This window comes from Hakea prostrata, chromosome 4, assembly GCF_041222555.1.
Source record: "Hakea prostrata isolate BN-2017 chromosome 4, UWA_Hpros_2, whole genome shotgun sequence".
NCBI lineage: Eukaryota > Viridiplantae > Streptophyta > Magnoliopsida > Proteales > Proteaceae > Hakea > Hakea prostrata.
The window spans coordinates 19,878,764-20,022,295 of NC_142603.1; the positions used below are offsets into that span (position 1 = coordinate 19,878,764).

A 143,532-nucleotide genomic window follows, 5' to 3' on the forward strand; every position below is an offset into this window, starting at 1 on the left:
ATGTTGGCAAACAGCAACCTTGGCCAATTTTGATCCAATTAACATCCGATCTTCCGGACTTCTTTTCTAACTTATTATTGATGTTTGTTTAAGGCCTTAACAATTCTATTGGACTATTCTTGGTATTCTCAATTCATCATCAATTCATCCAAGGTAATGATGGTTATCTCCATAAACATATAAGTCATCAAATATTGAATTGTGTTTTATTTAAAGAATGAAATCTCTTAATTTTCTTTCAATCATTATAAGACTGTTACATATGTGTTAGAACAGTAGCATTTAAATCTTTATACTCTTGTTGTGTTACTTTATCATTTTGATTTGCTTCTGTTTATAATGATTCGTTTCAATATCATGATTTGATTACTATTATGGATATGCATTGGATGCATGAGAAATGATGAGATTGGATATGTGATTGCTTACGCATGACTTGGGATTGGGGGGTGTCCTACTGACACTTCTGTCCTTGGGCATTGGAGGGAATAGTATGGGATGTTCTCCGATGGTGCCTATCGACACTCTCCTGGGTTATTGGATGACATACATAGGACTGTCTAGTTGGGTGGCTAGGTTTATCCTTGTCGTGTCAGACCCGAATCGGAAGGGCATTGAGACCGAACAACCCGTGGTAGTGTATGGTTGGATGGGCGCTCTAGGCCGGTAACCAATCCGGTAGGGGACATAAACCATGCTACACATACCTGAAAGGGGCCATTTATTGGTAGAGTTGCATATGGATAGACTTGGGCTCACGGGCACTCAAGACCGGTAACCAATCCGTGAGAGGACGTGAGAGCTTCCCGTTTACTATATGTGGATGACCAATAGGGTTGATGAGTCCGAAATCCGGGATTTCGCTGACTCTAGTGTGAAGGATACCGGAAAGGATCGCCGGGGGCGAGGAATGGACGTATCTGAATCTGACTTGACCGACTGAGTAGATGACTTGCAATGGGCTAGGCTTTACTGTGACATGTGCCAGTACTTGACCAAACGGTGATGTGAGAGAGCGGTGACCGATCCCCTTACCACGTTTTTTTGATGACTTTACCGATCTTCCCCGGGCATTCCTAAGATATGGAAATGGGAGAGTGACTGACGACCCAAAGAAGTACGGTGCTATGACTTAAAGCATGTCTACCCTAGAGACTAGCATTCATAGAGTTAGACTCATATTTGCATCATATGTTCCATATCGCATTGCATTATTATATGTTCTGAATGTGTATGATTTCTAATTATGGAATAACTTCCTTGCTGAGTTCTTCGAACTCATTCCTTTTTGTGCAAATGTTTTAGATTATATTCCAGGTACCGAAGACTACGATAGCACCTCCTTTGAGGTGGACTATGATTCCACATACTGGCGTCGGTGAGGATCCGTATATTGGAGCCGAGGAGGATTACTATCAGCACCAAGGTTAGCCCCACAGTTGTGCGGGAGCGGCAGCGTTGGGTTTACTTCATCTGTACTGTTGAGGAGACTACCATTAGTATAGAAGAAACCCTAGCATAGTGCCCCATTCCCCTGATGTATTTATGGAACCTTTGGTCTTGTAACTAACTTATCTTTGAGATTATCTTTTGACACTTGGACATGTAATTGACGTTATCACACTTCTTTTCCCACGCTCTCTGAGAGAGTGGTTATCATACCTTCTCTCACCCTTATGATTATGCTTATACTTTAATGTTATTGTCTTCCGCACTCTGATTTATTTAATCTTATCTTATTTATGATACTTAGTATTAACTATTTTTACCATTGATTATTACTGTTCATGATTATGTTACCGTGTATGTGGGAGGCATGGACCTCAGATCATTGATCCTTGGACTGTGGATCACATCCCGGGCATTCCAAATGGGGTACCGGCTGGGTGGATGTGACACTATTGATCATGCCAATTCCACACACCATCCTAAATACCCAAGTCCTGTGTTGTCAAGGAGTTTCGAGAACACAATTGCTGAACTAGTGGTAGGGTTACCCTTAGAGGATGCTTCTTGGGAAGATTTGACCACACTGCAACAGTTGTATCCTTCTTTGAACCTTGAGGACAAGGTTCATTTGGAAGATGGCGGCAATAATACAAACTAGGAGGACAATGGACCAACTACTTTGGGCACTCCAACAAGCTATGAACCAAACAAGCATGATATCACCCCAGATACCTTGTGTCACAAGAAGAGGTCATGAAGGCTGCGTAGAAAGCTTGCAACACTCACCGATTATGTGTGATGGTTGTAGTAAGTGCGTGAGTCAGTTAGGAAGTTCTCAAGTTGTTAGATAGTAGGTTTGGGGAAATTACTATTGTGGGTATATGAGTGGGATTATAAATACTGTAAGGCACTCAAAGAAATGATATGCAAAGTATTTGTCCTCTTTCCCAATCCTTCTTTCCTTTTCTGGAGGAGACCCCCTCGAAGCGGTCATTGATCTTTAACCTTACTAGTCTCCCCTCTCAACTTGGAAGGCTCCATTGGTAGGAATTGGAACAAACATAGCGCCATAATAGAAAATTCATGCTTCGACAATAGGAACTCGTGGTGCTTGATCACTCAACAGTTTTTGGGTGAATGGATCACTCAACCTTGTCTATGCCATATGGAGAGCGAAATTGCTTCAGTCCTGTGCAATTAAGAGCAACACCGTGTGTCACACCCCTCCACCGGTATTGGTCTTGCCCGACAACCTTCCTTCATTTGTTATTTTTTTTTTTTCACGGACAGTGATCTTCTCTTCTAATTTCTTGATGAGGGGGGGGGTCATCCAACCTTCCTTCATTGACTTATCAAAATGGCGAGCCACCTGGATTCTTTTGCCATCAATAGGAGCTATAAGCGCACTCCACGCATAGACATGTGGCTTCGTGTTGTGCAATGCTATCTCCCACTGACGCCTCTAGAGTTTCTTCATAGGGGTCCTCCCAATCATACAGAATTTCTCCCGTTTCAATATTGCCATCTGGATAATATAACAGTAGTCCACAAAAATAATGAGTTCTAACGAACTTAGTAAGACAACATATTTCATGTACATGTCAACATTATATCCTGGTAAGTAACATAAGTTAAAGATGATATGCATAAGTATGGATGCATCTAGTAGCTAACCATGCAAGTTTCTAGTATGGAAAACATGCTTTAAGATATAACACCAGACCTACCTAGCTAACCCCTCATAGACTGGTTATCTTTGTTGGGATCCTGGGCAAGGGGTACAGTCCTCGTCAAATAACCATAGCTGGGGTTTAGATCCACACTCTCTCACCACGACGTTGGCATGAGTACTGGTGCATGTTAGGGATTCTAATCCAATGCAAGGTCCTACAGTAATATACTACATGTGGTCCAGATACTTCCCCTATGGCACCAACCAACTTGGTTTGGTATCCTTCTCCATCTAGGAATGAGAATCCTCATGGATTGTCTACCTCTGTTGGACTCCATTCCCTAACCCTATAGTCATCCACATATTATTGGGGCGGATGCTCTCATGTCCCATCACAACTCCCAAACCGCTTATTGGACGCCCATGAGCCAAACTCCAACATATGCAACCTTACCAATGCATGATCAACAATAGATTACTAAGTCTCCGCACGGATTGGCTACCACTATTGGATGAAACAGAGTCACATCACAGTTATCACGGTCATTCAGCTTTAATACCCCTACCGAAAGGGAAGTAGCATGTATGGGTTTCTAACTATGCAATCTAGACCTCCTAGGTATGTAATCCAACCACCATGATAATGCTAGGGACATCAGAGAACAATGTCCCATACCATAGTCCCAGATATCCCAAGCTAAGGATACCCTCAATTATAGTTACAACATCCCATCATTCAACACCATATAGTAATTCAAGTACATTTAATCATCATACACAACATATTATCATCAATGAATCATTCAAACTACTATAACAACAAGTTATATGATCACTTATGCATTCAAAGTTATACACAGTTCATCACATTACATAACATATCATATATGCATAATTGTAACCTTTCCTGTTCGAAGTAGAAAAACTACTGAAAGTGCAGTCATACTTCACAGATAACAAGTCTAGTAAACCTCAGTGATCACTTAGATTAGTGTTACAAAGATTCGTTAAGAACAGATGTCAAAACAGAGCAAAGACCAGGCTGATAGGGCCACTGTGACCCAATCTGTTGCTTATGGTAGTTGGTTGGGTCAATCAACTGCCATGACTGACCATCCCCTTTTTCAGGAAGACTCTCAAGTCCAAAATTTCAACTTTTGATCACCCATCCTCGATCTGATTTTGGGATGATCCAAATCCAAATTTCATCCTTAACATACTAAAGAGTCTATCTTAATTCAAAACCACAAAGAAGGAAGGTTTAGAATCCACTTCATCTCCTTCAATTGAATTAACCCTTTATCCCGATATGAGAATCCATCTTCGTGTGTGATACAGTTGCGACCATTGATGGAAAGATTTTAACCATCAAACTCACTATCTATAGAATCATGGAGAGAAGAAAAGTGCCTTACTACTCAAGAGAGATAAGTAAGGAGAGCATGTGATCAACTAACCTCCAATTGATTTGCAAGACATATTAAGAATCGAAGCTTCATTGTGATTCCATCATTCTTCCCCACCGAACACATGTACTTTGCCTTCTAACTGTCCACAATAGCCTCCACAAATAAAATAATACGAAATTAGGTCATGGATGGCAAATTAGGGTTTAGTCCCGCAATTGGACTTGGCCGGTCACTTGGGGTGGTTGGTTGGGTCAATCAACCGCCTTAGCAACCGCACCCTAATACTTTTCAATACGTGGGTGCTTTGCTCAACCGGTTGATCCCTAACACTAACCTAACTTAAACCAACATGTGGGGCATCCTTACCTTGATCTCAGACATCTTCAAAATCAACTTGACTCAAGCTAGAATCCACCATCCCAGTCCATCAGGGTTTCTACTAGATCTCTTTTAGTTTCCCAGTATGGCAGGTCCTTCATCATTAGAATCCAGATCCATAGGCTTAGAGTATGGATCATGGGCTTCAATTCGGGTAGTCCACAACTTATTTCGGCTGGAACTTCAGGTACTCAGACCTGTAATATGGATCCCGGGTTAGAATTATAGGGGTTGTTACACCGTGTAACCTACGGTCTAGATCAAAACTTGTGGTTGGCGTAAGTTTTTTTTTTTTTTTTGGCGTAAAGTTTAGGTGCGAAACAAGTGGTCGGGATTTCACCTCAACCACAAGTTTCGATTTGGATCATAGGCTACATGGTACTGCACAATAAAAGTAGAACTCCATGAAGAGTATTTGTAGAGGATTTTTTTTGGGAACTGAGGTTCATCCTCAGGGGAGACGCCTCGACAAGAGTCGAACCCACAACCTCTTCACTAAGAGGTGTGGGTCTTATCGCTAGATCAACTTTGCATTGGCAATTTGTAGAGGATTTGATTTCCATATATTTGAATGAATGAATTACAAGTACAATGAAGTATTCATAGTAATAGCGTATGTAATAGAATACAAGATGATACTAGAATACGACTGACTAGTCAAAGCCTACGTGGCAAATGATGCTAATGGAGACTGAGAGGTAATTTCCTCAACACACCCCCTCAAGCGAGATGAATCAAGGACCTTGAGCTTGTCTTGTAGAAGAAGAAATTGTGATCGTGGCAATTCTTTAGTCAATAGGTCAATTGGTCGATAATAGACTCATATCAAACAGGAAACTAGCGAGAAGCAACTACGTTTCTAACAAATTGAAAATCTATTTCAACATACTTGGTGTGAGCATGAAAGGCAGATTCATTGTCATGTAGGTGGCTTCAATATTGTTAGACCAAAGCTGAGAAACTATAGGAAGAAAGACATGAAGCCTTCTAAGTAAGGATCGTTTCCAAATAGATTCGGTAGCAATTGAAGCCAAAATCCTATGCTCAAACTTTCTAGAAGATTTGGAGATAGTTCATTGCTTTTGAGAGCTCCAGGAGACAAGATGATCTCGAAGAGTATTCTCTTTCCATCTCCACAATATTACCCTTAATTTGTTATGTCTTGCCCAAATTCTTTACCCAACTTTAAAGATGGACTCTAATGATCTGATTCATGAGATATCTGATGGAAGCACATGCTTGCTCTTGGTTTGGTGGGCCAATCCGTTTACCTGATTAAAATCTATAAATATGTTCCTATGTTCTCTTATTAGGTCATCTAAAATTTTCCTTATTCAATAGTTTAACAACTTGCGAGTTCTGTTTACTTGTACCCCGTTACCTGAGTTTCAACCGGAGCTCTACCTATTTCACGGTCCAAGATATCAGGTTGATTTTTTCATTTTTTTCTCATTCTTTTTGGTAAGACTGATTTTTTCATTTTTGGTAATAGAGATTAGAGATACCAAGATGATTCAGCGGCAGTTTTCTTTATGCTCTTCACTTTTATATTTGTGCCTCGGTTTGGAGTTGAGATGCCCAAAAGTTAGCAGTGAAATGCAATCAAATGTTTTACCTAGAAAATAAAAAACGAAATCAAATGGAGGGTTTAGATGGAAAATCACCATCTAAACTTGGAACACAACCTTTCCAATTTCCATACGTTTGAGCCTAGAACACTTCTCTTTTCTGGGTAAAGAGCGTAGAACATCGATGAGCATCCTGTTCGCTACGTGAACCTCTGCAACTGACCTTTGTCGAACTCCAAAGGTTGAAATCCAATACAATATTGCAGATAGCCGGTTTCACCTTCCGCCATTTCGGGTAATTTCATTTCCTTATCACTTTTGCAATTCAGCAGTCCAGGTTTTGAGTGATCTCTTGTAATCTTTCACCCTTTTTATCCGGGATCACCATTTGTCAACCCTAGAACTGGCAATCAAATCCTTTCCCAAAGCTGAGTACGACAGCTTCAATGGTGAGGAGGGAAGTCGCAGAGCACATGGTATTTTACCGAACGAAATTTAAGAGCCATGGTGCTCTCCAGCACACGCCCAAGTTCTTGCCCAAACAGTTACAATCTCTCTTTCTCCCCATACACACGCACACACACCCTCATTTTCGCATGGAACTACATCATTAGAGCGAGCTTCGCACTCTCCTTTAGTCCTATGCCATTCTCATATACAATTACTTCATCACAGCAATTCTGCCAGTTTTGACAAGCACACCTATCCTGTTTGTCTCAAGGTTTGCATTCATTTGCTTTTAATCCTAAAAGGAAAATAGATCCATGCCCATGTCTCTAAAACTTACCTTGGTTCTAATATATATGTACATAATCCTCTTATCCATTTTCATGGGTAGAGAGTACACATCAAATGGGCACGCTAACTTTTTGGCAAATGCCTCAGAGAGACTCAGCAAGCGTCACTCTACCTAGTTATACCGAGGAGTCTAGGTTTGCAAGTTGTGGCTTTGGTTTTGTTCAAGGCAATTGTGTTTGATGGTGTTCTAGTCGACGCTGTCACTTTATTCATTTTGTTGTTGGCTTTACTCAGGAAGAGGAAACCATGCAGTTTTGGTAAAAGAAGCGGTTGTTGTTTAGATCTGTAGCATGCTTTATTGAGTATATATGCTAGGTAATATGGACATTATGTTTCTATTTTTCTTGCAATGAAGGATAAAGATGATGTTGGTCCCACTCAAGATTAGGTTAATGCCAATTGTCTGAGCCTTAGAAATTTTTAAGAAGATGGAAATAGAGAATGTAATGGAAACAATGATTAAATGGCGGCTGGCCAATTTGTGGGTGGAAGTAAACCATTATCCCTCTTTGAGCGGATAGAGAAGAAAGGAATTGAGCAAATTGAAACTACTTCCATTATTGCCTTCGACTGTATCTAGCTAATCAGTACTACTCGAGAAAGGTCAGCCTCTCTTTTGATAGGATGACTGGGATTTACAATATGAAACCAAAATTTAAGCACTTGGGGTTGCCTGACTGATCTGTCAAGTAGAACAGTTTTGCCATAAAAAGCTGAAGATCTCACGAAAACCACTGCCAACAGAAGAAAGAATCATAGCGTACAAGACTAGGTGCTTGCATGGATTAAAATTTCTAGAGACTGATCTTGGAATGAAGCTTGCATAATAACTGATCATTTTGAGTCGACAAAGCCATGGAGTCTACATCTTATTCGACATAGAATCATAACTTGAAAGTTGGACTGTAATAATTTGATATCCCAGGGACATGTTCCTAGTAGTTTAAAAATTTTAATGGACTTTTTATAATTTTAATTTGTTAGATGTGAAATATTGACAATGGTAGGCTAACAGGGCTCCAATTGCAAACACTTGGACACTTTTTCCAGAAGCAGGTTTTATCACACACCATTTGTGTTCTGGAAACGTTTCTAGAAACAGGTTTATCTTTTAAACTGTCCTCATAATTTAAGCATCAAAAAGTGTTTCTGGTGTTTCTCAGAGCAGAACCACTGGTAACTTTATCAAATGGATCCTCAGTAATCTGATGAACAAAGCTGAAGAAATGCATGTTCCAAAATCAGTAGGGATTGGTTGAATCATTTTAAAAGAAGAAGCTTGGACAACCTCGTCTCAATTATCGTATGATATATTGCTGGCAGTACCTGCTGTACACAACAAAATTGGGGGAGGAAAAGTTATTAATAGTTATAGCTGTTATATTGTTGTTCTTTTGTCTCCCCCCCCCCCCAAAAAAAAAAAAAAAAAAAAAAACTCCTTTAATGAAGAGTTTCTATTTGTGGCTTATTTCTCACAGTGACAGAAAGAGGTCTTGGGGTCCTATTGATTTCAAAAGAAGTCATCAGAGATGATACTGTTGCAGTCACCATCGAGATTTCTACTTCAGACGTTATCAAATCGAGTACAAAAGTATGCCCTCCTTTATTGTGATCAGTTTCCATTGAAAGTTTGCTCATGTTTCAGTTCTCACTATCTTCCCCTAAATCATTTTGTTTTCATTCTGACTTTTGTAGGTATTAGTTTCCCTCTGAATTAAGTACCTTCCGCCTTTCTCTTATCAGCTTTGGTTTATGTACAAAAACTTTTGATGTAACCAGAGAGGACCCCTGCCCAATTTCCTGCGGTCCTCCAAGAAGGCCGTATCTGACCAGGGGCAAATTGGTCACTTTGCTCTCTTTTGGGGGTCCTAAAGGGTTCTTATTGGATGCAGAGTACTGTTAGTAATCCATATCTACTAATATTTTCCTGTTTTGAGTTTCTCTATGATTAGTTATAAAGGAGTCCCTGTCCCATTAGGAAAGGTCTAGTTGGAAACCCATCCTTAAACTGGTTTCCTCTTAAGTCAGGAGTCTTTTAATTCTGCAGTTTCTATTTAATTAGGAGTTCCTTAAAATAAAATTCTTCATTTGATTTGTTAGAGTCATGAGTTAAGTAGGAGTCCAAGTTTGATTTGCTTTTAAGTTGGAGTCCTACTAGGAAACCCCCCCCCCCACTTGTAAGCTAAATGGTTGATGATATTTGAAGAAAGAATTGATTGAAGGAATTGGTTGGAGTCGTGGGTTCATATGGAGGGAAGCCCATGGCTGTTGGAGTTTGCTAATTTCTGCAAATTCCAACCTTTCTCCCTTTCTCTTACTTGCAGCAGCCATTACTTTAAGAACTACTACAGAATTGTGAAGAAACCCTAGCATCCTTGCATCTCCAAGTAAGTACTGAAACCCACCCCTACACTAGCCCCCTTCACTCTTCTTCTTCTCCCATTTGCAGGCCTTTCCCATCCCCCTAACCCTAATTCTACCATGGCAGCCTCCTCCTCCATTGCAAACCATTCCCAAACCCTACCCAACCTTGCAGCAGCCCCTTATCCCATCCCCCTATCCTAATAACACCCCCCCTTCCCCAGCCCCAGCCCCTCCTCTTTTCTTCCTCTTCTTCCTCATTCAAAGCTCCAGAATATTAAAAACCAGAAAACCTAATCTAGACACTAACGTTGCCGTACCCAAGAGCTATCCCTATTATGAATTAGCTTCCCCTCCCATACCCTACCTTCGATCCTAGGTTTCAGCCCTCCCCTCCCCTCTAAACCCTAGAACATTCTTCAGCTCATCTTCTTCGTTAGAAACCCTAAAACCATAAAGCTTCAAAACCCTAAATCTCCTTAACCCCTCATCCAAACCTAAAACCCTTTTAGGATTAGCATCCCTATCACCTATTGAACACTCAACCTAACCCTAGACCCGTAGTCAAACCAAGGAAAAATTGTGACCCGGATCACTCAAGGAAAGGGCAGTTAAACATGATTTTTTTTTTTTTTTGAAACTTTGACCCTAGGTTTTGGGCCTTATATGACATCCATTTCATCTGATTTCTTGCCTCCTACCTATTTAAAGCATAATAAACACAATGGAACTAGTATTTTGCGGGAAAAAAAACCATTGAAAATTTATCAATCAAGTATGCTAACAAATGACTAGTTCCAACAAGTACAAACTGTATTGTATAGAGACATAGAATCATCAACATACATGAATTGTTTGATAGAATGGTTACATATACAACAAGTCAACAAAATAAGATGACCAACTAGATCAAGTGATGGTGTCTCACATATATCAAGTTGAAGCCCATATATCATATAATCATATATACATAAAATAAAAATATGTAATTTAGAAAATAATTATTAAAATCAGATAATGAAAAAATGGTAGCAAATAATAAGGAAATAAGTTTAACAAAACACAATCATAGATCATAAACCTAGGCTAAACATAAATTAATTCAAGGCAATACAAGATCATTAAAGGCATGAACAAAACAAAAATTAAAAAAAGGGGAAGTTTGGAACTGTTGGGTATGGCTCGTGCTTCACATTCTATTGCTGCCAGAGTTTCCTTTGTAGCTGTTGTAGCTTAGGAGGTGTTTGGAGGGAAAAGACAAGCAAAAGAGGTGCTTGAAGGCAAAAGAGTTGTGGAAATTAGGTGAAAATGGGATAGAAATCAACAAAAACTGAGGAAAAACAAGTTGGAATGTTGAAATGGTCGAAATTTCGGTCGAGATGGTCGAAATCTGTAACTTTTCCGAAATAATTGGAATTTCATTTCGGTTTTAAAAAATGCAAGCATTTCGGTCGAAATTTCTACTTTGGTAGAAACCCTAAACTATCAAAAACACTAATTTCCCAAACCCTAGCCTTTTGATTCCAGTCTGAAAATAAAATTGCAGCAAAGGAACAACATTGGAGTTCAAACTCCTAGCCTCCAAAACCTAGCTGATACCATCCCTACCCCTTTCCAAGGTTCAAAATTTCGATAATCTCGGTTACTATGGAGATGACCGAAATTCTGAAATTTCAGAATCCTCTTTTTTTTATATATATAAATTTTGACACTTCATCTTGGTGGGTTTTTGTGGTCATTTTGCCTTGGTTTTTGGTGTCTAATCTAATTTGAGGCTAATAAACACACACTGCGAGTGTTATTTTTGCCTAAAACCTAACCTAAGGTGGTGTTCTTGATCGGCACATGCCTGGTTGTATGCGGGTGAAACTAGAAGGCTGGAACTTGAATTTTAATCAATGTAGATATGGATATGATGCAAGAGAACACTAATATTTTCATTAAAATGCAACAAAAAAGACAACTAAAATTTAATGTATAAGTAGTCAAGTGCAAGTGTAGAAGTCAGTAGTCAATAGTATACGGTTAAAATAGTGTAAGTGTTTAACATAACAATATATAAATGAACTACAAATTACAATTTACAATACACTTCACACCTATGAATAACCTAATAATAGATGTTGTGTCGTGGTGGCTCCATCATCTCAACCCCGTAGGCTTGCCTTTGTGCAGGGTGGGCATACTTAGCCATGTCATCAAACCCATATAGTGCTCTCTATAGTTAGACACTGTTCTTTTGTAGGTAGCATCATCCTTATAAAGCAACCATCTTAAAGAAAGTGTCATAAGAGCAAGGACAGCTGTGATGAAATTTTTCGGAAATTTGGCCAAAATTTTGACCAAAATTTCAAACTTTTTAGTTTCAGACTCCATTGGAATGCCAAAATCTCACCTCCTTTTCTAACCGTAGAACCCCTTAACCAGCCTATTTTCTTCGACCCTGGGGTGTTCTAAACCCTGACTGGCTGCTGATTCGCTTGAAGAGGATCTTGTGGGTGGACCTCAATCTAGGGCTTTTCTTCAATGGACTAAACCCTTGATCCTGGTTCACATAAACTTTATAGTCAAAATTTCAGCTATCGACTTAGTGTTTAACTTTGGTGGCTGAAAAGAATATGGTCTTTATCTGTTTGTTATTTTACTATTGAAAGGGTGGGTGTAGTAAACTAGTAATGACCTTTCTCAATCGGATGTACATTTATTTTATGATGATGTGATTATGCAAGTGCTTTAAGATCCTGTGAGAAAGAAAATTATCAGTTTAATGCTATTTTAATCCCCTTTTTATGGGTTGAACGAAAATTCGTTATCAAAGGGAAGGAGATATAAGGGATCCTTTACATGGGGAAGAATGAATAACTATAAAACAACAATACTAAGGAATCAAAACCCAATCTTCTATGAGCAAAGGGAGGAAGTAGTACTTAGGGCACAACAATATGCATGCTCCTTGTGGAATCAATAGGAAAATGGGACTGAAGATAACTTGATTGAGAGATCACATGATGCTTTTTCCAAGCATCAGTGGTTTTCCACATATTATGCCTACGGATGGGTCATGTATGTTCAAAACTCGAGCTATTCCCTTCCGTATATTATGGACCATGCACAATTTCAATAGATAGGAAACTTTTAGCAACTGCCAAGGGTTTCCTAGTTGAACTGAGAAGTTGTTCCATTGAATTTATGCCATTTGGGCTTTAGGTGACAAATTGTTTGGGGTGGTTATAGGGACTCTGGGAGTGCATTTTTGTAGTATGAGAGTCCTTCGTGGAAGGATATGTTTCTGTATTATGAATCTCCATCCTACCGTTAATGAGGTCTAACATGTAATGATGACTCAACATCCAACTGATTTAGGTTTGGGGAAGCAATGAAAGGGTAGTATTGTCCTTGCGCTTGTACTGAATCCTAGATTATTTATTTATTTTTTGATGATGAAACCATAGATTAGGGAATCACCCACTTCATTAGCAGCATTTTTTTTTTTTTTTTTTTTTTAAATCTTCTAACATCAAGCCTATGCCACTGTACATAATTTCCTAGAGGATACAAGCAAGGTTATTCTTGAGAGAGTTTTTGGGGTGGGTGGGGCAAGTGCCAAGAAACTGCCCTACCAATGTAGATTGTCAATAGGTGATTCCAAGTTCAAGAGCAGAAGATGGATAGTGAGCAATGGAGGGGCATCTGTCAGTGAGGGAGGGATGTATGAGAGGGTCAAGCAAAAGGATTGGGAATGGTCCGTGGTTGATAAAAGAGAGGACCAGGATCTCGAGTTAGCACTGGTCAAGGGCTGAGAAGGGTCAGGGGAGAGGGGGAGAAGGAGAGGAGAAGGGTTTATCAAAGATGGTGGAGATTACAGAGCTAAGTAGTTTACTGTTTCGTTTACTGTTTCTGGCAGTGAGGTCAATTTCTGGTAAAGTGGTAAGTGGGCAGTCTCTGATTGTAAGGTCAGTATCCTCCATTCTCTCTCTGGTTTTCTGTTCTTATCCTTTAACATCCTTTGTTAAAACTTATAACTATCTCCATTGATGTGGATTGGTCACAAGGACATCCCAAGAGAGGTCACCGTTAGATCCCCTGTTTTGAACCTTATTATCCCTCCATTCGTACAGCTTTTGATCTGATCGGCAGCCACATCACATCTGTTAAAACCCCAAACTCCCATTATGATGTGTTCACATTGACCCACCCTGGCTGAAAACTCAACTGAGGTCTCCAGGATGGCTGCAAGAAGCCACCCTAAGCTGTCCGAATCCCTTGTGAGGGGTATTTTAGCCCTTAATTTATTTTCTGAATTTACTTTTAGTACTTTCCAGAATTTTCGTGGAGTCCAGATTGTTAATTTGAGTGAGGTTTGGATTTGTTTAAAGAGTCCAGTTTGATTTTAAAGTTGTTTTTGAATGAGTCCTATTTAGTAGTCTTGTTGTATCTATTAGGAGTTTTGGATAAGAGTCCAGTCCAATTTAGTAAATGAGATCCTGTCAGATTTAGGTAAGGGGTGAATCCGAGATTTCAAAAAGCTATACATTTGCACATTCACAAAAATCAACATCGATCAAAATAGTTTTTTAGGATCACATATTTCATTCCACAACCAAACACTTAATTTTATAAATTATGAGGCCATAGTTTGAAGTCATAGGACCTCTAGATATTTGAATCTTCAGACCTTGTTATTTTCAGTCCAGTTTGTTTTTTGTATGAATTGATGGATCTGAGTGTCGAGAGGTCTAATAGGACCTCTTTTGCATTGTTATTTTCAGTTTTGGATGAATTGATGAATTGATCATTTGAGGATCAGGGTCTCCTGTGTGGGTAGGCCTTGATTGAGTAAAAGCTTTCAAGTTCTTCATTATCTTCTTCAATTCTGCAGCTCTCAAGAGATCACTAAAGCATCCAAGCAACATTCCAGCAAGCATCCCCAATCCCCAAGTCCCAAGTACAGCAGCCTTCCCACACTTCCCCCTCTCTTGTGCAAACCCTAGAAGCCCTCCCCTAGCAACCGGAGCATCCCCAGACCCCTTTCCTCTTGTTTGACCTAGGAAACTATCCCCACTCGATTGCAACTAACCCCTGGCCCTTCCCCTTCGATTCCAGTTAACCCAAACCCTCCCCCTTAGCATTCGTTGGCCCTCCCTTTTCCCCCTCTTCCTCACGGCAGGCTCATCCCATTCCCATTAGGAATCTCTCATTCCCAGCCCTTTTCATTCCCGTTGGAGTTGCATAAACCCCAAGGAGCCATCCCTATTTTTATTTTCTTCCAAACAGCCCTACAACCCTAACCTTAGAAAAACCTGCACTTCTTCTTCAGCCTTAGAATTCTGCAGAAATTTTAATTTTCCAGAAATCTGATTTTGCTAAAGTCTGATCAATTGGAACTCAATCTAATTGAAAGGACAACAATAGAGTCAGTTCTGGCCAGCGAAACCAGCAAAGAAGAACCTTCTCCCACCCTAGCTGAAACCCTAGTTTGACTGTTGAGTTCAAATTTCAAAATCTGAAATTCTGTTTGCAATAGAATTCAGTTCTGGTTATCAGTCTCAGCAGGCCTTAAACCATCCTAGAAATCCTAAACCTTCCCCCTTTTGCTCAAATTTCCTGGGTAAACCCTAAGTCTAGGGAGATTACCTGATTACTCTTTAGCCTTAAGCCTAGTTTACATCACATTAAGCCCTAACTTCCTTTGAAGTCCTGAAATCTGCAGCTCCTAATTCCCCTCAACAACTTTATATATATATTTTTTATTGGGGTGCGGGGTTGGGGTGGGGTTTGGTGTTCAAGAACTTCGTCATAGCTGTAGACTGAATCCAAAGCTAGCCATCAGTTAAGGTTCTAATACGGATTGAACCCTTTCCTGGGATCCTTTACAATTGAACCTGTCTTCTGCCCTCTACTGAAATCTAGGAACCCTAAAGTCCCGGTTTCCTTAGACCCTAATGCCCTCCCCCATCTGCCCCCCCCCCCCCCCAAAAAAAAAAAAATCATAATAATAAATAAATAAATAAGGAAAAAAGGACAAAAGAAAGGAGAAAAATCTGGGAGATTATGATAACATACTTGGCCCTTAATTCTATTGAGGCTACATGAGACTGGATATTTTTTTACTCTTACCACATGGACTCTGAAGGGGCTAGTTTATGGGAAGTCACCCATTTAACATAACCCCATGATGTCCCTTGCTGAAAGTAGGGTTGGTAGGTTGGGATCTGTAGGGTTGAATACTTATAGTTCTAACCATCTATGGCCTCCTTATGTTAAGTAAAGATCCAGAAACATAAAGAGTAACAAAATAGGATTTGAAAAAGTGAGATGTGATCCCAGTCCTATCTTCAAAGCATAGTGAATCAGTGATTACCATGCCTTGGGAGACTTACTTTCACGACTTCTATGGAAGTTGATATAATTTTGAACCAAGAGTTAGTGAGAAAAGAATTCAGAATAATCAACCAGGGAGAAAGTAGAAGATGTTCTTTCAATGACAAAAGTCTAAAAGCCAGTTCAATGCTTATTACAAACTGTTGGTCATAACCCAAACTGACAAATTTTGTCTCAAGTCTGGTGCTTCGGACAGTGGACCCATAAAGTGCTTTTGAGATTTACTCTCCCAAGTGTGTAGGTGCACTGTCCAATGGCCCATGTGGGTCAGTGGGTACACTGGGCAGTGTGCCGGACTGGATAGGATAAAGATCCCAAAGTTACAAACCACCCCCCCCCCCCCCCCCCCAAAAAAAAAAAAAAAAAAAACCCACCAAATAATGAAAAATTTTAAGTGATGAAAGGATTGTCATGCGAAACAAATTTGGTATCAAAATGCTTGTACTCCTTCCTCGTACAAGGAGTCTGAGAATCTCCAGAAATAACAAACCACAAAATCAGTTAATATAACTGATCCAATGATTTTTTTGCAGGTGCCTGTAACCTGTCTGGTCCCTGTTAGTTCCATTTGAGACATTGACCTTACCTGCTAGTGTCTTAAGACTTGATGTATGGCACTTCATTTCTTGTATTGGATTTGGCTGCTGAATCCTATCACCTATTCTTCTCATCTGAAGTATATGATTCTCTCCATGCAATGCTTAGTTCAGTTCATTAAGGGAGAGGATGCCTCTTGATTTTCTGCCCTTTCATTACTACAAAGCAGAATATGCTCTTCATGAATTATCAGAATGGTGTATGTTTCTGTCACGTATGCACTATTTTCTCCAGTGGATGCCACAAAATAACATATCGCAGTTTCCCATTTTAAATGGTCTTTGTCATTGTCCTGAGCTAGCTCTGCAGTCTGATATTCTTGATTTTGATTCCACAGTTTAGAGAAGGGTGTTGAACTGGATTGTCAATCGGTTGAATTTGATGACGTTCGCTACCATATTCAGGTGATTTACCAGCTCTTCTATCTTTATTCATTTGTGAGGGAACCCTACAACCCATTTTTGTAAATATGACTATATGAGGATACACAAATTTCATGTTAATTTCTGAGTTAGTGCTCACTTTTCTGTCACATGCATGCTTGGCTTATTGCAGGTGTCTACGAGGTATCCTCAATTTTTTCTGCTATCCATGTCTCTACCCACCCCTCCTCCAGAAACTGGTTTTTTTGGTGGGCTTCCTTTTGGAGCCATAGAAGCTATAAAAGCAGCATATGGTGTGCTCGTGCAGATTCTTGACCCTCCCAGGGATGGATTTAATTTGACGATGAAATTAAATTTGTCAAAGCTTCCACCAGATGAAGGTCCTTCAAGTTTCTTTCTCAATGTCATTTTAATTTATGAGCTTGCAATAGCATACAGAAGCCCATAGGATCAGTCAGTTATACCTCTAGTCTACTGGAACTGCTTCTATTATGCTTCTGTCTTGACATCCTCTGGCCTGTAATGACTGTAAGGATCACTGTGGGTGATTCTCTAAAACTGCTTTATCAAATTCTCTCTTGCCTTTCACATTTCGGCCTGCTTCAGTCTTCCTCCCTGTAAGTGCTTAGCCATGGCCTGCTGCAGCTCATAAGGAACATGGTCATATTTGGGTACATCCTTATACCCACCAGCCAAATGCCACTTCAGTGCAGTGACATCCTCTGACAGTGCCTACACTGAATTTTGCTTATTGTTTCATTTAGGGTCTCTGCCCTTATACCCACCAGCATGCATTATAATCTATTCTACAGTGTTTCAAAGTTCTAAATCAATTACATTTTGATTTCTTTTAATTTTCTTATAGATCAAAACAAATTGTAATGTAGTTCATCTAGAACCATAATGGAATTAAACATGATGAAAATATGAAATACAATCACAATACTTTCATCAATTTCAAAGTTTTTTCAAATTAAAGAGTATTTCCTTATGTTTTGAAATTTCTGTAATTTTCAAAAAGTTATAAATTTTGTAAATCAAACTAATTAATCTTTGGACGAACAGAACAGCTCTGTGAGGCTGTAAATTGGTCAACAATGTCCCACTTATATAAAAATGACCCCCATATCCTAAGAATTTTTTAACATTTAAGAAAAAGAAAAGTTGGTAGAAATGTCCAGAAGTAGACCTTCTATATGAAATGGATCTATACCAATTTGCATCCATGAAGCCTTCCACAATCTGCATTGTCTGCCTCTCATAAATGTGCAATATCCAGAATTAGACTGATATGGAATGGGTCTATTGTATTCTCCATCTATGAAGCCTTCTATTTTCAAGTGATTGTGTTTGACTTTGACATACAAGAGTTCTTTTTCTGGGGAGGGCTTGTGAGCATATCAGAGTATGGTATATTGCATCTAGGTATGCTCACTCTTTGGAGCATGCATAAATTAACTCACCATTCCTACTACATAAGAAAAGCATGTGCGTGAGTCATAGACAGATAAATGAATTTGCTTACTTGCCTTAGGTGCTTTTCAGCATCAACAAGAGGATCACAACCTTTTCCTAGTTTCTGATTCTGTTTAATAGGAGAAATGACTGGTTTGCAGCCTAACATGCTTGTCTCTTTCAACAAATCAAGGACATACTTCCTTTCACTTATTTTTATTCCCTTAGATCTCAAACTTCAATTCCCAAGAAACACTTCAAGGGACCATAGTACAAAATTCCCTCAAAACATGCAAAATTTTGAGTGAAATTTTCCATGTTGAAAAGCTCGAAACAAAACTTGTATATACTGAATTGTAATCACAGGTTTCCCTTGAAACCTGCAAAATTTTGTTGAAATTGCTTGAAACATGAGAAATTTCCTCAGTTGGGTCGAAACCTGATTCGAACGGTTTGATCAGGCAATTTTTTTTACTTAGAATCATCTATTTTGCACGAAACTAAGGCGGAACCACATAGTCAAAACTAGCATTTCCCCTCTATTTTGTGCCTTCTAAGTTGATTTGACCTCATTTTTTAAACATTTTGCTTCACTCCTTTGGTGATTTCGACACTTTTTTGTGGCTATTTCAAGGTTTTTCAAGCTTTTTTGCAAGGTAACCGAAATTTTCCCAAATTTTTTATTTTTCTTTGTTTCATGGTCAAATGATGTTGGATTCTTTTGAATTTAATATACCAGTTGTCTCTGGTAGCTAGATCTACAAATGTATGTTGTTGGATTTTCTTTTTGAAGTGTGCTAGTATTTTTTTATTTTTCTGATTTTACAAAATACCTAGAAAATTATATTTTTCTTTGTTTCGTGATCAAATAATGTCGCATTCTTTTGAATTTAATATAGTTGTCTCTGGTAGCTAGATTTACAAATATATGTCATTGGATTTGATTTTTGAAGTGTGCTACTATTTTTTTTCCTAAACTTTTAATTACCTAGAAAATTATATATTTTTTTGTTTGTTTCATGATCAAATGATGTCAAATTTAATATATGTTGCCTCTAGTAGCCATATTTACAAATGTTTGTTGTTGGATTTGATTTTTGAAGTGTGCTACTGTTTTTTCTGATTTTTCATGTATTTAATAATTACTAATAATAATTATTTTAATTATTAAAAATATTTTAATCAGGAAAAATTCTCCAAAATACTCCCTAAAACTTGCCAATGTGTTCTTTATGGTCCAATTAACTTATATGTAGAGTCTCACCCCAATATACTCTCTAAAACCTATTGAAACTTGTAGGAAAAAGTACTAAGTTTCCACAAAGTTTCCCAAGTTTTGACATAAAATTCCCATTTTCATAGGGTCAAAACTTGAGTTTCCTTCGGAACTTGGACCATGCAAGGGACCCAAATCGTTGATTTCAAACTATGGAGCTGGGAAGGTCTTCAGCCTAGCTATCTCAGTTTTAGGAATCCCCATTCACAATGGTATCATCAACAAAGACAACAACAGCTGTTATTGTACCATAACCTCATCTGTTAAATGGAGTGTGGTTAGCTTGACTTTGGGAATGCCTATTCTTTAGAATAGCTTGCCTGAACCGGTCAAACCATGCTTTTGGGGACTACAGCTATATAATGCCATTTTGATCAGACACACTTTCCCTTCAGCTGAAGGGGTTTGAAGTTGAGAGGAGTTTGCATGTACACTTTCTTCTCCATTCTTCATAACTGATAAAGATTAAGCAATTAATAATAGGACTCACATAGAATTGTTTAGCCACAGAAGCAAAAGATTCCTGATTTAATGTCACACTTTGACTATGGCCTTTGGCCACCATCCTTGCCTTGTATTTCTCAATCTCGTCCATCAGATCCTTGATTGTGTAGACCCTCCTGCATCCAACTAGAATTCTTCCCATTCAAAGATGTACCAATTTCCAATCATTCTTTTCTTGAGTCATCTTTTCCTCGGACATTGGTTTTTGCAACTTTGGGTTAGACATGGCCTCAGTGACACTGTTGGGAATAAAAATAGAAGAGAAATCAAAAGTAAAGGCAAGACCTGCAGGAGAAAGGGCATCATCAGAAACAAACTGGGAGGATTAGTACAAACTCTCTTTCATTTCTTGACAGGAATAAGATCTAAATCAGGTGGAAGAAAAGGGATATCACCTAATTCAGGATGTTGGATTTCAAAACGGATCCAAAGAGGTTCTTGGCAGGTCTTCTTCTCCAAAACAGCCCCTTGTGTTACATTTTTTTTATACATTTATTTCCTTTGCGCCACCTGATTGCTCTTCAATATCAACCTCTACAGCTGATCTCAGACGGGAGACAGAGAACTCCACGGCTATGACCTGCTTATCTTCTCTATGATGCTTGAGATTTGGAGAAGATTCATGGGAAAAGAAACTGCCAATGATATTTGGGATAGTGTTACCATGACCTTTGACTTTGTTGGTGATACAGCCTAAGTGTATCAACTACTCCAGCAGATAATTACGATGAATCAAGGATAAATCTCTTTCTAAGATTTACAATACCATAATTGGTCTTTAATAGTTTGGTCATTATAAAGACCTTCATCAAACCAGCTCAAAAGATGGAGCAATGATTTATTATGGTCTTGAGAAAGAGTGAGGTCTTATTCTCCATAGAGCTTTGAACCCCAAGCATGAGCCTTTGTTTTGAAATATTGGACAGGTTTCTTTCTTTCATCCTTAGATGAGGTGTGTAGTTATTTGCATTGTGAGGAGACTGAAAGACAGCCATGGAGCCTGGTTCCTCCCTTGAGTCATTGGCCCTCTCCTTAGCTTTCTTTTAGATTGGCGTAGTGCTGGCAGAGGCTGGTATTCTGGAGGTCATGAAGAGAAAACCCAATGCACCCATTTTTGGAATTATTGGCAATTCAAAGAGTTAGTATTAGGTTCTTCCTGACTCCTGGTACACGTGATGAATCTGCTGGTGTTTGTAGAGGGGGAGTTGAAGCACATTTGGTGCTGATTGATACTGATATTCATGAGGTTACACCTAGTTCACTGACCTCCAGCTCATTTACCAAGGAGGATATGGCAGCATATTGTAGAGTTATGTCACACGTGGGTAGTTCACCCTCAATAACTATAGTTGCAGACTCACTCATCATCCTTTGCTATGTGGGCTTCCACATCTACTCTTGCCATAGCCCCATCTTGGGTCACTGGCTCTGATACCAATTTGGAATTAACAAACCCTAAGAACAATGAGATGGAGGAGAAGAGAGGAGTAGAGAGGAGTAGAGTAAAGAGAATGATGGAATGTTATGTATTGAAGGAGTGGGTCTCCATACACTTATATTGCTTCACTAATTAAAAGAAAAGGACTCTCATACAAGGAAATAAAAGATTAAGAACATAACTTACAATATAAGGCAATGAGTCAACACACTAGTCCTAAGCTCTGCTTACTAAAACTCTAATGAAGCAGTGGTGATATGGCTGTCACTCTTAGCTCTTCCATTGATCATATTCAGCTCTGCCCGTGAATAGCTTCTGAAATTGGGGATTCACTCTCTCTTGCACCTGCTTACACTTGCTTGTCTTTTATTCTTCCAAGATAAGGAAGGACAGGAGGGGCAGGTGAGTAGCAGCCACCAAGTGAAGGAAAAATGTATCTCGGGGTTTGTATGCCAAAACAGATGGTGGATCAAAGTAGGACGGAAACACCATTAGACAGTTTTCTTCCTCTTAAGTATCATCAGGTGAGTCACCTTCTGGGGATGCAATACTTTTCCTTAAAGAACCTATAACCGAATTGAGAACATTAATAATTGAGAAGAATTAAGCCAGAGTGGAACGAAATTAGGTGCAAGTATATGCATCAGTTTCGGTCAATATTTTGGTTGCTTGAACCTCCTTATATTATGATCAGATAATAAGGTTGAGCTTCATTTGAATAATGTTGAAATTATTTCCATGTAGAGCAACACCAGGCTATTCTGGTGAAGATTGCATCTGTGAGAGAAGTGGTACTCGGGGCCCCTTTAAAATTCATCCTAAAGCATCTTGCTTCAAAGACAGTTGCTCCAAATGTAGATCGACTTGTTGCTATTGTTCATAGGCCAATGGAGTCATTCTTCCTTGTCCCCCAGGTACCTTCTTTTTTTTTATTATTCTATTCTTAATCAATTTCCCGCTTACATTTTTGTGAAGTATTTTATGCTTGTCAATATCTTTCTGTTTCATCATGCATATTGAATTGACCAATTGTGTTTTTTCTGTTTAACAAATGAAAAGAAATAGGTTCTTGGTCTCCGAGGTTCTCTCCTTTGATGTGCTACATAGTCATGTCTGTATTTGGCATGCTCAAAATTCTGCATCAGAATTGTTTTATTTGGATCCATGTAATTTTGAAAGTCTGTACATATAAGCTCTGAATAATGATGGTTCTTTTCTTTCTTCATATAGAAATATTTGCTTGGACTGGTTACTTTATTTTTGAGTCCTCTCCAAATCTCCACCTTTGAACAATAATCACTAAATCACAGGCCTTACCAACTGATTAGCATCCACAGCAGCATTTTGTACTTATTTTTGTGTCAACAACCTGAACCTAAGGAAGTTGGAAAGGGACTAGTGGGGTAGGGATTCAACGTAGTTCTTTATCCAAATGGAAGAACACTTTTTTATAATTAAACCTATTGTTACAGGTTTGGTTTGGCCTTTCCCAATTCGACTGTTTAGGAAGCTTCCTTGTTAGAAATTTTGATTCAAGTCCTCTAGATTCGATCGTATGTCACACCTCTACCTAGTTGACGACATTGGAATTTTTTTGGGGCTTTCACATCCCAATTGAGCAGAATAGACTGAGCTTCTTTGGTACTCAAGTATTGTTTGTAACATCTATGATCATATAGCCTAACTGCCTAAGCTGTCATTGACTAAAAACAGCTCTGGTGAGACATGTACTTGTACCAACTTTAATTTGAAAAATTCTCTATTCCAGGGGCACTCAAATCTATATAGACCCTTCTCCTAGCACGTGTTTAAATAGTCAAATGGTGTTGGCTGGGGATGGTGGGAGTTAACAGGCACAGAAACTGGACTTTTGGCATGATTGACTAGTCGTTAGAAGTGTCTTGTAAAGCACCTTTGATGTTACTAGGCCCAGCCCCCTCCAAGAACCAGAACAGGTTGGCCCAGGAACCAACCCCAATTGGCACATCAAGGAACTAGCTGAACCTTCTCAAGGGTATTTTGGTCATTTTGACAAATTTTGGGTGTCTTAGGTGTGGGTCCCATTGAGTACAGTGTCTTGTCTGGACCCTAGATCTATTCTTATTATATTTTTCTAATTATTATTTTGCTAGATATTTGAGAGTCCTTGGTTAGGTTGGTCCCACAATTTGAGTCCACTTTAATCTCCTTATTTTTAGGACTCTATATCTACTTTTAGAATTTGGATTGGAGTCCTCTAAAGTTAGTCATAAAGTTTTTTGATGTCAAAGTAGTTTAGTTTGTTGGATAAGCCAATTAGAGTTCCTAGTTGGTTTCCAACTTAGAGTCCTTTTCTATTTCTTATTTGAGGTTAAAAATAAAGACCTCCAGCTATGTAATTTTTGAGTTGAATTGAATACAAATTTGAGTTTGGAGGAAATCCATGTCGTGGTCTTCTTGGGAGGGCCATGGCAGAATTAGTGTGCTGTTCAACTTTGTTCAAAGCCATATCTGGTATCAGACCTAGTCTTTTTATGTCTTTCTCTACTTCTCTCATTGTCGATTCACACCTACCCTTTGCTCCTGTGATCTGAGTCATATAACTCATTTTTTGTTGTATTTTAGCTGGACATTACCATTCCGTCTGAAATGATACCCTTTTATCTTGCATTTGAGCTATGTTTGAGTCCTTTTTCTATTTCTTCTAGACCCTTTTATTATTTTTCTTTCTTCCTTTTTTGGGCTTTTTGTTCTGTAGTTGCTGCCTCCTCAGATCTGTTGGTTGCATATATGAATGTCTGAGAAGGGTTTCAGAAGTGACTGAGACCTTCATTGGAACGGTATATTCTCTTCTTGTTCTATTTTTGCTTCCTCTTTTACAAGTCTTATTCGAAAGTTATTGGATTACCTTTCTAACAGGACAAAGATCTTGTGACCGAGAATTTGATCAGGAGAGCTAAGACCATATTCCCAGATGCAAGTGTTAATTTGCGCCAAGTGTCTTGGTCCATTGTATCTTCTGTGTCAGGATAATGATGAATCATCTCAGCCTAACTTTATTTGTTTTCCGTTCTCATCTACAAATAATGTGGGCTGGCTTCAGTCTCTTTGATCAACCATGAAAGATTGAACATGAGACAATGCCTCGACCAACTGGCATGACTGCTAACTTTGCTGATTGGTGCAGGTCACACCACCACTGTCACTTTGTGCTCTACCACCAGGCTCGATGATGTGGTCTCAGTAGGATAGAGGGCGAGGTACCAGATCTTGAACCAAAACTAGCTCAAATTTGGACTCCTTAGGGTTTCAAGAAGAGGAATTGGGGAAATAAGGTTTATAGGTATCAGGTTGGGCTTGATTTGACTGTAGTGTTGGCTGGAGGTTGGGGGTTGACCAGAATTGGGATAACTGTGATGGATGAACTTCAACAAGAAGAAGAAGAAGAAGAAGAAGAAGAAGAAGTTGTTTCCCAACTAAATTGGGTCAGCTACATGGGTCCTTGCCTTCCAATCAGCTCTATTTGAGGCCATACTAGATACAAGGCCTAAGTTGTGTATACTCTTTTGGTGAGTGAACTTCAATTTTCCTAAAATCTAGGGCAATTGAGAAGACCTAGGACTTGTTGGTTAATGGGGGTTTTGATGGGTGTTAGTGCTGGGATTTTGATGGAGTCTAGGGGCTATGATGGCACTGCTGTCCTCCATAATTTAATGAATTCAAATGGGTAGAATGAGAGGAAACAAGAGTTGTAGGTTTTAGGTTTTAGGTTTTGTAGGAAGTGAGGATTTAATAGAATTAAGGGTTTTGTTAGAATTTCAGCACGTGTAATCAACTTAGGGACTGAAAGGAAATTCCAGAAGAATAGATGAAGACTAAAAAAAGGATAAGAGAAGAGGCAGAGAGCTTGCGCATGAATGTTTTGGCTCTCCCCTGGTACTTTATCTATTATAATGTAGAATCAAGTCTTAGTTTAGGAAAATTTCCTAAACTGAGTTACAACAAAAAGGAAAATTACATATTACATCGAATCTTCCAAATCTGCTAAAAAGAACACTATCCTTGGGAGATCACTTGTCAGCCAAGCAACAAAAAAAATAAAAGTAACCAAAATAGAATCCTAAGGTAAGATAGAAAGTGATATTCTAACATTCCCCCTAAAACTGGAGTATACATATCAAAGGCTCCAGCTTGAAAATACAAGAACATATCATGGAACTTCATTACACTCGAGCATATGTGGCAATAATAGATGCTGATAGTGCTTCGCTTAGGAGATATCAATGGCAACTTAAGTAACAATCTTCATTTCGAACAAACCATCCAACAACAAGAATAATAAGTGGTGGTGAGATGAACCCTATCCATAAGTATAGCACCAACAATTACATCTGGGGCACTATCCAAATAATGCAAGTAGTGAGGAGGAATCTTCACACAAGAAGATAAAATTTGAGCCAAAAGTCGCATATCATAAAAGGGAAGTAATAGGTAAACATATGGGTAGGTAAAAGGCAGTATGGGTTATTGCGAACCACATACATAGACAAAAGATAGTATGGGTTACTAGAGACCAAGTATGTAGACAAAAGGTAGTATATGTTAACAACGAATCAAGTAAGTAGATAAAGGTAATATAGATTACTACAAGCCAAGTAGGCAGATAAAGGTAACCAAGTAGTTAGACATTGTTGTAGAATATCATCTTAGGAGGATAAAGATCTTCACCAATAATAGTCTTCAATAAATCCTAAGTAGATATAGAAAGAATCTCCAATTTACTCCTCACGTGTAGCATTACATGTGGACAAATAATGATGACCAATTATCAGCATCTCAAAGTATGAGCACAAAAGAAATCCAAGAGGGAAAAGTAGCAGCCACCGAGCAGTATATTATTCACCAATAAAGCTGACCAAGCAGCAGTAAATTGTCTCACAGGACAAATCTTGTTTACCAGAAAAAGAAATTCTGAACCACCGATAACACTCAACCGGGCAGAAGTAAATTAAATCAGAAGAAATTACTAAACCAACTTTGACTCTCAGACAATAGTAGCTCAGCAGAATTGCACTAATAGTTCCCGCAGTAGCAGATAATAACAGATCTATTTACTCCCCCCCCCCCCCCCCCCCAAAAAAAAAAAAAAAAAAAAAGCCAATGTAGTGCAGATTGGATTAAATTCATCATTCATAATAAATAAATAAAATCCCAGAGGTTTCTTGCTAGTGCAGTTTGATCTTCAGAAGAAAAGAGACATTTTGCGCTGTACTTGGGACCATAGCAGCAAACTTTCACTAGATTTGAAACTCTTAACAAATCTCAATATGAAAGAAAAGTAGTCGTTCAGGTCATTGTAGAAGTATTAGATAAAGGGGAGGCTGAGCTTGATTCTGAAATAAACAATGGAAATAGTAGTAACGCAATACGATTAACAGGAGAATTTTGTAGAGCAGAAAATTCAATGAAACTGGGGCAGCCGTATACAACTTGCAGCAGAACTTATAGCACAAACAATGGATGATGCTACTTAGGTCTTTAGGTCTTTCAATCCAAATAGTGGTCCTATCATTGCAAAAAATCAAGAGGAATCCCAGGATATGAGTATGGTGCAGATCTAACTTCAGATTTGTACCAAAAAAACAGGGTAGAGGCAGCAATAACACCAACCAGAATATGGGATTGAGGTTTCTAATTGAAGAGCAGTAGCAGTTGGAAGAAAAAAAATTGTCCAGGAAATTGATGCAGTCCAGAGAACCAAATTAGAGTCAATCAATAGCAGAATAAATGTTGTTTAGGCTGGTGCAGGGCTGTAGCAAGTTCGATTGGCCCTCCTACATATAAAATTCTTCACTGATCTCTGGATTCTGCAGTATTGGTAATTGCAGGTACATAGATCACTTTATAAATTGTGAAGAAAGATCTAATGTATCATTAATGCAGCAAGGGGTGGATGCGTAGCAGGTACAAAGGAAAAACAGAGAAAGCTGATCAAAATTGAGAGAAGAAGGAACCCTGGGTTGGTTATACCCGCTCTGTAACATGTTAGAATTTCAGCACTTGTAATCAGCCTATGGACTGAAAGGAAATCCAAAAAGAAAAGAAGAATGGAAGAAGACTGAAGAAGAAGAAGGAGAAGAAGAGAAGAGGGAGAAAGCTTGTGCATGTATGTTTTCACTCTCCCCTGGTACTTTATTTATAATGTAAAATCAAGTCTTAGTTTAGGAAAGTTTCCTAAATTGAGTTACGGGAAAAAGGAAAACTATATATTGCATATAATCTCCCAATTCTACTAAAAAGGACACTATCCTAGGTAGATTACTTGTCAACCAAGCAATAAGAAAGATAGAAAGTGATATTCTAACAGGTCCCAATGTTTAGAAGAGGTGATAAAGGGGATTGAGTGTAGCTCACTGAAGGGGCTTATATGGTTGAATTTTACGAGGCTAATTGAGGGGTAATAAATCTGGAATTTGAGTTTCAAATCCCCAAATTTGGGAAATTCAAATTTCAGTGAAGGGGAAATTTCTAGGGTTTGATAGAGGCAGGGGGGGGGGGAGGGGGGAGTGTTTTCTGTTTCAGATTGTCAGTGGGGTTGGGGGTGCTTCAATGGAAGTTTGTTGTCTTTAAATGGAGGGATAAAGGGAATGGGCTGGGGCCTGTGGTGATTGATTAGGATTTAGGGGGGGGGATATAGAAAAACTCAAAAAGGGGGAAGGAGGGGGGCTATGGTTGGATAGATCTTATTTTTTGTTACAGTTCTGTACTGGCAGCAGCTTGTATGCAATCTTCATACCAAAGTTTGAGATCTTGATCTCGATTGGCCAAACAACTAAGATCTCATCAAGATTGAGGAAAAAATTCCTCCTATGTTGACCCAACTTGGTGATCCATCTCCATAGGTTTTAGGGCTCAAAAGTCTGGAAATTGGTATCCAGCCTATTTTGTGCCTTCCAAATACACTGGTGGCCTTGGATTTATGAGAAAACTGAAAATGTTTGTTTCAAGATAACCCTAATTTTGAAACTGCTGTGCTGAAGAGGTGAAGATGCATATTTATAAAACATAAAATACACAACCAGATTTAATATATATGAATACATTAAGGTCTGAGCTTAAACAACTATGATACATTGTACCATGGTAGAAGATCTCGCTCTCAAGAGAGATCTCGCCACCTTGAAAAAGAGAGATCTCGACCATCTCGGTGAGATCTCGGACGAGATATGCAACTTCCTCGGCAACCGGTGGACCACGGGGGTTTAGGGCCCAATGGGTTGAAACTTGGTATTTAGCTTATTTAAGGCCTTTTGAACATGTTGGTGGCCTTGGATTTGTTAGAAACAACCCTATGTATGATTTCTAAGTCTATCCATAGTGTGAAACCAAAATGTAGTAGGATTAGGGAATGCAATGTTATACAACATGAATATAGAACCTTTAAGGCATAAAAGAAAACAAGAATCAAAGCTTCAACAACTAAATGTTAAAAATTCCATCCAAGAGTATCAAAATCTCAATTTCAAGAAAAAATAATTATACAACCATAGAAGCTATATAAGTCACAAATCAAAATCATAAGACAAGAAAGAAGATGACTTCCGCGAGATGTGCAAAGAGTAGTTGCAAGTGAAAATTCAGCCAAAATCCACAAAAAAAAAGGAGAAAATTGAGAGTTCCAGCGAGATCCAAGGCAAAATATGGCGAGATATAGCGAGATATAGCGAGATATGGCGAGATCTCGAGCGAGATATCCCAACTCGCTGCTCTCGCCCTCCATCTCGCCTCGCCAAGCTGAAAAAACGAGATATCTCGCCAAATCTCAGCGAGATCTCGCGAGACCTCCCACCATGCATTTTACATCAAACATGTTCACATCACAAGATCAGCATAGTTATAAGAAAAAAAAAATTGTTACAATGAAAGTGTAGATTAAACCAAACTCTTCGACATATATTTAATCCCATCGATGGAACAAGTTTAGATCATGGAATTTTTTTTTGGGGGGGGGGGGGGGAAATCAAATTTGGGATGAAATTTTATCTTTCCTTAGGATTTGGTTGAAAACCTCTTCACTCTTTGCTGTACATGTTGTTGGAAGGTTGTTGATGAAGGCTAGGAGGTGTTCCGGCCAAAAACCCAGGCAAAACTTCCAGCAAGGTAAGAAAAGGGGGAGGAGAGCGAACGCACCGAGTTCTCACCTAGATCGAGTTGAGATATTTCAACTTGATTGAGGTCTACTGTTTTAAAAATAGTGGTTGGAGTGAGATTTCAGTCGAACTAAGATCTCAGTTCAAGATCTCGGCTGAGATATTGAAATTTTCAGGTTTCACTTCCCATCTTGTCTTGTTGGCTTTTTGGAGAAAACGAGATATCTTGTGAGATAATCGCATCCACTTGAAACATGCTTCATACAGAAGACTTATTCCAAAGTTAGTTCAGGGGCTTGACTTTGAACACAAACTCCAATCCAGCAACTTGGACTTTAAGCACCAAGAAGCATGCAACCTGAATTTAGCACCAGGCTATAATCTCAGTCTAGATTTTAAGCTTAGACAAGTTTCACTCGAGAGAGAAGCAACAGCAGCTTGCTCAAGCAATTTCATTAATTCTAGTCTAATTGTATTCTTCCATGATGGGGACCATGGGGTATTAAGTAGGGGCTCAACAGGCTTGATTGAAAAGTCTCTATTAAAAATGAAAGTTGGGAACCAACTCACAATGGAACATAACTTCCTTTTGTTTGGTGCTGCTTGATGCTTCTGATCTATTTTTTTTTTTGGGGGGGGGGGGGGGGGGGGAATAAAAATGTTCACTCTATTTGAGTCAATTGTTTCCAGTGTCTATTTTATCTTGCTTGGTCCCAGGCATGTTTTCTAACTATTTGAGGGAATCATTTTTCACTGTACATAACTGGTGACACCCCTCTGCCTACTGAAGGAACTGGATGAAATACTTGGTTGGTCAATGATGCACTCATCAGGTTTTTTTGTCTTTCTCTGCCAGTGAGACCAACAATTATTGCTAGCTTTGTTTTTATGAATTCTGAAAAGGAATTATGGGATGCAGTGCAACAAACATGAAACATATGCCTAGACCAGTAACTATGCACAAATCTATGAGCTGTCAACAGGTTATTGAGGCCACTTGGCTTTCTCTTACATCCTTTTGGGCTGCTGTGAATGCTGTCTAGCAACAGTTGAATTTCTATCACCTTATTACCATGCCATGTGCTAGTGATGCCACTAACTTTCAGAATGTGTGAAATAGAATGGGTGTATGCATTCCTTGCTGGCCTGAATCCATGACCAGTTTTGCATTCAGATTCTTGGTGGGAATAAGTTTCCCACCCTTCTTCAGGCTTATAATCTGCTTCAGGATGAATAAATAAAGATACATAGTCTAATTATATTGTAAATAGAGATACATAGTGCATGGTAGAACAGTTCATTCCTCCATTATTCTCTCTTTTAATCTCTACCATTTGAGTATATTGTTTCCAAGAACAGTTCTCTTCTACTTTGCAGGGACTGTTTCCAGTTCTGATATGCTACAGTTATGAAGAAACTTGCTGCTGTTGTCTTCACTTCTTTATCCAGAGACTTTGACAACATTTAATGGAAGAATTTACACTGTTGGCTGAATGTTATTTTGGCACTATCAAGCATGAGGAGTTGTGATTCATCCATCAGAATCTGATTGTTTGCATTTCAAGAGAGTTTGACCTGGAAACAGTACCTGCAAAATCTTATTTGTTGCCACTCTTTCATACATTTTTTGCTTAAGGCCTACCCCCTTATACTATTTTCTTCTCCTTCCTTCATCCAATTTACCGTACACAATAAATCAGTTCCTTATTTGTTTTCCTTTTAGTTCCTTCCTGATATGCTATTCCTATTCCACTTCCTGTTCCTTGTAGTTTGTCCTTGTAATGAATCTTTACTAAATATGAAGTCTCTTCAGTTGATGGAAAAGGAAGGAGATCAACCATGGATTTACCATTCCATTTTACCTTATTAGATCACCTTGATCCGACCTCATCCTGCTTTTTGCCTTGTTTTCAAAAAATACAAAGAGCTACAATCCTTTCTCAGAGAATGAATAAGAGCTGGTGTATGCAATTCTTATTTCTGTATGATCACTCTTTTGTTGCCATCAGTATGCGATAAGGTCAACTAGTCTATTAACTGAACATTTCTAGAAGTGGAGGAAAGATTTACAACCTTTGACCCCCCCCCTTTCTCCGGGTTGGACCCTGATAATCCTGTAACATCTTAACCAGTCAATGAAGCACCTGTCCTCTTAAACATGAATATTTCTCCTATTTTACTCGTTTAGTAGTTTTTAATACATAGTCAAATTTTGCATACACTAAACAAGTGAAAATGAGCTAGTGCCTCCTTGCAGATATTTCTAGTCTGATGCCTCAGGGGGTTCTTTTTCTTTTTCTTTTTCTTTTATTAATTAATATTTCATTCTAAGAGAAGGGTTGCTCTTGAAAGTTAAATAGCACTGTTTTATTGCAGGCAGAAAAAGTGACTGTAGTTTTTCCTATGAGATTCAAGGACTCTGTAGATACCGTACTTGCAACTTCCTTTTTACAGGTAAAATTGGTCCCTCACTTGTTAAAATTTTAATTAAAATCTTAAATAGAAAGATCATGCATCCAAAGTCTGATGCTGGAAGAACTCCTTTGGGTATGAAACTGCTGATCATGTCCAAAATGAATAGGTTAGATTCAGCTAGTGCTTGGGTAGTTTATTTTGGCAATCTAAGTAATGCTGAATGTATGACAATTACATCCTACAGGAATTTGTGGAGGCAAGGCGCACTGCTGGACTCAACAATGCCCCTCCTTGTTTATGGTCTCCTTCTCCTCCTCTAGAACTGAAGGGAGCTCCAGAGCAAGCGTTATCTGTGAATGCAGGATTTGTTACATTCGGTAAAGTTCAAAACAAAGTCAAGAATATGTTTTGCTATTTTCTTTCTCATTGGACTCTTATCTGTTTTCCTGTTCTTCAGTTATATTCCCTCGCCATGTGGAAGGCAAAAAGTTGGACAGAACTGTATGGAGTTTATCAACATTTCATGCCTATGTTAGTTACCATGTAAAAGTGAGTTTTCCTTCTCAACCCTAAACAGCTTAACAAATGAAACCTCTGTCATCTTGGATGAATATTTAGAGAACCTGACTTGTGTTGGAGAGACACAGCCAGCCTTTATTTATAGACTAAATTGCTTTGACACCCCAAAATAGAGGTCTTTAAACATTGACACCCCATTTTATCTTTGGATAGTAGAGACACCCCAAAGTTAGACTTTCATTGAACACATTAGTCCAATCGATTACTGAATGCTGTTAAATCACTGTAACTTGTTAGTTTTTTGAAAATACCCAAACTACCCATTGAATCATATGAGATCACCTGAATGCCCTTATGAAAAATAAAGAGAGATTTTCTTCAAGAGGGGTTTTCTTCTCTCAAGTACTTTGTGTTTCCCTTAGGATGATGGACGTCTGGTCTATTTTACTCCTGCGGTGACCCGCCTCCCAACACTAAACTGTAGTTTAATCTGTCTCATCCTCATAACCCTAGTCCCCCTTCCCTCCTCTCTTAATCCAGTTGATCTGGATTGCAATCACTTGTGTGGCTTCAGTTGGCAAGAAAGCTCTTGGTTTAGTAATCATAGAAGAATTTTCTGATGTCTACTTCATTATCAGGTCTAAACAACAACCAAGGCTAAGGCCATAAACAGAATCAGCAAGTTCCAGACCTTCTACAGCAGAAGAGTAGTGATGTCAAGAGCTAGAATCTAGGATTGTCATTGTTTACAGCCTAGAATTTGGAGGAAACAAACAGAATCCTAAAATCACTAGCTCAGCATAATTATGATCAAGGAGTTGCTAGAGTTCCGTCCACATCCAAGCAACTACATAATTTAAAAAAAAGGCACTATGAATAAAATGAAATGAGAAAGAGAAGAAGAATATGGGAAATGGAAAAGGAGAAATTGGGGAATCGCAATCGCAAGGAACTAAAAGCATATCCTTTGCAATTAGGGGATAGTTACCGGGTTGTGATAATCCAAATTTCATCCAGTCAACAGAATTTTAAAGAAACAAAGAGAAGGGGAAAATGGAAAATTCCGTAAGCAAGATGATACCGTACCATATCTTCTTCGATTCTAAGAATTTAAAGAGATTAGTTATTGCTCTTGAGATGGGTAGTGGCAAGCACTGGTGGAAGATCTCCTCCCAGCGTTCTTTGCCCAGTGTGTTGGAACCATTTTGGAAACAACCTCCTTAGGAATTTGTCTGTTTTACTTTTGGGTCATTAATGGCGGATCTAGTGATTGTTGCTTCAGATCATACTCCTCAGTGAGAAAGTGATGGTGGTGGTGCCAATGCTAGAGCTGATGATGAAGAAGCGGCAAGGTTGAAGAGAAGAGAGAGTAAACCATGGTTAAAGATTGGAGATATATGAACCTTAGGATTAGAATAAGATATTTGCCAACATCTAATGATGCACTTTGATGAAACATAAGCATGTCAATACGTGAGTTACAAAAATCCAACGAAGAAGGGTAGATGAGTTCTCTTCACCCCTTTATACATGAGGGTATAATGGTCTTTACAGCTATGTCACTAATTATTCTAACGGAACAGGAGCCGTTTTGCTTTCAAAGATAAAGTGGGGTGTTAGTGTTTAAAGGCCTTTGTTTTGGGGTGTTGGAGCAATTTGCTCTTATTATTCTAAGGTTATCTTTGGTCTGCCCTTAGTTCTTCTAATTCCTTCAATTTAGATTGTATCACTTCTCCTTACAGGGGCAATTATAGCCCTCTGCTGAACATGGTTGTGCCACCTCAAACGACTTTCTCGTAGTTTATCATTTATCGGAGCTACCCTAGACCAGCTCTAATATGATCGTTTATTATCTTATCCAACTTAATTTTGCCACTTCCATCCTAGCATCTTCATTTTTGCTATATTGGGTTTATCTATATGGTGCTTTTTAACAATCCAAAACTCTGCACCATGCACCAAAGTTGGTCGAATGACGGTTCTATAAAATTTTCCTTTGAGCTTTAATAGAATACGTTGATCACATAAAACCCGGACGCACCTCCCCACTTCATCCACCCTATCTTAATTCTTTAGGACACATCATCATCTATATCATCTTTTTTCTTTTTTCTTTTTTTTTATTTGTGATTGAACATGGTACCTAATGCAATCAATTTGAGGAATCTTCTTATCATCAAGTTTCACCACCTCATTGTCCACCCACTCGTGACCGTAGTTACAAATTAGATATTTTTTCTTTGTTCTACTAAGTTTAAAGCCTTTTGATTCCAAAGTTGCTCTCCATGTTTCTAAGTTGGTATTAATCCCTACATGTATCTCACTATCAATGCAATATCATCAGGTTGGGATAAATACCAAGTTAGAATCATGAGAGCAACTTTAGAATCAAAAGGCTAAAAACATTAGTGCTAAGACACTTGGTAAATATATCAGTCAGCTGACTCCGTGAAGAAATGTTAATAAGACCAGACTCAAGCTTCTCTTTGATGAAGTGTTGGGTCAATTATTCATCCAAAAATGATGTTGGTCAATCTCCACATGCTTAATTTTCTCTTGATGAACTGGTTTGTGAGCAATGCTGATAGCTGACTTACTATCTTAATATTGCTACATGGGAACCTTTGCATCTACATATAGATCCTGAATTTACTCCTTTATCCACAATGGCTCACATATTCCATGAGTCATTGCTGTACATTCAGTTTTAGCACTAGATCTGGTCACATCAACTTGCTTTTTACTTCTCCAAGTAACCAAGTTTCCACCGGCATAAGTACAATAACCTGAAGCAGACTTTTAATGATCTGGACATCCAGTCCAATTTGTATCCATATAAGCTTCAATATTGAGGTGTCCATGGGAATAAATTAGAATTCTCTTTCCAGAGGCTGGCTTTAAGTACCTTAAGATTCTATGAACAACATCTAGATGAGAAGAAAATGGATCATGCATGTGTTGGCTCACCAAATTGACTGCAAAAGCTACATCTGGTCTAGTGTGTGAGACAAGTAAATTTGTCTCCCTACTAACTGTTGGTAGCTGGTTTCATCAATAGGTTCACTGTCTTGACTCTTAGGAGGTGAGTTGGGTTCAACTAGAGTATCGGCTGGCTTACAGCCTAAGTCCAGAGTATATTTTCTCCAAGGTGAGTTGGTTCAACTATATGTGTAGGAAATATCTCAACTTCCCCATGTCCTTGATTTCAAGCTCTATTCTCAAGAATGTCTTTGGGGAAGAAATTTCAGTTGCACTACTTCCAGTGATAACATAATCCACATATACTATCAACACTGTGATGTGTGCATTGGTCTTCTTAATGAACAAAGTGTGATCTGCATTGATTTGATTGTAGCTAATGGAAACCATAGTTATATGGCATCTTCTAGACCATGCTTTTGACGACTGCTTTAATCCATATAGAACACTCTTTAGTTTGCACACTTTTCCATGAGTTTCTACAGTAGTGAACCTAGGTGGGTTGTCCATGCATGCATCCTCTCAAATTTCTCCATGAAGAAAATAATTCTTGACATCAAGTTGTTGAAGATCCCAACCTTGATTTACTACACATTAAAGAATGACCCGTACTGTATTCATCTTGGCTATAGGTGCAAAAGTCTCCAGGTAGTCAATAATAGAGGTTTGTCTAAATCCCTTAGCCACTAACTAACCTTATATCTGTTCTCAATACCATTAGATTTATGCTTAATCACGAATACCCATTTGCAACCAGCAACCCTCTTTCCTGCTGGAAAGACGACCAGATCCCACATTTTTTTTCCTTGAGCCTTTGTTTCTTCATTCGTTGTTTTTTTTTTCCTTCTTTCTAGTAGGACTAAGCTAGTGCTTCCTACTAGTGGATAGGAGTACAAGCAAAGGGCAAGGAAGAAACAGAGGAGTAAAAGCAGGTGACAGCGAATCATACCATAGGATGTTGAGTACATGTTCTTCGTTGTTTACATACTAGAATTGGTAATTCGAGGGGTTAGAGATAGGATTAGGGATGGACTCATTAGTAGACCCACCAGGATGAACAGCCATAGGACCTGGAGTTGCTGCTTTTGTTGACCCGGTAGAACTGTGGGAGGGCTTTCCTTGTTGTGCTTCCTTCTTTCTAGTGCAAATAGATGCCTTTAGAGCTGATTGTTAAGTAGGTTGCTTCCCCTACATACCAAGTTCCTGCCCTTGAACCAATAGCTGCTGTTCTTGTCCAGTCAACTCCTCTTTAAGAGGGGCATCATCAGCAGGATTATCCATAGGAATTTTGTAGGAGGAACAATGACCATAACCTCTTCACTAGACCTGATCTCCCCCTGAAGAGGTGTAGGGGTAAAATAGGGAACAATTTCTTAGAAGATCATCTTCATAGTAACAAACAACTTACGGGAAGGTGGGTGGTAGCACGTATACCTTTGTGGGCGGTAGAGTATCCAAGAAAATACAACATAGCCTGCAAGGGTTAAGTTTACCGTGGACACCATTGTGTGCAAAGGCAACACACCTGAAATCCAACGGTGGAACATTGAAGGATGCAAAATCCAAAAGAAGGTCGAGGGGGAGCCACTGCTGCAGCATTCAGGATGGCATCTGATTGATGGGGAATGCAGCCCAGAAGAATTGCATCTTGCACAAAAACAAGGAGGGACATTCATAGAGAACATCAAAGAACAAGCAACAAAGGAGATGGTGACTTTCACATTCAACCACCTCATTTTGGGCAGTGTATCCACCAACTTCTGATGGATCATGATTAGTTAGTTAAAACTGGAGTTCTCCAACAGTGTACTTGATTCCATCATCAGTGGAAAGTATTGTAATGGAGGCATCAAATTGGGTTGTCACCGGCTTGTGAAAAATCTGAAAACAAATGAAAACATCAATTTTTTTTTTTTTTTTTTTTTTTTTTTGGTGTAGTAAATAAATCGAAGTGGTCTGTGTACAACTACCAATGAAAGTAACAAACCATTGAAATCCGGAAGAAGACACACAGCAAGAAGGGTCCTAAACATCAGAATGAATAACAGTGAAAACAATACTTTAGTTATCAAAAATAGGATAAATATGTCTAGTTTGAGTTTCTAAAATGCAGGCATCAGAATTGAAATCCTTCAAATTTTTTTGCTAACCAAATCAAGAAAAAGTCTAGATTAAGAAGCTAATGCAGCATGACGGAGATGATGATCAAATGATGCCACTAAAGTAAATAAGGCAAGAGTAGGAGAACCGGAAGAGGTGAGTGCAATCAACAGCAAAGGAGAACAGCCAGGCAACTGCAGCCCACAATCTCGTCTACTGGTGTGAGTTGTATGCCTCACTTCTAGGTCCTAAAAGGCTAAAACACACAATATATTGGAAGTAGGTTGTTTTGCAGTTCAAGTCCCATGTAAGGCTACTAACAGATAAATTCTAGAAGAAAAATTAGGAATTGAACACAAATGATAATTGTAAAGAGGGAGAACAATTAACATATCCCTTTCTGGAGAGAAAAACCATCAATAATATGGACTTTTCATTATTAGAAACAAAAGATTAGGAATAGAAAAAGGATTGAGAACCAATTATGTGATTGGTTGCACTGGAGCATGGTTTGAGATCTCGATCTTGATAGGGATCTCAGTCTCTCAAAAAATCGAGATCTCGTTTGAGATTTGGTAAAAATCCTTTGTCAATGGAACCCAACTCGAGGGTCCATTGGGTGGGTATTAGGGCTGGAATTTGGTATTTACCCTATTATAGGCCTTTTAGATGGAGTGTTGGCCCTATATTTGTGAGGAAGCAAGTGTATATATGAGTTCCAACTCGACCCTAACTTTAAAGTTGATACACTAAAGGAGTGAACATGCAGAGTTGTAAAACATGCAATCATGGTTCAAGATCTTGCTCTCGAGGGCAACCTCACCCTTGAGAAAAACCAAGATTTGGTAATTTTTTAGGGCCCAACTCTATTGAACTTGAGTGCCCATCTCAAGGGGTTTTAAGGGTCAAGTTGAGCTCAAAGTTGGTTTTTAGCCTATGTTAGGCCTTCTAAACACATTGGTGGCTTTATATTTGTGAGAAAACGGCCCTATGTGTGAGTTCTAACTCGACCCGAAGTTTAAAACTGAAATGCTACATGAATGAACATCGATGGTTATTAAATATGAAATATTGAACCATTAGGATATATACATGAAAATCAAGTGATAAGATATATCAAATAACTTAAATTGTTTAAAATTCCATCCATAGAGTACAATTATGGTACAAAATTCGATTGAAACCATTGAATTTTCGATCGAAATTTTGCATTTTGAGAACCTCAAAATGAAACATTGATGGAGCAAAAACAAAAGTCCCAAGGTTTCAATAGAAACCTGGGAAATTTCAATGAAATCATGCGAAACTGGGAAATTTCCCCCAAGTGGGTTGAAACTTTGTGTGACCCGGCTGGACCAGTTCATGAGAAAAAATTCATAGGAAACTTGGGAAAATTCGTGGAAAACCTGGAACTTTTTCCTACAAGTTTCGTGGTTTCCCCAAATTTTCAATTTTTTTCTTCCATCCATGTTTCCCCAAATCCCACGACCAATACCCCCTCCATCAGGACTTCCCTATCCTAATTGTGTATTCCCTCAGACTGGTAATCTTAGGCATGTTGATGACCAGACTTATAAAGTTGCATTTGTCGATTACGTTGACAACCATAGGCATAACATGTCATAGGATGTTTATATTTGTTGGTCAGAGGATAGGATGTTATAGGCACAATTCTACTCGGCTCACGGGATGGATCCACCGAGGCACTCCTCTTGGCACTGAATTGTACTTCCCTTTAATTGTCAATTACTTTGTATTTGATGTTTTGAAGTTAGAAGTTATATATTGAATGTTTTGTACTTAAGTAGTTAAGTCTATAGTGTACTTCTGGGACAACTTTGCATTGATGTTATGTATATTGAATGACTTTTTTAGCAAAATGCATGTGCCAATGTGTTCTTTATACTTTATACTCTAATTAGCTTAAATGTAAAGTCCCAAGTTTTCTTGATGTAGATGTGCTAAAACTTGCTTAGGAGTGTTGCAGGTGAAGATCCGACGAGAATCAGGCAAAAAATCTTGTCAAAATCTACTTCGAACCTCACTACGAGATGGGAGGTGAGAGGAGGGAGACATGGTCGAGACGAGACGAAATCTTGACCTATCTTGCTCGAGTTATGTAAAAACAAACCTGGTTGGCCCGAGATCTCTGTTGATTTGTTTAACTTTTATGGGACTTGCCTGGGATCTCGTCTCACCTAGCAAAAAAGAGAGACCTCGAGCGAGATCTCTAACCATGCATGCAATTCACAACCATTGCTTGACATAAATGAAAGCATAAATGTTTAAGGTCAAATAATACATCAAACATCAAGGCATCAACCAACTTTGTGGTGAAAAATCCGGACAAAACATCAAAACCAGTAAAGGGGGAAGGAGCTTCAAGACAGGTCAAGATCAAGGCATCTCTACTCATCTCGACTGAGATGAGGATTTTTTAAAGACTGGGTAGAACTGAGATCTTGAGTCAACCCAGATCTTGGCTGAGATATTGTATTTTCTTTGGGTATCGACTCACGTGAGATCTCGTCTTGAGGTCTCAAGAAGAAAAGAATCTCGGAGAGATCTCATGGGACCTCAAACTATGCATGGGAGTCAATAGTCCAGGAAGATGTACTTGTTGATGCATTATGACAACCCAAAAGAGTATCTGAAAGTGAGGTAGAGGAATTCTCAAAAGAAGTAACCGTTGTATTAGCAACACTAGTGGAAGTTGGTCCAAATGAAGTTAACTTAAGCTTGGTCGTCAGCTAATGTAGGTGCTAGAGGTCATCTGAAGAGAGTCGTGTACTAAGATGGTCATCAACAGTGGCTTGATGGGTTCATCCCATGATCAGCCCTACCACCCCCCCTTGGGGGGGGGGGGGGGGCCCAAGGAAGGGGGGGGGGTTTTTGCGTGGGGGGGGGGGGGGGGGAAAAGGAGGGGGGAGGGAGGAAAAAAAAAAAAAAAAAAAAAAAAAAAAAAAGGGAGAGAAGGAGGGGGGGGGGGGGGGGGGGGGGGGGGACGAAACAAAAAAAAAAAAAAAAAAAAAAAGAAAAGGCGAGAAACAACCAGGAAGAACCTGAGCAGAAGAATCTAACACAAAGTTTATCCCCCACTCTGTAGCGGCACTACACAGGTAGGAAAAAACTCCCATGAAATCCAATGTCTGGTATTACCAATGAAAGTGTAATAATACGGAGAGAAGGTTGAGATCCTTTTGCTGCAATTGATGAATCTTTCTACAGATATCAAAACATTGAGCTTCATTACCAACCTTTGAATATGTCATTTTCTCAATTTTCCAGACGGCAGTAGCACTCTCAAGAAGGAGGTATCCCTTAGCAATAGTAGATTCAATTAGGTCGAGTAGATAACCCCTCACGAGGCATTCATTAGTTTCCCATTTGTCTTGAGCCAGACTAGGAGTTTAGGTTTCACAAGATTGCCGTGAGGATGGCCAGCAAGATGGCGTAGACCAATCACAAGTGTAACAGATTGAGACCATTGCAGATATTTGGTCCCATTAAGCTTGATAGAATTCATCTGAAACGAGGGAAGTTGCTCTCAAGTATAACCTAGTACATCCCAGACATCCGATAGACATAGTTGTCAAACCGAAAAATATGGAAAACCAAAAAAACATGAAAAAAACCTTAGAGATCCTTCGTCACTAGCTATAATTAGATAAAAAGGACCCTTGGTGGTAGAAAGGGTACTCACTGCCAAATGGAATAAGCCACAGAGGCAGTTGAAGGCCTAAATAGCCAACAGAATAGAGGTGGGAGGGAGGTGGAGGCTTTGGTAGTGTGACAGTAGGGTGGCGGTGCTATGGGGTTGAGGTACTGATGTAAAGCCAACTTTAGGGTTAGGGTTTCTTGGAGGAATTCCCTGAAATTTAGGGTTTGCTCAGGATTATCTTCTTTTGAACCAGAAAATAATGCCATCAGTGGAAATGAAATGGTATTTTGGGAGCGTTTTTGAGAATGATAAGGATAAATGTTACCATAATTTAAGGCTCCTATGAGTGTAATTAAGATACCCAAATATCTAAGGGTAAAGTTATTGATAATGGGTAGTTGGAAGTGAGTCTTGGATGACAAAGGAAGGGACTGGGATGTTTGTGGATCTCTAAAAAATTTATGGGAGGGTCCTGGGAAGGGTTAGGATTTTAACAAAATTATTAGGGGAGTGGTGGGGTGACCTGAATTTTCTGCGGTTGAATATGGGAGGGTTTGGGGTAAATCTTTTGGATGAAACAATTGATAAAGGGAATTTTAAGGTTTTGAGGATGGATCTAAATAGGGTTGTGAAGATCTTGGGAAATCTTTGTAGAAGATGAAGGCTGCTGGTTCTTGAAGTTTGGTTGTTGCAAATTGAATCAACTCTCTTAAAAATCCACCGTGGCCCTCCCAAGAGAACCACGACGAGTTTCCCACTGGTTTTCTTCAATCTTTATTCAATGCAGACTGTCTTTACAAAGAATAGCATGGCTTATTTATAGCCTTACATCAAGAAAGAAAGAATCTTACTCTAATTGGGAAACTTACCTAGACTCAGCTAGGACTTAGACTCTAACTCAACTGGGGTTCCTTTCATAAGTTAGGATACCCCTTTACAATGAAATAACAACCACATAAAATAAAAGACCTAATTATCTATAAAGAGTTCTACTTAAAAGAAAGACTCCCCATGACACAAGAACTCAACTACTAAGTCAAATTAAGACTTCAAAGCATAACTGGACTCCGGAAATAAAAACTAAGATTTAGAAATTAAAATCAGCAGCTAATTACGGCTGGAAAAATGACCAAAATGCCCCTTTTAGGGGTTTGGCCACCCCTTGTGCACCACTTGGGTGGGAACTTGGGGCCCATACCAGGGTTTCAGCCAGGAGGTGGGGCCTTGTTCATATCAGGCAGAAGTGGTGGTGGTGGTTTGGCGGTGAGAGAGAGAGAGAGAGAGAGAGAGTGGTGGTGGGTGCATTGGGTGGTCTTGTTACTGGAAAAAGAAGAGATAGAGGGAGGTTATGAGGTTTAGGGGCAGTTTGTTTCTTAGACATCTCCAATATCGTCTCACAAAACCATCAATGCTGATACCTTGATGACTTTTAATTTTCCACCTGTAAGTTTAAACCAGAATCCTGCCAATCGTAAGAGTTTCCAACTCTTAACTGAGCTTGATAGTAGCATCGAAGGCAATAACCATTCTCATTGATAAAATCATTTGTGAGGCAAAATAGGCTACAAGCTTTTTATTTAAAAGGAAGAATCCCTAGCTAAGTAAAATTTTGTCTAACCAACTTACATAGCCAATAGAAACTTAAAACAAAAGGGACTCTTAAAAGGTAACCTTCTACGATAGGTAAAGTTCTCTAAAATAAAACAACTTAAATTAATGTGATAAATTAAATCCCATATTCCTACATTCTACCCTAAATTTATCCCCCCCATTGGATTAAAGGCCCAACCCATAGATATACTAACCTTAGGCTTTTCTTTCACCAAAACAAGCTGTTGAAAGAAACGATTGTAGTAGAATGGCTTATTGATCCATAATCTCAAGCCCTTTATTTATAATAAAGTGGAAAGTAGACTATTACAAGGAATAGAAGTTTACATGAATGCAAACTCTAATTTAACTCCTATACAAACTCTTATTAGACTCCTAATAGAATCCAACACTCCCCCTCAGTGAGGCATGGATATCACATATGTCCAACTTGACCAAAAAGTATAAAACATCGTCGTAAACATCGCAATTTGATCTTCAAACTTATAGATTACGTCTACCTTATAGACTTCCATTTGATTTGTCCTCATCTTTCGCAACTTTATGTCTCCAAGGAAGAACGCCCAGTAAAAAGTAGAATCTTCAAATGTTGAGAAGACTAAATTTCCGCACAAATCGAGGGAAAATATATTTTTGGGGGTAACAATAGCTAGGGTAAAACAGCCAAACTGAAAGTTTTGATTTGTAGCAATGTTAGATCTTTAAAGGGAAAGTTTGCCAAGGGACAATCTCCAAAGGTAGGGGAAAATTTGTCAAGATAAGTGACAATCTCCAAAGGTAATAGAGATCAGTTCGAAAGGTCAAACGACAAGTCTTTTGCAAGGTTAGATCTTTGAAGGGAAGATGTCAAGTTAAGGGGCAAACTCAAGAACAGAGATCAAGACCACGAGATAAAAAGAAGCCAAGCAATATTAGACTCCAAAGTGGAAGATTCGAAGGTAAGGGACAAACTTCAAAGGTAACAAAGATCAAATTACATAAGGAAGCACATTAAAGGCGAATTGAGACATAACAAAGAAGTCAATGGAAACTTGGAAAGGAAGAAATAATGGTAAGATAAAAGATAAAACAAATCAAGAAAAGACAAAAGAAAGGGAGAGACGGACACAAGAAGGTCAAAGAAGGACGGATTAGAAGATGAGTCAAAGGAGACCCAACGAGAAAAAAGAACACGAAACCCCGACAAGAGAGGAGGAGGGTAGGGAGAAAAAAGAGGCGAGAAGAAGAAAAGAGAGAAACAAAAACCAAGGGGGGGAAAAAAGAAGGGGGAAAACAGGGCTCCCAAAACCGAGATAGGGAGACACAAAACCAGCGATAGATTAGGAAAAAGGAAAAAGAGAGAAGAAAAGAGACCCACAAGAAGAGCAAAGACAGGAGAAAGGAGAAGACAAGAAGAAGAAACCACAAAAAAGAAAGAAAAAGAAAACAACACGAAGGGGGAAACAAAGACAACCCAAAGAGACAAAAAAGGGGCAAGGGAGCAGAAGGAGAAAAAACCAAAAGAGACGAGGAAAAATAGGTAACGGGCAATAGGATGCAGAAAAAAGGAAGACAAAAAGAGAGTAGAACAAAAAACACAGGGGGATAGGCCAAGATCCAACAGCAAAGAAAAGACAAAAGGCAAAACAGAAAGAGAAAAGAGGGGAAAATATCGGACGGGGACCAGAAGGGCAGAAAAAAGAGACCGGAAAAAAAGAAGGAAGCCAAAAAAAAGAAAGGGGCAAAAACAAAAGAACAAAAAAAAGGAGAAGAAGAAGGAGAAAAAAAAGGAAAAAAAAGGAAAAAAAGAAGGAGGAAAGATAAAAGAAAAAGAGAAAAAAAAAAAAGAAAAAAAAGGAAAAGAGAAAGAAAAACCAAGAAAAAGGAAAAAAAAAGAGAAAGAAAAAGAGAAAAAAAAAAAAGAGAAAAACAAAAACGAGTGGAAAAAAAAACAGCCAAAAAAAAAGAGAAAAAACCAATTATTATAATAAAGTAAAGAGAATACAAGGAAAAAGTAAGAATGAAACTTATAACTTACAAACTCTTTAGACTATGTCAACACAAGCCCTGTTATGTCGTAGATATATCACAGTTGCCATTTTCGTACACTAATGTGGTATCCTGGTAAACTCTTAACTGCAAAACGCCCCACCCCTACTTTCAACAGTCTAAGTTTTCATACAGTGGAAGGCTTTCACCATGAATAAAAGGTCTAACCGCCTTTTGCCACCAAATTCATCTACCCGTGACTTTTCTCAGCATCCAAATGAATGAACAATTTCATGGGTTTCAAGATTTATTGTTAGTCCGATACCAATCTTGTGAGAGTGATAACAAGGATCTGTATCAATGATTCAATATATATCATATACTTTATAACGTTAGCTGAATCTCTTTCCAGTAAATTGATAAATCCCTGAGTATGGCCAGCTCCATTTCACTTTACAAATGGCATTGCAGCACTGGTAGGACCCTACAGCTGTTTTATTTTGTTTCTTGTCAAGTGGTAAATAAATTCTTAATTTTTTTTGAGTTCCTGAAGTTCATAATTTCTGTTTATGGTGAACCCAGTTCAACTGAGATTGGATATCCTTCTCTTGACTTAGATTTGAGTTGATGTGAAGTGTTAAGTCCTTCAATTGGCTGCTCAACATATTCATTCTCTTTGATGTCTTACTGAGCTTCTGGCTCTGTTGGTATTTTACCATGTCCTCTTATTCTTTATGCGGTGAGTTTTTCTTTAATCTTGAAAGCTCAGTCTTACCTGATTGGTCGGTTGAAGAATTGGGAGAAGTCTCTCCTGTTAGCCCATTAGCCACATGGTTTATATTCTGCTTATTCTTCCATTTCATATTTCATATGATTTGGATATTGATTGATCAGGTCATGTGAATTCTCTCTCTAAATTTCCCCTACAATCCTCTTCTAGGATTAAGGGGTGGGCTTGACACAACAGTAGGTTAACCAGAGTTGTAGCTCTGAGGTAGCATCGAAACAGCCTCCCAGCAAAATTGTTGGGGTAAGACTGCATAGGAGAACTGCCCCCCAGGGCTCTGCTTGCTTGTGCTAAAGCCTTTGACACTGGGTTTGCCTTTTAATCCTCTTCTAGGATTGTTTTTTCCTTCTGCAAGCCAGAGTACTTTAAGGTAGTTGAATCTGTGGAGACATTTTTAAACGGCAAGTTCTACCCCATCTCAAGAACAATCCCCCCCCCCCCCCCCCCAACAAAAGAAGAAGAAAAAAAAAGAGATGAGAAGAGTTACCAAATCAGTCAAAGTAAGGGTTTTAACTGGCATGATTTGGTCTTTATGCCAGTAGTCGTATTGACCTTTGACATGTGGGTCCCTAAATTATCCTTAAGTTTTTTACCTTTTGTCACAAGAACTTCTAAATGTAACTGATGGTACTTACTGTTTGTCACAAGGCATGCTGGTTGGAAATTGTTTCCTGTACTTATGGACTGTTCAGCTATCTTAGCTAAATAAATGAGTTTGATTCTTCTTACATATTCTGACAGTATTTGCAGTTGTGCATATACTAATTCATTTATTGGTTTTCATTTTCTTGCAGTGCTCAGAAGGTTTCATGCACACCCGGATGAGACGCCGTGTGGAGTCTCTGATACTGGTAAGTTCTCATACTTATTGTTGTTTTCTTCCATTTTCCCCCTTTCTCAGCTTCAGTTCTGTTTTGAATGAGACATAACATGCCAAAGTAGTCATTGTGCATTTTAACTTGAAATACCAATGATGTTGACCATTATTGATGTTCTCCATGATTCACGAAGTATGGTTGCAACTTGGCTGACAATCCCATTATGGCTGGCAATTTTTAGCGCCGGTTTTGGTGGAAAATTAAGCCAATATCAAGGAATTCATGCCTCTCTTAGTGCAGGCTTGACTATCCCCTTGCCTGTCATGCTTTGGTGAATTATTAAATGCAATTATGTGATGTGTCAAATAGCAGCTCAGAGTTCAGCTGGTTAGTTCACATGTTCAGTGAGTGCGAGGTTGTTTTGGTTGTAGCATATTTTTTCTTGATGAATATGGTTGCTGTATTTAATGTTAAGACCCTCGATCAACCCCTGCAACAAGAACTCTCTCCTTTAATTAGTTCACTTACGTATCAGCTCTTGGCAGCACTTTGGTTCACTCAAAAAACACACAACATTTGAATTGCATAATAAGATCTGAAGAGAAAATGTAAATGGTCAATGCAATAAACTCAGCAACAAAACTCCCCTGGCCTTGAAAGCACCACTGCACCACTCAACATGCCCCAACCAAGGTCTTCCCCTCCTCGCAAACAAGCTTGCCCTACACAAAACACTAATTTAATCCCCTCCCCCCCCCCCCCACCTTTTTTAACTAACTACTTTCCACGTAGGTCAACATGAGTGGCTGCTCCCCAATAGAATGCTGCCACTTGTCCCTGTTCTTTTGTTCCCCACAGTTATTTTGGTGCCCTGCAGCTCCCTTTTCACTACACCCTCAACATTAGTCTTTAACATCTTAGGATAAATTTTAGAGCAAATTGCACTGCCACCCCAAAATGGATGCCCTAAAAACACTGATACCCCACTTTATGTTTAAAAAACATACGGGTCCTATTCCATTAAAATAGTTAGTTGTACAATCTTAAAGACTATTATACCCTTCTCTGTCATTTCATCCCTCTACCGATTTCTCTCTCTTCACACGGCCTTCCTTTCCTGCACCTTCTCTATCTTCAGCGCCGACCACCAACCTTCTTCGTCTACAACTCCAGCAGCTATTCAAAGGAAAATAATCTGAACAAAATGTTTCATCAAACTAAGGCTCTGCTGCATTTCTTTCAGGGTAGTTGCTCACTAAAATAGGGTCTCCAGAGTCGAATCCGTCACCATCGTCACCTGCTGTGGGTGCTTGAAGAACAGTAGCTTACTGGAAATCCATCATTCATTTATGGGGATAAAACCATCAAAGTGAACCCAACATAGAACTGATTCAGCAATGCAGTTCACCTGTTTTTTTTTTTGTTTCATGTCCCTTTTCCCGAATTAAAGAAAGAAGATGAAAGGAGAAATCATGGAAAACAAAAAGAAGAAACCAGAGAAAACTAAACCAACCACCATTGTGAGATAGTGATTCAAAATTGAAAAGTAAGAACCCAGAGGTGTTGATTCATGGGAGTCCGGAGGTAGCCCTAATGGATGATGTAGCCATAATGGGATTGTGGGGACAGCAACCCAGATCTGTGCAAGAATCAGTGTACCGCCCAGATTTGTGCAAGATTTGTGTTGATTCGTGATTGGAGTTTCTTCTCTAATTTGGTTTCCTTAATATTTCCGCCATCAATGTAAATTTTCAGTTCCATTTCTCCATCGAACTTTCAAATCTTAGTTCATAAGCTTTGATAACCATGGAAGCCAGGAACTAAATCAGATTTAGGAAAGGGAACGAGGGGCTACTGTTGTGAACGGAAAGAGAAAAAAACAGGAAGAGGAAGATGGAGGCGGTAATGGTGGTGGCGGTGTCGCCGGTGCTGTTGGAGCTGAAGGTGGAGAGCCGAGTGAGGAGAGAGAATAGATTGGGGATGAAAGCATGGCTAAGTATTGGAAGAATAATGAGCACAAGATTAGAATAAAACATGGGTCAAACATCTAATGGTTCATTTTGTTTTTTCCTCAGATTTTGATAAGGGTATTTTTGGAATCAAAGAAAAATAAATAGTGGGTTAATGGTTTCACTAACTGAGTGGACTAACATGTTTGAATTGGGTGTCAGTGTTTTTAGGCATCTATTTTGGGGTGCTAGTGCAATTTGCTCTAAATTTTATAAATTCTACGTTTTGCATATTGTAGCATGTCTAAAAGATTATATCATTATGTGTTATTATTAACCAGTTAACTAATATATGCCTAAATGTCAAAAAATCCAGTCACAGTGGGTGTAGCATTGAGCAATGAAAGAATATTTCAAGAGTGACAAAGGAGCGGAGGGCCTCCCAAGCCCATCAAAACAAAACCAATTGAGCAGACAAAGATGTTTGGTTCTTAAGATAATTAAAGTTGTTTCGGCCTAAGAAATCTGTCACACTAATATATGAGCAGTTGCCGAGATCGTGAGTCTTGGTAAAATTACCTTTTTGAGATTCCAAGATGAGATGTCCTGCTAGGTAATATCTCAGTAATATCAGGGACGTCTTGGTCAACTTCTTGGTGCATGTGCATCTGTCAAGTGCTTATTTTAGAATGCTTGGTTCCAGGCTCTGGTCTTGGAATGAGTCTCTCTTCCCTCCTCTTTCCCTTCCCATTAGGAAAACCCACTGGATAGTTTCATTAAGGGTAACAATAAGCAGGATGCCCCCCCCCCCCCCTCCCTCCCATTCTTTCTTTCTACCTTTTATTTTACTTTCATGTTCAATTTTTGACATTGGAAAAATGATGATTGATTGTGTGAATATAGATAATATGGTTATTCATGCTAAAGGGCCAAAATTGTTAGCCCTAAATCTTTGAAGCAAACATCTGTCTCCAAATTAACCCAGTCCAGTTTTGACATAGCTGCCGCTTTCCATGAAATTTTATTGAAGGCCACAAAAATGGGTAGTAAATCTTCCCCAGTTTGAACAACTCAACTATGGCCATGAGTGTGGTGATATTGGCTCGTGTATTTATGTGTTTGTTCGATTACTTCCATGGTTTATGTCGCAGGCTCTGGATCGTGCAAAGCCAGGTGTTGAGAAGTCAAAGAAAGCTGCGCATAGCAGATCCTTCAAGAAACTGGTTTGTAATTAGATAACAGTTACGCTGTGGCTAAGTCACTGGTCATTTTGTTGGTTTGTGTTATTTATTGCTAATACCTATTTTTGTCTGTAGAGCCTGAAAGGAGGCCCGAGCTAATTCAAATTCATTAAGATGTGCCAATGGTCAAAGCAGCAAACGACATTCCGAAATGCTTATGGAACCCAAAAGAATTCTGAGTTTTCTTTGCTGCTTATGTTGAAGGCCAGTGCATACTCAAGTTAATGGGCTGACCCTCCGTTGCGAATTTGTGTATTGCAATTTAGTCCAGTTGCAGCTGAAACTCCAGAATATGGTTTGCATTTGCTGGATGATTTTGTACATTCAGATCTTAAAGCTGTGCATTTGCTGAAAGTGGGTCGACTGCCTTTTCTGGACCTTTATTGTGTAAGTTGACAAATATCAGTTGGTCATGTACGATTAAAAATGGGAAGATCAAATTTCAGTCAATTTTATAGGAGAATTTGGGAAAAATTGTTCAAGATTTTCAATTTTCTAGTGCATTCTGTATACCCCTTTAAATGAGGAATGCATACAATTTTCTGAAATCCTTTAGTTTGGTTAGATTTTCTCTACATGCCTAACTCCATTAAACAGGTTCAAAGTGGTTAACTAGAAATTGATTTATTTATCGGTAAATGTTCTCTTGAAATGATTTTTTATTTTTTCAGTTGGAGAAACTGAATTTTCTCACTCTTTTTATTCAAAGATGGTTTTATTCTTGGTTATTTGCTTGACATTTGGAATGCCAATGCACACAGGCATATAGATTGGTTTCACAAATAGTGACTTTCTATCCACAAGGGCAGAGGATTATGTTTCTTTTACGCCTCTTCTCCATATGTTTAGAAGGTGTAGTTATCTCTAATTCACCTTGTCAGTGTTCAAAAGTGGTATCCAATACAGTGACTAATATAATATATATTAAGTGCTTTATACAATAACCAATTTGGTAACTAAATTTAACTCTTTTCTAGTAAACACAAACAATTTTTTTGAGGGTGCAGTTGGTAATTACAGTTTAACTCTTGTTACTCATGTTCTGGTAGACATTGATTATTCATTTGGTGATGTTTTGTAGGAAATTAGCTCTTTGTGTAAAATTATTTTACATGTTTTGGTGTTGGGCAAATTTTTATAGTTAAGAAATCAAAAAAAAAAAAAAAAAAAGCATATATATATATATATATATATATATATATATATATATATATATATATATATAATTTGATCATTTTAAAATATCAGGTGAAAAGGAAAAGTAAAAGTAAAAGTTCACTATCTATGGAGAATTATATGTGAAATTTTGAAAGGAGGGGAAAGAATATATGGATGAAATTTTCCCTTTGAATAGACCTACACCTTTTAGGGGTTTTTTTTTTTTTTTTTTAATCATAAAATAAAAATTGCATTATTTGTAAGTTTCAAAAGGTTACACTTAAGCTCTTGGTATCGGATGGAGATTTAAAGTTACAAAATGTTGGATGATCTATCTTTAGTTGAATTTTTGCCAAAAGTGGAGTATATTGTATAGGCCAAGCATGTTGTTTTGGTTCGGATAATAATTGGATTACTCTTGGTTGATTGCACCAAATTTCTTTGATTTGAAGATGTGACTTTTGTTTTTTGTAATCCCTTTCCAAATTGCTAAGAATGTAGCTTATACTTCATCTTCCTCCTTCAGTGATCCATCTGTTATTATTCTAAGTTTATCATTCATGCCAATTCTCACAATCCATTCTATTCCTTCTAGTTGTTGAGTCCGAGCCATGCACATATAAGGAAAAACTCCAATCCTACTTCTTAGAATGTAGGTTTGCTGTTATTCCTAAGACTAGTAATGTAATTGCTCATGTCCTAGCAAGAAAGGGCCTTGTCGATTGCAAGCTCGATGGTTTGGCCGCTTCCACTTCTTGGCTAACATCTTCAGTCTTGGCTTCAACTATGCCTTAATAAATTTTATTACCAAAAAAAAAAAAGTCCGAGTCCTTGCACATAATAAGATTGCTAAGTGAAACGAGTAAGTAAATGATTATAATTGCCAATGATGGGTTAGTAAAGCGGTTAAATGCCCCATCTCCCTAGAGGAAGTTGCCAATGATGGGTTAGTAAAGCGGTTAAATGCCCCATCTCCCTAGAGGAAGTCTTGGGTTCACATCCGTTCGGCGGCATTAATTATATAAAAGCTCCCTTGAGGATGTAGTCGTGGTGCCTTGAAGATGTAGTCGTGGTGCCTGATGAACCTCATATCTAAAAAAAAAAAAGTATTTAGTTGGCAAAAAAAATGATTATAATTACACGTCGTGGTGCGAGCAAGCTGGCCCGGACGAACCTCATACATAAAAAAAAAAATATTTAGTTGGCAAAAAAAAATGATTATAATTCCACGTCAGTGAAAAAATTGTATGTTCAACATTTTTAACTAGTGATCATAACAAACAAAGCGGGAAATAGAGCTTTACAGGCTAACAGCTACGCGTCGGTTGAAGGAAGGAAAAATGCTCTAATGCTGCTGAGGACCTGAGTGCAATGGTTCGGAGTTCTCGTGCTCGTTCTAAGAAGCGCAAGCGTAAGCGCAGCAAGCAACGAGGTTTAAACGAAACCCTAAGTGAGTTTGAGACGAATTATATAAGAGCTGAGTTCATATGTGGAGCAAGTGATTCGTCTTGTCCGATTAAAAAATTTCTCTAGCTTACTATTTAGTTATCTGTATGTTTCAGTTAAAGCTGTTCTAGAAGAATCCGTCATCAAAGAAGAACCAATTAGTCCCCTTGTTAGGAAGTATTGGCTTCAACGGTATAGTCTCTTCTCGAGGTACGATGAGGGCATTAAAATGGACGAAGAAGGGTGGTTTTCGGTGACTCCGGAAACGATTGCAATCAGTCATGCTCAGAGATGTGGTGGAGGAGTCGTGATCGACTGCTTCACAGGGGTTGGTGGCAATGCCATTCAATTTGCTAGGATGTGAGTTAACCAAGTTATTTGAATCAGGGAAACGCTGGTTTCAAGATTTAGGCATCAGCTCTTATCCCAAGTCATCATAGTAGTGGTTTCAGATGAACCATTTGATTTTCTTTCTTTTGCATACATAATGAGTGAAAATATGCATTTGATTACTGTCGTTTTACTCAGGGAAATTCCTGAAGTTTTAGTGTTTGCTTAACTTCCATGGTTGTTCTTTCAGGGGTTACCATGTTGTTGCTATTGATATTGATCCTAGGAAGGTTCAATTAGCTTCTAATAATGCAAAGGTTTATGGAGTCGAACATTACATTGATTTTGTAGTTGGAGATTTTTTCAAACTTGCTCAATCTTTGAAGGTATGTAAGTTGCTTCTTGTTTTGTCATGTAATTTCATTTTTTTTTTAATTTTTTTTAATTTTTTTATTAAAAGGATGTAATGATGGGTTGAACTGATAATGAATCAGTTTAAATCTGAAACTTAATCTGAAACTAGGAGCTATAAAGTGCCATAAGGTTATATTTGGTTACTGAGACAACAGAATGTGAGCTAATAAATCATAATATCTAGAAGTTGAAGAAAATCAATATTCTTTAGACTGACACCAATTTGCATTTGGCTGCATATTTTTCTTTGGTAATTTTGTTCGGTGTACTCTGCAGATGAAATTTTTCAATCCTTACCATTTCGAGTTTTTTCTTTTTCTTTGGGGGTCCTCATATGTTTGTATTTTCTTCCAACCAGGCATTCCATTTAAGATTTCTTTTCTATTTCTTTTGGATTTCATTTTTCAGTGAACAGTTCACTTTATTCCACCTACTGTCTGACCAAATGGGGCCATAGTACATACAGACTTATCAAATAAGAACATAGAGATGTTTGGGAATACTTAGTACTAACTTAAGTAGTTTATGAGACTTTCATATCAAATTGTCCTGAAGAGCTGCATTGTCTAACTGTAAAAGCATAGCATTGAATTTCTGTGCTGTTGTCGTGTTGATTTTCTAAACGTAGACTGGATGGAATCATATTTTATCATCAAATATGTCCATTTGACCTTTCTTTTCTAAATACCAAGTAAAGAAAATTGTATCAAGGTAGATCACTCTTTATAGTATTAGTTAGTAGGTCGTTTTGCTTTGGGCAACACTTCCTTACTTGCAACCAAAAGACATTCATACTTTAGTAGATCAATATCAGTGCTAATATCCCAAATATATTCTATTCCATTTTCATGGGAGCAATGTAAACAATTTTAGGTTTTCTTCTTTCCTTCTTTGCTAGCACAGATCTGTTTATTTTTAAAATACAAATATCTATAATCACCAAAGGACATTAAAGTACTTCAAATGCTTTGATATTTTAGAAGATGAAGTATTTCCATTTTGTTCTTCTCTAGACTGACCATCTTACTAATACATATTCTTTAAGCACTTAGGCAACAAGGCAATTCTTGAACATTTAGCAGCCAGTCACCATAGAGTTCTAGGCTCCGAGAAAGAAAAAATAAGGGGAAAAAGTTAGTAAAAGGCACAGGAAATGAGGGAAACATGATGTAGAAAACCAAGAGTATATTGCACACCAGATATGATTTTATTAATTTTTGTGAAAAATAATCACTTCTTTTTTGGTGATTAAACTGATAGCTATGCTAAATGATGCTTTGAGAGTGCTTATGTGATGGATGGTGCTGCAGCCTTGAAACATAGAGGATGCCCAACTTTTTCTCAACTTATTTGTTTGAATTTCATTAGGGAGATGTGGTGTTTCTCTCACCACCATGGGGAGGCCCTGCTTACAGAACCATTAGGAATTTTACTCTTGATCTGCTCATGCCAAAAGATGGGTACGTTATGGTTTGCATTTATATATTCTCATGGATTATAATAAAAAGCATTTCCTCTCCTCAGCAGCAATAGAAAATGTACTTTCTCCTCCAGTTGAATTATTTATTACCTTCAGACTGATAGGTCAAATATTTAACCATTCATTTGCTAAACCAAAATTGTGGTGATAAGAAAGAGTTTATTCTCTGAGAATGAGGTTGAATATGCTCTGAACAGTGCCTTTCACAAGTTAATATTGAAGGGTGATTAGGACACTTTCATATCTTGGATGAGGCTTGTCCATAGTACAAGGAGCATCATCTTGAATCTTTCCTGAATCCATATGTGGAGTTCAATAAATGTGTGATTTTTTTTATATTGCCTTGGGATTGTTTTATTTGCTCACTGAGTCTTCTGATATTCTCATGTCTTGGGTCTTGTAATGTGCCATTTTATATAACACAAGTTAGTTCTTGTATCTATAAATAAAATATGCAACAATTATTTATTTGTAGGATTTAAGATTTTGGGGGTTTGAAGTTGAAAATTGAAACAGGGAGGGGGGTTCTGACTTGTAGACTAGTGTCAAAATGGTTCTGCTAAATTTATTGACACTCTTGTTGCATCTTTTGACAGCAGAAGCATAAAGATAGAAAAAAGTTTTTGGTCCTTCGAATAAATGGTAGTGGATCCTTTAAGCATTAGAAAACCACATGTAAAATCAGGGCAGAGGTTAGGCACTCAAAATAGAAAGGAGTTCAGTGAGTACCAGAAATAGGAACTCCCAAAAATGTAACTCAGATTTATGAGTTGCTGAAATTAGCCACCAGATTTTGAAAATATCAAAATAGAAAGTGATAGTACCGAAAATAGAAACCAGAACTCAAAGGAAAAGGTTTCACACCCCCCACCCCCCCCCCCCCAAAAAAAAAAAAAAAAAAAAAAAAGGGGTTAAAAATTAGAAATTGGGATTTAGTGACAATCAGAATTTAGTAACTAAATTAAGAAAAACCAAGAGAACTGATTCAGAAACACATTACAGATATAGAACCAAGCAGTACTGAAATAGGAAGAATCAGAATGATTAAGTTGCTTAAAATAGCAAGGAGGGTTATCATGGATTTTTATTTGCAGCAGCAGCTGCCTGCTGCTGCCGACGGTGTTGATCGCGCCATGTATGCAAAATATGATCGAACAGTTGAGAATCAAATGGCAAGGGTGTATTTGTAAATATTATTTTTTATTTTTATACTTGAAAGTTTAAAATTTACTAATTTACAAAATGAGGTCCTCACATACCCGATTCTCAAATCGTTCTCTCATTCTTCTCAAGGTTCTTATAATCGGATGTTATTTGCTTAATCTACAATGGAAAAATATTTCTCACCTCAATATCTATAATCGCCACAGATAAACCGAAAGTAGAATGACCCTTCAGACTAACCTGCAATTCGAGCTTCCGTTAAAAAGAATCACCGGAAAGAAAAACAAGAAAAGAGAAAATTTGAAAGGGAAAGAGAGAAGAATTCATGAAACTATAAATCTTACTAAAACTAGGTCATTTCTATTGAACTAAATAGGAATTGAATCAAGAATCAAAGAAATGCGAAGTGATGAGAATGAATATTCGGAGTAAACTTCTTTCACAAACATGATACGACTAACCAAAGATTCATAGAGACAAGGAAACCAAAGGATCCAAAACACTGAGGACCAACAACTTCCAATCAAGAATTTCGACTTTCTTATGAAAAAAGAGGAAGAATAAATTCAGAAAAACGAGTAGGTCTTCGTGAAAATGAAGCAGAGATTATACAGCATTCTGTTTTTGCTTTTCCCCTTCCAGTTGTTTCAGTTGTTTTAGAAAAGTAACGGTGATGACATGGCCGTTTACTCTTCCTGGGATTTTTCATTTTGGTTTATGGTGTTTCTTTTTCAGCGTGAACGCATCGAATGTAGGCGAGTCTGAATGGTCGTTCTATTTCGGTTTTTCTTCGGCGATTATAGATCTTTCGGTGAGAAAGATTTTTCCGTTGCAGATTAAGCGAATAATTTCCGATTAGAACAACTTGAGAAGAATGAGAGGGATTTGGGAGTCGGGCCATATGAGGACCTTATTTTGTAAATTAGTAAACTTTAAACCCTTCAAGTATAAAAATAAAAAATAATATTTACAAGTATACCCCTGTCATTTGATTCTCAATTGTTCGATCATATTTTGCATACATGGCATGATCAGCACCGTCGGCAGCAGCAGGCAGCTGCTGCTGCAAATAAAAATCCGGGTTATCATAGCCAAACTTGAAATCAGGCAGTAAACTACCAACCAAATAGTGGCACAGTGGGCTGATAATAGGCTGTATTCCCTAAGAAAATAAAAATTCCAGGTCTTTACTTGAAGGAAAAGAAGATGGAAGATATGTTAGGCCTTTCACCTACCAGTGGAGAAAGAATCTCACCAACTCCAACATTGGAGTTTCATTGGGGTTCCCCTACTGCATCCATGGTAAAACAGTTAAGAATCCAACAGAACCATGCTCCATCTCTCAGAGAACCAAAAAGCTCAAGAAATCTTTCTTCTCAAATCAATGGTAGTGGCTGTCATCCTTCCTTTCATTTATAACTCGATGGAAATAAGCAAAATGAGAACCCCCTATGTATGGTATCAATGACTTAAAAAGTCTTCTTCAAAATAGAGTTTCTGCAACATTGCAAAATATAAACTAACAACTTAATCCTGTATGGGGCATCAATCCCTAATATTTTAGTTTTGTAGTATCTGCCTGTTACAATAGTAGACCCAAAAATATAAAATCCATGGCCTATACAACTAATTAGATGCTCAAAATTGCACATATTAGTCCTTCTTGGCCCAGTTTGATGGTCTGCTTTGCTCCTGGCTTTCATGTTCTCCAATTCAATAAATAGATAGCACGCATTTATGAGGTAACTTGGGCTGAAATAGTGGCAACATTAGAAAACCCATGAGAAACAGAATCAAGTGAACCTGTAATTAGTCTGTGGCTTGGGTGAACACCAAACTTGGATTAAATATAGAGAAACAAGAGGAGAATAACATACTAATATGAGGGACTGTCAACATTGTCTTTGAGAGATTTGCATGTCTGAAATTTTGTAACTCGGGATAGAAATCAGAAATCATAGCCCAGTAAACTTAGATAAAATCTGCAGAAAATCATGTGAGGAACAAAATCAAATGTAGATATATAGTGTGAGTGCAAAACTCAAAATAAAGACCCAAAGTCATCCAAATTGGTCTTGGTTGAATAAGGAAGCCTGCTGAAAAACTCTGCAGAATATTAGATAAGAAGAAAAGGCAAAAGGAAGAAAGGGATATGGTTGTAGGCTTCGTGACAAGTCCCAAACCAAGATTCGCCATCTTATTTTGCACTTGCTTTATGACAAGAGCTTCTCCCAGCATTACTGCCCAAGAGAAACTTTCAATTGGACAAACTACATAAGAGTTAGATACTAAGAAACTACTTACCCATATTATAGGTATTGAACATTGTCGCCCCCTCCCTCTGGTAGTGATGACAATAGGATACTGGCAGACACTTAACTCTTAGTAAGACACCTCCCTCCAAAGAAACCCCTGATTCCAATCAAGATACCCTTTTCTGGCCATGTGAAATTTGTTATAACTTCACAGTACTTATCTGGACCCCTCTGCATTATCCGGAGCCTCACATAACACACATACTAAAATAGAGAGCAAAGTCGTGACTCGTGAAAGGAGGAGAAGTAGCACTGGATCTATTTTAAACCTGAGATTTTTTGGGATGCTTTGCATGGGCTCCTTTTCTTTGGATTTAAAAGTTTCCATGTGTCAATGAAGCATGCGTCAGTATGTTTTCTGTAGCCCCACCTCTTTTCTTTGCACGGACGGCACTACATAGGAGATCAATCCATCTTTTCTATATGGGTGTGGGGGGTGTGGGTGTGGGTGTGCATGTGCGTGTGTATGTGCGGTGTGTGTGTATGAGTATTGTTGTACTTTTGGGTGCGCCATACGATCGTAATGATGGATCATTATCAAACCAGTCAATATCTGGGATTGGCCTTGGTCAATACCAATTAGATTAAGATCACAAACCATGTCACCGAGTCTGTCTCACACTAGGTTGAGAGTCCCCAAGTGAGTCAGGAGTTCTGTGGTTTTCTCTGACCCTTAACCTGTAGTTGATTCCTCATTTTACAATAAAATTCTTCTTTACTTAACTAACTTATGCATTTTCATTAGATCTTCATTAGATCAAATATGCTACTGCAGATGATTTCTAAAGTAATGCTGCTACACCCTAGTACAGTTGGTGTATGGTTCATTGCAAAATTAAATTGATTCCTTGAATTGTATGATGTGTGTGATTTGTTATTTCCAAAAACTGACTACAGTGTATTTCCAGGTATTCCATCTTTCAAGTAGCTCAGAAAATAACACCTAATATTATCATGTTCTTGCCTCGAAATGTTGACTTACAACAGGTTGAAGAACTTTCTTGGTTATCCTCCCCTCCTCTAAATATTGAGGTATGACTGATTAAGATTTATCAAATTCTTAGATTTGAGAAATACCTCTGAAAGTTGAAAAGTTCACTCATTCTTGAAAATCTAGATTTTGTTCTTGAACTTTGAAGTTGATTTATTTTCTTGTGAATTTGATTTTTATTGGATTTAAATAGGGTTGTTGGCTAATTTATTAAATATATCTTAAGTAAATGAAATGCAAATGTGAAAACATTTAATTAAATAATATTTTGACATAAATAAGTACCTGTAGGAGCGTGTGACACTAATATACTGCCTATCTTGGTTTCCAGCAAGCTTTCCTCTAGTTTCGGTGGGGAATGTGTGACCCTTCCTTAGGTGTTCAGAAACTTGTGAGATATGGTCAAAACAGTTTGAAACGTTTTGACATATTTGGAAACCATTGCCATCTCATCTTGGTTTGATAGAAACACAAAGTAAAATCTCCCATGGAGTGTCATCAGAAGAGGTTGAATATAAGCTGTTTTCTCTCTTCCTAACAAATTTTATGCACACAGATTGAAGAGAATTATGTACAATTCAACTTAAAAGGGACAACTGCTTATTTTGGTGGTATTGCATTTGGGAAGCCGGATATTCCTTAATTCTGTGGAGTTTCAACATTGTAAGTATTGTTTGTTTGCCAAATGTGTGAACTGAATAAAGAATCATTAAAATTATCTGTGAATCAAATGTGCCTGTTGGTCCTCGTGTAGTATTGATTGTCATCTCAAGCCATTTTGGTGTTCTTTTGGTAGTTTTGTCAGAAGAATTTCTGAAGTTATCTTCCACCCAATTCGTGAGATTATGAGCCATCACTGGATTACCACATGTAAGTCATTCCAGAGAGAGAATGCTTAAGCTTTGGAGATGATTCGAAGTCTATCCTGTGAAAAGGGTCCATAAACCATGCAGAAATGTAACTTGTTAGTGCTTGGCTTTCCCCTAATCTTTATACACAGATGCAGCTATGCAGGACAAAAAATTCCCTGGGATCACATACTTTATATCGATAATATGCTATTTAACTGCAGGACACGGAAGCAGCTCGAATGTTGTGTGTGAATCTCCAAACCTTAGCTTGTCAACATTGCAGGGTAGGAAGAGTTACTTCATGAAAACAAGGGGATGCTGTAAACTGCTGTCTCAATTCAATTTTGACTTGTCATTTAGGGTGTCTGATGGAGCTGGGGAATTTGCCACTTTCTTTTCTATGCCTGCTCCCCTCAGGGATTTCACAATGCCTATCCCAGGATCTGTAAAATTATATATTTCAGGCTGATTTTTTTTCGTTCTATTTCAATGTCTAATATTTACTATTATCGTATAGGCAGGGTACAACATTTTGCAATAGCTTTGTAGATCTTTAGACCTGTTGAGAAATATACTGAAATTAATGAGCTTAAGTGAAACACAAATGCATAAATAGTTGTGAGGTACCATTTGCTGGTTTTTGTATTGCATGGCACTAGCTCTCTTACGAATCCGGATCATCTCCCCGTCGGGTGTGCTCCCCCATGGCTTCCTGACCACAAAAACCAGTGGGTTCCACTAGTGAAAAAAAGTTTTTATTTTTTATTTTTTCCAAAAAGTGTTTTTCACCGTGGGCCCCACTGATCTTTGTACTCTCCGTTGGGATCGCTGATCTAGATTCCTCTCTTACCATACACACCATTTGTTGCTCAACTGTATTAGGTTATGGAGCCTTGCAAGCTTCCAAGGGGACTTGAATAAATATTCCTTGGACCAACAAAAAACCAACTCATTTATAGGATGAGTTAAATATTCCTTAATTCATTGGATTTTTTAAATGGTTTTACTTTATTGAAGTATTAAGAAACCAAAAACCAATCTCATTTTGAATATTATTTACTTTCATTTTGAATACCAACTCTTTTTTTTTTTCATAATTTGTTCTTGTCAAAAATTACCAAATAATTTTTCATTTTTGACTAAAAATGATTTTTTATATTTATTGTTTTTAATACAAATAGCTTTTTCTTTTAAATAGACAAAATATGGGATGAGAATCGATATCCTAAAAGGCCCTAAGACCAACTTTATCGAGTTTTATAGGCAATTGATGACTAAGGCAATATTATCTTTCCACTGCCACCAGAAAAGTGTCACCTTATAACATCGTATTTGGGCAACTTGGAATGATCTCCTTCTCAATGGGAAACAATGGATGCCTTACCAGATAGTTGCAAAAGCAACCTGCACATTCAAAGACCTCAAGAAAATGCAAGTCAATTGCTTTTACAACTGCTATTAATACTCATTCCTTGTTACCTTATTATTTTGGTTCTTTCTATTGAAAAGCTGAATCCTTGGCTCTCCAAAAAGGTTTTCTAGAAGCTATTCATATGTTATAAACTATTTGAAAGTATGGATGTGCTTCTAACACGATGATTGCAACCTCTTGTAGAGGTTGTAAGACCAAAGAGGTCTATAGTTAATTAAAAAAAAAAACTAGATGTATTTTTCATTTGGGTTCAATAACAACCCTTGAACAAATTTATCAATTAAACCCTTATTATTAATACGGTTAGTCTCATTTATCTGTTTCTACTATTACCCTCACATCTTAAAAGTTTAAAAATACCATCCATGAACCATGTCTCCTATGCTTGTGATGATTTACGACTGAGAGAGAGAAAGAAGTTGCAAATCGTAGAGGGAGATGAAGAAAAAAATTTTTGGTGTAAGGAGAGGTAAAGGTGACGAAGATTATTGTTCAAGGTTATTCTTATTTATTTGAAATATTTACTTATTTACATTAGCATTTAAGTATTTAACTATGATTTCTTAATGACAAGATTGTATTTAATATGTTTTCATGTTATAAGCGGCATGATTGATAAATTAGATAACTAAAAGGTGCACTATTTTTAGAGACAAGTCGGAGGCGATGTTGAAAACTTTCGTTTTTGTTTTTTTTTTTTTTTCCTTTTTGTTTCGGATTCCTATAATGATAACGGAGAAAAATAGAAAAATAAATAGTTCATATAAAAGTAAGAGGGAGAATTTAAAAAAATAAAAAAAAAAAAAAAAATAAAAACATAATAAAAGAAATAATCAAAAAAAGAAAAAAAAGGGATTGGCAGAAAACAAGAAAGAATAAAGACGATAGTTCACTTTAATGGGGAATAATGAAACTTATCATCGGGGGAAGATAATTAAAGATTTAAAGAGTATGGGAGAAACAGAATTTTTCCTATAAAAAATGAAAACACGAATCTGTTCTTCTTTTTATCAGAAAACAAAATCACGAAACTTGTAGGACGAAATTTTCGCCTGTGAGCAGTCGGAGCGGAAGAGGAGTAATCGCAGAGATGGCTGAAGCACACGAAGAAGAACGCCTTGACGTTCTGACGAAAATGGGTCAGAAAACTGGGATTTCAAAGCCCAGGCAAGTTCTCAAGCTCTGTATTAGTTGTTTCCATTTGGATTTTCGATCGCTGTTTTTGCTTTTCTTTCATTCTCATCCATTTTGAGCAATTTCAAGAACACGTCTGTTTGATATCAGAATCTCCAACTGTAAATCATAATTCTATAAAGTACTCATACAATTTGAATCTAGTATCTGAGTTTGGAATGGAATTCTCATTTCATGTTCTTGTTATAAACTGAACGATGGAGGAAGATTGATGAGTTCTTCGTGCAACTGTTGTTTTTACTAAGTTTAATATACCAATTGGTATTCCATTTATGTAGAGTTCCGCCTACCATCTTCTTGTTGGAGGATCGCTATTTTGTTGGTTTTTTGATCGTGAATGATTTCTATTCTGTTCTTATACAGGAGTGAGGTTCACAGAGATGGAGATTACCATCGAGCAGTTCATGTGTGGATTTTTTGTGAGAGTACTCAAGAGTTGCTTCTGCAGCTCCGTGCGGACTGTAAGGATTCATGGCCAGGATTATGGGATATATCAAGTGCCGGCCATATATCTGCTGGTGATTCCTCACTTGTATCGGCCAGGTAGCTAATTGCAATCTGTTGGTATCATGAGAGCAGTATTTGCTTTTTAGGAATTTCTGGTGTTGTTACTTATTGCATTAGTCCATAAGCTCCTTTTCCCTGTTACTTTCGCTTTCAGTCGTGCCAAAAGTCATTCATATTTTCTGTTCTTGTTGTAGCTAGGTAAATTAGTTATCATGTTGGGTGTTTCTTTTTAATTTTTTTATATACAATAATTATTCTATTTTAATTTCATGTGCGTGTGTGTCCGTGTGTTTTCCATCGTATGGCATTTTCTGGGTTCCTTTTAATTTTAAAATGGAATGATAGGTTTTTTCGTTATCTATTAATCTTCTATTAATTGTCATTTTCACATGCTAAGGCTGTTTTAATATTTTGAAGTGAGCGTTCCTTTGAATTGTTTTTTGTTGTTCTAACCTAAAAGTTTTAAAATGTTTAATAGTTTAGTCATTTGTTTCTCCACTACTGAATTTTCATTTCAATAGAATGTCTAGCAGTTTAGGTATGCAATTCTACTTTTTTTTTGTGTGTGGGTGTGTTGATTGGTGGTGCCATATCAACTGATCAAGTGCAGCTATGCATTTTTCAAATATAGAAACACGACATGAACCTATTGACTCTTACAAATCTTAATTCTTAGAAATGGATGTCATCTATTTGCAATGTAGTGTTTGGCCTGATAGATCTGTTATGCTTGTCAGCACACTATATCATAGTACCATTATTGTGAATTTAAAGGAACTTGTTTACCTTCAACAAAGTCTCATATGCTCCCAGGAGGGAACTTCATGAAGAACTAGGTGTAGCTCTTCCAGAGGATGCATTTGAGTTGATATTCATATTTCTTCAGGAGTGGTTAGTAGATTCCCTTGCTTTTATGTGTAATTTCCATATCCTTCTTCGTGTATTTTCTGATCATTATGAACAGAGTTTAATATTTTATAGTTTAGACCACTTAACTATGTTTGTACATTGATTTTACAATTACTGTATGCAATGAATGCAGTGTTATAAATGAGGGGATGTATATCAACAATGAATTCAACGACGTGTATCTGGTGACGACTCTAGATCCAATTCCTCTGGAGGCCTTTACTCTTCAGGTGAGAAACTATAAAGTTGGTCATTACATGAGGATACTGTAGAATTTCCCATGTGTAGCTTACTATATGAAGGCTTTTTAAGTATCATCAATTGGTTTACTATATATTGCTGTAAACTATCCATATGAGTAGTGAAAGGTATTATATGCTCGGTCTTTTTTGCAACAACTAGTGGCTTGACTGTCTAGAATTTGAGGATCCATGGTTTATATTTTTAATTCATTTTCGATCAAATCATTCGGCTGAATGGTTTCTTTACTTTTAATGAGGGAATAGTTGATTTCAACTACTTTTGTTTTGTCTGTCATAAGAACTGCACGGTAACTCACATGCTCTGTTGATCCCGGAAGTATTGAATATTTTTTCTGTTCTTATTCATAATATTTGTGCTGTTATCCATATGCATGAAAAATATTCTATATGGATCTTCCTGCATGTATCCATTCAGACTTGCAACTTGAAAATTTCACTTATAATCTTAAAATCCTTTTTCTTTAGAAGTTTTCATTCATTAAATCTGATGAGCTGTCTTCAACAATTTGGACTGAAATGTTCCTTCTTTTTATTTTTTCTGTAAATAAAATTGTAGGAAACAGAAGTTTCTGCTGTTAAATATATTTCTTGGGAGGAATATAGAAGCTTACTCGCAAAAGAACATCCTGAGTATGTTCCTTATGATGTACATGGGCAGTATGGTCAACTATTTGATACACTTGCAAAAAGGTATGCCACTGAGAACTATCCCAAAACCTCGGCCTTATTAAATTTGTTTTATATTTTTATATCCAACAATTTCTTGTGAAACCAGTGCCATCCAGTTTGTTGCTCCCACTTTATGGAGGATAATATATGGTATTAAGAACATCAAAGGATACTAAGGAAGGGAAACTCAAGATGAAACATAATTGTCAAGGAGACTAGGCCAAAAGTATGCAGTTACATAACCAAAATGGGCTTGTTATTATTGAAACTAAGTTGTGGGTTGGGTTATGCATGTATTGGGTGTCTGATCCCCTATGTTTTCCTATGGTCTATACTATGGGTTGAGGCTAGGCATACAAGATTAATTAATTAAAGTTTTTCTTTCATTATTTTAATTGTTATTATGTGTTGTAGTAATCAGGATGATTATGACTCTGCAAGTCGATTCCTATATGCAATTCCCCATTTTGCATGAATTCTGATCAGAGTAATCCAGTCAATAGAATCATTCATATTTTGAACAGTTGTTCCTTAAATCTAGAGAGGAACTTGGCATGTTTGCAACAGATCAGACTTGCTGCAATTCACATTAGCAATATCTCTATTCTACCCTCTATTTGTTGTTCTGAGCATCTGAATTTTCATTTGATATATCTATGCCAATATTCTTTTATTGTGTTAAACCATCCACTGATAATGGACTGCTCATTATACTCCTATATTCTGATCTTTGTTTGACCAGTGATATTGTTAAACAGACCTTCTTTTAATACTACTAGGTTCAGTTCAAATTTTCTACCCAGCCTTTGGATCTTCTTCAGATTTCCATTTAGTGTTCTAATCCTGATTTACCGAACTCAATTTGAGTTTTAGCTCCATCTGCAGACCTGATATTGTTATTAAAATTTACATAACATGAACTAATTGTTCTTCAAAACATCTTGTTAATTGGAGCTTTTCTGAGCCCCCCCCCCCCATATATATATATATATATATTTGTGGTGACTAAAAATTCATAGACCAAAGAGGGAAGGCGCCCAAGGGGTACACGAATAGAAAGAGGCTAAACAGCCAAAAAAGAAGCAAAATACCACTTTTAAAGTGCCAAATTCCAAGATTCAAAAGTATTCGTGTTTCTTGGGAGTCATTGAAACTGTTGACAGTTAACTTTCATATTAAAGGAGATGGAATCCATTCCAAATCTGATGAAAAGATGTGGATTTGGTAGACCATCTTCTGAGATTTATCTCATCCCAAACCTGATGTATTGCTGCACTAAAAGCCAGTTGTCCCACTCAGTTAAAGTAGGATGATCCTGTGAAAGTCATATCACCAAATCCATTCCCTCTGGCAAGGGAGTATCTACCAAAGAAAATGTCAGAAATGTGTAATAAGCCATGATCAAATCTTTGAGGAGAAAGGGCACTGAAAAAACAGGTGATCTATCCTCAAGACCATTCCAGCTTCAGAGGTTGAGGGAACTGAAACGTGTCTCCTAATAAGGAAAGCTTGTATAGGGAGGCACTTATGAAGCATGCACCAAAGGGTGAAGCTGTAGCCACTAGCAAGTGATGCAGCTTGAGAACCAAGCTAATTTGGTCCAAATGACAGTATCTTCCTGAGCTATAATGCAAATCCAGGTAGCTTGAAAATCAGACTGAGAAGATTTTCAAAGGATCCGTCCTGCCAAGCTGGGACCTAGGAAATATGGGTGAGGGCAGCCCAGATGAGGTCCATTTTAGGGAGGGGGTGGGATGTAGTATCCCAAAAGAACCTCTGATGATGAGAGCGACTGTGGCTAATCTGTCTGAACCCATGCTGTAAATAGTCCTATCACACACTTCCATGAAAAGAATACTGGCTGGCTGCCAGTTTTCTAACCACAGTCTAGTAGATTCATCATCATTAATGGAAGAGGAGATTAAGCCAAGTACAAGATTTACAAGATTTCTGAGCTCCACAACTTTTCTCGAAATCCAGTGGACATCTGTGGGCATAGGAATAGTCCTAATAGTGTCCTTTTGAAGATATCTTTGATAATTCCCAATCAACTTAGATATTTTCCCCCAAGTCAGTTTAAAAATTCTAGCTGTTTTGGAGTCTTGGAGATGCCTGATACCCCAACCCTCAGCCTTAGAAGGCACACCGATTCCCAGGATGTAGGGTGAAGCAATCTTGAAGTCCAAAACACTTCCAAAGAGAAGGTTACATAAGGGCTTCCAACTATGCAATAACTAGTTGCAGGAGGCATCCAGCCTAGCAACTAGCTAAGAGAAACATTACAAGCTGATAAGAACCTTCAATTCACTATGGAATTCAACAGCAAAATGTAGAAAATTCACAAGATAGAGCAGGATTTAATGGTGCAAGTCACCCTAAACACCTCATGGTGCCCTCAGCCGAAGGCTGCCCCAAAGTCACTCACATAACAATCCATACCCTCTTCTCTCAATTCCCCCTATTTATTACCCCTCAACTATCCCTAGCACTCCCTCTGTCCGCCACATGGCATGATCTTGGGGTCCTATTGTTTGTAAAATTAATATAACCGCAAGCGCACGGTATCGTGTAGCTAACGGGTCGATCTCAAGGAGGTATGCCACTTAGAATTTAATCTCTTAATGGTAATGCAAAAGTGCAATGATTCAAAGATTTTAACTAATTAATTAAACGAGTGGTCCTAATCCATACATCTAATGCAATCGAATTGAGACGAAAAATAAACAAACATAACCAACGCATAATTAATAAAAGGCAGAAAAAAAAAGTGAATAATACATAAGTAAAAATAAAAGGGAGTGATCCGAGTGTCAGCTCTGGATCTAGGGAAGGGGAGTATAATTATAATGACTTTGTCCGTGGACCCTTTGCCTTAGCTTACAATCCACCGATCGGGGGAACGAATATTAGAGAAAAAAATTTGTAGAAAGGAAATAATCAAAGCAATAAAAGGAAAAGGGAAACCTTAACCAAAGAGAAGCACGACTGAAGGCATCTTTGATCAAGGACCCAGGGAAAGGAAGAACAATAAATAAATGTTGAAAGTAAATTGCAGAATGTAAATAATAGAGCAATAAAAGGAAAAGGGAAACCTTAACCAAAGAGAGGTACGACTGTAGGCATCTTTGATCAAGGACCCAGGGGAAGGGAGAACAATAAATAAATGCTGAAAGTAAATCCTAAATTAAGAATATGGAGGGGTAGATAGAAGCAGGAATGGAGGGGGGAGAGAAAATTATTGAAGAAGGTTACTTGCATCTTTGAACTTCAAATAATAAAAAATAAATTGAACGAACGATTCGAATCTCAACCAACCCTAACAACGATCTAGAATGATCTTAGATCTACAATTGCTAGACCTAGAGAAAAACAAATCCTCTTGAAACTTGAAACTTGAAACTTGAACTTGAACTTGTAATTGCATTACATAGAAAAATTAAACCAAACATTCATTCTAAAAATTAGAATCTCACAAAAGCAATAGAGAAAACTAGAGAGAGCCTAAATAAACTAAAGAGAAAAGAAAGAGTGCTTCTCCTAAGCTCTAAAACACGTTCTCCCTTGATGGAGTATGCTCTCCTTTTATAGAGTTTACATGGGATATGAATCTTGATAGAATTTGAATCAAACTCAGAGTTCCTATCTGACTCAACCTATTAGGGTTTTGGCGTACTAATCGGACTGCCTTAGAGAGATCAAATGCACAATACCACCGTTGGATTTGAGGATCAAGAAGTCGTGAAGCTCTCCTCCAAAAATCAGCTCGATCGGACACCAGATGACCATTCGATGAAGGGCTTGATTGAAATTGGACAGAGACATTCAAAAACGGGATTTTTCCCTCTTCCTTCTTTGAATCTAATTCTTTTTCCTCTTTTTCTTTCTTTGATCAAATCCCAAATAGGAAATAAGATATTGAAGTATGCAAGGACTCTCTTAATAATATCTCTGTAGATTTGATTGATCATTTATAATCTCATCCGTAGATCAAAATTTGTTTCTTTATCTCTAAAATATTTTGGAGTTGGCCCATAATCACATCTCTAGACCACATGCTTCAGATCAGGCCCATTTTCGCATTTGAGAATTTGAACGGACCTCTTGACGTGTAAAATTGCATGATTCAAACCCAAAAACTCCAAATATTTGCTTAAATCTTGAAAAGTCTTAAAATCTGCAAAAACAACATAAAACCCAATGTAGCTCCACTCGAAGTGTGTAAAATGCATGCTTTATGCCCTAAGATTTCACACATAAATTTGCTCATCACCTATCACTAGCAAACTAGTTACACAGCATAAGTGCTTGTGTAAGTAATTCGCTTTAATTGTTGACCTTATGCAGTTGCTAGCTCATTGCCTCTTAGGTTGCTTGTTAGTTGAGGCCTTTGTCTTGCTTTGCCTGGGCTTTGTTACTTGTGCCCTTGCTCTTGTATTTCCTTTTATTCTCTTTTGGTAATGAGTTATTTATTCACACCCCCCCCCCCCAAAAAAAAAAAAAAAAAAAAAAAAAAAGAAAGAAAGAAAGAAAAAACTGTTTGCAGGAATACCCCCTTGTTCCAACTTGCTGTGTCTAACATTCATAAAATATGCATTAGGACTAATTAAGCATAAACTTAGAAGCCATTTCATAATTCTCAAATGTTATTGGTCAAAATTTACAAAAATTGAGGCTTTCTAGGAATGTTCACCCTTTGGAGTCAAAATGAACAAAACAATACTGAATGCCAAAATGTGGTAAAATATTCCATCAGAACTGCAAAATTTTGATTGAAAGCTTGCATTTTATATAAAAGGTTAACTGAAACACATTTGAGATTTTGTCAAAAGTGAAATTTCGCTTGAAACATACATATATATATATATGCTAAAACTATGAAATTTTGATGAAACCATTTCTATCTTTGATACATAGGCTGTTTTGTTTGAATACCTGGCAAATTTAAATATTTTGGTTGGTCTAAAGAAATATCGTCAATACCATGTTGCTGATCTTTTGTTCAGTCCAGCCTCCTCCCACCCACTCCCCTTTCCTCTTTTATCAGTTTCTGTTCTGATGAGAAGTAGCTCGATCGCAGTTTTCACCCAAAAAAAAAAAAAAAAAAAAAGAAAAGAAAAGAAAAAAATGAAGTAGCTGGATCAAGCAATCAATTTATTTTAAATAAAAAAATGCACCATCTGTAGTGTCAAATTTCTAAGTTTAAGTTACTATAATTTCATGTGCATTTATGATCTTGTGTTGACATTGCTGTAGGTATAATTGTAATACAGAGGCTCGTTGTTTGAGTCTGCAGAAACAGCTTTCTCGCTATTCTCCAGTTTGCATTGACCCAAAGGTAGCTATTCTTCTTGTCCCTTGTACTAATACTAGTTTTTAGTGATTATCAGAATTGCCCTTTAACTGTTAAATCTTATGATTCCTATCTTGAGACTTACTTGATGTTAATGTTGGAAATATTTCTTTCTTATTAGTTATGATGGTTAGCCATTTCTTGCTTCTGAACTTGGATGTAAATATTCACACCTCCATATTGTTAAGCAATGTTAGGGTACCAAAGGATGCAAACCCTATAGTTTTCCTTCTGTCATTCCTGATTAAAAGAAGAAAAATTGAAAGCCCGATTTCAAGTCTCAACTGCTAGCCACAAAAGGCATGCATAATGCTTTTGTTCTTTTGTGTACTATCTGATTTTCCAAGTATAAATTCTTTTCATATAATGAAGTATGAACTACACTACAAGCGGCAGTTTTGGTAAATGTTTGGATTTGCTTGTTTGCCAGGTTTAGTTGTTCTCTCATTGATCACCTCTACATATTCTATCAGATATTGTCTCCTTTCCTAGGAGAAGACAACTGCTAAATTCTCTCTCTTTCTCTCTATCATGTGTCAGTAACTTATTTTTCTACTTTTTCTCTCTTCTCTTACTCAGCTCACTGGGATCTCAGAAGCAGATAAGGAAGCCCTACTGTTGATTATAAAAGCTGCCACTATACTGGATGAGATTTTCCATTTGCAGGTTAGTTTAGCTCAAAGTAGTCTTTATGTATTTATTAGTAAATGTGAATAAATGGAGTCAAACATGATTTGCATGTGAATTTCAAGTGGTTTGATTTTGGAAAGTTTTATATGCTTGCTGTGTATTGTGGGAGAACAGTATTATGATTTGAATATTCCACCTATAACCTGTTGGAGAGCCCATGGGCTAGACAAAACTCTAAAGTGCATCCATCTGCTTCTTTGGTTACTGAGTATAATTTGTTCAGCATGGTCCATAATTGTTTGACTGATGTCCAAAAAAGTAAAGATAACATATGGAAAAGATTCCTAAGCGTTAAAAGCTAGTTTTGGTTGTAGGTTTGATGTGTAGATCAAAAGAGGTGGAAGAGAAGAAATAGCCAGCCTGCTGGCCCAACAAACTAGCCCTACATGTCTACTTTCATGGTGTAGTGATGCAGGATATATGGGGCTGCTCCTTCTAGTCTTAGCCCAGGCCTAGTTATACTAGAGTTACCATGTCAGACCAGGCCGAAGCCCCTTCCAGCCCTGAATTTAGTCTTACAGTTATTTCAGTATACTTAGCTTTTATTTCAGTTTATTAATGGTCGTAGTTTCATTTTTTGTGTTGGAAGTATAATTAAGGTTTCCTAATTGGAGTAGACTACTCTTTTAGTTATATTTTTTGTTTTCTTATATTTTTATATTGGTTTCATATTTTGTGTTAAGACTAGGTTTTGTAATATCTAAGATTTTTTTTTTTTTTTTTTAATTCTATTTGCTTTGTATTTCCTTATCCTACTCAGGGTAGGATTTGCTCAGATTGTAACTATAAATACCCCATTTGGGCCTATGAATGAAGATAACCTTTTGATCAATAACTTATTCAAATTCTAACATGGTATCAGAGCCTAATTTCTATTAGGGAAGAGAGAGCTAACTAAAGGAATCAAATCCCTCTCTTTTCCCTCATACTACTACCCCTTCCATTGTTGCAACTTGAGCCATTGTACCACCAAAACCACATCGCTGCAACCTGAAAATTCTTGCAGAACCATAGCCTTCTACTTTTTTTCTCCATTAACTGCAACCTGAAACTCGTTGCCTCTTCTTCTTCTTCATCCTGCAACCTAGAACCTTCCATTGAATCACCTCTTGTCTTGCTGCCACTGCAACCTGCAACCCTCCATCGAACCTCTATTGAAACTCCACCTGCCGCTGCAACCTGCAACCTGCAACCTCCATCAAACTTACAACCCACAAATTCCATCGCCCAAGCCTGTAAATACCTAGGGTCTCTCCTCTTCTAATCTTCTTCTTCTAATCACCATCGAACTAGAACTAGACCTTCTGCCATCTTCAAAATTGCAAGAAACATATTCCACAAGAACTTCTTTAGCCATCAATTCACCATAATCTCATTCTAGATGAAGGCATTTTATACTTCTAAACCAGACCAAACTATCTTCCATTGAACCGACATGGACCAAACTAGACCAGGGTTCTATTTGTGAATTTGCATATATTCAGGGATCTTTTTTTGTGAATTCACATATATAGGGATCTCTTTTGTGAATTTGCATATATACAGGGGTCTATTTGTAATTTCCCATATGTTTAGGGTCTTTTTTGTGAATTCACATACATTTAGGGGTCTGTTTGTTATTTTCCATATATCTAGGGGTCTTCTTGAAATTTCCCATGTATACAAGGGTCTTTCTGTAATTTTTCATATATACAGGGGTCTCCTTTGAAAAAAAGAAAAGAAAAAAAAAAGGACAGAGGAAAAAAGATGCTGTCCTTTATCCTATGAATCCTATTTACCTACTATTTTTTTTTTATTTTCTTTCACGTCACATTACCTCTTTAATTTCTGCTTTTTTCAGGTATGATTTTTTTCTTACCTTGATTTCTATCTATACATTTTTATGCTACTTTCATCTTACCATTTCAATTTCTTCCTTTTCAAGTTTACCCATTGGTTTAAATTTTCTCTTCTAAGAATTCTCTTAATTACATTCGGGCCATTATCTTACCTTGGTGGACCACAAAAAATATCATTTAGGGATTTCCTTTGTCATTGTTTTACCCACATGTAAAGCTACACATGAGGAGAAGATTGAAGATATCTACCATTCAATGTTTACTTCAAGAGTATTGTCTACCTTTTTAGGTCATTATTCAAATGCCTTTCTTTTAGACTTCCTTGTGTAGAATTTGATCTTTGTGACTTTCAGACTTCTTTATGTAGAACTTGATCTTTGTTATCTTCAAAATTTTGTTCCTTACCTAGGCAATCTTCCACTTTGGAGATCTAATATTGCTATGGCTCTGACTTTTTTGATCTGTGCAGAACTTGATCTCTGTTACCTATGGTGATTTGCCCTTTACCACTTGACATCTTCCACTTTGGAGATCTAACTTTGCTGAATATTTGTTGTTTGACCTTGCAGAACTTAATCTCTATTACCTTTGGAGATTGTTATTTATCTTGACAATTTTTTCCTTACCTTTGGAGATTGTCCCTTTACTTGGCAAATTTTCTCTTTAGAGATCTAACATTGCTACAATTCTAAAATTTCACTTTTGCTGTTGTACGCCTGTACCCTAGTTGTTGTTACCCAAAAAATATATTTTCCCTCAGATATGTGTAGAAATTTGGTCTTCTCAACATTTGAAGATTCTACATTTTTCTTGGGCATTCTTCCTTGAAGACCTAAGGTTTATCTAGAAGTGGAGGCAGACGTAATCTATAAGTTATTAATGAAGTTTGAAGATCAAGTTGCAGATGTTTACCTAAATTGATGTTTTGTACTATTTGGCCAAGTTAGGCATGTGTGATATCCATGCCTTAACTTGAGGGGGAGTGTTGGAAGTATAATTAAGGTTTCCTAATTGGAGTACTCCTCTTTTAGTTATATCTTTTGTTTTCTTATATTTTTTATATTGGTTTCATATTTTGTGTTAGACTAGGTTTTCTAATATCTAAGATTGGTTTTTTTATTCTATATTTGCTTTGTATTTCTTTATCCTACTCAAAGTAGGATTTATTCATATTGTAACTATAAATACCCCATTGGGGCCTATGAATGAAGATAAGCTTCTGATCAATAATTTCTTCAAATTCCAACACTTTGCATGCATTTCAATTTTAAATTTTAATAAGTGGTGTGGTGGATAGTTATAACCACCCCACAGCAAGAGTGTAGACATTTGTTTTCTTTAACAAGGGCTAGTGCAGCCTTTGAGGAAGATGATGCTGGAATAGAAAGATGAATTAAAGCTTGATTTTAATGCATGCAATATGCGTGTACACTCCCTGCCACCCCCCTCTCCCTCTTTTTCTTTTCTTTCTTCTTCTTGTGTGATTTCTTTTCTCGTCGAACTCTGATTCTTATCAGGTCCCCCCCCCCCAACCCAAAAATAAGTAATAATAATAGTAATAAATAAATAAATAGAACAAAAATTGTGTAGATTTTAGACCAATGGTACATGTTTAACAATCCCTGCCTGGGGAGACTTTTTTATGGTTTCTATTTTGTTAAGGTTTTCTTTATGGTAATAGATGTTTCTATTTGAGTTGTATCTAGAAGTTAGATCTTATACTAGGCTTGATTTGTATCTTATTTGGTTACTATCTTCTAGAGATTTCCTTCTCCATTCACTGCAGAGGGGAACTCTTCCTTAAAAGAAGGGCTGTCTGCATGCATCCCACTATTCTGAAATTTGTTTGCCTTTTGGTGTGTGACACTGTGCAAGTATTGAGAAAGCTTGCATTCGCTCGGCGTAGACTTACCTAGGCATTAGGCCAGCGGCCTTGGTCATTTCCCCTTTTCCTTCTCTCTCCTGTGAGTTGCTAGCAAGGCAACCTTTCTATCACTGAGTACATGCGATAGTTTGATTTGCTTGTTTCATGGATTGGGCTTGAGGAAAAAATGATACCCAACTTACATCTCAACCTGAGTTAGGGTTACTGCCAAAGATTTGCTGAGAGCTTCATGTGTTTGATTGGTATGGTATACAAGATTGCTTTCAGAAGGCTTGATGACTGAAGAACTATTGAAACCTCTTCAAGTTTTTGGTCTTGGTTTTCCCCCTGGTTACCAGGCCATGAAACCAAGTTGTGCTGTGATCTCGGTGAGTTTGTGTAATTTTTCCAACCTTTATCACTTCACTTGGTGGGTTTGGATGGCCATATGGCCAAGATAGGTCCTGGAACTTTACACCCTCTTATTTTAGGCTTTTGCAACATAAAGCAACTTTAGTTTTTACAAACTGAAAATTGCTACTTTGATGTAAGACCTTAGGTTGGTAGTCTATTTCATGGGTGAGCTCTACCCTAGGCTATTCCATACACTAAGAGACTACCCTATTTTCTCTTTCCTTCTTCAATTTCTTATTCTTCACTTCATTGTTTTGAAATTTCCTGTAAATCTGAGAACTGATCAAAATATTTATTGTTGCTTGACCTGAAGCTGCTATCTCTTGCTTACTGGTTATCCCTGTTGGCTGATCTTCACTGCTTTACTGTTGCTCTGCTTTTCCTATAGGTATGGAACAGCAATCCAGCATTACGAGATTGGTTAAAGGAGCATTGTGATAAATCTGACTTGGATAGGCTGAAATGGAAGTATTATTTAATCAATAAGAGTCCCTGGTAAGTCGAAGTATATTTTTTGACGTTTCTTCAAAATAATGTGATAGAAATTGGTTGCTTTGTATGATCTGAATATATTTTGCATAAATGACATAATATTAGATGCTTTGGATGCATGACTGTGGTAGACCTCAAAAAGGAAGACGGAAAGAACCAAATTCCCATAGAAAATAATAGGAACAACTCTCTGATTTCAAATTATAGACTGGATATTCTAAAGGAAGAAGAGAAATGTAAACTGGGCTGACTTGGAATTAATTAAGGAGGTTTGAGTATAATTCTCCAATGAATTGTATCATCATGGTCGGGAGTTATATAAAGGAATAAAGTTAGGTTGACTTGGTGGCACTCCTTGTTTTGATGCGGTGCATCTCTTTATGATTTAAACTCATTTAAAAATCTGATTTGTCTGCACTTAAGAACAGTACCCAATTGTAAGCAAATAGTAAAGTCTTTTCTGTGTCATAATATAATTTATAGCCCCCCGCCGTTCTTTTGTAACAGGTCAGTCCTTGATGAGAATGAGGCCTTTTTGACCACTGCAGACTCAGCAGTCAAGCTGCATGCGGATTCTACAAAGTCTCTACCTGGCTGGAAAGGGCTTGAATATAGAGCTGCATTCCCTGTTCAGAAACCTTCTGGTGCTAATTTCTACCCTCCGGATATGGACAAAATGGTAGTGCATCAAGCATGTATTTTTAGATGACCCCCCCCCCGCGTCTTTTTTTCTTTCCTTCTAGAAGAAAAGGTTTCCTATACTCCACGTCCAAAACTCCTTTCCTATGTGATGTCTGTTCTTTTGCCATTTAGACCGAGATGATTTGAATTTTGATTCTTGGATAGTTTAGGCTCTCTTTGGCATAAATCATGTTTGTGTTTATGACCTATTTATGAATAATCAATTATGGTAATGGGTTATGAGTAATAAACAATAATCGTTTGGTTCCTACTAAATATATTATATTATATAGCAAGAAATAGGTTTGGTATAGTTGGATAAATAATATATAATGTATGAGTTTGGTTTTGGTGTTGGTTCACTTTTATTGGTTTGGGTTAGTTTTGATACCCCTAGAATGTTATTGTATTAGTGATATAACAAAGGTAATTTTTCTGTGGTAATTTGGTTTTGGTATTGGTTCACTTTTAGAATGTTGGAGACTGAGAGAAGCAATGTTTCATTCTAGTTTTGGGTAACTTTACCATTTTACCCCTACTTAAATAGTAATTCTGCACATGTTAATTAATGGTAACCACATATATTTTTTTTAACTGTTTATGAGAATAAATCATAAACAGCTGTTGATATATTTATGAATTTATGTTTAGTCAATTTATTTTGATGGGAAACAGGGGTATAAATCATACCAAACACATTTATGTGTATGTGTCAAATTATCATAAATTTAAACTATACCAAAGAGAACCTTAGTCTACCTCCCTAATTTGGAGATCCGTCTGTACTTCGTGATGCTCCAAGGATGAATTCCAGCCCCCCCCCCGGGTTTCAGATATGTTGTTTTAATGGTCCATATCATAATTGAATTTCTAGAAATTTTTTATGCATTGCAAGTATACATGAGAAGTCAGATGGTTTGAATTTAACATGACTAGATGATGACATGGATAGTATGTCTTCTTAAATGTGGTAGTCAATCAGAGCTGTGATGGTGGCAGTGATAGCCCAAGAGTATGAGCCCCCCCCCCCTCTCTCTTCTTGTGTTGTTTGGAATGGTGAGATGGTATTTGTTTATTCTTTGTACTCATATTTACACTTACAGCTGCAAAATCTGTGGTTTTGCTTGGTTGAGGGTTGACGCCAGCTCAAAAGTCAACACTAGGAACTAAGAGTCAGTTCTCAACTAGAATCAGTCGTAAGAATCAATCCAAGTGCCAAGTTAGCAAAATGTGGTACAACTTATTTTTAGTTCTTACCAAAAGAAACAGGGGGGTACTGCTAAATCTCGTTTTTGTACTATTCATCATTGGAATTGGTTTGTCATGCTGCTTGAGGTCTCACCAAAAAAAAAAAAAAAATTAAATGAAAAAAAAGAAGCCAATTGAAAAATTTTCTGAATGCCTGCCAAATATCTTGTTGGATGGTTCATCTTGGGCTGAGCCTGGCCACTCTGCAGTCTATACCTTCATTAATGTTATCTAGTCATTTATGTAGTATGTCAATCTAGAAAGATAAGACCCACCTGGGAAGCTATGACATATATGTTGCAAAGTTCCATTTGTTTGCATCTCTGCATACATCATCCTGGCAGTGATTAGTTTTCTTAAATTTGTGATAGGAATTTGAACTGTGGAAGAATAGTTTAAGTCAGGATCAACAGGAAGCTGCTACAGGATATTTTACCGTTATTAGAAGACATGTTGAATCTGATTTGCATGTCCTTCCGGACAAAAGTATATCTGGTGGCATTCATCAGGTCGCAGAGTCATTTAGTGATCTTTTCATGGTTCCCTACTCAGAAGAATATAAGGCTTTTCTCACAAAAGCTGCTAAGCTACTGAATAAAGCTGGAGATTTGACTGACTCCCCCAGGTAGATTGTTCTTTGGAAGAGATTTAGGTTCCTTTTGTTGGAGGTCCTTCTTCTGCAGTTCATTCTTGGCTCATGTCTAATTTTTTTTTTCTCCTTCTGACATTGTGTAGTTTGAAGAGGCTTGCTGAAGAGCAAAGCTGCTGCTTTTCTTTCGAACAATTACTATGAATCTGACATAGCTTGGATGGAGTTGGTAATTCTTGCGCGTACATGGACTTATTTCTTTTTATTTGTTTACATATTCTGTCTCTGTTAATCTTGGTCTTTTCACTAATTTGCAATGGAAAGTGATTGAATAGGTAAAAGTTAGTTGCTATTGCAAAGCAAATGGTAGTGATTAAAAAATAGTTTCAATTGTTTCTGTTTCTTTTTCCATGGATTTTTCCCCTCCCTTTTGGAATTTGATTGCAGTTATTGCATTATTTTTCGTCATTTGCTTCATTTTTGTTTGACAGTCAAGCTCTAAAATATCCTTTCTTTGTTGAGAAATCATTGGACTTCTGTTGTTTTAGGTGTGGGTACAGAGTAATGGTGGTACTGTTGTTTTAATTTTAATTGACAAGAACCGCTTCCAGACTACTTGTGCAAAAACAATTTATACAACTGTTACTTTTGAAGGTTTTCTAACCTCTAATAGCCTATGAAATTGAAAACAGTCAAAGAAACGCTTAATTTGATATCTTTTATGGATATTTATTTTTCATAATGTTACACCGTATTCAAGTTTTATGTTTATCCTGTCTATGGGATTTGAAAATTGCTTGGATTGCGTGGATCTTACTTCTTGTTCTTGGTCTTCTTATCACTTATACCAACCACTTTCACTTATCTGCTTGAATCCTCTGCAGGACTCCAAGTTGGACATTACCATTGGCCCATATGAGACTTATGAAGATAACATTTTTGGATACAAGGTATTGGGGATGGGCATCTTATTTTTCTGTTATACACAATACCCTGTCTGATGCAATAATGGTGATTTTGTTCACCAATCCCTGTTGGCTTCAATTGGAGAATGGACATGTGATGGTTTGCAGTACTTTTTTAACTTTTCTCTGTTGCGTGTCTTATCCTGTAGGCTACATTCGAAGCATTCATTGGCATACGTGATGAAAAAGCAACCGCTCAACTTAAACTTTTTGGTGATCATTTGCAAGTTCAGTATCCTCCTTTGCTTTCCTCTCATTTGTTTTCTGTGTTCAATTGTTCATCCTCTAACATTGCAGTATTTGGTTAGGTTTTGGAGCGAAATCTTCCATTAGACAATGTATACAAATCTGAAGATATCATTGCTGCTCCGATTCGCGTGATTCGTCTTGTTTATAATGCAGGAGTGAGTTTTGTATTGTCCCTAGAATATTTCTTTACTTATGTTAGAGCAATGAAGCATTTTGTGGAAATCTATGAGGTGCATGTGGATACCTTAGGGTGTTTGGGACATATAAATTTTAATTATGAGTGTTCACATCAGATTGTACCCCTACTTAGGATTGTATTTCTTTGAAACTTTGTTTCTTTTCCTAATGTGGGGAGTACGGGTGATGTCAATTGGTCGGTTGGTGTGGGTCCAGTTCTTTCTTTTGATTTTGGTGCAAGTTTCAGGGAAACCAAAACCAGGCCATTATGGACTTTCTTATTTAGGCTTGGTTTAGGTTGGCTCAGGTCAGTCTCAGTTTGTCTTATTAGTTTGTCTTATCAGGTTCATCAATGTTTGGTTCATTTCTCAGACTGGTAATGGAACCAGTATCAGACTGATTATAAACCAAACCAACCTCATAAACCTTTTCAAATGGTCTGGGCAGGGGTCAATTCCTCCCATATTTCTAGTGTGGTCTGTTGGATCCGTAGGCTCTTGGACCCTAATTTATATTGCAATTTCCAAATGCTCAAAATTTAATTGAGCTGGTCATTCCGCTGTTTCCAAATTGGATGTCTAACGTTCATTCTTTGGGTGTTGCCTAAAATTAAATAAAACACTAAATTGGTGCAATGGTTATACTTTTAACCTGAAACTTAGTGCCACTGTTAAATTAATGTCATTAATTATATTTCTTAGGGTTAGGTCTATCAGGATTAGGAATTTTGAAAAGAAATGATCTGTGTAGGGTTATGCAGGTTCTTAGGTCTGGTTTGTACTAGGTTGAGTTTAGGCTGGTCCAGTTGGGGCTCCAGTTGGGGCTAAAGGGGGGGGGTTCATTTGTTTAACCTGAGAGTAACAGAAAACTCAATCCAAAATGGCCCATTGAGGGGCTTTGTTAGGTCATGGTTTGAAACCCTCTCTGGGAGGTTGTTATGGCTTTCTAAAACTGTGTTTTTATTTATTTATTTATCTTTTTTACTTCCAGTTGTGTCTTGATATTAAATTTTTTACTAAGATAAAGTTGTTGACTTTGACATAGTTTTTAACACATTTACGATGTTTTGTTCGATTTTATATGTTTTGTCCACCACCTTATTTGTGCAATACAAAGCCTCTATGATCTGTTAAGACTATGGAGTACACTGGACACTTATCTAAATTGTGATCAGTGAATCTATAAACACACAACAATAGTATATGATGTATACTGATCTGGTCTAAGTTCTGACAGTGAAACTTCTAGTAGTATATATTGTGTTTTAGTACAACCAATAGATGGTGGGCTAGTTATAAGGCTGTAATTACCCTCTTACTGGTTTGGGTGGTGGTTTTTTTTTGGTTAAACCATACTAAGTTTGTTTGTTAAAGTTTAGAGTTCATTCTTCTTGGTTCTCACTTGTTGTGTTTGCGAGCTTTTAGACATCTTATGCTATTATCGAAGTGATCTTTGTTTTGGCTGTTCTGGGCAAAATGCCAACCAATATTTATTTTTCGGAACAACTTGGTCAGAAGTAATGGTTCATTCTCTTCAAATGTCATATTAGGATGTTAAAGGTCCACAAACTGTTGCTTTCAATCTGCCAAATGATGAACGTATAGTGAAAGACCGTGGGTCGTCAATGGTCATGCTAAAGAACGTCTCAGAGGCAAAGTAACTTTTTTTTTTTTTTCCCGCTAACTTCTTGTCCTGATTTGCACCAATTTATGTTCCTTATTTTATCCACATGACTAGGTTTTGTGATTATTTTGAGAAACTGTTGAAAGTCTGAGTTGTTATTCCAACCAGGTTCGAGCTTGTTCTTCAACCAATATCTGACGTATGTATAAGAGAAGAACAGAAGATACATGTTGATTTTGAATCCTTTTTCACTCATACAATTTGCCATGAGTGCTGCCACGGGATTGGACCTCACACGATAACACTTCCAAGTGGTAAAAAGTCTACAGTCAGATTGGTGAGTTCCCTCTAATGATATTGTTAGTTTGTTTTATTACTGTTGTTAGTCTGATTGGTTAACCTTTATTATACCTTTTCCCCTTCTTTGACCAGCAAGGCCAAAAACTGTATTAAATGGAGACGGGATACAAAAGTGAATTTTGGGGGGCAGGGGACATAATATAGATAGAAGAAACATACTGCTTGTTTGATAGTTCAGAGGTACATACAAAAGGATCATGAAAATTATATGCTTATCTCTTGACTAGCATTTACTTATGTGAGCTACTTTTGCTGAGAACCTATCAGAAATGCTTCATGCTGAATTTCTGTTTTAGCCATTTGCCCAATTCATATATGCTCTGCTGTGAGCAATTGATCTGGAGAAACATAAATTCAACTTGTCTAATCCATTGCTAATTGAACAAGAAAGAAAGAAATGCGTTCCTCACCTATTTGTGAGCTGGCACATTCATTCTTTTTCTTTTCTTTTTTCACCTACTAGACATTTCTTTTTGGTTTTTGATGTTTTTATAGATCAATCTAATTTCAACCCTGGAGTTCAGTCATGGGAAAAACCTTGATCTACTGAGAGACTTTCCAGTTTTGATTGATGGCTTGCATCTTTGTATCATATTGGGGCACTAAAATCAAATGCAAAGTTTGACTGAACATTTAAAAAGCAAGTCGGAACTCCAGGGAAAAACCTTGATCTACTGATAGACTTTCCAGTTTTGATTGATTGCTTGGGTCTTTGTATCATATTGGGGCACTAAAATCAAATGCAAAGTTTGACTGAACATTTAAAAACAAGTCGTTAGGTTTACCAAACATTGTTTTGGTTCTCATGTTTTGCTTTGTTTGGATGATGAAGGAACTTCAAGAACTTCACTCAGCTTTGGAAGAAGCAAAAGCAGATATAGTTGGCCTCTGGGCACTAAATTTTCTAGTAAAAAAGGTAAGTCCTTGTCTGATGTTGACTGGTTTATGTACAAATTTGATGGCCTGTATGAAATGCTTTAGCTAACATAAGATTGATAGGGAAACTAGAGAGCAGGTTAGGGTTTATTTAGCGTGTGTTCCTTTCTTTTCGGTATGATGTTCCTTTCATATAGTTTGTTGATGATTTGTTTAGCTATTCTGTTAATTGTGAGTGCTTTTGCAGTATCATTGGTATTTCTGGCACTTTATTCTCGTCTTTTTTCTATAGATATTCTGATACTACAACTGTAGCAGTTGCAGATCTAAAAACATCCTAGTTTAATCATCTATAAGAAAAGAGTGAAGATAAGAAGAAAAGAATGGACTGAAAATAAGTGACCTATGGACACAATAGCTAGGCACCCAGTTATTTATGGCATTGAAACAATACATTTACAAGTGTAGCCTTAACTTTTGTGAGATATATAAAACCCTAAGGGAAACAAGTTAGTCTAGAATTACCGCCTGCAAAAATGCTGCTTTTATGTTGTGTTGCCTTTAAAGTAAAAAAGAAAAAAAGAGACTACTTTTCTACTTACCTTAGCTCCTTACATAAGCATCGGGTTAGGCATGTAATATCCCCATTATTCTTTGACTAAGTGAATTAATATATGGGACAGTAGAATAACACTCTCTCACATACTTCTACCACCAACCTCTTTTCAGCTTCTTCTTCCTTGTTACCATGCAACATTTAATTTAGAACTTCATGTCAGGGCAAACAGCTTAAGACTCTCTTTGGAGTCCTAGGTTACAATTGGGTTCCAAGGAAGGGGTGCTATTATGTGAAAAACCAGCTTCATACTAAGTTACTGCCAACTTTTTGCTCTCTCTCTCTCTCTCTCTCTCTCTCTCTCTCTCTCTCTCTCTCTCTCACACACACACACACACACACACACACACACTGCAGACATCTGGCTGTAGTCGGAGCTGAGGTTGGGTGTATTTGGGTCAATTGCGTTCTCCTTTTTTGGCCTTGGGTGTCATCCTTGCTTTGTGTGTGTGTTTCCATGTCGTGTCTGAGGTCAGTGAACCTGCAGAATTTTTGGCCAGTGCTTTGAGTTGGTCTGTTCCTAACCAGGTGGCCTTTAGAATCCCATTGCCTAGGTTCCATTGTGAAGATGGTCAACATCCACTACTTCGATTGCGCTCATTTTGTGAAGCATTCCCTGTGGAATAGGGGCAAGCTATGGTATGTCAAAATTTACAAGCACTGTTCAAGCGTTATGTGACCCAATGTATCAGAAATTGGGCACCAAGTACTCCATTGTTGTGACTTAGCTCTACAGGGAAATGAGATAATTGGGGACGTTGGCATAATGTGTCCAAAACTTCTGAGCTGGTGCCTCCGCTGGGGTTTACCAACTCACCCCAAAGACCATCACTCTAAAGCAGAGATATGGGACCATTTTTTGTGTATATAATACTGTTATTGGTCTCAAGGAGTATGATCAGTCTCAACAATCCAACTTAGAGGATAAAGCTTTGGTATATCAAACACTTGAGGAGGTGATGTTAACCGGACCCACAACCACCCCAAAGAAGGCCCAGGGAGTTGCCATTACCTACAGCCCTGCCAGCAGCCCAGGAAAATTCGGCCAACATAGGGGTGTTTTGGTTATTTTGGGTGCTCCTAGTCCAACTCAACTTGATCTAAGTATTACCAGAATTCTATTAGGATTCCTACTCCTAATCTTACTTTAATATTTGAGTTGGTCTTTTTTAAGTTATGAAAGAGTCCTAATCAAGTTAGGAGTCCTACTTAGAGAAGGATTTCTGTAGTTGTAGTCCAAGTTCCACTGGCAGACTAATCCTATTCTTGTTTTAAAATTTGAATTATCCTAGGTTGAGTTATATGAGAGTCCTTTGTAGAATGAGAGTCTTGAGTGAAGTAGGACTTCTAATTTGGTTTGCTTTCTAATTGTAAGTCCTAGTTTGATTTGTTTTCTAATGTTGAGTCCTAGCATGAATCCTTCATGTAAGGTTAAAAATATAGCCCTTAGCTTATAAAGAACACAGCTTATGAATTATTGAATGAAGGATTGTTGAAGGTGAAATAGTTGGAGTCGTGGGTTTCCTAAGGGAGGAAGCTTGTGTCTTCTGGTGTTCTCTTATTTTCTGCAATTTTCGAGTTCCTTTCCCCTACAAGTAAGTTCTAAGATCTCCCACCCTTGCCCCTACCCTTCTTCCCCTCTCTTCCCATTGCACCTTTCTTCTTTCCCCTCCTCCTAGCCTAAGGTAACCCCTCTTCATCCCCTGACACTAGTTCTCCTAATCCCAGACCCCTACCCCATTGTGGTCCTCATTCAACCCCTCCCCTAAGCCTGCAGCAGTTTTACCCCACTTCGCCTACCCTAATTCAACCACTCCTTCCCATCCCCCAACATCACAGCCCCCTTTCTTCCTTTTTCCCTTGTGGCAGCATAGTTCTCCAAACGTCTAAACCCTAGGTCTCCCTTCCCTCAACCAAACCCTAAAATTTGGACTTCAAAAACAATAACAACAACAACAACAACAACAAGCCTTGTTCCAACTAAATGGGGCCAGCTACATAAATTATTGCCTTCCAATCAGCTCTATTTGAGGCCATACTATGGATATCCTTTGTTAGCACTTCTCTTAAGGTCATCTCAGGGGTGCCCCTAGCTTTTCTGATTCCTACGGTGCCACTTCAAACGACTTTCTCGTATCTTATCACTTATTAGAGCTACTTCAAGACCAGCTCTAATATGATCATTCCTTATCTTATTCCTTATCCTATTCTTCTTAGTTTTTCCACTCATCCATCTTATCATCCTGATTTTAGCCACACTGAGTTTATCTGTATGAGGCTTCTTAACAGCCCAACACTTTGAACCATGCATCATAACTAGTTGTACAACGGTCTTATAGAATTTTCCTTTGAGCTTTAAAGGAATACGTCCATCACACAAGACCTCAGATGCACCTCTCCACTTCATCCACCTACAAACTACCCATTCACCCCCCCCCCTTAGTCCTCTTCTTTTCCTCATTAAAACCCTAATTTCAGAAACTTTTATTCTTCCCCAAAACCCTAGAAACCCTAGCCTTCTTTCATCTAACTCTCAAACCCTCCATGCAAATTCCCTACCCTTCTAGGATTCTCTTCCCCTCCCTTCCCTTGCACTCAATCCCAATTAGGAACCCTAGCTATCCTTAGAAACCCTAAATTTCCAAGACCTTAGACTTGACGTTCAATTCTAAATTGTAAATTTCAGCAAGGGTTAGGTTCGAACCTTAGTGGCGACTAGGAGATAAAATGGTGCCTAGGCGGCAATAAGATGATCAAAGCGGTTGGGTAAAATTTTTTCAATTCAACTACTTTTACGCTACTTTTCAATACAACTACTTTCTATAATAAGCTAAACAAATGTTGAATAGTCACATTCATTTTAAAAAATAATAAAAAAACATTCAAATCATAATTATGAAAAATTATTCAAAAAAAGAACATAAACATAAGTTCATCTCATCAAACCATGTTTGTCAAAGTGTCCGCCTAGGCATTTATTGATTCATTGATTCCTGATGTTGAGTATGGCTCATGCTTCACATTTTGTTGCCGACAGGCACGGGGTCCCGCTCTCTAGTGAGCAGGTAGGGGTCTGGGGAGGTTGCCCCGATGGGGGTGTGGGTGCAACACCCCTAGAGCAAAGAATAGGTTCTATGTCACTTTGGGGCCTTGGAGTTCCTTTGTAGATTGGACATCAATTAAGCGGTTGAAAAACCACTTTGCCGCTTAGGCGGACACTTTGACAACTATGGCTTCAAGGTCATCATCCTTTATATTTGCCATCCTCGCTCTTAATACATTGAAGATGGTTTAAATCCTTGGTCATTCCTCTCTTCATTTAGCCACTTCAAAGACAGATTGCTCCCCATCCTAACAATCCAGTTTATTATATAGATTGTCATGTTTCTATGCTCTTGCTTCCGCCTCAATCTTTTTAGCTTCATTCTTGGCAAGCTGTATCTTGCTAGATCCCTCTGTCAAGTTTTTGGGCAAGCTTTCTTGGTCCTAACAGCTGTTCAGATTTCATCATCCCACCATTAGGTTTAGTGGCATGTCGAGAACTTTTGTTTTCCCCAGAACCACTTTAGCAACCTTCTCTATATAGGCTGTCATCTTGTTCCACATTGGATTGATGTCTCCCTTTTAAGTTCCATTTTCTTCATCTGACCGTTTAATCTATAAATGGGATCAAAGATTCTGTATTTAAGTTTGGGCAAACTTGTTGATTGGATATGCGTGGATAATATCATGATAATGTATATGTATGCATATAAATACAGTTGAAATTATTGCAGTTGCTTAATATATCATAGCATATACACATATATATGACCTGTCCATAGAACAAAAATCAATAGGCAAAACATGCTGTGGAACTGGTCTTCATATTGAACTCAGATTTTGTGTACATTCACATGTGTACAATCCCTAGAATCTTGGAAAATCAGTTAGTGCGTGTGTTTGTTTTATATGTTCAAAATCATTAAGCTCTCTTGCTAACTCAGCTTTACATTTCCTGTTTTCATTTTCTTGCTGGTATTTATTTTTTTATTAGGCCTCATTATTCATCAAATATAAGTTAATGAAGAACTTAAGGCTGCTGGACCTATTTATGAATACCTGTCTTATATTTTGTTCTCTTTTTGTCAGGAATTGCTTCCAGCAAGCTTGATTAAATCTATGTATGTATCTTTCCTTGCGGGATGCTTCCGATCAGTACGTTTTGGGTTAGAAGAAGCCCATGGGTAAATACTTACAGTTTTAGTTTTATGATGTGTCATCATGCCATAAACAGCTGGAAACTCCTTTGATTGCCTCCCCTCAGCTCTCCATGCCCCCCCCCCCCCGCCCCACCCCCTTTTTCTGTCTCTTCTCTTCATTCTTTCATTTCCCTTTACTAACTGCTTTTGAAAAATTAAATCAGGAAAGGTCAAGCACTGCAATTCAACTGGTTATTTGAAAAACAAGCCTTTGTTTTGCACTTCGATGGAACATTTTCTGTTGACTTTACCAAGGTTACCTATTACTTACAGTTAAGTGTTGTTCTTCCTCAAATTAAAATACCTGTGGCCTAAAATTTGTTTTCTGGCTGAAGGTTGAAGGAGCTGTTGAGAGTTTGAGCAGGAGGATACTTACAATACAGGCAAAAGGTGACAAAGAAGCTGCAAGGTCACTTCTTCAGGAGTATGGTAAAATGACAGAACCTTTGCAACTTGCGATGGAGAAATTAGAAAAGATCCAGGTATAGGAACTTGGCTCTATTCGACCCATAGAAAAATGACAATTTCCTTTGAGTTGTGCTCTTTTATGCATTTGGTTGGAGGTAAAGTGCATCTCTTGTTTTTCTCTGAATACCTTTCACTCTCTCAAGTGTGTTCATTTCATTTTCACTCTCTCAAGTGTGTTCATTTAATTTTTTCCTCCAAAAATGAAAGAAAACCAAAGGATTTTGCGTTGATGGTACTTTCTGGCCAACATGGCTAATGGGAGACGAGATTTTATTTCTTTCCTCTCCTCCCTTCTCTGGATTATCCTTTCATTTTGGTCCAACCAACCAGAGCGCCCTTGATTCATATTCTTCCTGAGTGGCAACTGAAATATAATGTGCACAGAACAATTTTAAGAATTCAATGGCAGAGCCATTTCCACAGGGAAAGGGAAATGGTAAACAGCTAAAGAGAAGCTACCATCAGCCATATCCTTTGAAGGCATACACCTCTTAAACCTTTAGAAAGAAGCTCTAGATTGAAACATCAAACGTCATGACTTCCATTTTTTGTTCTTCTTCATTTCCTTATTTTCATTACCATCAGTGATGTGCTTTGCCAATACAATGCATTCGCTCTCTATGATTGTAAATGCTTTATGATGGAACTAGGGAATTTGTGTGAGATAATTTAATAATATTTGGTGATCTTCCTAGTATACCATAAAAAATTAGTGCCTTTGTTTGCTATTGACTACCCAAGTAAAAGAAATTCCATTTTCGATGTTGAAGGAGATTCTCCTGAACAAAAATCCCTCCAGTGTCCCTTCGTTTACGTGTGTGCTTAAAATTTCCTATTATATGCTCATAGGTGCACACGAATTTGGTTTTTATAATTTCTTTTTGTTTATCTCAGGTACCAGTGGATATCGTTCCCATATTTCATATTGCCAATGAAATACTGGAGGAGGATCATTAGAACTTTTGGCATGCCATTTCACCTTTCCATTTGGTCTTCTTTGTTTCATTTTTGGTCTGAGAGACCATGGTCTGTGTATTCTCTTTATCTAGAGATGGTCAATGGTTGGAATCAGGCTATGGAGATGATCGATGGTTGGGTTCAGGATATGGCAAAGAAAAGTGTCGCATGTCTTAGAATTTTTGGGTTCAGATGAAAATTGTTATTCTTTCTTGGTTAATAAAATGAAAATATTGATGAGCTACGGTTTGTCTGTCATTTGAGAAGTGGAAAAACAGCTAACATCAACATCTCCTTTAAAGCATGCGCTTTATACATTTCGGGAAGGTTACCTTCAGACCCTTAAGAAGGTGAGTGAAAGTTTCCTTGGTGAAGAGACTACCCATCTCATCTATGTAGTGGTATTCTTATTTCTTCCTCACAAAGAACCCTTGACAATTGAGGAGTCATGGATATGGCCCAAGGGTTGTATGAGAAATCTCATTTGGGCTCAAAATTTGTCAATTTTGCAATGTAGGGTCAACCCTATTTTTGGGAGTAGAAACCAGACAACACTGGGAATGTGTTGATATACTATGGTCTTCTACTTTTTATCTTTTGCATAGAGGTCTTTTACTCAAGAGATGATTAGTTTAACAGTGTGGATTTGCTTTTGGAGGGTGATGGTACATTTAAGTTTGGATCACCTTCCCATCGGGGAAGATCATTGTGTTCCTTTGATGTTTCTCAACCACAAAAAAGAGATGGAGTCATGAGTCGGAGGTAATGATGTGTTTTCTTCTTTATCATGTTTTACCCCCTTTTTTGAGTTTGGATCGTCTCTCTTTGATGAATCTCCTTTGATGGTTTTGACCATAGATTCCCGGGGGTGGGGTGTGGGGGAGGCCACAGGGGATCGTGATGGGTCTTACTTTAATTTCTATGTCTTTTAATTTATGAGCCTCTATATATTGGTGGTTATAAAACAGTTGTTCTTTGTCAGGGGAGATGATCCACACTCCCTTTTGTTTTTTCCTTGGCAACACTGTTTTCTTTACCTAAATTTGTGGTGGTAGGAAGTTAGGGTAAAGTTATCCGCCTAAATGACACAAATAAGACGTGACTGGCCATCAGTAGTTTCTAACTATGGGCGCGGTCGGGCGTGCAACTGATCTACTCTTTTTTTTTTTTTTTTTTTTTTTTTTGGAAAATGAGGTTCATTCGGGCGAGCTTGCGCGCACCACCACTACGTCCTGAAGGCGTTTTTTATATAATTAATATAGGCAGGGCTTCGCCCCTGGCCCCGAGGGGATTCGAACTCTGACCTCCTACGTGGAAGCGTTGGGCTTTGCCAACTGAGCCACCCCTCGGGGTTAACTGATCTACTCTCCCAGAGTGTCCAGGACAAAGCAGATCTCGTTGAGCAGATAAACCATCTCAACCGTACATTGTTGGGCTGTGATTCCTGTGAAGCAAATCACTAAAATCTAACGTCGGTAAATCAACCACGGCTTGCTTCCCGCTCCTCTATTTTTCAAGTTTTGAAAATCGGCAGGAAAAAAACTAAAAACAGACGAGATGGAGAGAGGGAGAGAGGGAGATCTACAGAAGACAAATATGGGGCATCAGAATCGTCATGATCATCACCGTAATCATGAAGCAGTGGATGATTTAGCGAACTTGTTCACCAAAGCTAACCATGACCTAAGCGTTGTTCATCACCGTCTCGAGAAGGAGTTCCAGCAAATCTACCCTGAAAATGTATTCCCTATATTCCCTCTTCTATAGATCTAGTTCTTCACTCTTCTAACCATGCACTGTTTCAGTGTCAGTGATTTCTAGAGTAAATGATGTGATTCATTTCTTCTTTAATTTGATAATCGCAAACGCCATGCCTTTCTCACGTTAAATTTTTTTCCTCCTTTTGGATGTGAATGTTGCAGGCGAATCCGATGAAGCTTGTTTATCGGATAAAGAAGGTACAGGAAGAACTTTCGTCCTTGAAAGAGCACTGCCGTGAGCTACTTGCTGCTAAGCAGGTAACTGATTTTCCCCCCGAAAGAAGACGGGAAAGAGAGAAAAAAGGGGGTTGGGGGCGGAGGGGGGTTTGGGGCTTGGGAGACATCAATACAGAAATAGGAGTGGTGGTAGAACCTTTGGAAAACGAATAAGTATTTTGAGATGCGATCACATGCGATTCATGGAAAAACTGATAAAAATGTGTCATCCGTTGGGGAGTATCTGATAGGATTTTGATAGACCTTCTGAAGTCCAATTAAAGCCATTAGACGCCAAATAGGTTGTCTTCTTAATGGCATACCGTGCCTCTGAATCAGTTTCAGCTGCTTCTGCAGAGCAAATAATTGTGTGGAAACCTTTGCTGCTCTGAAGTTCTTCAAATTTTCACTATTTATTACAAACAACCCCATTTCCACAAACCTCTTTTCCCCCTTACTGAAGCATCCATCAATGTTAACTATATAACAGGACGTCTTGTTAATAAATGGGCTTATTCTACGGTTCCTCCATTTAAGCTTCTTTTACAGTCCTTGAGTGAGGACTTCCTTCTTTATTGCCTGAGCGAATTCAATAAATCCACTTTGCAATATCTATTTTTATTTTTCTTCTTTATTGAAAGGTTATATTTGCAATACACAACTATTTTTCACCTTCAAAGGTGCCAACAGATAAATATACCCACTGCATCCTCGGACATAGAGTCATGCAAAGCATTTACAAAACCAACTTCCGATAATTATTTGTTCACCATACTAGTTCGGAGCCATTCCGGGTATTTCTTGAGTGGCAGCATTCGAAAATAGGTTACATTACTGTTTCCTGGGAATCTTCACATGCAAGACATGAAGGGTTATTGCTACTATCCTCTTCTCAGTAACCTTTTGTTTACTGTAAGAGCTCCAGTGCAGCCTTAATGGCCAACTTTAATTCTTAATATGGACTTTGTGGTTCATTTGATTTGTAATGTCTGCTATCCATGCGCATTTTCTGTCCACAACAGTTCTCCATTTTGACACTAAAGTTGCATCTTTTATTGGTCTCCATAAAAATCAGTCCTACTTATCAGTGACAGAAACATGTATTTTTATTAGGCTTGTTTTTCCCATGGATTTTATTGGGAAGCAGGTAACGGGTGGTTCTGGTTAATGCCTTAACGTTCTTATTTTCTTTTATAATGAGGAATGTTGAGAAGTGTTGTTTGGTTGCAGGATTTGATTGACAAGGCCAGGACAGTTCTAGTTGGGAACAGAAGTTTGCTGCAACGCATGCAAGCTTCCTCTGGCATTCCCATCACCGGTGATTCAGATGATACAGCTTTCTCTAACTTCAATCAGGTCAATTTGATTTATCATAATAACAGATTTTGATCTGTATTTTTCCTAATATTTTCCTACTGTTTTACTCGATTTAATTGATTCATGAGTTCTTTCAGTCAAACATTTGTTTTCTCGGCTACTATGGATTTTAGACTATACTAGCCATCAGTTTTGGTCATCTTGACAATGCTTAATAGTGAAAGAATACCTGTTTTGTTTTTAAGCCCACAATACAAATAAGTAGCCTCTTTGGAAAGGACAAAAAGGGAATAAAAAAAGTGGAAAATCTTGCTCTCCTAAGCATAAACGGCTTGACTACTTTTGTGAAACAGATGAATTTGTATGAGTGCCTTATCGAACCATATGTGAGTGAGTTGTGAAGTACTTCTTCCTGACAATGGTTTTTAACCTCCAGCTTTGTTATTTTGTGAAAAGCCCTGACATTTCATGATGATGAACTAGTCAAAATTTGACATAAAGTAACTTACTGGGTTGCAATTTTCCAAATGGTGCCTAGAGAATTTGCACTATTTGCCAGCAAGCAACCAACATTAAATCCAAATCAAGGTACCAGAAGAAAAAATAATAATAAATACCAAGACAGAAGAGATTGCTGGTATTTTTCTTCACAGTACCTTGCTACATTTTCTGATGCTCTCATGTTATATAGGTGAATCAGATCACGTTTAGAAGGATTTAGCATTCTGGCCCTATTACTGTTTTTAATTTATTTTGTTCTATTTATTTATGATGGTGATATGTTTAGATAGATTTGGCATTCTGGCCCTACTACTGTTTTATTTTATTTATTTATGATGGTGGTATTTTCATGTCTGCCAGAAGGCCCGGGACTGTAATTGTTCCATTTATGCTTAACTCTTCAATTGTGCCCTGTTCTTTTGGTGAAGAGTTTGCTTTTGACTGACCCTTGGTTCTATTGTTTTTAATCTTCAGATCATCGACGAGTGGACTGCACAGCTCAAGTCGAAAGCAGGTAAAGGCATTTAGTGGATTCACCAATCTAATCTTTTCTTGACATCCATTATGATTGCCTTATCATAGGTTTGTAGAGGATTTGGCGACTCTTGGAATGGCAAGTTGGTCCCACAATTGATTGATGTAGATCCTCACAGTTTCTTGAACACCCATTCCAAAGAACACAACTTTCGTGCTGTTCATATTGTCAAATACCGTTTATGGGCATTGAGCTGTATTATCTGTTTCCTGTCTTGGACACACTGTTGACATGCCCTGGCTGTAAACATAGCACATGTGAAGGACCCCTCCGTCAATGGCTTAACTGTGATAGATTTAATTGGTTCTGTTGGCACTTGTCAAAATAGTCCAATTTACTTTGTCACTCATCCATTTCTAGTCTCATGAACACCTCTTTTGAATCCTGAAACTGGGTGAACTGGTCTTGGAAACTAGTACTAGTTTGAAAGGATCGAAGTCTGAGCCTGCACATCTGATACCCAAACAAGACACAGAAGAAGCTAATTTAAAGATAGGAAAATACAAGTTGCATTGTGTATTTCTTCTAGTGCTTTATTAGAAAATTTACTTACTCTGCATGCTGATGTCACAGGAGATGCAACGCAAGACTCAGATGTGGAGGATATCAATCAACTGCTCTTCTCAGCAATAGTTCAGGGCAGTTGAAATAACTTTGAGAAAAGCACATGGAATTCTATCACTTAGATAAGTTTCAGCTTTTAGATCCATGCTGTATGTAGTGGACATAGGTCTGTTTCCCTTCAGAAAGAGCCCAATATGCAATCAAATATCTTGATACTTTTCATGTTCATAATGTCTGTTAATCAGATCCTCTGAATTAATTGGTCGTAGTTCAACTGCTACAGGCAGTGGTGCTGTACAATGTATTCACATTACAAATGTATAGTGTTTGATTTCATAATTCAGTATCTGATTCATCAGATTCATGGCTTAGAGTTTACTCCGATGGGTTCTGGGATCCCACACAACACTGAATTGTTGATGATTATGCTTTCAATTGCTGTCTGGTAGATGAGCATTTAGGTTGCCTTTCTTGAATGTATATATCTACATTTAGATCGCTCTTCTTGAATTTATATCCGAAGGATTATATCTGCATGGAGGACTAAAGGGGTTTGCAAAGCCATTTCGATTAGATGGTCAACCGTTGGGTTTTAATGACAACATTTAAAGGGGGGGGGGGGTTGTTATTGACATAATAGTTTGCAACTTAAGGGAACTTGTTCTTAGTTTAATGAAAGCATGCTTGCTTTGTACTGTTTGTATATAAGATATTGATGATTGAGAATGTTGGAATGATATCATCTTTTTTAGTGTGTCTTTCAATGGACTTATGCGAGGTGAGTTATATCATAGGTATAATTTTTGGTTTGCTTTTTCTTCCTGTGTTTTGACATCATTTTTGAATCTTTTTGGCTCGGAATTGTAATGAATAGTCTTTTTGGAGTCTCGGTCTGTGCAAATGCAACCCAGTGCTTGAGTCAAGCCCATTCGGTTATTGGACAAATGACCTTACTGAATGGTAGTTAGCCCAGATTAAAGTGATGGGCTGTGCAACATCATGATCTTGTAGCTTAGCTACAGCTAGCCCATGCAGTGGCCGACCAATAAAATTGATTTGATAGTGCATTCCACGAATCCTTCAGGTATTCATCATGTATCTTTTGTTCCCTCTTCCACTCCCACCATAGAAAAAGAAGTATGGAGATGACAGTGGACAAGAACCACTGATTGCCTTTAAGGGCTTGAAACACTAATTAAAGGGTTCTTCTTAATGGCTGGTAGATCAAAAAGACACTTGTCACGTATAACAGCAGGTTTCCACTTAAGTGCAGATTACGTGTATGGCAAAACTACAAAGAGAAAAGAGGACAAGATAGAAAGGGTGGCATTAGAAACGTCTTAGTAGTGCGATGAGATCTGTTCCCAATAATGGACACCCTATTACATTATGAGGGTTTATGTCCATGACTCATTCACTGTCCGTCCCTGCTTCTGTTTTTCTTCTTCTTTTTTTCATACGAAGACCATATGCTTTAGAGTAATGCTTCTTTCTTTCTTTCTTTTCTCCCCCAAATTAAAAATCCCTTTAAATATATACAAAAAAAAAAAAATGTTATTGACATGGTTAGATCCTCAATGTCAATCCATTTTGTATGTTCGTGTATCATTATACTAAACATGAATAATTCTCTTATTGAAAGGGAAAGTAAAACCATAACTACCTCTAATTATTTTTATTTAAAATAATTTTATTTAATAAATATAAAATTGAAATGAAATAAAAAGAAAAAAGAACAATTATTTAAAAAACTATTATTATATATTTATTTTTGGTTATTATTTCTTAATATTTTAAAGAAAACTTAAAAAAAAAAAAAAAAAAAAAAAAAAAAAAAAAAAAAAAAAAAAAAAAAAAATAAAGAAAATTATATTTTAATGCTATGGTCACATTTCATTTTTAATGCATGGTATTGATATTGGTGTCAATTAATATTTAAATCAATATAGCATTGGATCAGTTTCAGGGGGATCGATAATGTCCTAATTCCTTGTTTATATCATGCTACTAATGCATCATTTACAAGATATATTTTTTTGGTCTGAAAGAATTGAGAAAGTCTTAGGAGTGAAACTCCTCAAAGGTACAAAGGAATGATTTAAAATGAAAGCCAACCTTAGATATTATGGGTGATAACCATAAAATTCTGGAAAGGTGAAGGTTTGCAACCTTAGATATTAGAAAAATCAGTAAATTGGTTGTATTTTCTGTTGATTTCGAAAGAAAAAACTGCCTGAAGAGCAGAAATGAGGAAAATATCACCAGTGATATTAGTGGCCACTCAATCAAGAGAGGATGGTGAAAGATTAAGAGTTGCAACCACATTTGGAACAAAAAATGCAACCCTGTAGTTTGAAAGAAGTGACTAGGTGGACTGCATCACTCAGGGCTTGACTGCTTCTTTTGTAGCGATAGGCATGGAGAGAGAGCATATGAATTAAGTTAGAATCCCCACTCCAAATGATACAACCTTTGTTTCCTTGTGATGTGGCATTCAACTAAGACTAGAACAGGAGTCATGTTGTTGGGTGATGACATGATCAAATCAGACTGATCGATCTTGAGGTTAAAATGCAACCATTGTGGTTTCCAGCGAAGGGGGAGATTTGAAATTAAGATAGCTCTTTAGTCTTTATCAACATTAACTTTTGCAACAGATGGGGATGCTTTTTGCTTGCTGGATCTCCATAGACAAAAGATATTGGATTCACCATACAAGAACTAATTCTGTCGTTTGGGCTTGTCATGCTTTTGTACTAAAAATTAAAAATCTCCATTATTGAAGAAGATGATGAAAATCATGGTTAGAGTTCCATATTCGCTTCCATAGGTCCCTTCATGGAACATCTAATCGAATGGAATAGAATATTCAATTCAAAATCAGGCCAAACTAATTGGATTAGAGCCATTCAAATGAAATCAAATCGAATTTGAATTAATCAGTTGTAATATTAATAAGATTCAGTTAGGGCCTGTTTGGTTGGTCTGTTTGGTTACATGAGTCTGGAGATTTCAAATATCTAGAGATTTTAAATCTATACATTTCAAATCTATGGAGTTATAATTTATAAAATTAGATGTTTGGTTGTGGAATGAAATCTTTGGATTCATCCTAAAAAACTATTTGATCGACGTGATTTTTGTGAATGTGCAAATGTATAGCTTTTTTGAAATCTCTGGATTTCACCCCTTACCCATAAATCTACAGATTTACGTTTTTAATGTAAAAAGGTGAATCTCTAGATTTCTTGAATCTAGAGATTTTTACAATCAAACGGGTATAATTCTCAGATTCATGAATCTAGAGATTTGAAATCTCTGGATTCATGTAACCAAACAGGCCTATTTGGTTACTTGGGCCTGTTTGGTTACTTGAGTCTGTAGATTTCAAAAATTTAGAGATTTCAAATCTACAGACTTCAAATCTCTAGAGTCATGATTCGTAAAATTAACTGTTTGGTTAGTTTGAATTTTTGGAATGAAATTCTAGATTTATCTTAAAAAAATATTTATTGAATTATGGTTCAAATCTTTAACGCTTTGATAGTATGGGTGAAATCTCTGGATTTCACCTCATACCCATAAATCTACAGATTCACGCTTTGGGCGGGCGGCGGGCACGAGATCAAACAAACAAACAGGAGTTAATTATAAATTAGAGGGTTGGGAAGAACGGCCCCTAAAAACTTGACGCGGAGTTTGTGAGGCAATGTAAGCTTTTAAAGGTCACCCACCCTAAATCCGATCACGATTTTAGTGTAAAATGTGAATCTCGATTTCATGATCTAGGATTTTACCCAAACGGGTATAACCGTTCAGATCTGAGATTTGAAATCTGGATTCATGTAACCAAACAGGCCCTTAGTGTAAAAATGTGAATCTCTAGATTTCATGAATCTAGGGATTCACACAACCAAACAGGTAAAAATCTCCCAATTGTGAATCCAGAGATTTAAAATCTCTGGATTCGCGTAACCAAACAGGCCCTATAAATGAATCCAGAGATTTGAAATCACTGGATTCATGAATCTAAGAATTATTCCCGTTTGGTTGTAAAAATCTCTAGATTCATGAAATCTAGAGATTTATCTTTTTACACTAAAAACTTGAATCTGTAGATTTATGGGTAAAGGGTGAAATCTAAAGATTTCAAAAAAGTTATACATTTGCACATTCACAAAAATCACATCGATCAAATAGTTTTTTAGGATGAATCCACATATTTCATTCTACAACCAAACATTTAATTTTATAAATTATGATTCCATAGATTTGAAATCTCTAGATATTTGAAATCTTCGGACTCATGTAACCAAACAGGCCCTTAAGAAACTAAAACCAAATTTTTTTGCTAAAAGGTCATTCATATAAGGAACAGAAAAAAAATGAAAAATTTATGAATGTATCCATTTCATGTTAAAACAGATCTTCTATTTGTACATCGGGTCCTTTGGAGAGCCCCCTTTTTTTTTAGAAAGATTATCCCTATCTTTGTTTATGTCTTGGGTTGGAACAAATTACTAGTTATTGGTTGATAAAGTTTATATTTTTTATATTTCTTAATTTATACAAGTTCTCAAATACTGAAATTTTCGTATTTGGATGATGTATCAAAATGGCTAGCTGTTTGTGGATCGGAATTCTCTGTTGACTATTTGTAAAATATTCGTTTGATCAAGACACCATTTGGTTGCAAATATGGGGTGAAAATAAGGAAGAAAAAATAAACATGTGAAACCTATTTGTAATGAAATGGGAGAACAAGAATAGAAATAATTTTGTAAAAAAGTTTAAAATGTAGGTCCCATTTGTTGTTTTTCAGTCTTTTCATAAATCACACTTATTTAATCTGGTTTTGAAAAGGAAAAGAGTGAAAAAATGAGTATACTATGTTAGCCCCACTTTCTCATCCCAATGAACCAAACAAGCCAAACTATAAAATTTCATAAAAAAAATTAAGTTTTCAAACATTTTTCCAACCCACTTCAAATTCAATTCAATAAACAACCGATGCTCAAGTGATTTCAAAAACGTTACAGGCCAAACCAATACTTTATGTCCTGGATTGGAAACATGTTTAAACATAGAGTTGTAAGGTGGTAAGACACTTATACAATAGAGGTGGAATCCTCAATGGGCTCTAAGTGTAACTATGATCAAGATAACATTGTATTTTAAATTTAAATTATATATTTTTTAAAAATTTAGAATATATATGATTGTTTAGTATTTTGCATTGCATTTATGAATAATGCTTACCCAACATCTACACTTTTGTTTTTCTTTTTATTGCTCGAGGTCGAGCAATATCTTCAGTTTAGGGGTGTGATAACTCTATGAAATAGAGTTAATTCTAGTAATTTTATACTTGAGATAGCTTGATTCAAGAGTATCTTCTTTTTGTTTTAGTGTTAATTCTCATTAAATTTTGTTTTAGTGAGTCTTAGTGTTTTAAATCTTGTAAATATCTTTTATGTCATTCATGCATGAATTTCTTTTGAATTTTTTTTTGGTAGAAAATTTCTTTTGAATTAATGGATGGAATTGATCAGCCCTCTTTTTTTTTGGTATTATAGGAAAAGAACCATAAAGGATGAGGATATGACATGAAACATAGAAGAGAAACAAAGAAAAAGTCTTCTCAGCTTGCTGTAAAGATGCTGCAGCATTGCAGTAGCAGCATTGTAGTAGCAAGATTTTCCCAGATTTAACACATGTGGCATCACCTAGTGAAATTACTGAAAATGGCTAACTAATTAGACATTCCTCTTGTCATTACGTGAAGGATCTTAGCCTTTGATATCAAAAGGAAAGGTTCTAATCCTACAATCCGCTTTTACCCTATGATTTTGGGCAAAATTTGGGAAAAATAAAGAGGTGGATGAGCAGTAAGAGATGGGAGAAAAGAGAAGAACCAAAGACGGAGAGGGAGTTGGTGCTTGAGGAAGAGCTGCTGGAGATAGGGAGCTGGGGCATTGTGGAAGCATTCTCCTAGTTTTCTATTTGGTTTTTTAGTTCTTACTTCTTCATAGTCTAGCTGAACTCTGTTAATGGCTGCATTTATTTATCTCTATTTGAACTTTAATATGAGCTAATTTCTTATTTTATTGGGATGATCAGAGTATCCGAACCTGTGATTTGAGATGTGATTATCTAGTTTGTTGTAGCCCTGCTGTAGCACAATTTATTATCAATGTATTCAACATGTATGTTTTTGAGTAATTTCGTTTATCGATTGACCATCCGTGAGTGAATGCTGTGGTTTTAGTTAATTGGAAAGTTAATTAGAGCAAGATCAATGCTGAATAGCATGAGTTAGCTTGATCCTTATGTGGGTTTAGCTAATTAGTGGGTAGGGTAGAAATATTCACCTATCTAACATAACCAACAATTGAAACTCGGGCATAATTCGCATCCTCAGTTCAATTCTCCATAGGAATATGAGGGTTTTGAAATAGGATGTTACTACATATGTGGATTGGAAGATACTCATGTGCAATTGTGTTCTAGGTTCTTTGATATGCTTTGTGTTGCAGCGTTGTTGTAGCATTCATAACCCAAATTCAGGGGCGGGAAATTGATTCCCAACATTCATACCACTTATTATAGTTTTTTCTATTGCGTACTCTCCATTTAGGATTTCTAGTTTAATTCACCTATCCTTTGTTTATTTAGTTCATTAATCACAAAGTAATTTTGTTAGTTTTGATTAAATTAGTCTTCCTTTTATATTGAGAGTTAAAGATAAAATTCTTTGTAGGATTGACACACTACTTACTATCTACTACTTGATTGCAACACGTGCACTTGTATAGCATATTTAGACACAACCAAACAAGTTTTTGTTTTGAGATCCTTATGAGATCCTTACGTTTGATTTAATTATTTAATTATATTAATACATTGATTGCTTATTGCTCATGATTATACTATTTTGTGGAATAGTTGGATTGTTTGAGACTTGATCTTCGGGGATGTGGAGCACACTTCTAGGTAATCGGGTAATAGGGTACCGGCTAAGGGAATGTGACAGATGAATCACCCACCATACCCAGTAGCACACCAAGTTCGTTGACAACTTTATGCCTAAAAAACTAAACTTGTTTATGCCATGACCCTATCTCAAAGTTTAAAATTGTTATCCCTAACCATGAACCCTGGCAGGACAAACAAAGTCAAGTCCCACCCTGATTGTTCTTGATTGGGTCAGATCAGGACATGTTAGACTTGCCTTGTCCTTGTCCTTTTCCTTGGCCCTTACAGATCTGATAAAAAAATATCTTCGGTAAATTGAAAATTAGATGGACAATTAGACAATGGAACTTCCAAAATCCTAGCTATTATTAAATTTAATACAAGACTCAAAGAAAAAGATATAATTCCCTAAATATTAGTATTGCTTATGTGTTAAATCCAACATAATAGTATCTCAACTAGATGTGCAACAGAAAAATAAACTTCCATAATTTAACTCGGTGCTAAATCTAAATCATACGATATAAAATAAATAAATAAATAAACAAAAACAATATAACTTCCAATCTACCACTTACTATCCATGTCACTATAAAATCTGATATCAATAATATCTCAACTAGATGTACCTAAAAAAACACATAAAGCTTCCATAATCCAACCTGTTGTTAAATTTGAATCATTTGATATAGAAAAGTAAACTAAAGAAGCTATTGTACTTCCAAGCTACTAATAATATGATGACAAAAATCACCAAATAATTGAAGAATTGGAGTCGTGGGGTTGAAACAAATCAGGATCAAAATCAAAGCTTGAATCAAGGTTAATATAAGGGTAAATATTATTGTCAAATTAATTGAAATAAAGGTTGAGATTAGAGACAAAATCAAGGTCGGTATTTCCTTTGAACTCAAGCAAAAATCAAAATCAGAATTAGGGCCAGAGTTAGAGACAGGTAGCATAGAACAAAGACTAAATCCAAGCCTTGGGTTCCGACCCGCCATTAGGGTCAAAATCTTGAGCCCAACCTCTGTTATGGGCTCAGCGCGTGATAGGACCAAGGTAGGATTTTTCGGCGATGTTTAGCCATTTCAGAAAGAGGCAGCACGAGAAGTCCCTTCAATACGATATATGCCATATATCGGCAAAAAATGGGTCAGCAATCGCTGATTCTTCGATTTCTTGCCTTTTTTTTTTTTGTCAAACAAATTCTTTGGCGATTTTTTGTCATATGTATACGAAATTAGGCCGAAGTAAGGTTGATTGATCAAAACGCATTAAGTATGGTAAGGTTGATTGAAAATTTGAAATGCATGATAAAAAACTATTAAGATTTATTAAAATTATAATTGAAAACCAAAGGTAATGTTGATTGAAATTATAATTGAAAACAAAGATACAATTGAAATTATGTAAGGTTGTTATAATTGTAAACAAAGATATATGATATTATAAAGTAAGGTTCACTAAATCTATAAATTTATAATCAGAAGTCAAATCATAAGTTGATATTTGTATCTCCTTCTATTATAATTACTATTTATTAAAAAAAAAATCAGACCGAAACCTAGCAAGTGTGGCCAAGGAATTTTCCCTTGTTTAATAAAAAGAATAAAACATTAAAAACGTTTTAAAAAAAATTAAATAAAAGTAAAAACGGAAGGAAGACCAAGTTTTTTCTTTCACATCTGCTAAAGAGGAAGATGAAGTTTCTTCCACAAGAATCAGTCGGACCTTTTCTGTTAAGATATTATTGCCAATTAAATAATAGGTATTATTTTCAAATCAGTCGTTAAAAACCAAGAATAAGTAACAGACGACGGTTTGATAAATAGGCTAACCTGAGTTGGTTCGTATTCAGTATTCACATTAGGAAAAAAGAAATAAAGAAAAAGTCGACTTTGTATAACAAGTTACAGGCGACAGCAGAAACAACTGAGGAAACTAACATTCGAATTAAGAAGTGCTTGTGTAGGATAAACCGGGTCACGTACTACACCTCTATAAATACCACCTCGTTCAGGCTTTTCTTCACATCAATTCGAACGTTTCTGAATCCTCTACAGAAGTCTATAGCTTCTATTCCTGTCTATTTGTGTTTTGTTTCCTTTCTGTTACTTGAGGATGGAAGCTGCTGGGGAGAAAAAATATGCTCTACTGATGGCTGCTAGCGACTCAGAGTATGTGAAGAAAGTATATGGTGGGTACTTCAATGTGTTTCTGAATGCATTTGCTGACGAAGGGGAAACATGGGATATGTTCAGTGTTGTGGATGGAGTGTTCCCTGACTTGGATGATCTTGATAAGTATCATGGTTTTGTAATCAGTGGTAGTCCTTTTGATGCTTATGGAAATGACTCATGGATCTTGAAGCTTTGCTCTCTGCTGCGTAGACTGGACTCCATGGGGAAGAAGGTGCTGGGGATATGCTTTGGCCATCAGGTACTCTTTTGTATAGGTTTTTCTTACTGAGCTACTTCTTTTACTTTCTCGTAGAGTTCACCTCTTCCTTGTCTTGGCTTTTACATCTTGGTGTGTTTCATTGACTAGGTCTTATGCCGAGCACTGGGTGGTAAGGTTGACAGAGCTTGTGGTGGATGGGACCTTGGGTTAAGGGAAGTCAACATGGTAGGGGAATTACCGCCCTGTAGCATCTTTGATGGCCTACAGGAGATTCCATCCACGCTCACCATTATTGAGTGTCACCAAGATGAGGTACCTAGCCTTGCTCACCTTCTGTTCTTCCCCCCCCCCCCCCCCCCAAATCTCAATTGTGCGTGTGTGCACAGCTCCAAATATTCTAAGGTGTAGGCCTTGATTCTTGACCTTTGACTACTTATTAGGTCCAAGGGTCAAGTCGTCAATATATAATTGACCAACTCTAGAACTGCTGGTTTACCAGAATAAATAAATAAAAATCAGCAACTCTACTTCTAAAACACCAAATATTATCAAAAATGAAAGTGTTAGACGGCATAGACTAATCATAAGGCTGGACACAAAGAGTGTAAAGGGGTGTTTTCTAGGGGAGAGGAAATACTGAGAACTACACATAGTATGGATTTTTCATACATTTATTTTTCTGCATCCAAGTTCATTCGGCTTAGTTTACATGCACCTCAGCCTACATCCTTAAGGTAGTTTCTTTGTCCCTAGCCTCAAGGGGATTCAAACTCTTGACTTCACATTTCTTGTTTAAAACTCAATACAATTGCTTGACTTCCTATTCTTATGGGTTTAATTTATTATCTCATTTCATATCAATCTGCAAGTCGTATAGTTACTAACAAGATTTAACTCAATGGTACAGGTAAGAGAGGTTCCATTGGGTGCCAAAGTGATTGCATTCTCCAACCAGACTGGAGTGGAAATGTTTGTTCTAGACCACCACATATTAGGCATTCAAGGCCATCCAGAGTACACCAAAGACATATTATGTAATATAATTGATCGTCTTACTAACAACTACTCCATAAAGGTAAATAAACACTTATTTTATGCTACTTCATTAGCATGATTCATTCCCTTTTGAAGGAGAAACTTACTTATTTGATTTTTCTACAGAAAGAATTTGCTGAACATGTGAAATCAAGATTGGAGCTTGCAGAACCAGATAGGAAGTTCTGGTTAAAGATATGCAAGAACTTTCTGAAGGGAGGACAAGCTTTTTGTGCTTAGTTTGATTTACTCTTCCTCTATATTCAAACTAAAAAGATGTTGTAATAAGTTTTTTACATAATCTTTTTAGGAAAAAAATAAATTTCTAAAATGAAGACCTCCTTCATTTCCTGTAAAATGGAAAGTTAATTAGAGAAGATAAGTTATTTGTAGAGTGAAGATCTCCTTCATTCACTGTAATAAAAGAAACTTGTTGATATGTACTTGCTTTATTTGATGAGAATCTAGTTCATTTGGTGCTTGAAGAAACCTCATAATATCAATCCAGATCTAGCTAAAGGGTATATGGATATGTGATAATGATTAGTTTTGTCAAACGTGTGATGGTGATTGGCTACCCCATACACCCGTCCACCACTGGTGATCGTGATTGCACTTATGCTGCAATCCATTTTCAACAGAAGCCAAACCTCTATTACCTTGTACAGTTGACCCAACAGTGTTTGCAATTCCATAGCTTGTAAACAACTCAAAGATTAATGATATAGATTGTCTCTTAATTATGAATAAGAAAAACCAATTATACCATAGTTTGTAACACCAAATAGCCTTCTTTAGGGGCTTTGTATGTTTCTACAATGCACCATCGTGATGTGGCATTCAACTAAGACTAGAACAGGAGTCATGTTGTTGGATGATGACATGATCAAATCAGACTGATCGATCTTGAGGTTAAAATGCAACCATTGTGGTTTCCAGCGAAGGGGGAGATTTGAAAGATAGCTCTATAGTCTTTATCAACATTAACTTTTGCAACAGATGGGGGATGCTTTTTGCTTGCTGGATCTCCATAGACAAAAGATATTGGATTCACCATACAAGTTCTGTCGTTTGGGCTTGTCATGCTTTTGTACTAAAAATTAAAAATCTCCATTATTGAAGAAGATGATGAAAATCATGGTTAGAGTTCCATATTCGCTTCCATAGGTCCTTTCATGGAACATCTAATCGAATGGAATAGCAAATTCAATTCAAAATCAGGCCAAACTAATTGGATTAGACCCAGTAATATTAATAAGATTCAGTTAAGAAGCTAAAACCAATTTTTTTCGCTAAAGGTCATTCATATATGGAATAGGAAAACAATGAAAATTTCACGGATATATCCATTTCATGTTAAAACAGATTCTTTATTTGTACATCGGATCCTTTAGAGAGCCTTTTTTTTTTTAGAAAGATAATCCCTATCTTTGTTTGTGTCTTGCGTTGGAACAAATTACTATAATTCGTCCCTACCTACGGATCAGTCGAGATTTTTCACAAATTTTACGAACATAAACTCTTTCGGGTATTTTTTGAAAGGATACAATTGCTTGGAATTTGACCAATTGAGATATCCGGAAATAATAATTCCACTGTTTCCACCAAGAGCCTATAAGCTAAAACCATTAATTTTAACAAAAAATTATTAAAATAATCAAATTGGTTTGAACTATTTTATTTTATTTTTTATTTAGAAAAAGTGATTAGGGTAATACCATATTAGGACTGATTTGTAAACATATATCCAAGTGTACACAGTCTCAGTTATCATTATTCTTAAATCGTTATCCATAAAACCATGTTTTTGGTTGGTGATCCCAAATTATAAAAAATTTATTCCAGTATTGGCAAATTTCAAACAGCTTAGAAGCAAGGCGATTCTGTAATTTATGAATCTAGTTTCTCAATCCTAAAGTTTGAGTGTCAATCTTGTCAATGTTCAAATGGGGGCCACCCTCTCATGGATGGGTGTGGGGGTAGCACTATACGCTACCCTAAGGAGTGTTGAGTCATGGATTCACATCCTTTGTAATTCCTTTCTTTACAATTCCAATCAAAGGATTGTGCCATGTGGCATTTAAGTAATTCAATGGTTATCCAATTTAAACTAAATTTGAATTGTATTTAAACTCTAGTTTGTTGGATAACCTTTGGATAACTTAAATGCTACTTGGCACAATTCTATGAAGGGAATTACAGGGAAAAGGAATTTCAGAGGATGTGGATCCTTGAGTCACACTCCTAATTTATAGTAAGTTATATTTGCATCCTCTCCATCATTTGGACTCTATCTTCTTCTTTGCCCGGCTGAGGTGCTTGATAAAGTACGTCAATGGTAAATGCCAACTAGAACAGTCTATTTTAATTTCCAATGGATTGAATGCAAGAAACTAGATTGATTAAAAAACCTTGTTCACTACTAAGAAAATTAAGCAAATTTTATTTTATTTTATTGAAATTGGTCAATCATTAAAGACTAGCATATAGTAATTGCATATTACTAGATTCCGTGGTAGGTGAAAGGTATTTATAGTGAAATCTGATGCTTAGTGGTGGTTGGATCATCTAACGTGTCCCGGATCTCCTCTGGAGATGAAATGTAGGAGTATGATTGTTTTGACGAGTCTAGGCCTAATATTGATGTGTCCGGTGGAGTTGATGTTGACATGTCCTACTTGCTCACCCAACAACTCGGTTGGAACCCCGCCTCAGGTGGCCTCAAAGTGATACTTCGGTACTCTTAGCGGATCAATAAGTAAAACTTGGTTTTCTACCAGGTCTAGACTTGAGTCTTTCCGCAGTCTAGGGTTTGGCCAAATTTGGCATAACATTTTTTACATTTGATAATGTTTGACAATACTTGAAAATCGCCTGCTCTTTGATAAATTCTTGGAACTCCCTCACCCCAAAATTAAAACCTTACTAAAACCCCCTCCATATTTAACACCATTAATGTTAAAATGTGATTTTACATTTTTACCTCAATTGATAAGATTATTTTAAAATCTTGCACAAAATGACTATTTTGATGTCATTTCATTCACTTCTTTTCTTTTCCGGGTTCCAAGTTGAGAGTCAAAGCTGTTTCCCCTTGTCTAGTTGGACTAAGGCCGGACAATATCAGCAAAGAGAAATTTTCATATTTAAATTGTTTGGCAACATTCTGAATTTTATTTTTATTTAAAATAAAAAAACCAAAACCATAAGAACTTTGTCCATATGGATTATGATGAGAATTTCATTATCTTCATTTGTGTAAGTTTACTTAAAGTTCTATAAGTAAGATGAGGGTAAAATAGTCAATACACATTCTTTTATAACAACCAACTTTTTCTTTCTTTTCTCACTTGTTTACTATCATTTTTAACAATTTTTTATCTTGACACCAAACTTATTTTCCATTTCATAATTTATTTTCAATAAAATTCACCAAACCATTTTTCATTCTTGACCAAAAATGAATTCTTGTACTTATTTATTTTAAATAGGCATAATAGAGAATGAGAATTGATACCAAAAAGAGCCTAAAGAATGCGAGTTTTTTTTTGTTTTTTTTTTAATTAATTAATTAATTTTTTAATCATATGCATAAATTTTTTAAAACCCCTTTTTTATTTTTATTTTTAGTATTAGAGAGGAATGAACTGATGACGAGCAATAGAATTAGGTCTTGCAAAAGGGCAAGAGATGGGTGGCCGTGTCGGGATTTAAACGCATGTTAAGTTGCAACTGAGCGGCAACTTTTGTGGGGCAGAATTGAACATGAAGTTGCTTTGGGCGATTGCAACAATGGCAGGATGGTTGCAATGGGAATTGGAAAGAGTTCGAGCAGACAATGACACTGGGAGAAAGAAAAAAATAAAAATATACCTAGTAGAGGAGAGGGTTGTTCTTGATTGTCTTTCAAAGTGTTTCTCTTGGTGATGCTCTTTCAATGGTATTCATTAGTATTGATGGGCAGCGGTGATGGCTGATTGTGACATTTGGCAAAAGGGGTCGTGAGTGCATGTAAGAGATGAGGGTTACGAATTGAAGGTGGTATAGTTTTTTAAATAAAAATTGAAGTAGTGGGCATTATGGCCATTTTACCTCATTTGGGGGTAATACGAATTATAAAAAATTAATATAAATTTTAATGGTCTTATAGACACAATTACTAATGGTTAAAATGTGGAGAAGATTTTTGTAAGATTTGATTTTGAGAGAGGTCCAGTCACTTTCCATGAAAACAAAAGGGCTCATGTAAAAGATTCTTTACTCTTTCGAAGAATTCCTTGTTTAGATATAACATTTTTAGTTCTTTTCATTCCATAATTGTCTCATAAAAAATAAAATAAAAAATAAAAAAAAATAAAAAAAAAGGAGAAGAAGAAGAAAGGAAAAAGTTTATATATGGTTGGTTGTCCACTCCTGTAGGAACTTGAATTATCTCCCCCTGAGAAAACTCTTGCAAATCTTACTCCAGGACTTTCTATCCGGTTCATCAATCTCCATTCTTGATTTCGCATCCTCTGCAAATTCTTTCTGTGTTGTTCCAGTCATTGTTAGATATATATAAATAACCATTTTAAATGTTTTTCTTTGAAGAAGTGAACCGAAATTGATGATGTGAACTCTTACTTCTATGTCATTGTTGTTCGCAAGCCGATCTATGATATTACATAATATGTCTTTGGTGTATTCAGGGTCGCCTTGGATGCCTAATATATGTTCTCCAATTGCAAACATCTCTACTCCTGTTTGCTCTGAGAATGCTATCACTTCAGCTCCAAAAGGTACTTCCCATACCTGTTTCACATTTGAACAGTGCTGTCAGGATAGGTGAAAACTAATCACTTAGAGAGAGAGACCTCATCTTGATGGCATTCAATGATGGTAAGGGAAGGTGGGATTTCCTCAAGACCACCAAAAGAGCTAGAAAGAGGCAAGTCTTCAACAATCCTGATTTTCCTCAATCCAAGATCCCATCCACCATAAGCTTTCCCAACCTTGCCACCCAATGATCTGCACAGCACCTACATGACAAACAAAATAGAGAAACCCATGAGCAGATGAACTATTAGGAGAAAAGAAATGAAGAGAACCCAACTCGTGAAACCAAGCCAAACCCAGTTTTGAAGCTAAACCCTTCATGTACCTGGTGTCCAAAGCATATGCCAAGCACTTTCTTTTCCATGGCATCCAGTGTTTGCAAAAGAAAGCAAAGCTTCAAGATCCATAGCTCATTTCCATAAGCATCACAAGGACTACCACTGATGACAAAACCATGGTACTTGTAAAGATCATCCATTTCAGGAAACTCCCCATCAACAACCCTAAACAAATCCCATTGCTCTCCTTCTTCTGCAAATGCTTTAAGAAATGCATTGAAGTACCCACCATACACTTTCTGCACATAATCAGAATCCATTACTGCCATTAACATACAATACCTCTTCTGATCTCCAGAAACCATCTTCAAGATAATAGAGAGAAACAAAAGAATATTGATAGAAGACTAGGGGAAGACAGTAGGAGTTAATAAGAACCCCAGTTGAAGGGAATCTGAAGGTTGAAGAGTTGAGAGTGAGAAGGGTGTTGAGGGAGAAGCAGCTATTTGTGGTGGTGTTAGAACTTGAATGCTGCAGCACCTGTTGCCTACAGTCGAGACTGAGATTTTGATCTCAACCATCCATTTCACAAGTGGGTAAAATGCAAAATGGACGGTCAATATCAAAATCTCGACTGTGAGCAACACTGATTTGTGCATTTAATGCATATCATGAAGAAACCGTTTGTAGTGAGGGATCGATAGAGGGATGGAGCTTCAATTGCGCATACATCACTGAGCTGCGTACGATGAAGATGGAATGGATGGTTGAGGGAGAAATTGTGACCACCCAATTTACGGAAGATGCAGCTATAGGTGATAAGCATGCATTTACCATTATTTATTTGATTTAATTCCCCATACTTATTTAATTGAAGAGAGCTAATTGAGTATTTTTGTGTATTTTTTAGGAATAAAGTGATTTTGGATATTAGAGATAATATGGAGTAAAGTTGGCAAACATATTAGATATTGGTGGATTTTAAATCATGGCATTCAATCTTGCTGCTCAAGAAATCATGAAAAGTGAGATCTTAGCCAAATTGGAAATATGTGGAGGTCTAAGGAACAAAATTGGTAATAAATCTGAAAATCAGGTAAACAGACCTACCTTTAGTATTTTGGGCATATCTCTCTCGTATGAGCTTGGATTTCGGTGATTCAAGATGCTATAGAACGATATTGAAAATATCTACAACTTTTCAGTTTTGAGTTTTTCCAAAATCCGAAAGAATAAAGGTAAAATTGACGGGTAAAGAGAAGGGATTCATTGTGTGCGGGAGACATAAAAGAGAAGCCAGCCACAGAGAAGAAGGGAAGACGGCGAATGCAGCTCTCATCTCTCATTGCTGAAGAAGAAGACAACAACTCTCTCTCTCTCTCCCTCTCCCTATGTTTAATCTTTATTTTTCTTATGAACTTTGTGATAATGAGTAGCTAGTTCATTTTCTTTGGGATGTAGATGAACCATGCTTATTTCATTAATTTGATTGTTCTATATTTTCTAGTTGATGGTGTTTGAGTTTGGCCAAAGATGTTCTATAGCTTAGCAAACTAAGCGTGCCAAGTTTCTGCGAAGGACGATAGTCTTGCGAAGATAGGGCATATCTAGGAAGACCATCCCTAATTTACTTTGAAGTGTAGAGTTATATCGGTTAGGGAAAAGCATTGGGGATTCAAAATCCCAAAGATCTTCGCATATTCATAGTTAACGTTTTTGCATTAATTAGTAGATTTAGTTTAAATTTAGTTTTGTTGAATTCAATCTTAGTGACTTAGCCTTTTAGTTCCCCATAGTTCGACCCCATACTTTCTACGTGCTAGATTAGTATAGGATTTTATTTTTGATTGGTTAGCGACATGATCAAATTTTGGCGCCGTTGCCGGGGAACCAAAGCACGGTTATTAGGATTGATTTTTGTCAATTAGGCATAATTTTTAGTGTAATTTTAGTGTTTTTAATTTTTAATTTTTCTTTGCTTATTTAATTAATCTCTTTTTCTTTTGTTTTGTAGGTAACTGCAAGAGTAGCGATCCGATAATTAGTTTAGGTTGTTATATTTTCTTTCTTAGATATAATTGTATTTAGGACTTTTCAATTGTAATATTTGCATTAGATTGGGTTGTTTAGGTTAATTTTTAAAAATCCTTGTCCCTCAGATCCCACATGTGTAACTTTTGTTAGAAAGATCACGTGGATTGTGCTTCAGGTACGTCCTAAACTCTCCCTTTTGCTATAGTTATTTTCTTTGATTTTTTTTTCTTTTCTTCTTTTGTGTGTATGCATGGTCATCGGTCCCTCAACCTTGAGTTGACTCCACTTGACTTAGAGTTAGAAGAGACTTTGGCCAACCTTAGCAGGCAAAGAACCATGGCAAACTATGAGCCTCCAATGAGGCCCTTGAGTGAGCATTTCATTCCTACGATATATACTCCGGTTTCTTGTATTAAGTTGCCTGACATAGATGCGGCTCAATATGAGATCAAATCTAGTGTGATTCAAATGCTACCATATTTTTATGGACTTAACAATGAAGAGCCTTATAAGCACTTAGATGAGTTTTTAGAGGTGTCCTCCATGGTTAAAATTCAAAACCTCTCAGTTGATGCTTTAAGGTTACTTTTTTCCCAATTCTCCCTTAAAGATAAAGCTAAACATTGGCTTCATTTTTTGGACAATGTTAAAATTTCCACTTGGGTAGAAATGCAATAGGAGTTCCTTAAAAAGTTTTTCCCCATTGGCCGTACCAATAGCATTAGGAGAGCGATAATGAGTTTCTCCCAACAAGAAGGAGAACAATTTCATGAGGCTTGGGAAAGACTAAAAGAATTACTTAAGAAAGTGCCCCCATCATGCTATTCTTAAATGGCAATTGGTTCAATGCTTTTATGATGGCCTTAGAGACCAACATAGGCAAATGGTTGATTCTTCTTGTGGTGGGACTTTCATGCACAAGAATGAGAATGAAGCATGTGAACTTTTTGAGACCTTTAGTGAAAACTCCCAACACCATGCTTCAGCAACTAGGACTGAGATTCCATCCATTGGGCAACCAAAGATGAGTGGTCTCTATGAGATCAATCCTACCATTGAGATGAGCACTAAGGTTGACTTGCTATCTAAGAAATTGAATTATCTCTTGTCATTAGGACAACAAACCCCATCTCCACTTTCTACAAGTTGCTCTCCACCTAATTAGATTGAAGCATGTGCTTTATGTTCTAGCCTATCCTATCATGTCACTGATTGCTCTTTGGCTACACAATACCCTGAGTTTGTTAAGGAGCATACACATTTGGCCAAAGGAGTCTCTAATTGGGCAATGATCCATATTCCAATACCTACAACCCAGGATGGCGAAACTCAATGCCCAATCCCTCTAATCAAATACCTTATAGCCCACCTCCATTTAATATGCACCAAAATGCCTATAGGAATGAGCAACCATCATCTCCACAACCCTCACATAATTCATTATTTGAGGATAAGGTACTAAAAGCACTTAGTGGATTAGAGCAAAACATTCAACTGTAGCATTCCCATTCTCAGTCCATTAACAAATTGGAAACCCAACTTGGTCAACTAGCTGATGCCATCAGTAGGAGGGAGGTTGGTCAGTTACCTAGTCAACCAATAGGTAATCCTAATCATCAAATTGGGTCTAGGAAAGAACAAGTCCAAGCAGTCTCTATTGTGACACGTAGTGGGAAGGAATATTATGCACCTTTGCCTACTCCCAAGCCATTGCCCATTGATCTTGAGAGTCGAGAGGAGGTTGATTTGACCCATGAGATTGGCGATGATGCACACAAGCTTAGTAAAGAAATACCACCTATGAGTATTCCCCATCAATTTCCTCGTAAGGGGTTGCACATTCCGATTGTAGAGGGTCCTACTCCTAAATCTTACACTCCCAAAGCCCCCTTCCCTGAAGCTTTAGAGTCCTCAATTCTAGATTCTAGAAAGAATGCTACGATGCAAGAGATAATTGATTTATTCCAACAAGTTTGTATCAATCTCCCACTATTAGATGCTATCAAGCAAGTCCCAGCTTATGCTAAGTTTCTAAAAGATTTGTGCACCCAAAAGCGTATGTTGAAGACTCAAACACCTAAAACTGTGCACCTAACTGAACAAATCAGCTCGGTAATTTCCAACCAACTGCCCCCTAAACTTAAAGATCCAGGTACACCTTTAATTTCATGTGTCATGGAGATTTATCCATAAGTAAAGCATTGTTTGATTTGGGAGCCAGTTTGAATATTTTACCCGGTTAAGTTTATGATAGGTTTGGTCTAGGAGATTTGAAATCCACTAATGTGATTCTACAATTGGCAGACCGCTCAATCAAACAACCCCGTGGGCTACTTGAAAACGTTTTGGTAAAGGTTGAGGATCTATATTTTCCTGTTGATTTTTTTATCCTAGATATGGACAATACAATTACCAATAAGTTACCACCAGTCATTCTTGGACGGCCCTTTTTAGCCACTGCGAATGCTTGCATCAATTGTAGATCGGGTGTCATGGACATATCATTTGGCAATAAGAAACTTAGAGTCAACATCTTCAATGCATCCTTAAGCTCAAATAGGGATGAAAAGTGCTTTGCGATTAACTTTATTGATGAGGTAGTGGTTGATTATGCTCCAAACATGCTTATTGATGATCCCCTACAACATTACTTGCCATTTGGAGGAATCTAACCTAAATATTGAGGAAGTCAACACATTGTTGGACTCTTCCACTTCTTTGGAGCAGTCACCATTCGCATTTAGATTTGAGCTTCCACCTCCATTGGCTGCATCTCACTAAGTCTGGCTGAAGACTCTAAACTTAGCGCTTTATGGGAGGCAACCCATTTGTTTAGATGTTATTTTTTGTTCTTTTTCTTTTCTTTTCTTTGTTTGTTGTTAGGTTTTATTGTTGCGTGCTCTATCATGATTTCAAACATCGGGTACACTCTTTCCTCTATTTGCTTCTATCATTTTTTTTATATATCTTGCATGCACTGAGGTCATTGTATAACTTAAGTGTGTGGGGGGGGGGGTGTCAACTTGAGTAAGATTTGTTGATAGTTGTTAGAGCATTGTCACAAAGATAAAAAGTGCCCAATTTTTTCTGGTTTGGCAAGATAAATGTTTCAATTCCTTGTTTAGATACAAAATGAGAGTTTAAGTGTTTTAGAAATCCCATCTAATGTAATGAACATCCTCTTGAGAGAATAGTAATGGGTTTTACATTTTGAGACTGAGGTTGAATCAGAAAATAGGAACTCCAGGTAGTCCAAAAGGCTTGACCATCTAGTTGTCTTGTATTGCCTTGTGCTTATGGTGACAAGTTGAGACCGATTTTAGACTATTTAAATGTGAAGTGAATTGAAGTATAATGTGAAAAAAAAAAGAAAAAAGAATATGCTAAAGTTTAAAGGTTAGACCTCCTTCTTAGTAATTGGGTCTCTTGGTGTCACCAACATTGTGCCTCGCGTCAAACAGTTGGGGTGTCTTTGGTCCAGTCTTGGCCTGTAGCCTAGTTGGCTTGAGTAAGTAAGTTCGAGGGGTATTCTACACCTAGTCCCTTAAGGCCATCTCTTGAGAGCGGCTGACCCAACACTCGTTACATAGGCCATCTAGAAAGCTTAAGAGGCAAGACATTGCACGGACTAGAACTGTGACCATTAAAGAAAGAAGTGAATTAATGTGCTTATAAAGGTGAAATGTCTAAGAAGGTCAATATTGCTTAGATCTTGAGTTCTTGGTATTATTTGGTACCTAGTTTAGTCTTATATGAGGGTGAACTGGTAGACTGAAGATAAGATGAGACTTCTCTATTGAATTGTTTGCCTAGAGCTAGACTCAAGAGAGGGTGCAAAGAGCTTAAGTGTGGGGGTGCCTATATTCCCTTTAATCTTTAGTGGAGTGTCTTTGTCTTGGAATCTATCTTTTTACTCTTACTACTGCCAGAATAATTAGAATAACACTTAAGAATTTTGTGTGTATATTCTCTGCAAACACTCATGAGACACAACTTGTCCACTAGGGTAACCTAGGGGTTTAAAGGCTTGTTGCAAATGCTAAGTGCAACCGTGATTCCTACGAAAGTGAGTTAGGTTTTTCTTTATTTATTTCCCGTATTGCATTTATTGTTTCGTTTTGCTCGAGGAGTAGCAAACACTCAAGTGAGGGGGTATTTGATAAGCATGCATTTACGATTATTTATTTGATTTAATTCCCCATACTTATTTAATTGAAGAGAGCTAATTGAGTATTTTTGTGTATTTTTCAGGAATAAGGTGATTTTGGATATTAGAGATAATATGGAGTAAAATTGGCAAATATATTAGATATTGGTGAATTTTAAATCATGGCATTCAATCTTGCTGCTCAAGATATCATGAAAAGTGAGATCTTAGCCAAATTAGAAATAGGTGGAGGTCTAAGGAACAAAATTGGTAATAAATCTGAAAATCGGATAAACAGACCTACCTTCAGTATTTTGGGCATATCTCTCTCGTATGAGCTTGGATTTTGGTAATTCAAGATGATATGGAACGATATTGAAAATATCTACAACTTTCCAGTTTTGAGTTTTTCCAATATCCGAAAGAATGAAGGTCAAATCGACAGGTAAAGAGAAGGGATTCATTGTGTGCGGGAGACATAAAAGAGAAGCCAGCCACAGAGAAAAAGGGAAGACGGTGAATGCGGCTCTCATCTCTTATTGTTGAAGAAGAAGACCACAACTCTCTCTCTCTCCCTCTCCCTATGTTTCATCTTTATTTTTCTTATGAACTTTGTGATAATGAGTAGCTAGTTCATTTTCTTTGAGATGTAGATGAACCATGCTTATTTCATTAATTTGATTGTTCTATATCTTCTAGTTGATTGTGTTTGAGTTTGGCCAAAGATGTTCAATAGCTCAGCAAACTAAGCGTGCTAAGCTTCTGCGAAGGACGATAGTCTTGCGAAGATAGGGCATATCTAGGAAGACCATCCCTAATTTACTTTGAAGTGTAGAGTTATATCGGTTAGGGAAAAACATTGGGGATTCGAAATCCCAAGATCTTCGCATATTCATAATTAACGTTTTTGCATTAATTAGTAGATTTAGTTTAAATTTAGTTTTGTTGAATTTAATCTTAGTGGCTTAGACTTTTAGTTCCCCATAGTTCGACCTCGTACTTTCTGCATGCTAGATTAGTATAAGATTTTATTTTTGATTGGTTATCGACACGATCAATAGGTAGCTCAATGCTGCACAGTGCTGAAGTTGAACCCTCGATAGAGACATAGAATCAGAAAACACACGGTTTTATATTTTCTGTTTTTATCATTTAAGCCATCGGGTTCCACTTGCACGTGTTTTGTCCGATGTTAAAACCCAAAACAGTGATTGTGATTCAGTGAGATTTCTTTACCCAAAAAAGCAATATTGTAGATTTTATATGGGTAAATATTCTATTTACGGGTAGCGTGCACTTTTCAATTTCAAATGAAAAAGATTGAACTTGTTTTTCAGGGCTTAGTTTTGGACTTTGCTTGGGTCATGCACGATAAATGCGCATGACCATCAAGCCAAACATTTTTTGTTATCGGATTGAGATTTCGACTAAAATTTCGATTTAACTGCCGAAATTTCGGCTTGATGAGTTTTTTCCTTAGTTTTGTTTACCATGTGTTGGTTAGGTTAAACCGTTATTTCATTCTCATCTCTGTCACTGTCGAATCTCCACTTTACTGGGCTTTGCTTCCGTGCAGTGGCTGCACTAGCAGCCAACGGCTGGATGGGTGTCTGTACACCCATCTTAAATCTGCACCGTTTAATTACATACGGACGCCCATTCAGTCGTTGGTTCCACCTGCACCGAAGCAAAAGTGCTACTCTACACTTCTATATATAAAGAAAAGATTAGAAAACTGAATCAAAATCACCGGTCATATGTTACTCATGTCTATTTAATTTGGGAGAGGACATTCAACAGTGGATAAAGTTGCAAAAAGGATATCGACATTTAAGATTGATCGATACAAATCGCAGGCAGCTATAAATATATTGGTCATGCAAATCTCACACTATTAGATGATTAAAAATTAAACCTTGGTTTAATTCCACGCTTTTATAACTAAAACGAATATTGATCCCATTTAAGATATCTTTACTTCTCATCCCAAGAAAAAAAGATTTACTCATTTTTTTCCACTAGATTGGTTCTATTAAAAAAAATTAAAAGAAGAAGAAGAAAACAACATTACAAGAATTTTAAATCTACATGGGAAAACTATGAGAACAGCCAGTACTATGCAGAGTATCTCTAAACTATATAGCTTACAAACTACACAATTGCACAATCTATATCTTGGGCAACCAACAACATTCCACTTCAGTTCCTTCAGTATTGTTCTTGGCCATGATTGTATACCTAAAGAGCTTTGTTTCTTTGCAGCTGAGGAGGCAAGGTAGAAATGATTTGCCTCTCGTGGAATTGTCGAGGAATTGGAGGAGCCTTGACATTTCGTGCCTTGATGCTTTTGGTGAAGTCATCTAACCCAGATGTTATCTTCCTAATGGAAACTAAATGTTAAAGAGGCTAAGATCAAAAAAATCAGTAGGACCTTGGGATATGATTCTTATTTCTGTGTACGTAGACTCCATTGGCTCAAAGGGAGGATTAGCTTTTCTCTGGTCAACAGGGATTAATATTCAGGTTAGTCAAGCTAAAAGGATCATCGATACTGTACTGTCTTGTAAATACACTCCTCCTTTCAAGCCACTTGGGTGTATGGTGACCTTGTGAAAAATCAAAGGTATTTAGTCTGGGAAATGATGAAGAAGTTGAACCACTCGTTAGTAATGGTTGGATCTGTTTGGGAGACTTCAATAGCCATCTTTCATGGAGAGAGAAAAGAGGTGGCAACTTAGGAGGGAGCAAGGACTCGGCCCAATTTAGAGACATGATGGAAGACTGTCAACTTTAAGATATACACCATTGGTCCTAACTACACTTGGACTAATAGAAGGAAAGGATGGGCAAATATTAAATTCAAACTTGAAAGGGCACTCTCTAACCATGATTGGCTGTTGAGTTTTCCTAAAGCAGTAGTCAAAGTTAAAGCAACCACTGGCTTTGATCACTTCCATCTAATCCTGGATACTGGTGGAGGTACCTCAAGGGGCTCTCATCCTTTTAGGTTTGAAGCTACCCAATTGTAAAGTAGTTGCAGAAAAGAAGTGGAACAAGGAGGAGTTTGGTCATATTCAAACAAAAATTGAAGAACTTCTCAGTGAGCTGGAAATGTTGCATAATTGCCCCCCTCATAAGCAAATGAAGCAAAGGAGAGGAAGAAACTAGGAAAACTCTTGAACAATATATGGAAAGGGAGGAGATCCTCTGGAGGCACAAGTCAAGGAAAATGTGGTTGACCTCAGGAGACAAAAACACAAAGTATTTCCTTTCTTTTTCCCTGCAGAGAAGGATTAGAAATAAAATAGCCAAAGAAGAAATATGGAGAACATGTGACCCGAGGGGCCCCTCGGGAGAGACACACATCCCCACTCGGGTAGGTGTGCCCCCTCCTTCAGAAGATGCAGAGGACCTCCTCGGGAGAGACACACATCCCCGGTTCGGGTATGTAGAAAACCACTAACTTATAAAACGAAGATCTAGTGACCGTCTCGGAGAGGCATCCATCAAGTTCATTAAGGATGTGTAGCCCTCCAAGGAATGTTAATATCGAGGACCCCCTCGGGAGCACACACCCCCACTGTAGACAAAAAATCTAACCATGTTAAGTTACACGACTAGCAATGTTAATAATCTGCTCCAATCTATAGTCAACAAATATTCTATGAACTCTGTCGACACATGAAAGATACACACTAGCCTCCAGTGCTCTTGTCACTCTCTCTGAATTAAAGTCACCACAACTTTTGAATCACTTTCTACCCAAAGCTTTTAATTTGTAAATGCCTTGCCCAACGTACCGGAATGAAAGTTTCCAATTCAGCCTCAAAGTTGGTTTAACATTTAAAAAATACCGAAATTGAAACCCCGCAACAACTCATTTCGAAATACTCCTCCCCCGCAGACCTTCCGGATTGCCTAAAGAAGACCTATCAATATTTAGTTTAACCCAACCTACGGTAGGAGGACACCAAAAATTTCTTGTGGAGGAGCAGCACTAACAGAGAAGTGAATGCCCAGTCTTCTTGCATCCGAAAAATGGTAGGGGTTACTTTTCTTCCATCCATTTTAAAGCTAAATTGTACTAAGTCCGAAAAATTAAACTCACCACCTCATGGTTCTGAAATTTAAATTTTCAAAGCTGGATTTGATTGCGGACCATCCAAAGAAAGTATAAAAGCAAACAACATCCATTAATCCAGGCGCTCAGGAGTGAAGCACAGTGTTTCCAAGCCTTGAACGACTCTACAATCGAATCTTTTCTTGTCCAACTATAACCAAACTTTGTTGCAAAAGCTTCTCCACATCCACGTGAAAATGAGCGGTGAAGAAAGAGATGTCCTATGTCCTCCGAAGCTTTACCACATAGATTACAACGAGAGGCCAGCATAATTCCTTTCCGAGTCAACAAGGCATCAACAGGTAGCCTATCATGAAAAAGTCTCCAACAAAAAACTTGTTGTCTAGGCTGCAAAGAAGTCTTCCAAATACTTTTAGCCCATTCCAGTTGTTCTCCTTTTCTACGATAGAGATCCCATGCCGGAAAACTAAACTCTCCCCCACGAACCTTGCCAATGACAAACATCAACAAAACCAGCACAAGGTACGGGATATAACATAATAAGAGAGATTACCTCTTGAAATTTGGCATTGTCTCCACTGAGAAATCTCCACTCCCCTTGCTATAAACAATTTACTAGATTCGAGTCTAAATTGTCCGACCGCTAGACCATGGAACCTGTTGATTTCCACTGCGCTATGCGGTCATATGCTAAAGTATTTCCTTTCTATTACCCTGCAGAGAAGGATTAGAAATAAAATAGTCCAGTTGAAGCTACAATCGGGAGAAAGGACAAAAAATGAAACTGAAGTGTGCCAAGAAGTTAACAGAGCCTACTTGAAGATTTTTATGGAAAGAGGTATCGACGGTGAAGCCCTACAGCTTGTACTCAATTCTATTTGTCCATCCATTATTGAGGAAACATATGGAATGCTGCTAGCTATCCCAAAAGAGAATCAAATCAAAGCGGCCTTATTTAGTTACCCCCTTGCCTTCTTTCAGAAATACTAGGACCTAGTAAAAACAGACATTGGTGCTTTTGTTACTGAAATTTTCATTAGGGTAAGCTCCGTGACACTGTTAACAAACTTACATCAATGTTCCAAAAATTGATAATCCTAAGATAATTGATCAATATAGGCCTATCAATCTTTGTAATGTCATTGTTAAAATCGTTGCAAAGATTATGGAAAATAAGGTCAAGCCCCTAATGGTTGATCTTTTTGCCGCCACTTAGTCAGGCTTTGTCCCTGATAGACATATCTCAGATGATGTTGTTGCTGCTCAAGAGTTTTTTCATTGCCAGAGGAGAAGAAAGAAAGCAAAGAAGATGATTCTGGCCATGAAATTGGATATTAGAAAGGTCCTATGATAGTCTTAGTTGGGAGTATATTGAGAAGACTCTTACAAGAATTGTCAAACCCCACCCAGTTGGATCCGTACTCACCAAAATATCCGTGGGGGTGATAACACTACAGGATCTGAGTTCAATGTCAATCCATAACAAAAATACAACATAGCATAACCCCAGAGCAAAAAAGGAAAATGAAGGTATCAAATCAAGTATTTAAAATGTTATTATAGTCATCCTTAAGTTTAAATCCAACGTAATTATCCAAAGTTAGTCAAATCAAGTATCGAAAAGGAAAATTACTGTTCAATAGCGGAAGTCTATGTTCTGAAAGAGGCTCAAGGGACTCAGTAGTGCCACCATTTATCGGTTCAATGAGGAGAATAGAACATATGGTCACAAGGGCAACTACAATCTCATAGGGGGTCATCGTAGCTTCAATAGTACTCGACTCCGTGGAAGCAATCCAATCATGGGCAACTCACTTAGGTTAACATAACCATATACCATGTATCCAATACGCATTCCAATAATCAGGCGATGTGTATATATATATATATATATATATATATATATATATATAATGAGATGAATAAATGAATATGCTCCTAACTCTAACCATGAAGTCTCTATGGTGGACATGTGTTAAGATACATACTAGCCTCCTCTGAGTGGTCTCGTCACTCTCCCTCAACATGAGACGTCTCTAGGGTTCTCTACTGTAGTTGGGTCAAGTCACATCAACCTGTGGATGGGGATTAGGTCACCACTCTCTCACATCACTATGATTGGAGAACTGGTGCGTGTCAGAGATAACCCTAGGCCAATGCAAGGTCATAAAGTATCGTACTACATGTGGTCCAGATACATTCCCTCATGCCTAGTGCCCTTTTGGTCAAGTATCCTTCTCCACCTAGAAATGATATTCTCAACCGGAGGCGTCTGTTGGGCCTCGTTCCTTAACCCTATGGGGCGGATGCCTCTCATGTCTCCTCATGACACTCAAGCCATCTTTTGGATGCCTCGTGAACTCAACTCTAACTTATGCAACCCTACCATTAGATGATCACAGAGGGCTTGCTTGATGCATATAGGACCTAGCCATTGCCACCACATGTCACTCAGCTTCAATACCCTTGCCAAAAGGATAGTAGTACTCAATTTCCTATCCAACAGCTCTAGACACTTATTGACCATGGCATTTAATAAGTCTAATGAATATAAAGTCACCAGAGTAATGGGTGAACCCATATATAAACCCAATCGATATATAAATATAAGTGGACAATGTCCTATCGTCCAATCCAAACACATTATTTTCACAATCATCATTCAATTAATTTGAATATTAAATAAACATAAACATCGCATTACCTTCCGTTAGTGCAAAGTCTCGTACAATTCATAGTGAATATACAATATCAATATAAATGAGAATTTAGAGACAAGTCAAATACACAAGATATGACAATGTGTTTCCTCACAATATAATAACAAGCAATAAAATCAAATTAATTACACGATATATAAAAATGTCTCCCACACTTGTTAACAACAATAATAAACTCTAATGTTTGAGAATTCCACAACTTGAGAGTGCAAATGATCCAAAATAACCCTACAAACATGAAGAATCAAATGGGTGTCAATCGAGGATCAATTAGGGGTCAAGAGGCCAAAACACACACCCATACCAAGGGCGGTTGGATGGGCCTCCCAAGGCTAGCTGACCGCCCACCCTAGAGCTGCGATTGAGACTCCCCGATTTCAACTTCATTTCGAAACTAACTCAAAAAGGGGGTTTTGGGGTTTTCAATAAAATAGTATTAAAGTCCCCAAAACATCTTTCAATCATCCTAACAAGTCCTCAAATAAAAAATCCCAATTTGGCTTTCAAAGAGTCACCCGCGAGAATCTCAGAGAGGTCCAATCGGTCTCAAATTGGTGCAATGAGCCCATCAAACACTCAATATAGGTTAAGAGACTTAAATGTAGCTCAACTAACATTCAGTATCATTCAACTCCCACAACAACCATCTTTATTACAAAATCCCAACATAAATATATCAAGAGAGAAGTTGTAACAATGTTTTTAGAGTCTTCTTACCTCAACAGGTTGATTTTTCTTGTGATTTACGCTTCGTCATTGCCAAATATGCAAGGATTCTTCAAAACTCCAAGTTCTTCCTCTCTCCCATGTTCTTAGCGTCACTCTAGCATAAACAATGCATTTATGAGGTGAGAGAACCATAAAATAGGGTTTTAAATCCAAATTCTCGAAATCGCTCCCATGTTCTTAGCGTCACTTCTATCTCCTTCATGCGAAGGCCGACTTCGATGGGCTTCGAAGGGTAGAAAGCTCACTTTAAGGCCTAATCATTGGTATAGTTTACTCTGACATTTGAGTCATCTAGCATCGATTTTTGGGCATGCTAAAACCTCTTTTTTATGCCTTCTGGATTGACTCTCTCTTTCTAAACTCCATTCTCTTTCATGGTCATCAACTTCCATAGGTTCAATTTTTGAATCTCGGGGCTCAACTCAAATGGTCTATAGTTGTCGTCTATTTGAGCTTTGGGTTCATGGTCCTGAAACCAATTGGTTAATGACAGGTTGTGGTTTTGGCTCTCACTGAGTGGCACCAATCAGTCGATTGGTTATGTACTAGCTTGATAATGGAGATCAAGAAGTTGTGCTTGAAATTTTCTTTTATTAGATTTAGATTTGTACTAGGTTGACAAACCCCCTTGCTGATTTCTTTGCAAGGGGGCAAGAATTTTGTCTCTTGACAAAGTTTGGTTTCAAATCCCTCCTTGGTTTGTAATTGAAAAACTCTTTGCTTGAATCCATAAATTTAAGTATGGAGTGTTTTTTTATAAAATCTTTATTCTTTTTGGAAAAAAAAAGTTAAGATTTATGCGAACGATCCACAATGTTTTATTTTATCAAGACCAAGGAGTAAATATGTAAACTTTTATTTAATAACATATTAGCTATTTATTTGTTTTTCCAACAACGATAATAAGAAAGACAATGTATAATAACCATGTTAGGTTGAGATGGGACTTGTAGAGTTGGTAACCCTTCGATCTCTTTCTTAGTATTCGACTGCTAGTTATTATTTTTACATGAATTCCACTTTCATATATAGTACTTATTAGGAAAATTTTTTAGCACCTGTCAATGTAGGGTTGGTAGAGTGGTAAGATTCATACTTATCAGTAGAGAGGTCATGGGCTCGAAACCCTTATGGACGACAAAGCTCCCCCCTGAGGAAGTAATCGAGGTGTGCACATGCTAGCTCGGATGAACCTCATATACCCAAAAAAAAAAAAACAGCACGAGTCCTTGAATTACCCTGTATAACTTTGTAAGCAAGTTAAACTTTTAAAAAGATAAGAATATCTTTGAATGGAAACCCTATTCTCAACTTGTCTTCATCTTCCTCTACCGTGGACAACTATTCATCTTCTTCCATTCTTTACATCTTCATAATTCCTATTCTCACACAAATTTTTTTTATTTTTCTCTCTCTTGCTATCTTCTTCCCTCAGAATGTGGGGGTCATATTGAAAATGAACAAATAAAAACTGACTGAGAGTAATAGTATCAGTAAACTGATTGATAAATTGGATAACTCAAGGTGTGGCATTAATATAAACTGTAGATGTATATATTCTTTTGGTTGTATTCAACTAACGTGAAGGTCAAATATAAACACAGGACTTAGCGACATATATATGAGTAACGCAAACATGTTGTTTGTTTTGTTTTTGAAAATGTTTAGTTTAACATTTTGTTTTAGCGGTTATAAACGGGGATGACACTAAAAATTTGCCTATCCATTAATGAATTATTTCGGTTCAAATTAGTGGGTCAACCTGGTTGGTGGGTTGAAAAACCAGCTCCTTTCATGAGGCTGGATTAAATGGGCTTATGATTCAAAAGATTTAAAAAGCTAGTCCACCAAAAAACCAAATTCTAACTCAAATGGGCCGCAAACTGAGGCCCATAACACAAAATCCATTTCCGACAGTCAACCTAACTCATTTGACCATCAAACCATTCATCAAAACTAGGGGGATTTTGATCTATACTGTTCTCATAAGATTGGTAGGACTTTGAAAAGGGGTGCAGTTGAAAACTTAAAACACCCACACTTGTTGACAAGTTTCTCAACCCACTTGCCAAATCCAACAACCAAACTCTTCTATTTGTAGAACTTAATTTATCAAAACTAATACTAGTTTTGTTGAAATGTTGTCGAGGAATCTGTAAAAATACTTGAATGCTTGTTCTCACAATACTTCTTTTGAGCTGAAACGTACCAGATGTACTTTCTTTAAGGTATTTAGACACTCTGATATGTGCAATACGGGTTCTACAGTGTCTTCACCCCAAGATCAGTCACCCCAACCTTTAAAGTTGCACCCCAGAAATGCTACTTAAGGTGTATCAAGTTATGTTTTCTTGAACAACGAAGGGGGAGGGGGGGGGGGGGGGGGAGGGGGGGGGGGGGGGGGGGGGGGGGGGGGGGGGGGGGGGGGGGGGGGGGGGGGGGGGGGGGGGGGGGGGGGGGGGACAGAGAGGGGAGAGAGAGAGAGAGAGAGAGAGAGAGAGAGATGAGGAAAATTCAGTGTCAAGAATGAACACAAAAATGGGTTTATATAGAGCCCCAAAGGTCTGTGGGTGAAAGGGTAAGGTCACTTCTCTTTGTGAGAGTACCTTTCAGCTCAACTCCCTTCAGGAAGGTACCTATCCAGTTGATCTCTTTGCAGGAAAATGATCTCTAATGACATCTCTACGTTTTCACCCAGCAATAGACTTTCCAAAATAGGGCTCATGACAAAATAGACCTTCCGGATCAAGGCCCACGACTCACGACCCCAAGTCCCAAGTCATATAGATTTATTAATATTAATATATATCTATATAATCATGGCAGGGTCACTACAGGATTCAGGCTCGGTTCGTGTCGCACAAATTAATAATACATGGACCCTTATACTATATATAAACCATATAATCAGATCCTCTCAACCCGATGTGAGACTAAATAAAACCATAGATAAAAGACATGATTAAAACAAAAATTTATATAAAATAACATTAATAAGTTTTAAACATATTTACAATAAGTTTATCACACTTTTTCTCTATCTTTCTTCTTCTTCTTTATTTTTTGTTCCTACATCAAAAAAGCAACACTTAATGGAAAATTATCTTCAATAATGTGCTTGATTAAATTATCTAGTTAATGTTCACCACCTGCTGTGTTGCTTTATCAAAATTTATTGTGTGGATGAGAATGTCTCACCTCAGATTAGCCACACAGAAAAAATGTAAATTTTAGGCTTCAGCTCTATTATAAGGTCATCAATGAAGGGCTCTGAATACTTGCATTTGTCTTTGATTGCTTTTAAGTTTTTACAGAAAAAGTAGTTTGTCTCAGTCCTTAGGATCTGACCACCATCCATATGGAATCCAGGCACAACAGAGTTATTCTTTTTATTTTATTATTTTATTTTATGAAGTTAAATTTAAACAGCCCCTGCACCACGCAAAAATCCCACTCCTTCCTAGCAAGGCAAAATACCAAGCCCGTTATATCGTCCTCAGTTCCAATTCCAACATGAAATGTCCCTTTTTGCTGCTTGAACTTCTGATAATTTCGTACTTTATTGTAAGAAAAATGATTGTTTTTCCTTTCATTGTTCATTTATTTCATTGTGGCTATTGCTTGTTTTTGTATTATCTTTCTCATTCTTTTGCCATGAAATTTCAGGGAACTCGAGCTGAAAATGCCTTCTTACAATACTGGAAAGAGCATATTGATTTTTCAAATCCTCCTCATTGGTTTGTTGCAAAAGCTTCTCCATTAAGCCTCCATGAAGTGACAGTCTTCGGAAAACTTTTGGAAGGAAATGAGTTGGCTTCCCATATACACTCATTTTGTAAACATGCTAATCTTGCTTGTTCTACAAATGCATTGGTAAAGGAGACAATAAATATCACATCTCTACCCCCAATAGCTCAATGGAATGCTGCCAAACTAACATATGAAGGCTTTCCAGATGGCACACCCCTTTCAGTTGCTAAACAAGGAGGATTGCCATATTTCCGAGAGTCAATGGTGAAGGAGGGAGCTTTCATGCCCATCCCTGATCTAAGGGACCCAATGTCATATAAATCATTCTTGCCTCTACCTCTAGCATCGAAAATCCCATTTTCCTTAACCCGGATCAAGGAATTAAAGAATCTTTTTGCTGTGGTGGATGAATCAAACATGGATGAGTATATTGAAAACACCCTTAAGTTATGTGAAAGGAAATCCATAAGAGGCGAGCAATGCACTTGTGCAATTTCCGTCGAGGATCTCATTGATTTTGTTGTAGACAAGTTAGGGCACCAAGTATATGTATGGAGTACTGAAAGCATTGAAGGATCTTATGAGAATGTTACAATTGGGACTGTGAAACTTATATATGGAAACCTCTCTGAGCCACCAGCCTTATGCCATAGTCAACCATTCCCATATCAAGTTTATTATTGTCATAGTTTAGAGAAAGTAAAAGTATATGCAGTTGATATTCACGCTTGGAATAAAGTGAATCACGTGATTATGACATGCCACTATGACACATCAACTTGGAGTTCAAACCATATTGCTTTTCAGCTGTTGGGTTTTGGTCCTGGGCAAATTGAAGTTTGTCATTGGATAAATGAAAATGGACTAGTTTGGGCAAAAGCCTCTGGGTTGAGTAGCATTACTTGAAGATTAAATTCTCTTTCATTTCACTTGTTAGTGTTGCATAATGTAACTACTTATACTTCAAAAGATAAATAATGACCTCCCTCTTTCTTCTTGGTCTTTAACACTGTTTTTATCAAGCATGATAGATTTAAACTGAAAATAAATGTTCCTCTTTGATCACGTTTAGAAGAAGAGTCAGAGTTGCAATCTAGATAGAGTTAAGGTAGGATCAAGAGGTTGTCTGGGGAAGACGTAAACACTCAGTCCATATAGTTAAATCATTCTTCTGTATTACGAATCTCTCCTTGTATTAACTAAACGAGGTATGCAGACACAAAAATGAATTAAAGAAGTGGTAAGAAATGATATGCATGTATTAGGACCCGATACTAGTACTAACTACAACTGAATGGCCAAGACCTAAATCACAAACCCATGAGAGATGTTCCTATATACTACCATGTCTCCTACTTTTACTCCTTTACTAAGTCACTACTTGTTTTTCGACAAGTATGAATTCAACAATTTTTTCCCCTTTGGGGGAACTGGGATCTAGATCTTCTCCGTCCAAACCTCTTGTCCATCCAGTCTGTTTGAATGTCTAATGGGTGATGCATGGACTGGGAGGATGGCAACAGTTGGATGCAAAGGCTGAAAAGAAATCAGTCAATTAGAACTGGCCAGAATAGAATAAGTTCGTTTTCGAAAATTGTGATTCTGTTACTAAACAGACTGATTTCGTTTCAGCTTATGCATCCAACGGTTGCCATTCTCTGTCCACATGTTGCCGGAATAAGTTCCTTTTCAAAAATTGTGATTCTGTTACTAAACAGACTGATTTCATTTCAGCTTATGCATCCAACGGTTGCCCATTCTCTCTGTCCACATGTTGCCCATCTGGCGGTTTGGTAGAACAAATAGACAAGAGGCAAATTCGAGGATCTGACTTCATATACCAGGGAAAAGAAAAGAAAAAAAAAAAAAAGAAAAAAAGAAAGAAAGAAAGATGGAAATACTCTTTACGAAGAAATGAAACCCTTGCCTACCCAAAAAAGGAAACCTTCTCTACCGTATTTAATGAGACAAAGTAGAGAGAGAGAGAGACCAAGATTTATGTGGTTGGTTGATTGCAACCTACGTCCACGAGAGGTTTGAGATGTTTCCAATATGTAATTGAGTCGTGTACATGACTTCTTATATAGAGTTAGAGTCCTTGTTCATCAATGTTCTAGGACTCTTATAGTTGTCTCACATGTAGATTCCTTGAGTTACAGTGCTTGTAGAATTTGGATTTGCATGAAGACAAGTGTTTGAGATTACATAAAATATCAACTAGGTTTTATAGAAATTGCAATCTACTTCAAACACTTCTTTGGATTAGTTAGAGTTTTTGTGAGTATCATCTATAGAAACCATCTTAAATATAGTAGTAAGAGTTTGATCAACTTTGGATGTCTTAGAAGCAACCCTAACCGCATAAGCCTGAGAGGAAGTGGCGGATAGGGTTTTAGGTGGTTTGCTAGAAATATCCCTAATACACCCCCCCAAACTCACGGGAGGTGAAGTGACCTTGAGGTTGGCCAACAAAGTAGTGAAACACTGAGTAGAGAGCGGCTTGGTCAAGATGTCAGCCATTTGATCCTTAATAGATAAGCAATGAATCTGAAGATCCCCATTGACAACCTTATCACTAACAAAGTGGAAGTCAACCTCCATATTGTTTGTACAAGCATGGAAAACAATGTTTGCAATGAGATAGGTTGTACCAATAATGTCACAGTATAATAACCCCCATAATCCTAACGTTGTGAGAGAAGTAAAAATATAACTCTCTACATATAAACTCAAGTACCAATTTAAAGAGAATACAATACAACTAAAAGTTGATTTTCAAAATATTTCCTTTCTTTCTCAACATGTATGGTCACGTGATATATATAGATATATACAAATAAAGGGTCTCTGAACCTAGCAAACACATTAAGTCAGACACCATTATTCTGGGGTTGCTAGGGTTCAGAAGAATCCTTTACATCGTTTTGTTATATTTTGTAAAAACCTCTAGTGGGATCAATGGCATGGGGTATATGAAAAGATACTCACTTTATGTATTTATCTTATCGCATGGATTTGGATTTTTTATGTTTATTATTTGCTTAATCTCTTACAATAAGTTGTGTGGTTGTGAGCTTTTACTTTCTGCTTCCATTATTTTTTATTTCAAACAGTCATTGATTTGAGAGGGTGCCCTAATTCTAAGAAAGTAGGTGCATTCTAGTGAATGTGAACCTCCAGTTACCTATTTTACAGGAAATCAGGATTTTGTAGGCCTTGTCAAATAGGATACCATTTCCTATAAATTTTGTGGAGAAGATTTCTATTTCCTTCGTAACTAAGATCTATTCCTTGCCTAAAACTAACCCAGAAATCCATTATCCCAGGTTGCTTAGTTACAGAAGAGGTCATGAGCCAACTTCTTTGAAGGGGTTGAAGGGAATTATCTTGGTTTGTTCATGAAGTTCAGGAACACGTTAACCGTTCGAAAGTTCTTTTTTTATTTTTTGGTAATCACAGAGAAACCCAGAAAGTTAAAGAACATCAAGGTGCGCCTCTCTCTCTCTCTCACACCTTCATATGAGATTCAAGTACGGTATTCCTTCCTCTCTTTTTTTTTTTGCTAAGATAATTACTAAAACTAACTTAATTTCACAGGTGATCATTCGTCAAATCAGAATGTGGTAAAGCTGATAGGATTGTATTGGAAATTTCTTAAGAGAAGAGCCAAATTATAAATTCAAGAAAAAAAATTACAAAGATGAATGCATTTGAAGAATCACGGAATGATATTAATATTTGGCCACCCTTTTCGCAATCCTCTTTGATCATTTTCCTAAATGGATTTTCTGCTTCTTCCCACCTAATTTTCTTATTGACTTTATTAATTTCTTGGGCTTGCAAGAGACATACAATCCCTACGGTTGAAAATTCAAAACCACTGTTGGAGAATACACACTGTTTCTATTTGTCAACCTTAATGTCTAGCATGGGTTTGTCTTTCTGTGATCTCCTGCTTTGCATTTTAAACTACCTCTCCGAGTATGGCTGTGGTTGGTCTTATATGAAAATTGTTTCCCAATTGAGATTTGTAATTGGAGCGCTCACGTGGTTTGTTATCTCTACTTATCTATACACCAAGATTTTCCATTCAAGAGAGCACACATTCCCTATTGTGCTTAGGGTTTGGTGTGTCTTCTACTTGCTTATGTCTTGTTCCTGCCTTCTCATACATCTTGGTTTGTATTGGAAATATTCATCCTTACAGTCCTTACTATGGGTCTCTGATGTTGTATCCATTATTGCCGGATCAATATTTTGTTATGCTGGGTTATTTGGTAAAGGGAAAGAATATGAGAATTTCCAATTTTTGGAGCCTCTTTTGAAAGTCAATTCCAGTCAAAACAATGTTCACGATGAACAAGAACCAGGTGTTGTTGGAGAAAGCCAAGCTCCTTATGAAAATGCCAATCTTTTTAGCATTTTCGCTTTCTCTTGGATGGGCCCTTTACTTGCACTCGGGTATAAGAAAACATTAAACCTTGAAGATGTTCCTCAACTTGCCAATTGTGACTGTGCTAGAGCGGTATTTTCTTGTTTTAATTCCAAAGTAGAGTATAATGGTGATGCAAGTGATAATAGCAGCCAGGTAACCACAATCAAGCTGGTGAAGGCATTACTTCTATCAACACAAAAAGAAGTTCTACAGACAGCTTTACTCTCTATTGTTTACACAATGGCTTCTTATGTTGGTCCATACCTTATTGATGCCTTTGTTCAGTATCTTAATAACCCACTCCAACTAAAATATAGAGGCTACACATTGGTGCTTGTTTTCTTTCTTTCTAAGCTCATAAAGTGCTGTTCAGAGAGGCACTTGTTCTTTCAATTACGAAAGATGGCAATTAGAGTCCGTGCTGCCTTGTTTGCAACGATCTATAAGAAAGGTCTCAAGCTTTCTAGTCATTCAAAACAAGTTCACACTAGTGGTGAGAACATTAATTTAATGAGTGTTGATGTTGAGAGGATTGCCTATTTCAGTTGGTACTTACACAATATATGGAGGACACCCGTTCAGATTCTTTTATCAGTATTGATTCTATATAAAAATCTTGGCCTTGCTTCACTAGCAGCTACCATTGCCATAATGATTTTCACATTAGCAAATGTTCCACTGGGAAAATTAGAAGAAAAATTTCATGGGGAATTGATGGAGTCGAAAGATCGGAGGATGAAAGTGACATCTGAAGCTTTAAGGAATATGAGGATTCTCAAGCTCCAAAGTTGGGAGATGAACTTCTTGGATAAGATATTTAAGCTTAGGAGCTTCGAAACAAGTTGGTTAAAAAAGTTACTTTACACCTCAGTGGTTAATTCAGTTCTCTTCTTTTCTGCTCCTATGTTTGTAGCCATGGTTACTTTTGCATTATGTGTTCTTATGGATGTTCCATTAGAGTGTGGGAAGATTCTATCTGCTCTTCTAACATTTGAAATGTTACAAGTACCCATCCGTAGTCTCCCAACAACAATATCCATGGTAGTTCAAACTAAAGTTTCTCTTAGTAGGATAGTCTCATTTCTTTGTCTTGAAGATCTTCAGTCAAACATAGAGGAAGGACCTCCAAATGACAATTTTGAAATTGCACTTGAGATAGTCAATGGGAATTTCTCTTGGGATCTTCATTCTCCTAATCTGACATTAAAAGATCTTAATTTTCAAGTAAACCGTGGTATGAGAGTAGCTGTTTGTGGATCTGTTGGATCAGGCAAAACAAGCCTTCTTTCATGCATATTGGGGGAGATTCCAAACAAATCTGGAACAATTAAGTTGAATGGGAGAAAGGCCTATGTTTCACAATCATCTTGGATACAAAGTGGCAAAGTAGTAGACAATATATTATTTGGTATGGAGATGGACAAGAAAAAGTATGAAATGATTCTTGAAGCATGTTCATTGAAGAAAGACCTGGAATTGCTTGCTTTTGGAGATCAGACTATTATAGGAGAAAGAGGAATCAATTTGAGTGGTGGCCAAAAGCAAAGAATACAGATTGCGCGTGCTTTGTATCATGATGCTGATATTTATCTACTTGATGATCCTTTTAGTGCTGTGGATGCCCACACAGGAACTCATCTTTTTAAGGTACATGATAGCTCTTTAACTCCAACTTTCCTTCAATGAATAAGATTTGAAGTTTAAAATTTTATTGCTTATAAAACTATTTTAGTCATGTTGAACTTGATTTTCATATGAGAACAAAATAACGGCTGTCGAAAGAAAAAAGATATATGAATACATGATATAAAGGATGAGTGCTCTTACATGACCTATACTTCGTCTTTAGCCCTCACTAATTCTAATTCTGATATGCATAAATAATGGCTCTATAATGTTACTACAAATTTCTTATGATCGAGTCACTAAATGTGAAAACTTGAACATTTGTTGCAGGAGTGTTTACTAGGAATTTTGGGTTCAAAAACAGTAATTTATGTTACTCACCAAGTAGAGTTTTTACCTTCTGCTGATCTTATCTTGGTGAGTGGTATATGTAATCTTTCTTTATAGACTTCAAGCCATTTAACCTGATTTGAGTATATTACTTAACTCTGGGTGTTTAGTAGGTTATGAAAGATGGAAGGATTACTCAAGCAGGAAAGTATGAAGAAATTCTTATTCCAGGATCGGAATTTATGGATTTGGTTGGTGTACATAATAAAGCTTTGGCAGAACTCGATTCTATTCAGCATAGGGCAACTTTAAATAATCCAACCAATAGTAAAAAAAATTGTAGCATGCTGCATAGTAAGATGCTTATTCAAGTTGAGGAAAGCAAATCCCAAAACAGCAAAACAGAGAAAGTGTCTGGGCAAGAAGGGCAACTTGTCCAAGAAGAGAAGAGAGAAAATGGTGAGGTTAGCCTTTCAATCTACTGGAAATACTTCACTACTGCATACAAAGGGGCTTTGGTACCTTTGATAGTGTTGGCACAAGTTCTTTTTCAAGTTCTTGTAATTGGCGGTAATTATTGGATGGTATTGGCTGCACCTAGTTCAAAGGACGCAAGAACATATGTTGAAAGCTCGACTATCATTCTCGTTTATGTTGCTTTAACCCTTGGAAGTTCTTTTTGTGTACTTATAACGTCCATTCTTACTGTAATTGCTGGATTCAAGACAACTACTGTGCTCTTCAAGAAATTGCATTTGTGCATTTTTCGTGCACCATTATCATTTTTTGATTCTACTCCAAGTGGAAGGATCTTAAATCGGGTTAGTAGTTATTTACTTTTGATATCTTATTGGTTAATATAAAAGTAACTATTTTGTAGAAGTTTCAATTAAGTCTTTCTTTTCCTAATCAGGCATCCATAGATCAAAGTGCGGTTGATACATTTATTCCAAAACAAGCTGAAGAATTTCTTGCCTCATTCTTAGAGTTCCTAGGAACCATTGCAGTAATGTCACAGGTGGCATGGGAAATGTTAATAGTTTTCATTCCAATGACTTTGACATGCATTTGGTACCAGGTAACTCTACATTCAACATCACAACTCATTATTAAATGTTAGTAGCACTATTTTGATGATTGTGATAGATGCATGTCTAGTATTCGATAGCTGGTTCCACTTCTTATAATTAAAATGATAAATTAAACTCAGCAACTAAAATTGTATTTCCAAAATTAATGACATTAATGAAGACCCTGCTTTGACCAAAGTGCCTTTATTTGTACATCATTCCTCTTTTTCTACCTTCTCTTTTCCTTTTTCTTCTTGCAAACTTAGCTGCCCCAACCCCCTGGCAACCAGAAGCAGATCCTTTCCACCTTGCTTGCTCCTCTATCCATTTACCCACACTCACATGAGGCAGAGTGACCCCACATTCATAAGCTTGCTTGTATCAGATAGGGCAATGTGAGTCCCACACTCATGTGAATGTGGTTGGATGGCTGGAGAGACAGGCTAGGTGGAGAAGATTTGGACTCTAATCTCGTCCATGCTAATTGTATCTCCACTCTTTCATTTTTTTCCTCTTCCCTTCTTGACCAACCTCACATGAAAATCTCTAATCTACCAATCTAAACTTTTCTGTGAAACCCCTCAAGGTGTTGTTTGACTTTGGTCACCATGCTTTATACACATTTTTCCTACAAGGCGATGTCCAAAGAAGGTTTTTATTAATATGTTGAATTATGATAGCTGCCCAACCTACATCTTTAGTCTCTTCATATTGGATCTTATGGTGGGGCTTAAAAGGTCAGGGTTATATAAATATGAATTTCTTATACTACTCCACCTAATCTTTTCAAACTTACCCAAAAGAAAGCTCCTTGTATGGCTTGTCTCGCATCCAACTTGACGATCTAGTCCAAATCTCATTCCAACTCTTTTCCCTCCTCTTTTCTTGCTCTCTCTCTCTCGTGAACATGCCTGTTATGATTCTTTGCAAGGTTAGGAAGAATGAATAGCCAGATTCGAGGTTGGCACCTCCTTAAGCAGAGAATGGGTAAGGATGGTTGTTCATTCATAGTTCTTTCTTCTCTTACATTGCTTTTATCCCTCTCAACATCTCGACTCTTCTCACTTCCCTTCTAACCAATCACAATTTCACTCCCCTGTTAGCAACGGATATTTCCCCTAATTGCCATACACATAATCTTGCAATTTGATCGACTTCCTTCTCTCACGGTGAGGCTTCTCTCTCATTGGAGTTGCAAACTGAGCAGGCGGTAATTGTCGAGGGGTTCAACTGTTGTGGTCCTCACAGTGGTCCCCTCTAGTGCCACATCTGCTGCTAGATCATCTGCACCATTAGCTGCCAGATCATCCTCTTCCTTACTAGTTGAATAGTCAACCACCGTAACATCACCCTCCAGGTTGCCTGAAACCTTGTCCTCAAGGTTTATGGACAGAAATAACTGTTGGAGTGTTTCTGCATCTTCCTAGGTTGTCTCTTTGGGAGAGAGACCGGTCCATTGGATCAAGGCTTGAGTAATGAATTGGTTGCCCTTCTTGATTTTTTGCTGATTGAGTATAGCTAATGGTTGTGCTGGTGTTAGCTCTGTTGTTGGTGTGGGTAGTAGAGTTGGGGCAAATGGAGTTACCACAAATTTCTTCAAGAGTGAGACATGAAAAATAGGATGAATTCGGGATGTGTCTGGTAGTTCCAATCTGTAAGCTACCTTACCAATGCGAGTGCTGATTCAAAAAGGCCCAAAGTATTTCCTCCCAAGTTTCTGGTTAATGCGTAGTGCTACGGTGCTCTGTCCGTATGGTTTGAGCCGAACCATCACCCAATCGCCTTCATTAAACTCCAAATCCCTTCGGCATTGATCAGTAAAGCGTTTCATGCGCTCCTGGGCATGATGAAGGTTGGATTTCAAGGTGTGGAGGATCTGAGCTCGATCTTGCAATTCTGAATTGACGACCTTGTTTGACAAAGTATCAGGAATGTATTGGGCTAGAGTGGGTGGTCGTCAACCATAGAGAGCTTCATAGGGGGTCATTCTAGCCGATGTTTGGTGCCCTGTGTTGTATCGTAGTTCAACCAACAAAAGATACCAAACCCACCATGTTGGGTCGCCATAGCACCGGAGGAACATTTCTACACATTTATTCAATGCTTCGGTTTGTCCATCGGATTGAGGGTGATACTCACTACTCATCACCAAAGTGGTTCCATGGAGGTGGAAGAATTCCTACCTAAAATTGTTGATAAATATGGGGTCTCTGTCACTAACCAGAGAGCGTGGTACTCCATGGAGTTGGACTATGTCGTTGAAGAAAACCCTGGCCACCTTTTTGCTGGTTATGTGGCTGGGGAGAGCAGAAAATGTGCATATTTTGTTAGCCGATCCACCACCGTGAGAATGATCGTCTTTCCTTGCGAATTTGGTAAGGTTGTAATGAAATCAAGGGAGACATCTTCCAATGCTCTTGCTGGAATTGGAAGAGGTTGCAAGAGCCCTGCCAGAGCTGTGGTAGTGGTCTTCATCTGTTGGTAGACATGACAACCTGCTATGAATTCCTTTACTTCTTGACGCATGTGCTTCAGAATAGGTTGGCCGTTATTCTTTGGTAGGTTCGGTGGAAGCCGGTGTGTCCGATGGGTGAGGCGTGAAATTCTTGGAGAAATTTCTGTTGCAGGGTGGAGTTCTTAGGGAGTACCAGCCGATTATTGAAGAATATTACCCCTTGGTGTGTGGAGAACCTTGGATTTGCGGTTGGATCGCTCTGTATCTTTTCCCTCAATGCCTTAAGCCGCTCGTCTTCGTCAATTTCTTGCCGTAAGATTTCCAGAAATTCAAACGCTGGTAGGGAGAACGCAAACAATGTGGCAATGCTGTCGGGTTTCCTGGACAGGGCATCTGCGGCAGAATTCTCCTTCCTTGGTTTGTATACAATATCAAACGTGAAGCCAAGATGTTTGGAGAGCCAGTGTTGCTATTCTGGCATTTGAATGACCTGGGTATTAAGCTCCTTCAAGCTTCTCTGATCAGTCACGATGGTGAATTGCTGGCCCAGCAGATATTGTCACCACCTCTGCACCACCTGGTTCACCGCATACATTTCTTGGACGTTGGTTGACCCCAATAGCATCCTGGGGAGAGTCTTTTGCTAAAGAATGCAATGGGCCATGTTTCCTGAGATAGGATTGTGCCGATGCCTTCGTGGGATGCGTCGGTTTCAACCACAAATTTCTCGAAAAAATCTGGAAGAGCTAACACCAGTGATGTTGTTAGCATTTCTTGTAGCTTCTCGAAGGTGGCTTGTGCTACTATTGTCCAAGAGAATGATCCTTTCTTGAAAAGATCTGTTAGTGGAGTTGCAAGATGAGCATATTTGAAGATGAATCAGCGGTAATAGTCGTTAAGGCCGAGAAATCCACGCAGTTCCTTGACACTCCAAGGAACTGGCCACTGGAGCACCGCGTCTACCTTCGATGGATCAACACTTACCCCCTGGGCTGACACGAAATGCCCTAAATACTCGATGGAGCAAAGCCCAAATGAGCATTTGGCTCGGTTGGCTTATAATTGGTGGGCTTGCAATAGGCCCATGACTTCCCTTAATTGCAAGAGGTGGGTAGCCCACGTTGGGCTGTAAACGAGGATGTCATAAAAAAATACAAGCACGTACTTCCGCAGCATGGGCCGAAATATTGCGTTCATAGTGGCTTGAAATGTAGATGGGGCATTGGATAGCCCGAATGACATCACAAGAAACTCGTCATGCGTCTGGAAAGCCGTCTTATGCATGTCCTCATCCTGAACTAATATCTGATGGTACCCCGAACAGAGGTTGAGTTTGGAGAAAAATTTGGGCCCGTTCAACTCATCTAGCAGTTCGTCCACTGTGGCTATGGGAAAATGATCAAGGACAATTACAACATTGAGGGCGCGGTAGTCAATGCAAAATCGCCAAGTTTCATCTTTCTTTCTGACAAGAAGAACTGGTGATGAAAACGCGCTTGTGCTGTGTTAGATGACACCCGAAACCACCATCTCTAGCACGAGTCGCTCGATTTCCCCCTTTTGGTAATACGGGTACCTATAAGGGCGCACATTGATGGGTTGGGCCTAAGGCAACAAGTGGATCATGTGGTCTTGGGTCCTCTTCGCTGGAAGCCCATGTGGCAGCTCAAAAATATCCCCATATTCAGCAAGTAGTACACGCACCTCCTTTGGTTCATTCTTCATGGTTGGTCCATCCGGTTGGTTCGTCAATTATAAGTGAAAATACCCTGCAACCGAATCGGTATTGATCATCCGCCTCATTTCCCCAGGATGGAGTTGTGCGGGTTCTTTGGTTGTAACACCGTAGAGGGTGATAGTCCTGCCGCCTGAATTGAAGGTTAGGGTTAGTTGCTTGTAATCGAACACCACCAGACCCAAGGTTGCCGACCACTGGACGCCAAGGACTAGATCTGCTCCGAATAGAGGTAGGGTATGTGCATTAATGGTGATCAAGCAAGCTAGCAACATCAACGATAATGCCCTAATATTCTCTTTCACTTCTGATTCGGTTACCACTTCCGACCAAGACCGTCATATTTGGAATTTCTTCAATCGGAATACCCAAGTGTTTCGCAACGCGGCTTTGTAAGAAATTGTGTGTGCTTCCTCCGTCGACCAAGATTTGAATTGACTTTCCCATGATTTTTCCGGTGAATCGTAGTGTTGTTGGCGAGGGTTCCCCGGTCAGTGACTGATATGTAATTCCGGCCATGCCTTCTATAGACTCAATCTGTGCCTTTGTTCTCTCCCCTTTCCTTGCTGCTATGTCTAACTCTGTAATTGCTGGTTCATTCTCATCATCGTATTCAAGTAGAAACAGCTACCTTTGCTTGCAACGGGTGACCTGGATTGTATTTTTCATCACAAATATAGCACAACCCTTTCTCACGGCGTTGTTGCATCTCTGCAAGTGAAAGATGCCGAATAGGTATTTTTGGTGGAGGAGGTGGTGTCACAATGGGTGAAGCTGCTAAAAGAGGGGGGTTGTGGCCCTGGAACGGTTGTGAACTCTGCAGGATTCCATTAATTTGGCCTCCTACAATCTTGCTAATACCACCACCTCTATTAATGTTGCTGGTCGGAAAGCTACGACTTCATTGTGTATCTCCACCTTGAGGCCAGCAATAAAGCAGTTGACAAGGAACTTGGGGGGTAAGGTGTACACGCGGTTGGCTAACCTTTCAAACTTGGTTTGGTAGTCTTCTACCGTTGAAATCTAATTCAGTTTTGCCAAAGCTGCTTGAGGGTCGTCGAACTCTATCGGCCCGAATTGCACTGCCAATGCCTTGGTGAAGTCCAGTCATGTGGTGAACATTGATGCTCGATGCATCCACTGGTACCATTGCAACACTGGTCCATCCATGTGCATAGAAGTGACCAAGAGTCGCTGTTCATTGTTGGTATGATGGTACTCAAAGAATTGGTTTGCCTTGAAAATCCAGCCAAAAGGATCTTCTCCACTGAACCTGGGAAACTGCAGCCTTAAGGTACGAGTCTAGATGGGGTTATGGGTGAATGGGGTAGCTACTGGAATGGGGTTTGCGCCAATCCTTGGGGTTGTTGTTACGGATGACACTTCGAGGTTTGTCTTGGTTCCACCTGAGATGTGAGCAAACGCAGGGTCTATTCCACTCGTCCCTCTAGGGTGGTAAACTGCATCGATAGGTCATTGGAAGAGTTTTGTTGCTCGGTTACAGCGCTTTGCAAATTGTCCAACCTTCCATGTCTGAAGTGTGCATTGCTTCTATTCGACCATTATGGTCGTTCACTGTCTCCTTCAGTAGCTTGATGGCCTCATCCATCTGCCGTAGCCTAGTGTTCTCTGCCGTCCTTGAGTTCAACTCTCAATGAAAGCACCAGATGTTATGATTCTATGCAAGGTTAGGAAGAACGAATAGCCAGATTCGAGGTTGGCACCTCTTTAAGCAGAGAATGGGTAAGGATAGTTGTTCATCCATAATTCTTTCTTCTCTTACATTGCTTTTATCCCTCTCAACATCTCAACTATTCTCACTTCCCTTCTAACCAATCACAATTTCACTCCCCTATTAGCAACGGATATTTCCCCTGATTGCCCTACACATAATCTTGCAATTTGATCAGCTTCCTTCTCTCACGGTGAGGCTTCTCTCTCATTGGAGTTGCAGACTAAGTTAGGCAGTAATTGTCGAGGGGTTCAATTGTTGTGGTCCTCACAGTGGTCCCCTATGGTGCCACATATGCTGCCAGATCATCTACACCATCAGCTGCCAAATCATCTCTTCCTTACTAGTTGAATAGTCAACCACCGTAACAATAACCAACACTTGAATTTCTCTGGCGAGACCAAAATCTTCCTTCACCAGCCCCGTGATAGATAATCCCAACGAGATCCCCAGTTGGCTAAATTTTCTTTGATTACCCCCTAGCCTTGCTCGTTAGTTATCTCAACGGTTTCCATCATTGATTCATTTTCATACACACTGATAGCTTTACCTTCTCCGATGTTTTGTTAGGAGCAGAAAAAAAAAATATTATTGATTGTAATGTTCCTTAAATCTAAATCAATACAATTATCTCCCCCCCCTGGGAAAAAAAATGTATATATATGTATATATATATAGTACGTTGTACTTAATTCCTTCTTAATAACTTTTTTTTCTTCCTTTGTAGCATTACTACATGTTTGCAGCAAGAGAACTCTCACGGTTGTTCGGAGTATGTCAAGCTCCAATTATACAACATTATTCTGAATCTAATTTAGGTTTAACAACAATTAGATGTTTTGGTCAAGAAGAAAGATTTATGGAGACAAATCTTAAGTTAGTGGATGGATATTCCCGGCCCAAATTTCATTTTTCTGGAGCAATGGAATGGTTATGCTTCCGCATAGATATGTTGGCATCTATCACATATGCTATCTCTTTAGTTTTGTTGATTTTGTTGCCCAAGGGAGTACTCAATCCTGGTAAGAATAATTTGGGATTTATAATTTATATTTATAAATTAGACTTTAAGGTAACCATGATCGATAGGTCATATAAAGGAATGGTTGTTATTTATTTGTGTTGTTTTCTCTCTTAAAGGTGTAATCGGTTTAGCTGTCACATATGGGCTTAATTTCAGTCTACATGCAGTTGTATGGGATCTTAACAGACTTGAGAGTAAAATAATATCTGTTGAGAGAATACTTCAATATACTTGCATCCCTAGTGAACCCCCTCTATCGACAAAAAAGAGCATGATAGGTTGTGATTGGCCGTTAGAAGGTAAAGTTGATATCGTAGAACTACAGGTAATCTCCACTCTGAAGGTTTCACATCTTTAATACCCTTAATCATTTCTCTATTTATAGAATAAACTCTTTGAAGTCTAACATTCTTTTACAAATTTTGTTATTCTTATGGAAATTTATTATTCTTTCTCTTATTTGATATCATGTAGATTCGGTATGCTCCACACCTTCCTTTTATCTTGAAAAATTTCACATGCACTTTTCCTGGAGGAATGAAAATTGGCATTGTTGGGCGAACAGGATGTGGTAAATCAACTATTGTACAGGCTCTGTTTCGCACGCTTGAACCTACATCCGGACATATTTCAATAGATGATATCAATATCTCTATGATTGGTCTTCATGACTTACGATCAAGATTGAGCATCATCCCACAAGATCCAACAATGTTTGAAGGGACATTAAGAAGTAATATTGATCCGCTTGAAGAGTACACCGATGATAAGATTTGGGAGGTGAAGTTTCTATTTTTGATTTTGTCTTTTTTTTTTTGGTAGAAAAAAAGAGGGGATGCAGTAGCGGCGACCTAGTGCCCCCCCGCTACGTAATGTTCGGACTTTTTTATCGAGTGCGACCTATGCAAGCATTAGCCCTGTGCACTACCAGCGCAAGCACTGGCCCCGTCAGATATTGACACAAATAAGGGATAAATGTTTTGGTTATGGATAAAACATGATAATTTCTAGCTGGGACATTTATCTTTTTGAACTACCTTCTCATGGTCGTTTTCTTTTAGTTTTACTAGATATTATTATTTTTAAAATAAATCCCTCTCAGTAGACGCGTTAGATGATCTTTGGCTGCAGTTAGCCCACTAGATTCTTTTAGTTGGGACCGACGAAGTACGTTGTCCTCCTAAAACCTTTTGCTTTGTTGAATTTTTTTTTTCATTACATCTTTATATTAATTTTACTTTTCTTTATTCTTTTTTATTCTTTTTGGTCTAGAAATTTATGTTCTTTAGATTCGTCAAACAATGTGGCAATTGACATGGGACTTCTGTTGTTTTAGGCTTTGGATAAATGTCAGCTTGGTGGCGAAATTAGAAAAACGGAAGAAAAGCTTGATTCTATAGGTTGGTTTCTTCTTATGTTCGTTCTTTAATATAGTTTTCCTCAACATTAGTTTGGTGATGCACTAGGATATTATTGCAATATCTAAATTTGAGTACATATGTGAACCCGACCAGCCCCTGATCATTTTCTTGTCAAGAAACATGGGAAGAAAATAAACCTAACAAAAAAAAAAAAAGTGCTTGAAGAGCTAACACATTTTCATCTGGAAATTTTCACAGTGACTGAGAATGGAGAGAATTGGAGTATGGGCCAAAGGCAACTAGTCTGTCTTGGACGTGCATTACTCAAACAAAGCAAAATATTAGTACTTGATGAAGCTACTGCATCAGTGGATGGCACGACTGACTTTCTAATTCAACAGACAATCAAGGAACATTTCTCTAGATCTACTGTCATCACAATCGCACATAGGATAACATCAATCCTTGATAACAACATGGTCCTCCTTCTTGATAATGGTTAGTAGTTGATAATTAATACACCATATTAAATGGTTTCATTTTAATTCGGTGGTAATTGCCTAGTCAAATTGACATGATTTTTTGTCTTTGAGCAGGACTAAAGCTGGAATATGATTCCCCAATCAAATTGCTAGAGAACACAGATTCAGCATTTTCTAAGCTTGTAAACGAGTATTCTCGAAGATGCAATTCATAAGTTTTGTAAGGCTATTAGATAACTGAATTTAGAATGTTCAAATGTTAGAAGGTTTTATTAGAAAAAGGGGCATTGATATCTGGATATGATTAAAATTTGTTACAAGAAAATGTGTACAAGCATCAAGCTACATTTCATCATTTGAGCTGGATTTTAAATTTAGTTGAAGTTTTAAGGTAAAATGGAATACAATCTCTTGGAGGGGGAAATATTCTCCCTCATCATCATAAATATAAAACGCCCTTTGTTTATTTATTAGTAGTAACCCCAAAAATTGTCCTTATTTGAGTATTTGAATATTGGAATATTTGTGAATATTTCTTTGATGTCGGGAAGATTAGAAAAGTAGAAAAAAAAAAAGCACAAGCAAATAGTCAAGATAGGACACTTGCCACCCAAAGGAAATCCACCCAAGGGATAAGAAAAAATTAGAAAACTCCTTCTAAAGCCAAAGGGCAAACTCAAATATCATTCCAGTAATTTATCAAATTCGCTCACAGTAGAGAGTTAAAATAGATGTACATAGAACACATAATTCTC

At 37.6% G+C, this 143,532-nt stretch overlaps 8 protein-coding genes and 1 non-coding gene across 15 annotated transcripts; 7 read left to right on the plus strand and 2 right to left on the minus strand.

Moving 5' to 3' along the window:
• Nucleotides 1-6,273: 6,273 nt before the first annotated feature.
• Nucleotides 6,274-50,946, plus strand: LOC149018378 (actin-related protein 2/3 complex subunit 2A-like). Of its 3 annotated transcripts, XM_089152664.1 has the most exons (11): nt 6,275-6,771; nt 8,753-8,865; nt 16,951-17,017; nt 17,169-17,376; nt 22,414-22,583; nt 32,175-32,252; nt 32,458-32,590; nt 32,671-32,762; nt 46,633-46,689; nt 49,757-49,828; nt 49,922-50,944. In XM_089152664.1, exons 2-11 carry the CDS (start codon nt 8,804-8,806, stop codon nt 49,943-49,945), a joined length of 963 nt encoding a protein of 320 aa, XP_089008790.1. In that variant the 5' UTR covers nt 6,275-6,771; nt 8,753-8,803; the 3' UTR covers nt 49,946-50,944. The 3 variants fall into 3 exon arrangements, with proteins under 3 accessions (XP_089008791.1, XP_089008790.1, XP_089008792.1); XM_089152665.1 differs by lacking the exon at nt 8,753-8,865 and having other exon boundaries at nt 6,274-6,771; nt 49,922-50,946; XM_089152666.1 differs by lacking the exons at nt 6,275-6,771; nt 8,753-8,865 and adding an exon at nt 8,889-9,172 and having other exon boundaries at nt 49,922-50,946.
• Nucleotides 50,947-52,287: 1,341 nt separating this feature from the next.
• Nucleotides 52,288-60,675, plus strand: LOC149018379 (uncharacterized). 4 transcript variants are annotated; one of them, XM_089152668.1, is made up of 7 exons: nt 52,288-52,454; nt 52,567-52,810; nt 53,031-53,166; nt 54,563-54,654; nt 59,062-59,185; nt 59,701-59,807; nt 59,941-60,675. In XM_089152668.1, the coding sequence occupies exons 1-6, from the start codon at nt 52,376-52,378 to the stop codon at nt 59,785-59,787; spliced, it is 762 nt and encodes a 253-aa protein (XP_089008794.1). In that variant the 5' UTR covers nt 52,288-52,375; the 3' UTR covers nt 59,788-59,807; nt 59,941-60,675. The 4 variants fall into 4 exon arrangements, with proteins under 4 accessions (XP_089008794.1, XP_089008795.1, XP_089008793.1 ...); XM_089152669.1 differs by having other exon boundaries at nt 60,217-60,675; XM_089152667.1 differs by having other exon boundaries at nt 59,701-60,675.
• Nucleotides 60,676-62,497: 1,822 nt separating this feature from the next.
• NUDT3 (nudix hydrolase homolog 3) lies at nt 62,498-88,911 on the plus strand. The gene is made up of 21 exons (XM_089152671.1): nt 62,498-62,594; nt 62,985-63,164; nt 63,942-64,019; nt 64,171-64,267; nt 64,857-64,990; nt 70,223-70,304; nt 70,899-70,985; nt 75,514-75,620; nt 76,125-76,296; nt 77,918-78,171; nt 78,289-78,364; nt 79,020-79,085; nt 79,250-79,327; nt 79,409-79,504; nt 81,076-81,182; nt 81,318-81,486; nt 82,342-82,425; nt 87,133-87,227; nt 87,407-87,497; nt 87,578-87,724; nt 88,605-88,911. Exons 1-21 carry the CDS (start codon nt 62,518-62,520, stop codon nt 88,665-88,667), a joined length of 2,340 nt encoding a protein of 779 aa, XP_089008797.1. The 5' UTR covers nt 62,498-62,517; the 3' UTR covers nt 88,668-88,911.
• A 1,035-nt stretch (nt 88,912-89,946) lies between these two features.
• LOC149018381 (spindle/kinetochore-associated protein) lies at nt 89,947-94,084 on the plus strand. Its single transcript, XM_089152672.1, has 5 exons — nt 89,947-90,407; nt 90,590-90,685; nt 91,874-91,999; nt 92,936-92,975; nt 93,570-94,084. The coding sequence occupies exons 1-5, from the start codon at nt 90,225-90,227 to the stop codon at nt 93,641-93,643; spliced, it is 519 nt and encodes a 172-aa protein (XP_089008798.1). The 5' UTR covers nt 89,947-90,224; the 3' UTR covers nt 93,644-94,084.
• Nucleotides 94,085-102,587: 8,503 nt separating this feature from the next.
• LOC149018382 (gamma-glutamyl peptidase 5-like) lies at nt 102,588-104,320 on the plus strand. The gene is made up of 4 exons (XM_089154342.1): nt 102,588-102,977; nt 103,086-103,250; nt 103,846-104,013; nt 104,100-104,320. The coding sequence occupies exons 1-4, from the start codon at nt 102,660-102,662 to the stop codon at nt 104,211-104,213; spliced, it is 765 nt and encodes a 254-aa protein (XP_089010468.1). The 5' UTR covers nt 102,588-102,659; the 3' UTR covers nt 104,214-104,320.
• A 4,081-nt stretch (nt 104,321-108,401) lies between these two features.
• Nucleotides 108,402-109,431, minus strand: LOC149018383 (gamma-glutamyl peptidase 3-like). Its single transcript, XM_089154343.1, has 4 exons — nt 109,114-109,431; nt 108,827-108,991; nt 108,597-108,764; nt 108,402-108,500 (listed from the first exon to the last, which is right to left on the minus strand). Exons 1-4 carry the CDS (start codon nt 109,429-109,431, stop codon nt 108,402-108,404), a joined length of 750 nt encoding a protein of 249 aa, XP_089010469.1.
• Nucleotides 109,432-111,817: 2,386 nt separating this feature from the next.
• On the minus strand, nt 111,818-111,925 carry LOC149018384 (small nucleolar RNA R71). Its single transcript, XR_016173243.1, has one exon. It is a non-coding gene; the product is annotated as a small nucleolar RNA R71 (small nucleolar RNA).
• A 13,671-nt stretch (nt 111,926-125,596) lies between these two features.
• Nucleotides 125,597-127,433, plus strand: LOC149018385 (polygalacturonase-1 non-catalytic subunit beta-like). Its single transcript, XM_089153883.1, has 2 exons — nt 125,597-125,626; nt 126,444-127,433. Exons 1-2 carry the CDS (start codon nt 125,597-125,599, stop codon nt 127,431-127,433), a joined length of 1,020 nt encoding a protein of 339 aa, XP_089010009.1.
• A 2,794-nt stretch (nt 127,434-130,227) lies between these two features.
• LOC149018386 (ABC transporter C family member 3-like) lies at nt 130,228-142,992 on the plus strand. 2 transcript variants are annotated; one of them, XM_089154345.1, is made up of 10 exons: nt 130,228-132,609; nt 132,919-133,005; nt 133,092-133,739; nt 133,832-133,996; nt 140,638-140,932; nt 141,051-141,259; nt 141,409-141,714; nt 142,271-142,334; nt 142,554-142,793; nt 142,889-142,992. In XM_089154345.1, exons 1-10 carry the CDS (start codon nt 130,228-130,230, stop codon nt 142,990-142,992), a joined length of 4,500 nt encoding a protein of 1,499 aa, XP_089010471.1. The 2 variants fall into 2 exon arrangements, with proteins under 2 accessions (XP_089010471.1, XP_089010472.1); XM_089154346.1 differs by having other exon boundaries at nt 142,892-142,992.
• The last annotated feature ends 540 nt before the right edge of the window (nt 142,993-143,532 follow it).

Bases quoted from the DNA above. Each gene is read 5' to 3' on its own strand.
- LOC149018381 (XM_089152672.1), top strand. From the start codon at position 90,225: ATGGAGAGAGGGAGAGAGGGAGATCTACAGAAGACAAATATGGGGCAT. The intron at 92,000-92,935 runs GTCAATTTGATT...TTTAATCTTCAG, and splicing joins CTTTCTCTAACTTCAATCAG to ATCATCGACGAGTGGACTGC. The intron at 92,976-93,569 runs GTAAAGGCATTT...CTGATGTCACAG, and splicing joins ACAGCTCAAGTCGAAAGCAG to GAGATGCAACGCAAGACTCA.
- LOC149018386 (XM_089154345.1), top strand. From the start codon at position 130,228: ATGAATGCATTTGAAGAATCACGGAATGATATTAATATTTGGCCACCC. The intron at 133,006-133,091 runs GTGAGTGGTATA...GGTGTTTAGTAG, and splicing joins CTTCTGCTGATCTTATCTTG to GTTATGAAAGATGGAAGGAT. The intron at 133,740-133,831 runs GTTAGTAGTTAT...TTTCCTAATCAG, and splicing joins GTGGAAGGATCTTAAATCGG to GCATCCATAGATCAAAGTGC.
- LOC149018383 (XM_089154343.1), bottom strand. From the start codon at position 109,431: ATGGTTTCTGGAGATCAGAAGAGGTATTGTATGTTAATGGCAGTAATG. The intron at 108,765-108,826 runs GTCTCTCTCTCT...AATGTGAAACAG, and splicing joins TTGAATGCCATCAAGATGAG to GTATGGGAAGTACCTTTTGG. The intron at 108,501-108,596 runs GTAAGAGTTCAC...GGAACAACACAG, and splicing joins CGAACAACAATGACATAGAA to AAAGAATTTGCAGAGGATGC.
- NUDT3 (XM_089152671.1), top strand. From the start codon at position 62,518: ATGGCTGAAGCACACGAAGAAGAACGCCTTGACGTTCTGACGAAAATG. The intron at 70,305-70,898 runs GTAGCTATTCTT...TCTCTTACTCAG, and splicing joins CAGTTTGCATTGACCCAAAG to CTCACTGGGATCTCAGAAGC. The intron at 82,426-87,132 runs GTAAGTCCTTGT...TCTTTTTGTCAG, and splicing joins TAAATTTTCTAGTAAAAAAG to GAATTGCTTCCAGCAAGCTT.
- LOC149018379 (XM_089152667.1), top strand. From the start codon at position 52,376: ATGGTTCGGAGTTCTCGTGCTCGTTCTAAGAAGCGCAAGCGTAAGCGC. The intron at 52,455-52,566 runs GTGAGTTTGAGA...TGTATGTTTCAG, and splicing joins AGGTTTAAACGAAACCCTAA to TTAAAGCTGTTCTAGAAGAA. The intron at 59,186-59,700 runs GTATGACTGATT...TTATGCACACAG, and splicing joins CCCCTCCTCTAAATATTGAG to ATTGAAGAGAATTATGTACA.
- LOC149018382 (XM_089154342.1), top strand. From the start codon at position 102,660: ATGGAAGCTGCTGGGGAGAAAAAATATGCTCTACTGATGGCTGCTAGC. The intron at 102,978-103,085 runs GTACTCTTTTGT...TTCATTGACTAG, and splicing joins GGATATGCTTTGGCCATCAG to GTCTTATGCCGAGCACTGGG. The intron at 104,014-104,099 runs GTAAATAAACAC...ATTTTTCTACAG, and splicing joins CTAACAACTACTCCATAAAG to AAAGAATTTGCTGAACATGT.
- LOC149018385 (XM_089153883.1), top strand. From the start codon at position 125,597: ATGGCAGGGTCACTACAGGATTCAGGCTCG. The intron at 125,627-126,443 runs GTTCGTGTCGCA...ATGAAATTTCAG, and splicing joins CACTACAGGATTCAGGCTCG to GGAACTCGAGCTGAAAATGC.
- LOC149018378 (XM_089152664.1), top strand. From the start codon at position 8,804: ATGATACTGTTGCAGTCACCATCGAGATTTCTACTTCAGACGTTATCA. The intron at 32,253-32,457 runs GTAAAATTGGTC...TACATCCTACAG, and splicing joins TTGCAACTTCCTTTTTACAG to GAATTTGTGGAGGCAAGGCG. The intron at 32,763-46,632 runs GTGAGTTTTCCT...ATTTTCTTGCAG, and splicing joins ATGTTAGTTACCATGTAAAA to TGCTCAGAAGGTTTCATGCA.